We start from the raw sequence: 144,179 nt of genomic DNA, 5'->3' as shown, positions 1-144,179 counted from the left end.
CCTGTGCGTGCCTTTCCTGGAGGGACCGCCGTTCCATCCTCTGCTCCGGCGTCACACGCGAGCGCCGCGTGCAACATCAGGCCCAGGCGCCGCGATCACGTGATGCGAGCGGCAAATCTCAGATGCGGAGAGGCGGCTCAGGTGTTTGCCTAGAAACCGGTAAATAGGAAACCACACAGGACGTTGGTTTTGAAACTTGGAATAGTAGTGAAGCCCCTATACTTTGGAGCTTCAATTGCATTGTATTTAGGTGTTAGGACATGGAGCAATTAACTCTGGAAAATGAGAAATCACACACAATTCCATGCATGTATCCAATCAACAGCCAGCCAGCTATGTGATGTCACAGCAATATAAATAGCCTCAGCCAACTTGGATTTAGTCATTTTCCAGTGTACTTAGTGCAGGGAGAGATGTCAGCAGGCGCTAGAAACAGAGCTAGGAAAGACTTTAAAACTTTTATTTTGCTTTATAGAAGTTCAGGGAAAGGATAGTGAGGAATCCTTCCACATTATTGAAGCAGAACAGGGTTCAGTAGGGGAGTTTACAGCCTGGGTAATGGGAACAATCCTATTACACCTTGCTGCACTGACTGCAGATCCAAATTGCCATCATACAGCTCTGTAATTCCAGCAAACAATTCTTGTTATTGGGGTGCAAGTGCTGTTTGATACACCCATTAACAGGGTTTATTACAAGAAAATATTTCTACGTTTTATTTGCCCTTGTGCGGTGCAGTTATGTTCTAAAGCATTTTTTGGTTTGTATTAGTGGGGAAAAAAGGGTTTATTAGCCGTTGTGTGTTAAAGTGAGAAAATTGCAGCCGTGTATTAGTGGCACAAAAATATATATTATTTGCTATTCAGCGGTCTAGCTATATGTTCTAAAGCTTTTTGTGACGCGTGTATAAGTGGAAAAAGATAAGGGCCTATTTGCCATTCAGCAGTGCAGTTATACAGTCCTGATCAAAAGTTTAAGACCACTTGAAAAATGGCAAAAAATCATATTTAGCATGGCTGGATCATAACAAGGTTCCAAGTAGAGCTTCAACATGCAACAAGAAGAAATGGGAGTCAGACAAAACATTTTTTGAGCATTCAATTTAATGAAAACGCGGCACAAGTGACCCCATTTTGGAAAGAAGACACCCCAAGGTATTCACTGATGGGCATAGTGAGTTCATGGAAGTTTTTATTTTTTGTCACAAGTTAGTGGAATATGAGACTTTGTAAGAAAAAAAAAAAAAATCATCATTTTCCACTAACTTGTGACAAAAAATAAAAACTTCCATGAACTCACTATGCCCATCAGCGAATACCTTGGGATGTCTTCTTTCCAAAATGGGGTCACTTGTGGGGTAGTTATACTGCCCTGGCATTTTCCAGGGGCCCTAATTTGTGGTAAGTAGGTAAATGACCTGTGAAATCCTAAAGGTGCTCTTTGGAATATGGGCCCCTTTGCCCACCTAGGCTGCAAAAAAGTGTCACACATGTGGTATCGCCGTATTCAGGAGAAGTTGGGGAATGTGTTTTGGGGTGTCATTTTACATATACCCATGCTGGGTGAGATAAATATCTTGGCAAAAGACAACTTTTCCCATTTTTTTATACAAAGTTGGCATTTGACCAAGATATTTCTCTCACCCAGCATGGGTATATGTAAAATGACACCCCAAAACACATTCCCCAACTTCTCCTGAGTACGGCGATACCAGATGTGTGACACTTTTTTTGCAGCCTAGATGCGCAAAGGTGCCCAAATTCCTTTTAGGAGGGCATTTTTAGACATTTGGATACCAGACTTCTTCTCACGCTTTGGGGCCCCTAGAATGCCAGGGCAGTATAAATACCCCACATGTGACCCCATTTTGGAAAGAAGACACCCCAAGGTAATCAATGAGGGGCATGGCGAGTTCATAGAAATTTTTTTTTTTTGGCACAAGTTAGCGGAAATTGATATTTTTGTATTTTTTTCTCACAAAGTCTCCCTTTCCGCTAACTTGGGACAAAAATTTCAATCTTTCATGGACTCAATATGCCCCTCACGGAATACCTGGGGGTGTCTTCTTTCCGAAATGGGGTCACATGTGGGGTATTTATACTGCCCTGGCATTCTAGGGGCCCTAAAGCGTGAGAAGAAGTCTGGAATATAAATGTCTAAAAAATTTTACGCATTTGGATTCCGTGAGGGGTATGGTGAGTTCATGTGAGATTTAATTTTTTGACACAAGTTAGTGGAATATGAGACTTTGTAAGAAAAAAAAAAAAAATTTCCGCTAACTTGGGCCAAAAAAAAGTCTGAATGGAGCCTTACAGAGGGGTGATCAATGACAGGGGGGTGATCAATGACAGGGGGGTGATCAGGGAGTCTATATGGGGTGATCACCACAGTCATTGATCATGCCCCTGTAAGGCTCCATTCAGACGTCCGTATGCGTTTTGCAGATCCGATCCATCTATCAGTGGATCCGTAAAAATCATGCGGACGTCTGAATGGAGCTTTACAGGGGGTTATCAATGACAGGGGGATAATCAATGACAGGGGGGTGATCAGGGAGTCTATATGGGGTGATCACCACAGTCATTGATCACGCCCCTGTAAGGCTCCATTCAGACGTCCGTATGCGTTTTGCGGATCCGATCCATCTATCAGTGGATCCGTAAAAATCATGCGGACGTCTGAATGGAGCTTTACAGGGGTATGATCAATGACAGGGGGGTAATCAATGACAGGGGGGTGATCAATGACAGGGGGGGTGATCAATGACAGGGGGGTGATCAGGGAGTCTATATGGGGTGATCACCCCCCTGTCATTGATCACCCCCCTATAAGGCTCCATTCAGATGTCCGTATGTGTTTTGCGGATCCGATCCATCTATCAGTGGATCCGTAAAAATCATGCGGACGTCTGAAAGGAGCTTTACAGGGGTGTGATCAATGACAGGGGGGGTGATCAATGACAGGGGGGTGATGAGGGAGTCTATATGGGGTGATCACCACAGTCATTGATCATGCCCCTGTAAGGCTCCATTCAGACGTCCGTATGCGTTTTGCGGATCCGATCCATCTATCAGTGGATCCGTAAAAATCATGCGGACGTCTGAATGGAGCTTTACAGGGGTGTGATCAATGACAGGGGGGTAATCAATGACAGGGGGGTGATCAGGGAGTCTATACGGGGTGATCACCACAGTCATTGATCACGCCCCTGTAAGGCTCCATTCAGACGTCCGTGTGCGTTTTGCGGATCCGATCTATCTATCAGTGGATCCGTAAAAATCATGCGGACGTCTGAATGGAGCTTTACAGGGGTGTGATCAATGACAGGGGGGTGATGAGGGAGTCTATATGGGGGGATCACCACAGTCATTGATCATGCCCCTGTAAGGCTCCATTCAGACGTTCGTATGCGTTTTGCGGATCCGATCCATCTATCAGTGGATCTGTAAAAATCATGCGGACGTCTGAATGGAGCTTTACAGGGGTGTGATCAATGACAGGGGGGTAATCAATGACAGGGGGGTGATCAGGAAGTCTATACGGGGTGATCACCACAGTCATTGATCACGCCCCTGTAAGGCTCCATTCAGACGTCCGTGTGCGTTTTGCGGATCCGATCCATCTATCAGTGGATCCGTAAAAATCATGCGGACGTCTGAATGGAGCTTTACAGGGGTGTGATCAATGACAGGGGGGTGATGAGGGAGTCTATATGGGGTGATCACCACAGTCATTGATCACGCCCCTGTAAGGCTCCATTCAGACGTTCGTATGCGTTTTGCGGATCCGATCCATCTATCAGTGGATCCGTAAAAATCATGCGGACGTCTGAATGTAGCTTTACAGGGGTGTGATCAATGACAGGGGGGTAATCAATGACAGGGGGGTGATCAGGGAGTCTATATGGGGTGATCACCACAGTCATTGATCACGCCCCTGTAAGGCTCCATTCAGACGTCCGTGTGCGTTTTGCGGATCCGATCCATCTATCAGTGGATCCGTAAAAATCATGCGGACGTCTGAATGGAGCTTTACAGGGGTGTGATCAATGACAGGGGGGTAATTAATGACAGGGGGGTGATCAGGGAGTCTATATGGGGTGATCAGGGGCTAATAAGGGGTTAATAAGTGACGGGGGGGGGGGTGTAGTGTAGTGTAGTGGTGCTTGGTGCTACTTTACTGAGCTACCTGTGTCCTCTGGTGGTCGATCCAAACAAAGGGGACCACCAGAGGACCAGGTAGCAGGTATATTAGGCGCTGTTATCAAAACAGCGTCTAATATACCTGTTAGGGGTTAAAAAAATCACATCTCCAGCCTGCCAGCGAACGTTCGCCGCTGGCAGGCTGGAGATCAACTCTCTTACCTTCCGTTCCTGTGAGCGCGCGCGCCTGTGTGCGTGCGTTCACAGGAAATCTCGGCTCACGCGAGATGACGCCAATTGGCGTTAGCGTAGCCTGGGGGAGCCGCCGCAATGACGCCTTTCGGCGTTACAGTTGCGGGAAGTGGTTAAAGGCATGTGGTCCTAAAATTTGGATCAGCTGAAAAACAGCCTGTTTCAGTTTAATCGTTATCTCATTACTTCTTGTTGCATGTTGAAGCTCTACTTGGAACCTTGTTAAGATCCAACAATGTAAAATATTATTTTTTTGCCATTTTTCAAGTGGTCTTAAACTTTTGATCAGGACTAGGGTTGAGCGAACCCGAACAGTAAAAGTTCGGGTTCGGTGTTCGGGTAATATTAATATACCATCGGATCAGAGTTTTCTCCAATCCGATGGTATATCTTAACTTTAAGCGTCCCCATCACCATGGGAACGCCTCTATGTTAGAATATACCATCGGATTTGAGTTAGATCGTGAAAACTCAGATCCGACAGTATATTCTAACAGAGGCGTTCCCATAGTGATGGGGACACTTCAAGTTAGAATAAGTTAGAATATACTGAGAACTGTGGACATAACAGCCCCCTGCTGGCAGCGGAGCGGCAGTTCCGATCGGAGTCCCAGTTTAATCGCTGGGGCTCTGATCGGTTACCATGGCAGCCAGGACGCTACTGCAGTCCTGGCTGCCATGGTTACTTAGCACTTTTAGCAGCATTATACTTACATGCGCTGTCTGTGGCCGGTCGGCGCTCCTCCTACTGGTAAGTGAAAGGTCTGTGCGGCGCATTGCTTATAGCGCAGACCTGTCCCTTACCAGTAGGAGGAGCGCCCGGCCGGCCACAGACAGTGCACATAAGTTTAATGCTGCTAAAAGGGCTAAGTAACCATAGCAGCCAGGACTGCAGTAGCGTCCTGGCTGCCATGGTAACCGATCGGAGCCCCAGCGATTAAACTGGGACTCCGAACGGAACTGCCGCTCTGCTGCCACCAATGATGGGGGGGAGGGGGGTTGTTAACCAATGATTTTAATTACAGGGGGGAGGGGAGGCCGCACTGGACACCAATGATTTTAATAGGGGGGGGCCCGCACTAACCTCTAATGATTTTAATAGGGGGGTGGGAGTGGGGGGGCCTCACTGGTAACCAATGATTTTAATACTGGGGAGTGAGGGGGGTCTGGCCCCTGCTGCCTGGCAGCACCCAATCTCTTACAGGGGGCTGAGATCCGCACAATTAATCCCTCAGGTGCGGCACCTGAGGGGTTAATTGTGCGGATTACAGCCCCCTGTAAGAGATCGGGTGCTGCCAGGCAGCAGGGGGCAGTTATGTACACAGTTCTTAGTATATTCTAACTTGAAGCGTCCCCATCACCATGGGAACGCCTCTGTGTTAGAATATACTGTCGGATCTGAGTTTTCACGATCGTGAAATATAATGGAAAATAATAAAGTGAAGTTCGGGTCCCCATTGACTTTAATGGGGTTCGGGTTCGGATCAAGTTCGGGTCCCGAACCCGAACTTTTTTTTAAAGTTCGGCCGAACTCCTCGAACCCGAACATCTAGGTGTTCGCTCAACTCTAATCAGGACTGTATGTTCCAAAGTCCTTTTTGGTGTGTATTAAAGGCATAAAAAAAAATAATTTGCCATTGTGTGGTGAAGTGAGTAAATTGCAGCCCTTTCTGGCGTGTATTAGTGGCAAAAAAATATATATTTGCTGTTCAGCGATGCAGTTATATGTTCTAAAGCCTTTTGTGGTGTGCATAAGTGGAAAAAAATAAGGGCCTATTTGCCGTTCAGTGGTGCAGTTATATGTTCTAAAGCCCTTTTTGGCGTGTATTAGTGGGGAAAAAAAGCCAATGTGTGGTGAAGTAAGAAAATTACAGACTATTTTGGGGTGTTTTAAGTTCCTTTTTTTATTTTATTTTATTTGATCTAACAGAATGTCAGACAGAGAAGTGCCAGGCCCTGCACAAGGGAGTGGCAGAGGCCTAAATGTTTCTGGCTCAGGCACAGGTCGCAGCAGAGTAAGGGGGCATGGCAACAGCAAGTGCAGTGAGAGGTCTGAGCTTTTGGTTTCATCTAGTGGTCGTGTCTTGACCAGCAACCCTATCGGTTTTTGAATGGTTGACTCAGTCATCCACTTTGTCCCAATTGACATTAGACACCCCCAGCCAAGAGTCGGTGATTTCATCAGATACAACCCTTAGTTAGCATGGCCCGGGAGCAGACCCTGTGCCCTCACCTGTCCTCAACCTGCCTCTGTCCTTTTCTGTTCCCTCAGCCAGAGAAGTATTATATGCTGTGGGCTCAGCTCCACTATACAGCGAGGATGAGCTACTAGAGGACAGTCAGCAGCTACTGGCCAGCCAAGATGTGGAGGAGACATCTGCCGCTTTCTCCGGTAGACGGGCAAGTAGTGATGAAGAGAGCAGCATTGGAGCTGGTATTGCGAGCGGTCAGGCTCCTGACCCAAAGACCATTGAGGAGGATATCAGTGACATGCAGACAGTACTCGATGATGAAGATGTAGCTGATCGCACTTGGGAGCCGAGTTAATTAGGGGCTTTATCATCGAGAGAACAGGGTGGCAGCTTGCCTGTGAGGCAGCAGCGGAGCCAGCAAGTCGCTAGCGTGGCCGGGAGTCAGCAGGGTGGCAGCAGTGAGAGGTAGGGAGCCAAACGTGCCCGAGGTAGATGACCCACTTTGCAGGAGCCTACCTGTCGGGAAAGTAGTGGTGCAGGGATTCACAGAAGCAGCGGCGGTAGCAGTCGGTCAGTGCAGAGTGTTGGGGGTAAAATTACCTACTCGGCAGTGTGGCGGGTTTTTGTTAAGCCGCCAGAGGGGGTGAACATGGCCATTTGTGGAATCTGTGGGCAGAAGGTGAAGCGTGGGCAGGTTGCCAATCAATCACCGAAGCGATTTCCAAGAGACAACAGTATGCGTGCACTCATCCAACGGCACAGAAACTGAATGTGCTCCTGGCCAAGTTGCTGTTGCTGCAGTTACTCCCTTTCCAAGTGGTGGACACTTCACCTTTCAGAGAACTGATAGCTTGTGCCAAGCCGTGGTGGAGAGTCCCAAGCCGTCAATTCTTTGCCAAAAAGGCAGTACCAGCCTTGCACACGTATGTAGAACAGAAGGTTGGCCAGTCCTCGTCCACACGTATGTAGAACGGTGGGTGGGCCAGTCCTTGAGTCTGTCGGTGTCTGCCAAAGTGCATGGAAGCGCCAATGTGTGGGGCTGTAAAAATGGTCAGGGACAATACATGTCCTTTATGACCCACTGGGTGAATGTGGTTCCTGTACAGCCACACCAGCAACTTGGCCAGGTGACGCCGCTTCCGCCTTCATGTTCTCACGCCGTTTGTCCTGCGACAATATCTGCCTCTGCCTTCTCATCCTCCGCCGTGTTCTTAGCCTCCACTGCAGGGACAATTCACAGTGCCCCTCCAGCATACCACATGTGCAGGGCACAGGGCCGTCTTTGCCGCAGGGCAAAAGGGGCAGCTGCCCTGGGCCCAGTTGCTCCTGGGGGCCCAAGGGAGCTCCGTTTCCCGACTCCCATTCACTAGTGACTGCATGACTAGATTAAAACATTCGGGGCCTGGGCCCCTGATGTTTTGTCCCAGGCCCCGAATGTCCTGCCTGCCTGCTAGATACAACTGTATTGCTGTACACAGAACGGCAATACAATTGAATCTAATACACTGGGAAGAGGTGAAGGACCTGTGGTGACATCACAGGTCATGTGATCAGCAAAACAGGCTGTGATAGGATGAACTGGATGATGTCACCATCATGTGACCAGTGCAGGATTGGACCGGAGTAAAGAGGGGAAGGAGCCTAATGCTGATGTCTGTATATGAGGACTGGAGAGGTAAGTGAAGGGGCAGGGAGAGGCAGAGCAATGCTGGGAGTTGTAGTTATTTAACTAGGATGTATGTTAGGGCTGAAGGGAGGGATGTTATTGACATGGAACTGTGTGCTTGAGGTGGCTGCGGGAGGGAGTGATGTTATTTACATGGGACTGTATGTTGAAAGTGGATGGTGGGGGGGGGAATGATGTTTATGTACATGGGACTTAATGTTTAGGCTACGTTCACACTTGCGTTTGGGGATCCGCTTGTGAGATCCGTTTCAAGGCTCTCACAAGCAGCCCCAAATGGATCAGTTTAACCCCAATGCATTCTGAATGGATCCGGATCCATTCAGAATGCACTCGTTCGGCTCCGTACAGCCCCCCGTTCCGTTTTGGAGGCGGACCCCAAAATGCTGCAAGCAGCGTTTTTGTGTCCGCATGGCCTTGCGGAGCCAAACGGATCCGTCCTGACTTACAATGTAAGTAAATGGGGACGGATCCCTTTGCATTGACACAAAATGGTGCAATTGTAAACTGATCCGTCCCCCATTGACTTTCAATGTAAGTCAGGATGGATCCGTGTTGGGACTTAGAAATTCAAATCTAATACAAACGAATCGGTCCTTAACGGATGCATTCATGCTTCCGTTTGTATTATCGCAAGTGTGAAAGTAGCCTTAGGGGGTGATGCTTACATGGGATTGTGCGTTGGAGGCGGCTGGGGAGGAGGTGATGTTATTTACATGGGACTGTATGGTGGAGGGAGCATTATAACTACAGGGGGCACTGCAGATCCAGGGGACATTATAGGCGGTCTTATTACTACTGGGGGCTCTATAGGAGGGTCTTATAGATCCGCCTTATTTCTACTAAGAGCACTATGGGGGCCTTATTACTACTGAGGGGTCTGTAGGGAGCTTTATTACCACTGGGGGAACAATAGGGGGCCTTATTTCTACTGGGGGGCTCTGTGAGGATATTATTAATATGGGAGGGCTCTTCTAATAATGGGGGCATTGTTGAGGAGCATTATCACGGTTGGGGCAGTGTTACTAATGAGGACATTCTCGAAGGGAATTACTATTGGTGGGACTATGAGGAGCACTATTACTATGGGAGGCAGTAATGTTTCTTCAGGATAGTATTTGGGGGTATTGGGAGGGGGGGCAGGGGCGTAACTAAAGGATCATGGGCTCCGGTGCAAGAGTTCAGCTTGGGCGCCCCTTCCCTCAGTGCTTTGTGTGTCTTCTTATGCGGCACAAGTGTCTTTGGGCCTCTTCATGCTCCTGGGCCCGGTAGCGGCTGCTACCTCTGCACCACCTATAGCTACACCCCTGGGGGGGCACAGCAAGCAGCAGGATAACACTGTGGGGACTCCAGTTGGGGGATAATGATAGAATGTGAGGAAGCTAAGATGTCTGTGTGTCACACTCTGCAGAGACGAGGCGGCTGAGAGAAGTTGTCCAGACCGAGTGGAGAAGATGATGAGAGAGAAGATCTACAGAGAAGATGATGACAGAGAGGAGACGTCACCTGGAGGCCCTGGACGTGACAGGTAAGTGCTGCTGTATAGCAAGTACAGCAAAGTGGGGGGGCGGGATCCAGGGGGCCCAAGTAAATTCTTGCCCAGGGTCCAATCAACATTAAAGACGGCCCTGGCAGGGCACGGCGGTGTCATGCTGTTCTGCACCTAGTTTGCCTGGGCGAACAGAGTCACACAGGGGAGGAACAGCTCTGTGTTCTTCAGCAAGAAATCAAATACTGGCTTTCTCCATGACAACTTAAAATCGGAACCATGGTGACCGACAACGGGAAGAACATGGTGTAGTCGCTGCGTCAAGGAGGGCTGAGCAATGCGCCCTGCATGGCACACGTGTTCAATCTGGTTGTCAAGCGGTTCCTGAAGTCTTCCACCCATCTGCAAGACATTCTAAAATTTGGCTAGGAAACTTTGCATGCACTTCATCCACTTGTATACTGCAAAGCACACTCTCCTTGAGCTGCAGTGGTAAAATGGCATCCCCCAACATAGGCTGATATGCGATGCTTTCACCTGTTGGAATTCCACCCTCGATATGTTGGACCGACTATACGAACAGAGAAAGGCCGCCCATAAACGATTTCTTGATGATCCAAGCGGACAGCAGTACTCCCCTGTGTAATTTCGATGTCAGCCAGTGGCAGCTCATGTGTGACACCTGCCGTTTGCTCATGCCCTTTGAGGAGGCCACGTTGTTTCTAAGTCGGCAGGAATATGGAATAAACAAAGTCATTCCACTGCTATATGTCCTGGAACAGATGCTGGTAAATACTGGTCAGGGGACTGGGGACATGGCGCCTAGATATCACGACCACATGAGCCCTGTGGAGGCTGAACTGGAGGAGGAGGAGGACATTGGAGGACATTGGAGCACAAGCAATGTGTAGCGAAATGGGTGGTTTTTCTACACAGGTAACAGGAGAGGAGGAGCAGCCAGAGGAGCTACAGGGCGAAGAGGAAGAAAAGGCAGAGGACCCAGACACACCGTGGCAGCATGCAGTGGAGATAGAGGCAGGGAGTCCCTCCGAGTCACTTGCACAAATGGCCCGATGCATGCTCACTTGCTTAACTAGTGACAGTCGAATTGTCAGCATTCAGCAGAGGGATGACTTCTGGCTCTCCACCTTGTTGGACCCTCGCTACTGGTCCAAAATGGGGGCCTTATTTACACCTTCTGAGAGGGATGACAAACTCAACTACTATAGAGACATCCTATGTAGTCAGTTGGCCACTACCTATCTGCACCATCGTCCATCCTCTCGCAGGTCTGACCCCCCGGGGGGACCCTCTGTGCTCACGTTCCTCTGCCATGGCTGCTGTGGCAGGGTGGTTGGGTAGGAGCAGTTTCAGCTCCATCAACAGCAACTTCAGTCTAGAGTCGCTGATGAGCAGCTTTCTTCACCCGCCTACTGAAGAAACTACTCCCCAGCAGCAGCAGCTCGACCTGGAGCAGGACCTGAACCAGCAGGTGGTGGAATACTTGGACAGCAACCTGCCACCCCAAATTGAAGATCCGCTGCACAACTGGGCAGCGAAACTGGATTTGTCCTGCCTGTCCAGTAGTGTGGCATCAGAGTGGGTGTTTAGTGCGGCGGGGGCCATAGTTACCCCAAGAAGAACTCGCCTGTCTACCCAAAATGTGGAGAGACTGACGTTTGTCAACATTAATCAGGCGTGGATCAGCCAGGATTTCCACTCACTAATGCCTGATGCATCAAACCAGATCATCTATGGTGCCACACCAACACTTTGACAGAAGAGACCGGTTTCTTCTGGCTACCTGCTTCAGCTACTATTCTGATGCTACCATCTGCCTGATGCCACACATCTGATGCCAAGTGCTCCTTCTTTCACCCACTATCTTCAGCTGGTACCGGTATTGCCACTCACCTCCCCACTCTGTCACCGGGTCACTCTGTGGTCTCCTGCTGCTGCTGCCACCTCCACAGTATGTCACCTTGCCACTCTGTGGTCTCTTGATGCTGCTGCCACCTCCACACTATGTTACTTTGCCACTCTGTGGTCTCCTGATGCTGTTGCCCCCTCCACACTATATCACCTTGCCACTCTGTGGCTTCCTTATGCTGCTGCTGCCACCTCAACACTGTCATTGTGCCACTATATGGCCGCCTCCTTTTGCTGCTGCTGCCACCTACACACTGTCATTGTGCTACTCGGTGGCCTCCTGATGCTGCTGCCACCTCCACACTGTCATTGTGCCACTCTATGGCTTCTTCCTGATGCTGCAGCCACCTCCAGACTCTGTCATTGGGCCACTCTGTGGTCTCCTCATGCTGCTTCCACCTCACCACTATGTCTCTGGGCCACTCTGTGGACTTCTCATGCTGTTCCCAACCTCCCCACTTCATGACTGGGCCACTATTTTGCCTTTCGGCCTGGCTATCATCATTTATTTGACCCTTCTTCTGATCTGTCAGAAGGGAAAAAAATGAGATGCACAATGGATCCAGTTTATGTAACAGCTGTAAGATCTGCATGACATGATCCCTATTTTGCATCAGAATTGTCTTTATGATTTGGTATCCAAAAGCAGGAGTGGGTACAAAATGCTCCATTCCATTCATGTGTCATCTCTGTTTTGGATCCACTCCTGTTTTTTTGGGCTTTAGCAATACTGATGGATTACCGACCAAATTCTGACCGAGTGAAGGTGTATGCTCCACAGACAGGATCCATTTTTTTTGGGGTTGCTGTTCTGACGGATCAGAGGAAGGGCAAAATTATGAGCGACTCAACACAAACTTACAGCTGACACCCTCTCCACTCTGTTAGGGGGGCTTTACTTGTATAAGCATTTAATAGAACAGGTTCTGTAGACATCTATGTGGGATCAGCTGACGACGGTGTAAAAGGAGTGTGCTTCTTCTTGACGCTAACATTCACCTGTAAGGCTGAGTTCGCACTTGAGTTATTTGGTCAGTTTTGGCCCCGTAACTGCCCAAATAAGTGAAGTGTGCAGTGATTCTAATAGCGAAGCCTGTCATCTGCATATCATACTGACTCACAGTATTGTTTAACTAACACAGCAGACTTCCTATGCGTGTTACTGCAAGACAGTGTTCTACACCACTATAAAGGCTCTCTGCAGCAAGGAAATAGCCGTTTTTTAACGCGATTCGCCACAAATAAATTCAGATCGAAACCAATTTTTTTGAAAAATTTGGCGAACCGTAGTTATGAATAATCGCTCATCTGTAGTTATGAATAAAGATGAGCTGTTTCGATCTGAATTTTTGTGGCGAATAGCGTAAAAAAAATAGCTATTTCCTGGCTGCAGAAAGCCTGTATAGTGGTGTAGAATACTGTGCCTTGCAGAAACACGCATAGGGAGTCTGCTGTGGTAGTGAAACAATACTGTGAGTCAGTATGACATGCAGATGACAGGCGTCACTCTTAGAATCACTGCACACTTCACTTATTTGGGCAGTTATAGGGCCAAAACTGACCAAATAACTCGTGTGAACTCAGCCTTAGGCCTCCTGCACACGACCGTTGTGTGCACCCGTGGCCGTTGTGCCGTTTTCCGTTTTTTTTCACGGACCCATTGACTTTCAATGGGTCCGTGGAAAAAACGGAAAATGCACCGTTTTGCAGCCACATCCGTGATCCGTGTTTCCTGGCTGTGAAAAAAATATGACCTGTCCTATTTTTTTCACGGCCAACGGTTCACGGACCCATTCAAGTCAATGGGTCCGTGAAAGAACACGGATGCACACAAGATTGGCATCCGTGTCCGTGATCCGTGGCCGTAGGTTACTTTTTATACAGACGGATCCGAAGATCGTGAAAACTCAGAACCGACAGTATATTCTAACACAGAGGCGTCCCCTAACACAGAGGCGTGTACATGACTGCCCTCTGCTGCCTGGCAGGTGCTGCCAGGCAGCAGGGGGCAGCCCCCCCCTGTAATTAACACATTAGCGGCCAGTGGACCCCCCCTGTAGTTAACACATTGGTGGCCAGTGCGGCCGCCCCCCCCCCTCCCTCGTAGTTAACACATTAGTGGCCAGTGGGCCCCCCCCCCTGTAGTTAACACATTGGTGGCCAGTGCGGCCGGCCCCCCCCCTCCCCTGTAGTTAACTCGTTGGTGGCCAGTGGGCCCCCCTCCCTCCCCTGTAGTTAACTCGTTGGTGGCCAGTGGGCCCCCCTCTCTCCCCTGTAGTTAACTCGTTGGTAGCCAGTGGGCCCTCTCCCCTCCCTCCCCCTCCTAATTAAAATCTCCCCCCCTATCATTGGTGGCAGCGGAGTGTACCGATCGGAGTCCCAGTTTAATCGCTGGGGCTCCGATCGGTAACCATGGCAACCATGACGCTACTGCTGTCCCGGTTGCCATGGTTACTTAGCAATTTGTAGAACCATTATACTTACCTGCGAGCTGCGATCTCTGCGTCCGGCCGGGAGCTCCTCCTACTGGTAAGTGACAGGTCCGGCCGGGAGCTCCTCCTACTGGTAAGTGACATGACCTGTCAGTAACCATGGCAACCGGGACTGCAGTAGCGTCCTGGTTGCCATGGTTACCGATCGGAGCCCCAGCGATTAAACTGGGACTGCGATCGGTACACTCCGTTGCCACCAATGATAGGGGGGAGATTTTAATTAGGAGGGGGAGGGAGGGGAGAAGGCCCACTGGCCACCAACGAGTTAACTACAGGGAAGGGAGGGAGGGAGGGGGGGGCCCACTGGCCACCAACGAGTTAACTACAGGGGAGGGAGGGGGGCTGGCCGCACTGGCCACCAATGAGTTAACTACAGGGGAGGGGGGGGCCCACTGGCCACCAATGAGTTAACTACAGGGGAGGGGGGGCCGGCCGCACTGGCCACCAATGAGTTAACTACAGGGGAGGGAGGGGGGGGGCCGGCCACACTGGCCACCAATGTGTTAACTACAGGGGGTGGGCGGGGGGTTCTGCCCCCTGCTGCCTGGCAGCACCTGCCAGGCAGCAGGGGCAGTCATGTACACAGTTATTTTAGTATATTCTAACTTGAAGCGTCCCCATCACCATGGGAACGCCTCTGTGTTAGAATATACTGTCGGATTTGAGTTTCACGATGAAACTCAAATCCGACGGTATATTCTAACATAGAGGCGTTCCCATGGTGATGGGGACGCTTCAAGTTAAAATATACCATCGGATTGGAGAAAACTCCGATCCGATGGTATATTAACTCCTGACATTGCATTGAAAGTCAATGGGGGACGGATCCGTTTGAAATTGCACCATATTGTGTCAACGTCAAACGGATCCGTCCCCATTGACTTGCATTGTAATTCAGGACGGATCCGTTTGGCTTCGCACGGCCAGGCGGACACCAAAACGACTTTTTTTTCATGTCCGTGGATCCTCCAAAAATCAAGGAAGACCCACGGACGAAAAAACGGTCACAGATCACGGAAAAACGGGACCCGTTTTTGCGGACCGCAAAAAAATATGTTCGTGTGCAGGAGGCCTTACAGTTCAATGTTAGCGCCAGGTATAAAGAACCGTGCAGAGGCCCAAGATCCTACTATAGAGTGAAAGAGCGCACTCCTTTTCCACCGTCGTCAGCTGATTCCACATAGATTTCTACAGAACCTGTTCTTCTAAATGCTTATACAAGTAGAGCCCCCCTGACAGAGTGGAGAGGGTGTCAGCAGTAAGTTTGTGTTGACGTCACTGATTATTTTGCCCTTCCTCTGATCCGTCAGAACAATAACCCACAAAAAACAGATATGTCTGTGGAGCATCCGCCTTCACTCGGTTCGCATTTGGTCAGTAATCAATTAGTATTGCTAAAGCCAAAAAAAAAAACAGTAGTCGATCCAAAACAGAGATGACATGTGAATGGAATATTTGCATGTCTTCTGTGTTTTGTACCCACTCCTGTTTTGTACCCACACCAAATCATTAGCCAATTCTGATGCAAAATAGGGACCATGTCATACAGGTCTTACAGCTGCTACAAAGACTGGATCCGTTGTGCGTCTCATTTTTCCTTCCTTTTGACAGATTAGAAGAAGGGTCAAATAAATGATGATGTCACCCATGCCAAAAAGGCAAAACAGTGGCCCAGTCATAGAGTGGGGAGGGAGGGAACAGCATGAGAAGTCCACAGAGTGGCCCAGTGACACAGTGGTGAGGTAGCCGCAGCAAGAGGAGACTGCAGAGTGGCTTAATGGCACAGTGGTGAGGTGGCAGCAACATGAGACCACAGAGTGGCCCAGTGACAGAGTGGGGAGGGGAGGCAATACCAGTACCAGCTGAAGATTGTGGCTGGCTGCCCCTGATGAAAACATAGTTCTACCACTTTAGAAATCATTAGTCAGACCACAAATGGAATACTGTGCAAAGTTCTGTGCTCCTGTTAACAAGGCAGACATAGCAGAGCTTGAGAGGGTACAGAGGAGGGCAACTAAAGTAATAACTGGAATGGGGGGACTACAGTACCCTGAAAGATTATCAACATTAGGGTTATTCACGTTAGAAAAAAGACGACTGAGGGGAGATCTAATTACTATGTATAAATATATCCGGGGTCAGTAGAGATGTCCCGAACTATTCGTCGGCGAACAGTTCCCGGCGAACATCGCTTGTTCGCCGCGGCGGGCGAACATATGCGATGTTCGGTCCGCCCCCTATACGTCGTCATTGAGCAAACGTTGACCCTGTAACTCAGTCATCAGACACATTCCAGCATACCCTCCCTCCCAGACCCTCCCACCTCTTATCAAAAAGAAAGGACAGCATCCATCTTAGATTCATTCTGAAGCTGCAGTATTAGTGAGAGCAGGGAGAGTGCTGCTGCTGCTGAATTAATAGGGAAATCGTTAGCTAGGCCAGTGTTCTGTGTCCACTCCAGTCCTCAAAGACTCATCTGATCTGCTGTAAGGACAGCGTCCTGACAGCACCCCAAAAAGCCCTGTTTAGGGCTATTACATCAGTCTGCTTTTTTTTTTCTTCTTCATATGTATATGTATATATATATACAGTATATATATATATCTACTGTATATACACTGCTCAAAAAAATAAAGGGAACACAAAAATAACACATCCTAGATCTGAATTAATTAAATATTCTTCTGAAATACTTTGTTCTTTACATAGTTGAATGTGCTGACAACAAAATCACACAAAAACAGAAAAATGGAAATCAAATTTTTTAACCCATGGAGGTCTGGATTTGGAGTCACACTCAAAATTAAAGTGGAAAAACACACTACAGGCTGATCCAAATTTGATGTAATGTCCTTAAAACAAGTCAAAATGAGGCTCAGTAGTGTGTGTGGCCTCCACGTGCCTGTATGACCTCCCTACAACGCCTGTGCATGCTCATGATGAGGTGGCAGACGGTCTCCTGAGGGATCTCCTCCCAGTCCTGGACTAAAACATCTGCCAACTCCTGGACAGTCTGTGGTGTAAAGTGACGTTGGTGGATAGAGCGAGACATGATGTCCCAGATGTGCTCAATTGGATTCAGGTCTGGGGAACGGACGCGCCAGTCCATAGCATCAATGCCTTCGTCTTGCAGGAACTGCTGACACACTCCAGCCACATGAGGTCTAGCATTGTCTTGCATTAGGAGGAACCCAGGGCCAACCGCACCAGCATATGGTCTCACAAGGGGTCTGAGGATCTCATCTCGGTACCTAATGGCAGTCAGGCTACCTCTGGCGAGCACATGGAGGGCTGTGCGGCCCTCCAAAGAAATGCCACCCCACACCATTACTGACCCAATGCCAAACCGGTCATGCTAGAGGATGTTGCAGGCAGCAGAACGTTCTCCACGGCGTCTCCAGACTCTGTCATGTCTGTCACATGTGCTCAGTGTAAACCTGCTTTAATCTGTGAAGAGCACAGGGCGCCAGTGGCGAATTTGCCAATCTTGGTGTTCTCTGGCAAATGCCAAACGTCCTGCACGGTGTTGGGCTGTAAGCACAACCCCCACCTGTGGACGTCGGGCCCTCATATCACCCTCATGGAGTCTGTTTCTGACCGTTTGAGCAGACACATGCACATTTGTGGCCTGCTGGAGGTCATTTTGCAGGGCTCTGGCAGTGCTCCTCCTGTTCCTCCTTGCACAAAGGCGGGGGTAGCGGTCCTGCTGCTGGGTTGTTGCCCTCCTACAGCCTCCTCCACGTTTCCTGATGTACTGGCTTGTCTCCTGGTAACGCCTCCATGCTCTGGACACTACCCTGACAGACACAGCAATCCTTCTTGGCACAGCTCGCATTGATGTGCCATCCTGGATAAGCTGCACTACCTGAGCCACTTGTGTGGGTTGTAGACTCCGTCTCATGCTACCACTAGAGTGAAAGCACCGCCAGCATTCAAAAGTGACCAAAACATCAGCCAGGAAGCATAGGAACTGAGAATGCTCTGTGGTCACCACCTGCAGAACCACTCCTTTATTGGGGGTGTCTTGCTAATTGCCTATAATTTCCACCTGTTGTCTATCCCATTTGCACAACAGCATGTGAAATTGATTGTCACTCAGTGTTGCTTCCTTAATGGACAGTTTGATTTCACAGAAGTGTGATTGACTTGGAGTTACATTGTGTTGTTTAAGTGTTCCCTTTATTTTTTTGAGCAGTGTGTATATATATATATATATATATATATATATATATATATATATATAATATATAGCAGTTGCTTGCCAGTGTGTGTCAGGCCCACAGAGTGTACTGTGCACACCACTCATATCTGGTGGCACAGTAGCTTGCAGATAAAAAAGTAATACATTTTTTTCTCTGTAATATAATTGCAGTTGCCTGCCAGTGTGTGTCAGGCACACAGACTGTACTGTGCCCACTGCCCACCACTCATATCGGGTGGCACAGTACCTTGCACGCATAGTACCACTAATCTATAAAAAATGACAGGCAGAGGCAGGCCATCCCGCAGGGGCCGTCGTGGTCGTGGTGCTGTGATTTCCTTTAAGCCCTAGAATAATGCCCAGTGTTCAGAGGCCACGTACCCTGAACTCGAAAAGTTCTGAGGACATAGTTGACTGGCTAACACAGGACACCCAATCTTCTACAGCTTCCGCTCGGAACCTTGACACACCATCCTCCTCCAGCTCAGCTTCGGGCACTTCTCAAGTTACCACTCGCCCGCCTGCCGCCACCACCAACATTAGCACCACCGCCACTTCACTTGATCTGTCAGAGGAGTTATTTACACATCAGTTGGAAGAAATGAGTGATGCGCAACCATTATTGCCAGAGGATGTAGATAACAGGGATATGTCTCAGTCAGGCAGCATTACACACATGGACGTATGGTGTGATGATGATGATGTTGTACCCGCTGCTGCTTCCTTTGCTTAGTTGTCAGATACAAGTGAAGCGGTTGATGATGACGATGTGTCCGTAGATGTCACATGGGTGCCCGCTCGAAGAGAAGAAGAACAGCGGGAAAGTTCAGATGGGGAGACGGAGAGGAGGAGGAGACGAGTTGGAAGCAGGGGGAGGTCGTCGCAAGGAGCTAGTGGCACAGTCAGACAGCATGTATCGGCACCCGGGGTCAGCCAGACAGCACGCCAATCAACGCATGCTGTTGCCACCACCAGAATGCCGTCAATGCAAAGCTCAGCAGTATGGCATTTTTTTTTGTGTGTCTGCCTCTGATAACAGCGATGCCATTTGCAACCTGTGCCAAAAGAAACGGAGTCGTGGGAAGTCCAACACCCACCTAGGTACAACTGCTTTGCGAAGGCACATGATCTCACATCACAAACGCCTATGGGATCAACACATGATGAGTACAAGCAGCACACAAACTCAAAGCCACCATCCTCCTCCTGGTCCAGCATCTTTAGCCACGTCAACCACTGCTGTCCTCCTTGCCCCCTCTCAACCACCCTCCACTCCGCCTTTTACCTTCAGCAGTTCCTGCTCATCTGCCCACAGTCAGGTGTCTGTCAAGGAAATGTTTGAGCGTAAGAAGCCAATGTCACAGAGTCACCCCCTTGCCCGGGTCTGACAGCTGGCTTGTCGGAACTCTTATCCCGCCAGCTTTTACCATACAAGCTGGTGGAGTCTGAGGCCTTCAAAAAATTTGTAGCTATTCGGACACCGTAGTGGAAAGGACCTGGCCGAATTTTTTTTTTTCACAAAAGGCAATCCCCAACCTGTACTCTATTGTGGAAAAGGAAGTCATGGCATGTCTGGCACACAGTGTTGGGGCATAGGTCCACCTGTCCACTGATACCTGGTCTGCAAAGCACGGTCAGGGCAGGTATATCACGTACACTGCGCATTGGGTAAACCTGCTGATGGCTGCCAAGCATGGAATGCGTGGCTCTGTAGAGGAGTTGGTGACACTGCCACGACTTGCAGGCAGGCCTGCTGCCACCTTCTCTACTCCTCCTACTCCATCCTCTTTGCTAACCTCCTCGGCTGAGTCCTCTTCTGCTGCTGCGTCTTGCTCCACATCAATTGCACCCCCCAGCTCCTCAGGGGCTATTCCACATCCCGGATACGACAGTGTCACGATGTCTTGGGGTTGACTTGCCTGAAAGTAGAGAGTCACACCGGACCAGCACAGGTGGATCAGTGGCTGACCCCGCACCAACTGGAGATCGGCAAAGTGGTGTGTGACAACGGAAGCAATTTGTTGGCGGCATTGAATTTGGGAAAGTTGACACATGTGCCGTGCATAGCACATGTGTTGAATCTGATCGTACAACGCTTTGTGAATAAGTACCCAGGCTTACAGGACGTCCTCAAGCAGGCCAGGAAGGTGTGTGGCCATTTCAGGCGTTCCTACATGGCCATGGCGCACTTTTACGATATTCAGCGGCGAAACAACATGCCAGTGAGGCGCTTGATTTGCGACAGCCCGACACGTTGGAATTCAACACTCCTAAAGTTCGACCGCCTGCTCCAACAAGAAAAAGCCGTCAACGAGTATTTGTATGACCGGGGTGCTAGAACAGCCTCTGCAGAGCTGGGAATTTTTTTGCCATGTTACTGGACGCTCATGCGCAATGCCTGTAGGCTCATGCGTCCTTTTGAGGAGGTGACAAACCTAGTCAGTCGCACCGAAGGCACCATCAGCAACATCATCCCATTTGTTTTCTTCCTGGAGCGTGCCCTGTGAAGAGTGCTGGATCAGGCCGTAGATGTGCAATGAGCAGGACACTGGGTCAGTGGGCATGCTATGCAGTGGGTCAGTATACATGTATATAAGTTTGTGACGCCAGTTGCAGCTTGCGCAGGTACTGTAGCAGGGCCCTTTAAGATGTTATGAGCTCACGTACTAGGTAAGGAATGCCAGAGGGGGATAATGTCTCTGTATAGCAGATATGATAGTGTCCACGGTGTCTCCTACCTGTGGTACGGCTGGACTCCTGTATCCTGGCTCACATGCAACAAAAGGAGTGCTGTTAATAGGAGTAATTGAGGAATGATGGGATTCCACACAGATAATAGGGTCCAACTTGTCTTTACATGATGTTATGATATGCAGCTTTGATCCATACAAGTATACAGCAATAGTCTAGGGTCCCAGCAGGTTTTGGCAATATGTGGCAGGAATTTATAAGTATTCTGCATCTGATCATACGCCTATTAGAATCTGGCAGGTATCTATCTTCTGCTCTGTCTTTAGTCTGCTTGGTTTGGGCCTGACTATCTGAAGAGGTACTTATCTTCTCTTTGTCTTGGGATCTTTACTTACAGGACTGCTCGCAGGGTATGGTGGTGGCTTCCTGGAGATCTGATAGTTCTGTAAAGGGCTGCTTTCTTGGTCCACCAGCTGAGGTAAGGGACTCAGGCTGGGAAGGCTGATCTTGGGCCTCAGCCGAGGCTTGGATCCTAGGTTGGGGTCCCTGTTTCTGGGAGCTCCTACTAACACAGCCTACCCCAGAAGGGGGGCTGGTTACACTGCCTAGAACTTTCCTTCCTCCCCCTGAAGTAGGATGTGGGAACATTCCACTCCTCCTCAGAAAGGGGGGAGCTAGCCTGGAATGAACTATTCCAGTCTAGAAGCTAACTCTGACCTGTTACATACTGCTGCCACCTGCTGGTGTACATTAAGAACTACAGCAAATATATATAACAGGCATACAAATGTTCATTCTGGCAAATACACAGTTATATTACACAAGATGGTAAAACACATTTGCATTAACATGATGAAGCAGGGGAACAGAAGTTTGGTGACATACTTCAGGATGTTACAGATGAGCAGGAAGAGTAAGAGTTGTGGTCACCATCACCACCAGAAACAGCCTTATCAGCATCGCTTGCTGGACCTGCGGCAACGCTGGAAGAGGAGTCTGAGGAAGAGGAGTCAGAGGAGGGAATGTGGCTTTGAGGAGGAGGAAGATCAGGTGTCAGGCATCGCAGGGTGCTCGTTGTCACCTATCTGGTACCCGTGGTGTTGTACGTGGCTGGGGGGAAGAACAGACCTTCAATGAGATCAGTGAGGATGAGGAACGGGACATGAGTAGCTCTGTATCCAACCTTGTGCAAATGGGGTCTTTCATGCCTGTTGAGGGTACCTCGTATAAAAAAGCTGAAGGAGAACAACCTGTACTGGGTGGCCACGCTACTAGACCCCCGGTATAAGCAGAAAGTGGCTGAAATGTTACCGAATTACTGGAAGTCGGAAAGGATGCAGCAGTTCCAAAACAAGTTAAAAAGTATGCTTTACACAGCGTATAAGGGTGATGTCACAGCACAACGGGAATCTAACAGGGGAAGAGGTGAAAGTAATCCTCCTCCTACCACGACCATGCGCTTTACAGACGTGTTGTTGATGGAGGACATGCAGAGCTTTTTAAGTCCTACGCATCGCCACAGCCTTTCGGGGTCCACCCTCAGAGAACGACTCGACCGACAGGTAGCAGACTACCTCGCCTTAACTGCAGATATCGACACTCTGAGCGATGAACCCCTTGACTACTGGGTGTGCAGGCTTGACCTGTGGCCTGAGCTATCCCAATTTGCGATAGAACTTCTGGCCTGCCCCGCTTCAAGTGTCCTGTCAGAAAGGACCTTCAGCACAGCAGGAGGTATTGTCACTGAGAAGAGAAGTCGCCTAGGTCAAAAAATTCTAGATTACTTCTCCTTTATTAAGATGAATGAGGCATGGATCCCGAAGGGACTGACAGTGGGGGATGCATTTGACTAAAAAAGGCCTGATGAGATGCCTTGGGCTAAAAATGGTCCCCTCACGCTGCTGTATTTAATCTCTGCATGCCGGATGACTTGCGTGACTTCTCCGCCACCAACTAGGGTTCAAGCTGCAATGTTTTAGTGCTCTTTCTGCCTGGAAAACATCAATTTTTCCGGCCGCTGCTACAGCAGTGGCTGCAACAATACCTAATTTTTCAGGCATGTGTACATGCCTAATTTTTCTGGCCTCTGGTGCTGCACTGTGGCTGCAAAAACCAAACAAAAAAAAAAGGACATGTGTCAATTCCCCTTCGTGATCGTTACCTTGTTGTGGTGAAGGGGCTTACGTATCACAATGAAGCGATCACCTCTGAGTGTGTTGGCAATGGCAATGTTGGCACACCCCAGATGATAAGGTCGTTGTTTTCATTGTGAACAGACCAAAAGCGATCGGCTGGATAATTTTGCATAGAAAAAACATTAATTTTCTTTGTGATCATCTAAGGCAGGGGTGGGCAATTATTTTTTCGATGGGGCCACATGAGAAACTGAAAATATTTTGGAGGGCCGGGCCAAAAGGCTAAACTCAATACTGCATAAAATCAATTGTATTTCTTTATAAAAAGCAGTAAATATCATTGTTGGACAACTGGTACGAGTACTTGTTATAGTTAAACAATGAAAAAGTGAGGTTGCCTTACAAGAAAAAAATTTAAATTTATTAAACAAAATTTCCCAAAACAATGAACATTTTTCACTATTTGTGACTCATATTAGTGAAAGCCATTGTCCCCCTGTGAATCCAGCCATTGTCCCCTGTGAATCCAGCCATTGTCCCCCTGTGAATCCAGCCATTGTCCCCCTGTGAATCCAGCCATTGTCCCCCTGTGAATCCAGCCATTGTCCCCCTGTGAATCCAGCCATTGTCCCCCTGTGAATCCAGCAATTGTCCCACTGTGAATCCAGCCATTGTCCCCATGTGAATCCAGCCATTGTCCCCTGTGAATCCAGCCATTGTCCCCCTGTGAATCCAGCCATTGTCCCCCTGTGAATCCAGCCATTGTCCCCCTGTGAATCCAGCCATTGTCCCCCTGTGAATCCAGCAATTGTCCCACTGTGAATCCAGCCATTGTCCCCATGTGAATCCAGCCATTGTCCCCTGTGAATCCAGCCATTGTCCCCCTGTGAATCCAGCCATTGTCCCCCTGTGAATCCAGCCATTGTCCCCCTGTGAATCCAGCCATTGTCCCCCTGTGAATCCAGCCATTGTCCCCCTGTGAATCCAGCAATTGTCCCACTGTGAATCCAGCCATTGTCCCCATGTGAATCCAGCCATTGTCCCCTGTGAATCCAGCCATTGTCCCCCTGTGAATCCAGCCATTGTCCAATGTGAATCCAGCCATTGTCCCCTGTGAATCCAGCCATTGTCCCCTTGTGTACAGAACACCCCCCCCCCTTACAATAGTACACACCCCTCCCCCCCCCCCCTTGCCTTTAGAAACGTAATGCTCAGAGATGATCAGCCATGTGTTAGTCACACTGACTACACACAGCACAGGGGGAGGCGGCCGCAGCTTCATGCTTGTCGGCTCTGTGACTGTCAGTGTCAGACAGTCACAGCCGATACTATGAGAGCCGCGGGCGCTGCGCTGTTACAGAGAAGGGAATAATTGCGGCCGGCCGGGTCCCGGGTACGGCTCGCACGAGGCACCCCCCCCCCTGCTGTGTCTTACCTAGACAGTACTGCCGCTGACGCTGCCTCCCTGCCACCGCGCCATGCCACACGCAGCACGCCGAGTCGGAAGTCCTCTTCATTCGCGGAGGAGGGGTATCGTTGCTTGGCACGCCTCTGGCTCCGCCCGGGGGCCGGATTAAAAGGTCCGCCGGGCCGTATACGGCCCGCGGGCCGTAGTTTGCCCAGGTCTGATCTAAGGTGATCATTAAAGCCTACTAGGCCAACAATGGGCCCACACTGCAGAATCATTGTTTTCTGGGTCACTTTACTGTCACTGAACTACCTCAGCACGACCATAGGCTTTGAAAAACTGCCATCGCCTGCAATCTCCCAAACGTGCGCACGAGCACAGTCATCACTACACCAAGATTGACGCATAGAGGAATAAAATTTATGTCATGAGTGTGTCAACTATTGACAACTCTTTGCGGTTGCCTAAAATCTATTCCATACACGTCCCCTGATAGGGGACGTAACAGGGTTTAAACTGATAAGAATAGTACTACTTAACATACCACTCATATAGGGTAGCACAGTACATTGCACGGCGCACGCGCAGTGCCCCAAATTGGAAGTAAGAGGACCGACCAAGCATTTTTTTCCATCTCCCGGTTCCTAAAATCTATTCCATACACCGGCCCCTGATAGGGGACAAAACAGAGATTAAACTGGTAAGAACAGATTTTTTTAATTAAAAAAAAAAGAGGACAGCCTCTGCGGAGATGTGTATTTTTTGGCCGCGTTACTGAACGGTCATGCACAAATGCTGTAGGCTCATGCGTCCTTTTGCGGAGGTGACAAACCTGGTCAGTCAAACCCAAGGCAACATCATCGACCTCATCCCATATGCGTTTTTTCTGGAGCGTGCCCTGCGAGGAGTGCTGGATCAGGCCGTAGATGAGCATAAAGAGGAAGAGTTGTGGTCACCATCACCACCAGAAGCTGCCTTGTCGTCGTCGATTGCTGGACCTGCGGCAACGCAGAGAGAGGAGTCTGAAGAAGAGGAGTCAGAGGAGGAAGGTGGCTTTGAGGAGGTGGAAGACCAACCACAGCAGGCGTCCCAGAGGGCTTGTTGTCACCTTTCCGGGACCCTTGGTGTTGTACGTGGCTGGGTGGAGGAAGAGACCTTAAATGACGTCAGTGAGGACAAGGAACGGGACATGGCTAGCTTGGTATCCAACCTTGTGCAAATGGGGAGTTTGCGGTTGTGCAAATGGACTGTTTGCGGTGCGTTAAACGGGGAGTTTGGTCTGTCACTGAAGCGGGTGTAACCCTTACACTACCTGATCGATACAACATCATACCTGATGTTTTAAAGCACGTTATTCCAAACAATTTAGGAATGTTAGGTGATTTATGCCCTTTATGGATTAAAACCCGACTCTGCGTCAACTACGTAATTTTCCATGGGAGTTTTGCCATGGATCCCCCTCCGGCATGCCACAGTCCAGGTGTTAGTCCCCTTGAAACAACTTTTCAATCACTATTGTGACCAGAAAGAGTCCCTGTGGGTTTTAAAATTTGCCTGCCTATTGAAGTCTATGGCGGTTCGCCCGTTCGCGAAAATTTGCGGAAATTCACGTTCGCCGTTCGCGAACGGAAAATTTTATGTTCGCAACATCTCTAGGGGTCAGTATAGAGATCTCTCCCATCATAGAGATCTCTCCCATCTATTTATCCCCAGGACTGTGACTGTGACAAGGGGACATTTTCTGTGTCTGGAGGAAAGAAGGTTTGTACACAAATGTAGAAGAAAGGCTGGACAACTCCTCTTTTTCACAAATATAGAAGAGGATTCTTTATGGTAAGAGCAGTGAGACTATGGAACTCTCTGCCTGAGGAGGTGGTGATGGTAAATTCACTAAAAGAGTTCAAGAGGAGCCTGGATTATTTCTGGAGTGTAATAATATTATAGGCTATAGCTACTATAGATGGGTCGTTGATCCAGGGAGTTATTCCGATTTCCTGATTGGAGTCGGGAAGGAATTTTTTTTCCCCCTTAAGTGGGGAAAATTGGCTTCTACCTCACAGTTTTTTTTTGTTTTTTTTTTTGCCTTCCTCTGGATCAACTTGCAGGATAACAGGCCCAACATATGGAGGGTGGAATTCCAAAGAGGGGAAATGTCGCATATCAGCCAATGTTGGGGGATGCCGTTCTGCCGCTGCAGCTCAAGGAGGGTGTGCCTTGCAGTGTACACGCCACAAAAGGCTTTAGAACATATAACTGCACCGCTGAACGGCAAATAATATATATATTTTTTGCCACTAATACATGCCAAAAAGGGCTTAGAACATATAACTGCACCGCTGAATGGCAAATAATATATATTTTTTTGCCACGAATACATGCCAAAAAGGGCTTTACATCATATAACTTTACCTCTTAACAGCAAATAGGCCCTTACTTTTTTCCACTTATACACTCCACAAAAGGCTTTAGAACATATAACTGCACTGTTGAACGGGATCCGAACCCGAACCGAACTTCGTCCCGAACCCCATTGAAGTCAATGGGGACCCGAACTTTTGGGCACTAAAAAGGCTGTAAAACAGCCCAGGAAAGAGCTAGAGGGCTGCAAAAGGCAGCAACATGTAGGTAAATCCCCTGCAAACAAATGTGGATAGGGAAATGAATTAAAATAAAAATAAAAAAAATAAAAATGACCCAATATAAATTGGACAGAGGTCCCATAGCAGAGAATCTGGCTTCACGTCAGCAGAGAATCAGTCTCTTCATGCCATAGCAAAGAATCTGGCTTCATGTCAGCAGAGAATCAGTCTCTTCATGCCATAGCAGAGAATCTGGCTTCATGTCACCCACCACTGGAAGAGGCCACTGTCACATATTTAGGCCCCGACACCAAGACAGAGGAGAGCGGTCCCGTAACAGAGAATCTGGCCTTATGTCAGCGCAGAATCTGTCTTCATGTCATAGCAGAGAATCAGGCTTCACGTCACCCACCACTGGAACAGGCCACTGTCACACATTTAGGCCCAGGCACCCAGGCAGAGGAGAGAGGTCCCGTAACAGAGAATCTGGCCTTATGTCAGCACAGAATCTGTCTTCATGTCATAGCAGAGAATCAGGCTTCACGTCACCCACCACTGGAACAGGCCACTGTCACACATTTAGGCCCAGGCACCCAGGCAGAGGAGAGAGGTCCCGTAACAGAGAATCTGGCCTTATGTCAGCATAGAATCTGTCTATATGTCATAGCAGAGAATCAGGCCTCACGTCACCCACCACTGGAACAGGCCACTGTCACACATTTAGGCCCAGGCACCCAGGCAGAGGAGAGAGGTCCCGTAACAGAGAATCTGGCCTTATGTCAGCGCAGAATCTGTCTTCATGTCATAGCAGAGAATCAGGCTTCACGTCACCCACCACTGGAACAGGCCACTGTCACACATTTAGGCCCAGGCACCCAGGCAGAGGAGAGAGGTCCCGTAACAGAGAATCTGGCCTTATGTCAGCGCAGAATCTGTCTTCATGTCATAGCAGAGAATCAGGCTTCACGTCACCCACCACTGGAACAGGCCACTGTCACACATTTAGGCCCAGGCACCCAGGCAGAGGAGAGAGGTCCCGTAACAGAGAATCTGGCCTTATGTCAGCGCAGAATCTGTCTTCATGTCATAGCAGAGAATCAGGCTTCACGTCACCCACCACTGGAACAGGCCACTGTCACACATTTAGGCCCAGGCACCCAGGCAGAGGAGAGAGGTCCCGTAACAGAGAATCTGGCCTTATGTCAGCGCAGAATCTGTCTTCATGTCATAGCAGAGAATCAGGCTTCACGTCACCCACCACTGGAACAGGCCACTGTCACACATTTAGGCCCCGGCACCCAGACAGAGGAGAGGTTCATTCAACTTTGGGTTGCCCCGCAATATAATGGTAAAATAAAATTAAAAATAGTATTGAATGAGGAAGTGCCCTGGAGTAGAATAATATATTGTTAAGGGGAGGTAGTTAATATCTAATCTGCACAAGGGATGGACAGGTCCTGTGGGATCCATGCCTGGTTCATTTTTATGAACGTCAGCTTGTCCACATTGGCTGTAGACAGGCGGCTGCCGTGCCGTGCTGAATACACGTTCAGACAAAACGCTGGCCGCCGGGCAGGCCAGCACCTCCAAGGCATAAAAGGCTAGCTCTGGCCACGTGGACAATTTGGAGACCCAGAAGTTGAATGGGGCCGAACCATCAGTCAGTACGTGGAGGGGTGTGCACAGGTACTGTTCCACCATGTTAGTGAAATGTTGCCTCCTGCTAAGACGTTCCGTATCAGGTGGTGGTGCAGTTAGCTGTGGCGTGGTGACAAAACTTTTCCACATCTCTGCCATGCTAACCCTGCCCTCAGAGGAGCTGGCCGTGACACAGCTGCGTTGGCGACCTCTTGCTCCTCCTCTGCCTTCGCCTTGGGCTTCCACTGGTTCCCCTGTGACATTTGGGAATGCTCTCAGTAGCGCGTCTACCAACGTGCGCTTGTACTCGCGCATCTTCCTATCACGCTCCAGTGTAGGAAGTAAGGTGGGCACATTGTCTTTGTACCAGGGATCCAGCAGGGTGGCAACCCAGTAGTCCTCACACGTTAAAATGTGGGCAACTCTGCTGTCGTTGCGCAGGCACTGCAGCATGTAGTCGCTCATGTGTGCCAGGCTGCCCAGAGGTAAGGACAAGCTGTCCTCTGTGGGAGGCGTATCGTCATCGTCCTGTGTTTCCCCCCAGCCACGCACCAGTGATGGGCCCGAGCTGCTTTGGGTGCCACCCCGCTGTGAACATGCTTCATCCTCATCCTCCTCCACCTCCTCCTCATCCTCGTCCTCCTCGTCCTCCAGTAGTGGGTCCTGTCTGGCCACATTTGTACCTGGCCTCTGGTGTTGCAAAAAACCTCCCTCTGAGTCACTTCGAAGAGACTGGCCTGAAAGTGCTAAAAATGACCCCTCTTCCTCCTCTTCCTCCTGGGCCACCTCCTCTTCCATCATCGCCCTAAGTGTTTTCTCAAGGAGACATAGAAGGGGTATTGTAACGCTGATAACGGGGTCATCGCCACTGGCCATGTTGGTGGAGTACTCGAAACAACGCAACAGGGCACACAGGTCTCGCATGGAGGCCCAGTCATTGGTGGTGAAGTGTGTCTGATCCGCAGTGCGACTGACCCGTGCGTGCTGCAGCTGAAACTCCACTATGGCCTGCTGCTGCTCGCACAGTCTGTCCAGCATATGCAAGGTGGAGTTCCACCTGGTGGGTACGTCGCATATGAGGCGGTGAGCGGGAAGGCCGAAGTTATGCTGTAGCGCAGATAGGCGAGCAGCGGCAGGGTGTGAACGCCGGAAGCGCGAACAGACGGCCCGCACTTTATGCAGCAGCTCTGACATGTCGGGGTAGTTGCGAATGAACTTCTGCACCACCAAATTCAGCACATGCGCCAGGCAAGGGATGTGCGTCAAACCGGCTAGTCCCAGAGCTGCAACGAGATTTCTCCCATTATCGCACACCACCAGGCCGGGCTTGAGGCTCACCGGCAGCAACCACTCGTCGGTCTGTTGTTCTATACCCCGCCACAACTCCTGTGCAGTGTGGGGCCTGTCCCCCAAACATATGAGTTTCAGAATGGCCTGCTGACGTTTACCCCGGGCTGTGCTGAAGTTGGTGGTGAAGGTGTGTGGCTGACTGGATGAGCAGGTGGAAGAAGAGGAGGAGGAAGCTGAGTAGGAGGAGGAGGAGACAGGAGGCAAAGAATGTTGCCCTGCGATCCTTGGCGGCGGAAGGACGTGTGCCAAACAGCTCTCCGCCTGGGGCCCAGCCGCCACTACATTTACCCAGTGTGCAGTTAGGGAGATATAGCGTCCCTGGCCGTGCTTACTGGTCCACTTATCTGTGGTTAGGTGGACCTTGCCACAGATGGCGTTGCGCAGTGCACACTTGATTTTATCGGACACTTGTTTGTGCAGGGAAGGCACGGCTCTCTTGGAGAAGTAGTGGCGGCTGGGAACAACATACTGTGGGACAGCAAGTGACATGAGCTGTTTGAAGCTGTGCGTGTCCACCAGCCTAAATGACAGCATTTCATAGGCCAGTAGTTTAGAAATGCTGGCATTCAGGGCCAGGGATCGAGGGTGGCTAGGTGGGAATTTACGCTTTATCTCAAATGTTTGTGAGATGGAGAGCTGAACGCTGCCGTGTGACATGGTTGAGATGCTTGGTGACGCAGGTGGTGGTGTTGGTGGTACATCCCATGTTTGCTGGGCGGCAGGTGCCAACGTTTCTCCAGAGGCAGAGGAAGAGGCCGAGGCGGCGGCAGCAGCAGCAGCAGAAGAGGCCGAGGCGGCGGCAGCAGCAGAAGAGGCCGAGGCGGCAGCAGCAGAAGAGGTAGCAGGGGGAGCCTGAGTGACTTCCTTGTTTTTAAGGTGTTTACTCCACTGCAGTTCATGCTTTGCATGCATATGCCTGGTCATGCAGGTTGTGCTAAGGTTCAGAACGTTAATGCCTCGCTTCAGGCTCTGATGGCACAGCGTGCAAACCACTCGGGTCTTGTCGTCAGCACATTGTTTGAAGAAGTGCCATGCCAGGGAACTCCTTGAAGCTGCCTTTGGGGTGCTCGGTCCCAGATGGCGGCGGTCAGTAGCAGGCGGAGTCTCTTGGCGGCGGGTGTTCTGATTTTGCCCACTGCTCCCTCTTTTGCTACGCTGTTGGCTCGGTCTCACCACTGTCTCTTCCTCCGAACTCTGAAAGTCAGTGGCACGACCTTCATTCCATGTGGGGTCTAGGCCCTCATCGTCCCCTGCATCGTCTTCCACCCAGTCTTGATCCCTGACCTCCTGTTCAGTCTGCACACTGCAGAAAAACGCAGCAGTTGGCACCTGTGTTTCGTCATCATCAGAGACGTGCTGAGGTGGTATTCCCATGTCCTCATCATCAGGAAACATAAGTGGTTGTGCGTTAGTGCATTCTATCTCTTCCACCCCTTGTGAAGGGCTAGGTGGATGCCCTTGTAAACCCTGGCAGCAGAGTCTTCAAACAGCATAAGAGACTGCTGCATAACTTGAGGCTCAGACAGTTTCCCTGATATGCATGGGGGTGATGTGACAGACTGATGGGCTTGGTTTTCATGCGCCATCTGTGCGCTTTCTGCAGAAGACTGGGTGGGAGATAATGTGAACGTGCTGGATCCACTGTCGGCCACCCAATTGACTAATGCCTGTACCTGCTCAGGCCTTACCATCCTTAGAATGGCATTGGGCCCCACAAAATATCGCTGTAAATTCTGCTGGCTACTGGGACCTGAGGTAGTTGGTTCACTAGGACGTGTGGCTGTGGCAGAACGGCCACGTCCTCTCCCAGCACCAGAGGGTCCACTAACACCACCACGACCATGTCCACGTCCACGTCCCTTATTAGATGTTTTCCTCATTGTTCCCGTTCACCACAATTTTGAGAATGGCAAATTTGGGAATAGTTTTTCAACCCAGAACAAAAAGTGTGCTTTTACGGTCACTACAAATAACTTGACCAGCTAAAACAGTACAGATTTGGTTGAATAGAAATGTGAGGCCTGTTTTTTTTTGCGCTGTGTGACAGGTATAGGTTTAATCACAGAATCAGACTTCTATCTGCACGGTAGCGTGTGTCTTAGGTTTTTCTGAATGACACTATCAGCACCTTCAATGTAAGATATCCTTTTTAGGATAGATTTCAAGTAGGCCTCATATAGCAGAAACTAGTTATTTTGAGAATGGCAAATTTGGGAATAGTTTTTCAACCCAGAACAAAAAATGTGCTTTTACGGTCACTACAAATAACTTGACCAGCTAAAACAGTACAGATTTGGTTGAATAGAAATGTCAGGTCTATTTTTTAGGCGCTGGGTGACAGGCTCAACTTGCCCCTGATGTAGTATATGGCCAAAAAATAACCACACTGTTGATGGTTAAATGCACTTGGGTGACACAGGCTCAGCATGCACCAGATGTAGTATATGGCCAAAAAATAACCAGACTGTTGATGGTTAAATGCACTTCGGTGACACAGGCTCAGCCTGCAGCTGATGTAGTATATGGCCAAAAAATAACCAGACTGTTGATGGTTAAATGAACTTCGGTGACACAGGCTCAGCCTGCAGCTGATGTAGGATATAGCACAAAATAACCACACTATTGATGGTTAAATACACTTGGTGATAGCTTGTGCTGGCGCACCACAAGTCACAAAATGGCCGCCGATCACCCTTAGAAAAAAAGTGATCTAAAAACGCTCTTGGCAGCCTCAAAAAAGTGAGCAAGTCAATATTAGCACTTCAATGATCCACAGCTGTAGATCGATCACAGAATGAAGTCTTTTGGAGGAGTTAATCTGCCTAATCTCGCCCTAATGTCGCAGCTGCAACCTCTCCCTATGCTTGAATCAGCAGAGTGACGTGCAGCGCAACGTGACCCAAGCTTATATAGAGGCTGTGTCACATGCTGCACTGGCCAATCACAGCCATGCCAATAGTAGGCAAGGCTGTGATGGCCTCTTGGGGCAAGTAGTATGACGCTTGTTGATTGGCTGCTTTGCAGCCTTTCAAAAAGCGCCAAGAAAGCGCCGAACACCGAACCCGAACCCGGACTTTTACGAAAATGTACAGTTCGGGTTCGCTCATCCCTAAAAATAATATATATTTTTTTTGCCACTAATTCACGCCAAAAAGGGCTTTAGAACATATAACTGCACTGCTGACTAACAAATAATATATATTTTTTGCCACTAATACACGCGAAAAAGGACTTAAGAACATATAACTGCAACGATGAACGGCAAATAGGCTCTTTGTTTCCACTTATACACGCCACAAAAGGCTTTGAAACATATAACTGCACCGCTGAACGGCAAATAATATTTTTTTTTTGCCACTAATACACGCCAAAAAGGGCTATAGAACATATAACTGCACTGCTGAATGGCAAAAAGGCCATTATTTTTTTCCACTTCTACGTGCCACAAAAGGCTTTAGAACATATAACTGCCCTACTGAACGGCAAATATTATATATTTTTGTGCCACTAATACACGCCAAAAAGGGCTGTAATTTTTATCACTTCTCCACACAACGGCTAATAAGCCCTTTTTTTTCGACTAATACAAGCCAAAAAATGCTTTAGAACATATAACTGCACCGCACAAGGGCAAATAAGACGTATAAATATTTCCTTGTAATAAAACCTGTTAATGGCTGTATCAAACAGCACTTGCACCCTAATAAGGACGGGTAGCTGGAATTACAGATCTGTATAATGGCAATTTGGATCCCCAGTCAGTGCAGCAAGGTGTAATAGGATTGTTCTCCACTTATAAACAATTTGTCTTACCATGGACTGATGAACAACAAGGCTTTTGGAGATACTTTTATAACCTTTTCCAGCTTTATGCAAGTCAACAATTCTTAATCGTAGGTCTTCTAAGAGCTCTTTTGTGCGAGGCATCATTCACATCAGGCAATGCTTCTTGTGAAAAGCAAACCCAGAACTGGTGTGTGTTTTTTATCGGGCAGGGCAGCTGTAACCAACACCTCCAATCTCATCTCATTGATTGGACTCCAGTTGGCTGACACCTCACTCCAATTAGCTCTTGGAGATGTCATTAGTCTAGGGGTTCACATACTTTTTCCACCTGCACTGTGAATGTTTACATGGTGTGTTCAATAAAAACATGGTAACATTTAATTCTTTGTGTGTTATTAGTTTAAGCAGACTGTGATTGTCTATTGTTGTGACTTAGATGAAGATCAGATCACATTTTATGACCAATTTGTGCAGAAATCCATATCATTCCAAAGGGTTCACATACTTTCTCTTGCATCTGTATTACACCCAAAAATTGGTGAATTTGACCCTAAAATGTAACTGACAAAGTAGTGAAATTATATAAAATAAAATACGTACAAATACACAGGTTTTTGGTTTTAATAATTTTTTTTTTTTAATCAGGGTACACTCTAAAAGAGTGTGACATTTCCAAAATACAAGAATGAGCAATTGCGCTGCAGTAGAACAATGGCTGGTTAGTGCCGGTACACATGTCTATTCTGCACAAGGTACAGACAAGTCCTAAGGGATCCATGCCTGGTTCATTTTAATGAACGTGAGCTTGTCAATATTGGCTGTGGACAGGCAGCTGCACTTGTCTGTGATGACGCCCCCTGCCGTGCTAAACACACGTTCAGATAATACACTGGCTGCAGGGCAGGCCAGCACCTCCAAGGCGTAAAGAGCAAGCTCAGGCCATGTGCCCAGTTTGGAGACCCAGAAGTTGCAGGGGCTGACCCGTCATTTAGTACGTGTAGGCATGTGCACACATACTGCTCCACCATGTTGGTGAAATGCTGCCTCCTGCTAAGACGTTCCATATCAGCTGGTGGTGCTGATTGTTATGGCGTGCTGACCAGGCTTTTTCACATTTTGGCCATGCTAACCATGCCTTCTGAGGTGCTAGCGGTGCCCCAGCTGCATTGGCGACCTCTTCCTCCTCCTCTGCCTTCGCCTTGTGCTTCGACTGTGCCCCCCTTGTAGGGTGGGAATGCCACCAGAAGCGCGTCTACCAGCGTGCGCTTGTACTCGCGCATCTTACGATTACTCTCCAGTGATGGCATTAAGGATGGTAAGTTGTCTTGGTAACGGGGATTCAGTAGCGTGGCCACCCAGTAATCAGCACAAGTTAGAATGTGGGCAACTCGGCGGTCGTTGCGGAGACACTGCAGCATGTAATCGCTCATGTGTGCCAGGCTGCCCAGAGGCAACGAAAAGCTGTCCTCTGTGGGAGGTGTATTGTCTGTGTCCTCTGTATCCCCCCAGCCACGGACCAGTGATGGCCATGAGCTAGTCTGGGTGCCACCCTGCTGTGAACATGGTTCCTCCTCCTCCTCCACCTCCTCATCCTCCAGAACTGTGCCCTGGCTGGACAATTTTGTACCTTTGGGTTTGTGGGTGCAGGAACCCATTCTCGGAGCCACTTGGGAATGACTGCCCGGAAACCCAACAAAATGATCCTTCTTCCTCCTCCTCCTCCTGTGCCACATCCACTTCCATCATCGCCAGCAGAGTTTTTTCAAGAGGCATAGAAGTGGGATAGTTAGGCTGCTAACGGCGTTATCGGCACTGGCCATGTTGGTGGAGTACTCGAAACAGCGCAACAAGGAACACAGGTCTCGCATGGAGGCCCAGTCATTGGTGGTGAAGTGGTGCTGTTCCGCCGAGCGACTCACCCGTGCGTGCTGCAGCTGAAACTCCACTATCGCCTGCTGCTGCTCGCACAGTCTATCCAGCATATGCAAGGTGGAGTTCCACCTTGTGGGCATGTCGCATATGAGGCGGTGAGCGGCAAGGCCGAAGTTACGCTGCAGCGCTGACAGGCGAGCAGCAGCAGGGTGAGAACGCCGAAAGCAGGCTTGAGGCTGACTAGCACAAACCACTCATCGGTCTGTTGTTCAAGGCTCGTCCACAGCTCCTGCACGGTGTGGGGTTTGTCCCCCAAACAGATACGTTTTAAAACTGCCTGCTGTCGTTTACCCCTGGCTGTGCTGAAGTTGGTGGTGAAGGTGTTACGCTGACCGGATAAGGAGCTGGTAGAGGATGAGGAAGCAGAGTAGGAGGAGGAAGCAACAGGAGGCAAACTGAAGCGCCCTGCAATCCTCGGTGGTGGAAGGACATCTGCCAAACTACTATCCGCCTCAGGCCCAGCTGCCACTGATTTTGTCCCCTACTTAGTTGTGCAGGGAAAGGATGGCTCGTCTGGAAAAGTAGTGGCGGCTGGGCACGACGTTCTGTGGGACAGCCACCGCCATAAGGCCTTTAAAACTATCCGTCTCCACCAGACGGAATGACAGCATTTCAAAGGCCAGTAATTTAGAAATGCTGCCATTCAGGGCTAGGGATCGCGGGTGGGTAGGGGGGTACTTCCTCTTCCCCTCCAGCGTTTGGGATATGGAGAGCTGAACGCTTCCGTGGACATTGTGGAGATGCTTGGTGACCCAGGTGTTGGTGTTGCTGGCAGATCCTCTGTTTGCGGGGTGGCAGGTGGCACTGTCACACCAGAGGTGGATAAAGAGGCCGAGACTGCAGCAGAAGAGGAAGCAGGAAGAGCCAGAGACCTTTCTTGGTTTTGAGGTGTCTACTCTGCTGCAGCTCATGCTTTGTACTTAAATGCCTGGTCATGCAGGTTGTGCTCTGGTTGAGAACGTTTATGCCTCGCTTCAGGCTCTGATTGCACAGCGTGCAAACCACTCGTGTCTTGTCGTCAGCACATTGTCTGAAGAACTGCCACGCCAGGGAACTCCTTGAAGCTGGTTTTGGTGTGCTCGGTCCCTTGCTGCGGTGGGCAGTAGAAGGCGTACTATCTAGAGGACGGCCGCTCCGCTTTTGCACCCTGGTACCTCTTCTGCTGTGCTGGTGGCTCTGTGCGACCACCACCTCTTCCTCCGAACTACATAGGTCACTCGCATGACCTTAAATCCATGTGGGGTCGAGGACCTCATCGTCCTCCTCATCATCTTCCACCCAGTCTTCACCCCTGCCTTCCTTGTCGGTCTGCACAGTTTCAAAAACCCCAGCAGTTGGCACTTGTGTTTCGTCATCATCCGAGATGTACTGCGATGGTCCTCCCATGTACTCATCTTGAAAGATAAGTGGTTGGGCATCGGTGCACTCAATCTCTTCCAATTCTGGGGCAGGGCTAGGTGTATATCCCTGGGAAACCCTGCTAACAGAGTCATCAAAAAGCAGAAGAGACTGCTGCATGACTTGGGGCTCAGACTTCTTGGCTGATTTGCAAGGGGTGAGGTGAAAGACTGATGCACATCGGCTGCAGGTGCCAACTGTGGTCTTTCAGCAGGGAAACAATGTGAAGAAACTGGATCCACTGTCAGCAACCCATTTTACTATCGCCTGTACTTGTTCAGGCCTCACCATTCATAGAGCCGAATTAGGCTCAACCAAATACCGCTGCAGGTTCTGTCGCCTACTCGCACCTGAGGAAGGGGTTTCACTTGTGCGTGTAGCTGGCACAGATCGACCACATCCTCTCCCTGCAGCAGGAGCTCCACCAGAAGCACCACGACCTGGGCCACGTCCCTTTGACGCCCTCCTCATATTTTTCGAATTTAGGATCTTGCCAAAATGGGTGTTTAATTAATAGTTGGTCTTTCAGCAGGAGACTGGGTGGGAGACAATGTGAAGGAACTGGATCCACTGTCAGCAACCCAATCGACTATCGCTTGTACTTGTTCAGGCCTCCCCTTTCGTAGAGCCGCATTAGGCCCGACCAGCGATGGACTGGCCATCGGGAGTACCGGGAGAATCCCGGTGGGCCGATCGAATTATGGGCCGGCCAGGGCCGCCAGGCATCAGGGGGGTAAAGCTCCAGTAACAGCAGGCAGTGTGGGGGCGGAGCTCACTCACTGACGTCACACGCCTGCTCCTCCCACTAGGCGGCGCAGGCGCGTGACGTCAGTGAGTGAGCGCTGCCGCCCGCACTTGTTACTGGAGGCTGGAGGCGGGAGCTGAATATGTAAGGTAGTAAAACTCTTTACTAAAGAGATGAGCGCTGTGCCCCCACGTGTAGTAGAATACCTACCTGGAGCCAGTGCCAGACTGTGCACAGAAAGGGCACTTTGTCACTGTGGACAAAGTATGGCACTTTCTGTGCACAGATTGGCTCTAGGTGGGTACAGTGTGGCACTGCAGTCACTAAGGGCACTATTTATCTGGGCATAGTAGGGCACTATCTGCCCACATAGTCAACATATGGCGCTCTGGGCACTGCCATATAATAGTGTGGGTACGGTACGGCGATATTTGGTTCTATGTGGGCACTGTATGATTGTGGGCAGATAGTGCCATACTATCCACAGATAAATGGCGCATTTAGTGCCTGTCGTGCCCACATAGTGCCATATAGAACCCATACTCGGAAAGCGCCATACTTGTGTAGACAGAGTATAATTATAGGCAAAGTATAGCACTTTCTGCCCACGTTTTAGCTCTAGGTAGGTATGATATGGCACTTTGTGGGCACTGTAGACACTAAATACACAACTTATCTGAGCATAGTATGCCCAGGTCTTCCCACGGTCATACAGTGCTCAGATAGCGCCATGTTATGCACAGATAAATGGTGTATTTCTTGCTTATGGTGCCATACAGTACCTACCTAAAGTGAAAACCTACAGTACTTTGGCCACAGTCATACAGTGCCGACATAGAGCCAAAGTATGGCACTTTCTATGCACCTAGGTAGGTACTATATGGGTACAAATGCGCTATTTTTCTGTGAATAGGAGGGCACTATCGTGCTCTATGTGGGCACTGTATCACTATTAGGGCAGATAGTGCCATAGAGACAAAATGTCTCCCAGCACATTATACATGGCTCGTCATCATGGTTACGACCTTCCTGTAATCCAGCATTGGTGGTCGAAAAAAGCACCAAACTATGTGCACTCCCACAATCCCGGCTACTCCTATAGTGTGCAAGCATGACCACCGCTGCTGGATTACAGGGTGGTCAAAACCATGGAAACGAGCAGTGCATAATGTGATGGAAAAATGACTCCCGCCAGCAAAGGAAGCAATATGGACAATCACAATACATTAGTTTTTTTTTGAGTGTGTTTGGGAAAAATAAAGTGGGCCGGTCTGGCTGAAGTCCAGGGCCACTTTATTGTCCCAGTCCATCCCTGGGCCCGACCAAATACCGCTGCAGGTTCTGTCGCCTATTTGCACCTGAGAAAGGGGTTTCAATGTGCCTGTAGCTGGCACAGATCGACCACGTCCTCTCCCTGCAACAGGAGCTCCACCAGAAGCACCACGACCTGGGCTACGTCCCTTTGAATTTTGGATCTTGCCCTAAATGGGTGTTTAATAGTAGAATAGAACGACAGAATGTAAAGGGTGTATCTCACACGGCCTGAACCAGACTAGGCCTCAATTAAATATTTCTTTGCACAAAATGGCTGTATTTCAAATGCCTGAATCGACCCCTTGTATGTAGAGGGTGTATCTCACACAGCCTGAACCAGTGTAGGCATGAATTCAATATTGGTGCACCAAATGGCGGTATTTAAAATCTCTGAATATAACCAAAATGTATTAAGGGTGTATCTCACAATGACATCTGCTTCAAAGGCTGCCAACTAAATTTTTTGTGCCCAAACGAGTGTTTGTTTAACAACTGAATTTGACAGCAGTATATAAGCCTGTAATTTCACACGTGCTGATGCTGCAAGGCCTGAAAATAGTGTTTTTTTGTCAAAGTGTGTTTTTCAAACCCCAGAAAATGATGGGTGTATTTCTAGCTTAAATGCTTAAATTGCACACTGACTAATCCAGATGTTGTAGATTGCCCAAAAAATTGTGATTTGCAATGTCCCAAAAGCTCAGATGCAGTGCTGGTGCACTGAGCTTGCATAAAATGGCCGTCGCCGCCCACCTAACTAACTGAATTATAAAAGTTTTTTTCTTTTTTTTTGGTCAATGGCCTCAGGGCAGGGTAAAACGATTGTGCCCTGCACCCACACAACTATTTCTCTGTAGATCACTGAGTTAGATTCTCTCCTATTCTCTCCCTGAAATCACAAGTCCAGCAGCATCCTCTCCCTACACTTGTAACAGCAGAGTGACGTGCAGCGCTACGTGACTCAAGCTTATATAGAGCCTGGGTCACATGCTGCTCTGGCCAATCACAGCCATGCCATTAGTAGGCATGGCAGTGATGGCTTCTAAAGTCAGACAGTTAACCGCTTGTTGATTGGCTGCTCTGCAGCCTTTCAGAAAGCGCCGAACACCGAACCCGAACTTTTACGTAAATGTTCGGGTTCAGGTCCGGGGTTCAAAAATCCTAAAGTTCGGTATGAACCCGAACTTTACAGTTCGGGTTCACTCAACCCTACTGTATTTCAAATGGCTGTATTTCAAATGCCTGAATCAAACCCCTGTATGTAGAGGGTGTATCTCACATGGCCTAAACCAGTGTAGGCCGGAATTCAATATTGGTGCACCAAATGGCGGTATTTCAAATGCCTGAATTAAACCCCTTTATAAGGTCCAGGACCCCTCCACACATGTACGGCGCTGGATCAATAGGTAAACAGGGCGCCCGCTTACACATGCAGCTGGCGTCATGGCCGGGAGGTCTATGCTGTTTCAAACAACAGAAACCTGCCGCTAATTATGTGACCAGCAATAACCCAGAATCTGTTAGGCATGGGGGTCATATGACTTCTCCTCATGGGAAGCGGCAGACGCCAGGCAGATGATCGGCACCTGTATCTGCTGTGCCGCTTCCCATAAGGAGAAGTCATATGACCCCCATGCCTAACAGATTCTGGGTTATCTAGGACCATCTAGTCCCGTCAAGTCTGCGCCACCTTGGTACTCTTGCATTCCTTCCCTCCCCTCCCCCATTTCTGTCCTGATCATACAGATAGGTTGCGAGTAGGGGAGGTATACTGTACCCTTTACCCCTGTCCCCCGACGAGTTGTGGGGTTTGCCATAGGCAACTACCTATAGTTCCTTTATCATAGGATATATATAGCATCCTTTTACTCTCCAACGAAACGCGTAGGGACACAGAGTATTTATCTATACTAGTGTAGGAGATATTACACATCTATCCACATTAGCACCTATATCCCCCTCCCTCTCTTTCATTGGCTGACCCAGGCCATTGGAACCCCATAGGGCCTTTTTTCCTGTCCTCACAGGGCTATCTAGGGTCACTGTTTTTAGGGCTAGGTTCCGGACGGGGCCACCCCTTGCGGGGATTGGACCCCGTATTAGCAGGCAGTTTAGGGCAGCTTTAGGCCAAGTAGGGCAACACCAGGGACAGTTTCCTCCCTGTGGCCCTCCTGCACTAAGTGACCATCATCCTGCACAAAGGGACGCATTCACACGTGCGAACATCTCCCCTAAGGGCACTGGACCGGCTGGTCCTCTTGCCCATCCACCGGTAAGACCTACCCTTTTTTTTCTTGCCTCCCTGGTATGTTTATAGACCACGGCACAAGCCACGGTCTTCAGTATCAGTGCTATCTTGCTTGCTTACGTTTACTGGTCAAGCACTCACGTCCCGCTCTATCCCGGGACGTGCCTGTTCATTTGACCATTGGGTGCACCTGTTACACCAGGTCCCCTGTTCTTTTGTGTCTATGTTTTGTTTGTCAGGTAGGGGTCCTTTTCCCAGGTGGGATTTATAACTATCCTATTAAAAGTTAGGTTTTAAAAACGTTACTACCCCTTTTTCTACACTTTTTATGTACTGCTGCCATATTCAGTTATTAAAAAACACCCGTTTGGGCAAAAAAAGTTTATTTGGCAGCCTTTGCTGCATATGTCATTGTGAGATACACCCTTTAAATATTTGGGTTATATCTGGTAGAGACGGAGAGCTTTAAAAGCCTTATGGCGGTGGCTGTCCCACAGTACGTCATGCCCAGCCGCCACTACTTTTCCAGACGTACCATCCCTTCCCTGCACAACCAAGTGGGGGACAAAATCAGGTGTGCACTGCGCAACGCCATCTGTGGCAAGGTGCACCTCACTACGGATACGTGGACCAGTAAGCATGGTCAGGGACGTTATATCTCCATAACAGCACACTGGGTAAATGCAGTGGCGGCTGGGCCTAAAGCGGATAGCAGTTTGGCGCATGTCCTTCCACCACTGAGGATTGCAGGGCGCTTCAGTTTGCCTCTTGTTGCTTCCTCCTCCTACTCCGCTTCCTCATCCTGTACCAGCTCCTCATCCGGTCAGCGTAACACCTTCACCACCAACTTCAGCACAGCCAGGGGTAAACGACAGCAGGCAGTTTTAAAACGTATCTGTTTGGAGGACAAACCCCACACCGGGCAGGAGCTGTGGACAGGCCTTGAACAACAGACCGATGAGTGGTTGGTGCCAGTGAGCCTCAAGCCCGGCCTGGTGGTGTGCGATAATGGGCAAAATCTCGTAGCAGCTCTGAGACTAGCTGGTTTGACGCACATCCCTTGCTTGGCACATGTGCTGAATTTGGTAGTGCAGAGATTCCTTAAAAATTACCCCGATATGTCAGAGCTGCTGCATAAAGTGAGGGCCGTCTGTGTGCGCTTTCGGCGTTCTCACCCTGCTGCTGCTCGCCTGTCAGCGCTGCAGCATAACTTCGGCCTTCCCGCCTACCGCCTCATATGCGACATGCCCACAAGGTGGAACTCTACCTTGCACATGCTGGCCAGACTGTGTGAGCAGCAGCAGGAGATAGTGGAGTTTCAGATGCAGCACGCACGGGTGAGCTGCTCGGCGGAACAGCACCACTTCACCACCAATGACTGGGCCTCCATGCAAGACCTGTGTTCCTTGTTGCGCTGTTTCGAGTACTCCACCAACATGGCCAGTGCCGATACGCCGTTCTCAGCGTTACTATCCCACTTTTATGCCTCCTTGAAAAAATGCTGCGGGCGATGATGGAAGAGGATGTGGTACAAGAGGAGGAGGAGGAAGAGGGATCATTTCGTTGGGTTTCCGGCTAGTCATTCCCAAGTGGCTCCGAGGGTGGGTTTCTGCACCCACAAACGCCAGGTACACAATTGACCAGCCAGGGCACAGTTCTGGAGGATGAGGAGGAGGAGGAGGAGGAGGAACCATGTTCACAGCAGGGTGGCACCCAGACCAGCTCATGGCCATCACTGGTGCGTGGCTGGGGGGATACAGGGACAAACACATAGGGCAACAGCACTCTACAAACCAAAGGTAGAGTACAAAAGTATATTACATAGTAAATGCAAGGCTAATAACTTAGAGATGCTTAGCAAATACATTTTGTACAAAATCATTTGAGACCATCTGCCGCACGCCAAGGCGATCTCTAATAAGACGGGTCCTAACACTAAAGCTCAACTGTTGGGTGCCATAACAGCGACCATGAAATCCAGGAAATGCAGGTCCCACATGCATGCTGGGCCCCTGTTGATCCATATCTGTGTGGAGCCAAAATGGCCTACATGGAATGCATGGACTATAAATACCAGCATTCATGCTGAGCAAACTATATACTCATGCTAATTAAAATCAGCCTGTGAGGCAGAAGAGGCTAGGGAGTGCACGACCCTGCATATGGGAGTCAGCCACTACTCCCATATATAATACTACAAACACAAAAAAAGGGGGGTCAGCACATCCCAATGTTTAGGTGCACGTCGCAGTGTGGCTGCAAATATACATTTGACAAACACATAGGGCAACAGCACTCTACAAACCAAAGGTAGAGTACAAAAGTATATTACAGCCAATGTGGACAAGCTCACGTTCATTAAAATGAACCAGGCATGGACCTCTATAGGACCTGTCCGTACCTTGTGCTGAATAGACATGTTTACCGGCTCTAACCAGCCATTGTTATACTGCAGCGCAATTGCTCATTCTTGTATTTTGGATATTTCAAACTCTTTTAGAGTGTACCCTAATTTAAAAAAATAAAATTAAAACCAAAAACCTGTGTTGGCTACCTCGTCCTTCTCCACTGCCGCTTCCACCTACACCGCTACGTCCACAGCCTCCTCAAACTCCTATTCCATATGGAACTCCACCTCATAAATCAATTTTTTTTATTTTATTTGTACGTATTTTATTTTATATCATTCCTGTACTTTGTCATTTATATTTTCGGGTGAAATTCACCAATTTTTGGGTGTATAATACCACTGCTATACCTAGTAGACAGGTTAAAAAAAATATATTTGTCTGTTACATTTTTTGGTGAAATACACCAATTTTTGGGTGTAATATACCCCTCCTCTACCTAGTTGACAGCTTAATAAATTTCAATAAATTTTCTTTAACATTTTCGGTTGACAATAAACAATTTTTTTCTGTCATAGATTCCTGCTCTACTAAGTAGACAGGTTAATAAATTTCACAAATTGTTCTGTTACATTCTTGGGTTGACATTATACAATTTTAGACGTGAATAAACCCCTGCTCTGCATAGGTGACAGGGAATAAAATTTTATAAATTCTTCAGTAATTAATGTGCGCCACATCCTTTCATTCAATGCTTAAACTTTAAAAAGTTGTCACACTTTTACACTTTAATAATTTCTCCCATAATTCAACTCTATAATTTTAAATTTGAAAAAATGTATCCTCCCTTAGATGTGGTCTCTCTTTCTCACGCACCCTCTCCGGCGTGGAACCCTGATTCCCCGCCACCCGTGATCACCATGGTAGGCGCAGAAAAGAACATCGAAAGTTGATAGATATCAAATTGGATCGTTAACATCACGGGGACGTGCAACATGGTGGTGCAGTAAGTTTGCACACACCTACACGAACTGACTGACAGGGGTCAGCCCCTGCAACTTCTGGGTCTCCAAATTGGGCACATGGCCTGAGCTTGCCCTTTACCCCTTGGAGGTGCTGGCCTGCCCTGCAGCCAGTGTATTGTCTGAACGCGTGTTTAGCACGACTGCAGGGGGTTATCATTGGTTATATTTACCAATGTTTTGGGGTGTACCCTAATTTAAAAAATTAAATTTAAAACCAAAAACCAGTGTAGGCTACCTCCTCCTCCACCGCCTCCTCAACCTCCTACTCCATATGGACCTCGTCCTCCTAGATCAAGATAATTTTTTATTTGTATGTATTTTTATTTGCATGTTATTTAAAGTAATTTCGCTATCCACATTTGTTTGCAGAGCACTTGCCATGCTCTTAACCACATTTTGATGCCATTTGCAGCCCTCTAGCCCTTTCCATGACATTTTTGCAGCCATTTTAGTGCTCAAAAGTTTGGGTCCCCATTGACTTCAATGGGGTTGGGGTTCGGGGTCAAGTTCGGGGTCAAGTTCGGGTCCCGAACTTGAACTTTTTTCTGAAGTTCAGCCAAACTTGTCGAACCCGAACATTCAGGTGTCCGCTCAACTCTAGTCAGTAGTCATTAAAAAATAAATAAAACCAAAATTGCGTATCCTACTTTGAGTGCTGCAGGTTTAAATTGATGTGGGTTCTGTTCACATTAGATATTGTCTAAAAGAAAAAAATGCGCTGCTGCCGAAGCTATTACTTTAAGAAGTCTTCAGAAATTGATTGATACTGTAAAAACATTTCCCGGACTCTTGTTCGATCCAAGATCTCTCTTGTGATGTAGTCAATCACTGCTTCTTATACAAATGCTTCTGCCCAAATCTCTGTGCTCAACTCTATAATGGTCGAATTTAGATTGAATTCACAAATAGTGAAGCACCACAGATACAAAACATTATCCTTCAATTTTATTATACTTACAAAATGATAAAACATACAAGCATATCAAGATAAAAGACATAGGTCTCCCGTCAATCGCCCAACCCGAGTTTAATCATCTGCTTTAGGGCTCTTGGACACAATCGTATGCCCTCCGTGACATATGGTCCGTGAGCTGGCCACATATGTCCTGGAACGGCATTGACCGTGCGGATGGGAGCGTACAGCATCATAGATTACAATGATCCTGTGGACAGTGGGCCGCCCGCGGGGCTATTGTCCCGCACTCATATGATCTTATGAGTGCGGGACAATAGTCCCGCGGGCAGCCGACATGCACAGCATCATTTCAATCTATGATGCTGTGTGCTCCCGTGCGCACGATCAATGCCGTTTCAGGACATGTGGCCCGCTCACGGACTGTATGTCACGGAGGGAATATGGTCGTGTGCAAGAGGCCTTATCAGGATTGGGTACTCCTCCCACTTAAGGTAGATCCTTTTATAGTCAACCACGATCACAAATGACTGTTTATTAAGAACCAAAATAAAGTTACAAAAAAATTACATAAAAAAGGGAGAGCAATTTCAAGCTCTATCCCCTAGTAATAAATATGTTTTCAATAATCATGATAGAATAGAACCACATCAAATCCATTCATAAAATGTTAGTAGAATAGTTAAATGAGACAGTGTCAGTGAAATTGTAGAAATAGGTATTCCTGTGTCTAAGGCCTCATGCACACGACAGTGTTTTTTCACTGTCAGTGATTTGGCTTCAGTGGTCCGTGTCCGATTTTGCTTCAGTTGTGTTTCCTTGTGTCTTCCATTTTTTTTGTCTGACAGGGGGAAAAAAAAGGAAGGTTAATGAAACGTGTAATTTTATTGCACCAAGGTCGCGGACACGGATGACATACCAGTTGTGCATCCGTTTTTTTTGACGGACCCATTGACTTGAATGGGTCCGTCCTCCGTTTTCCATTGACAAGAATAGGACAGGTTATATTTTTTTGACGGACTGGAATCACGGATCACGGATGCGGAGAAAAAAACGGAGGACTATCAGTTTTTTTTCACAGCTCCATAGAAATGAATGGGACCTCCGCTAAACTGTGAAAAATGATGGAACGGACGCGGATGCACACAACGGTCTTGTGCATGAGGCCTCATTCTGCTGCAAAACATTTAGGAATATTAGCATATGAATTATCATTCAAGATAAAAGAAATATCGTCCATCTAGATGACATTCCCTTTATCACATCACAAAATATTTGATTACTTATACACAATCCCACTTCATCAGCTAACCCATGAAGGAAGAATAAAGGACCATTTTATCCTCATAATAAATTCTGCACTGTTGATAAAAAATATTTCTATTCTTATGCAGAACAACACGGTCTGCACAGCAGGGCTCTAAAGTAATAGAACCATGCATACAATGATACTGTATGCAGTTTTGTCTCATTATGTTTCATTATGCTTGACTAGTGCCTTGAGCCAGTTTTTTTTTCTACAATGCTTCTTTTATTAAATTTCATTTGTCATGTACATGCCGATATTGAGTTCTTTGAATTTCTAAAGACTAAAACTAGATGCACATATTTATTTGCCAGTCCAGGACACATCAATGAAACCTTTTTTGCACAAATAATATTTTGGACGAAAGCCTAATGAAAATGAATTTCACTTAATAAAGAAATAAAGAAAAAAGTTGCACTATTCACAGAATAGCATGCCAATAATTGGCTGGCTGCAGATGGTTTTGAAGGTCACAGGAAAACAAGCTATGCATTGATATACAGACAAATCAGGAGTGCATTTTAGTCTTCTCTCATTAATGTGCCAAACTAGTGAGCATCAATGTATGCAAACGCAAACAGTGCTGCATTATTATCAACTTGTAAAATAAATTTGCAACTGCTTTTAATTTTTAAGTGGCATTTGCTTCATTTGGTATGCCTTACTGAGACGAGCACTGCTGGAACACAAAGTGCACTGGCTCATCTAAATCCTTTTTAGCTCCTTTGGAAGTTTAAGATGCAGTCCATCATTACTTATGGTCTTATTTATTTCAAAGTAAGCTTGTCAGAGTTACTCACTAGGCTATAAAATGTTCAAAGTGGACAGGGAAATGTACAACCACAAAGCATTGGCACATATGAGATAATAAAGTACTCAAATAGGAACAGCATAGGGTAAGCACTATTCAAGTTGAGATGGTTTAAGTCCAGCATGTCAAAATCAAGTGCCAAGGCAAAGTAAGAAGAGCAAAAATTGAAGGTGGTGGAAGCAAATAAGACAAAAATGTAAGGTATGAATACTTATGCCAATATTTTCAGTTGATAATTATAATACAGTAGTTATTGCTAACTGTAGAATAGTTTATAACTATTATATTATTATGCTTATCCTTAGAATTACTGCTGTTAAATTGAGATGAACATATATATATATACAGTGAGGAACAAAAGTATTTGAACACCCTGCGATTTTGAAAGTTCTCCCACTTATAAATCATGGAGGGGTCTGAAATTCACATTGTAGGTGTATTCCCACTCTGAGAGACAGAATAAAAAAAAAAAAATCAGGAAATCAAATTTGTATGATTTTTAAAGAATTTATTTGTCTTGCACTGCTGAACAGAAGTATTTGAACACCTGAGAAACAGCAAGAATTCTGGCTCTCAAAGACCTGTTACTGTGCCTTTAAAATGTCCACCTCTACTCAACTCATTAATCTAACTTAGTAGCACCTGTCTGAGCTTTTTAAAGACACTTGCCCATCCCAGTCACTCAGGAATGCACCTACATTGTGAATTTCAGACCCCTCCATGATTTCTAAGTGGGAGAACTTGCAAAATCGCAGGGTGTTCAAATACTTCTGTTCCTCACTGTGTGTATGTATATATACATATATATATATATATATATATATATACAGTACAGACCAAAAGTTTGGACACACCTTCTCATTCAAAGAGTTTTCTTTATTTTCATGACTATGAAGGCATCAAAACTATGAATTAACACATGTGGAATTATATACATAACAAACAAGTGTGAAACAACTGAAAATATGTCATATTCTAGGTTCTTCAAAGTAGCCACCTTTTGCTTTGATTACTGCTTTGCACACTCTTGGCATTCTCTTGATGAGCTTCAAGAGGTAGTCCCCTGAAATGGTCTTCCAACAGTCTTGAAGGAGTTCCCAGAGATGCTTAGCACTTGTTGGCCCTTTTGCCTTCACTCTGCGGTCCAGCTCACCCCAAACCATCTCGATTGGGTTCAGGTCCGGTGACTGTGGAGGCCAGGTCATCTGGCGCAGCACCCCATCACTCTCCTTCATGGTCAAATAGCCCTTACTTTCAAAGTTTTCCCAATTTTTCGGCTGACTGACCTTCATTTCTTAAAGTAATGATGGCCACTCGTTTTTCTTTACTTAGCTGCTTTTTTCTTGCCATAATACAAATTCTAAGGCCCCTTTCACATGGGCGAGTATTCCGCGCGGATGCGATGCGTGAGTTGAACGCATTGCACCCGCACTGAATATCGACCCATTCATTTTTATGGGGCTGTTCAGATGAGTGGTGATTTTCACGCATCACTTATGCGTTGCGTGAAAATCGCAGCATGCTCTATATTCTGCGTTTTTCACGCAACGCAGGCCCCATAGAGGTGAACAGGGTTGCGTGAAAATCGCAAGCATCCGCAAGCAAGTGCGGATGCGGTGCGATTTTCACCCATGGTTGCTAGGTGACAGTCTATTCACTGTATTATTTTCCCTTATAACATGGTTATAAGGGAAAATAATAGCATTCTGAATACAGAATGCATAGTAGGTGATCAATTGAGGGTTAAAAAAATAAAATAAAAATTAACCCACCTTCTCCTCTTGTTCGCGTAGCTCCCGGTCTCTTCTTTACTTCTCAAAAGATGAACTATCGACTAAAGGACCTTTGGTGACGTCAGATCACATGCTCCAATCACATGGTACATCACCACGGTGATGTACCATGTGATTGGAGCATGTGATCTGACGTCACCACAGGTCCTAGCCGATAGTTCATCTTTTGAGAAGTAAAGAAGAGACCGGGAGCTACGCGAACAAGAGGAGAAGGTGGGTAAATATTTTATTTATTTTTTTAACCCTCAATTGATCACCTACTATGCATTCTGTATTCAGAATGCTATTATTTTCCCTTATAACCATGTTATAAGGGAAAATAATAACATCTACACAACACCGATCCCAAACCCGAGCTTCTGTGAAGAAGTTCGGGTTTGGGTACCAAACATGCGTGATTTTTCTCACGCGAGTGCAAAACGCATTACAATGTTTTGCACTCGCGCGGAAAAATCGCGGGTGTTCCCGCAATGCACCCGCACATTTTCCCGCAACGCCCGTGTGAAAGAGGCCTAACAGTCTATTCAGTAGGACTATCAGCTGTGTATCCACCTGACTTCTCCTCAACGCAACTGATGGTCCCAACCCCATTTATAAGGCAAGAAATCCCACTTATTAAACCTGACAGGGCACACCTGTGAAGTGAAAACCATTTCAGGGGACTACCTCTTGAAGCTCATCAAGAGAATGCCAAGAGTGTGCAAAGCAGTAATCAAAGCAAAAGGTGGCTACTTTGAAGAACCTAGAATATGACATATTTTCAGTTGTTTCACACTTGTTTGTTATGAATATAATTCCACATGTGTTAATTCATAGTTTTGATGCCTTCAGTGTGAATCTACAATTTTCATAGTCATGAAAATAAAGAAAACTCTTTGAATGAGAAGGTGTGTTCAAACTTTTGGTCTGTACTGTATATATAATCTCAATTTTTTTTTTCAAGGAAAACATCTTTCTTTTAAAAGCTATTCTATTTGTCAGGTTGCCAAGAAATGTAAAATTTCTCCCAGGTGTCCACTGCTGAGGTAAAGGTGTCCACTGCTGACGTTAAACTGACTCACTGATAGAAAAAGAAGAGAAGGCCAAGATTTTACAGCTGAATAAAAAGTTACGTACTCAAGTACTGACTTGGCGAGTCACACCACTATCAATTGGTAATTATTGTGGACTGTTAGCCTCATAGACAGTGCTAAAAAAAAATCCCATCCAACATATATGGAACTGCCAGACAGAAAAGTATTAATGGGAAAAAATATACAAACATTGGATTGATGTTGACTGGAAAAGAACATTAGGCATGGATGAGTCTTTTAGTTGTGTATCAAAGAGAATAATATCTGTTAGAAGTAGAGCAAATTAAAGGATGTTGGACTGATTGAAGCCTTCTAATAATGTTAAGAAATGTCATGGTATGGAGCTGCACTGGTTTTTGCAGAGGTGATATTTACACAAGGAATAATGAACCACATAGGTTACTTCCTATTTTATAACCTCCAATGATCAGCAATTGCATCATCATATACAATAGGATGAGTGCCACAAAAATGTGTACTTCTCACCTATGCATTTGATAAAACAATTGATGTTACAATTGCAAACCTACTGACCTCTTGCAGGTAAGCTTCACTCAGGATAAAATTTCTAACAAAGTCAGTTAGATCTTTGAGAAGAGTTACCGAAGTTGTAGTTTAAATTCCACTCTGTGTATAGTATCTCAAAAAACTCACATCTAGCGTGCTAATGCCATATGCCAAATACGCTGTAATCAATGTAAATGTAATCTTTGATAGGAATTAAGTTTGATGACCTATGGTATTATTAATGTATACACAAATTTCTTGTCACTTTCCTGTTGCCTTAAAGGTGTTTCCAATTTTTTGTTTAATGTACCCCTTTAGCCAGTTGTACCTGTGGACAAATCCAATTTTCATCTTTTTACTGCTGCTCTATTCCAGATCTGTGGTTCCCTGACTCTCTTCATTGGTCTTTCATTTGTCAAATTTTGCATGGACAGGGACATGTATGACAAGCTCAGAGTCTTGTCTACAAATGCTCGCAGTCTAGGGAATAAGATCAATGAGATTGAGGCTATAATGGCATCTGAGAATATAGATGTAATGGCTGTTACTGAGACGTGGTTCAAGGGGAGTAATGACTGGGATATATCAATACCAGGGTTCTCTCTATACAGAAAAGACAGAGAAGGCAAGAAGGGGGGAGGGGTGGCCCTGTATGTGAAAGATAGCATAAAATCGAATTTGATACTAGTTAGCGAGAACAATTTAGAGTCAGTTTGGGTTACAGTACCTTGCAGCTTGATAATCATAAGGTAACTCGTGTAGGTGTTATATATAGACCACCTACCCAAGTCAAAGAATTAGATGATCTACTAGTTGAGGAAATAGCTAAAATGACATTGAAGGGGGAAGTTATCATTATGGGAGACTTCAATCTTCCAGATGTAAACTGGAAAACCAAAATAGCTAGTTCTGCCAAGAGTACAAATATTCTAAATTCCCTACTGGGATTATCTCTACAGCAAGTAGTGGAGGAGCCATTTTAGATTTAGTATTCACAAATGGGAATTTGGTATCTGATATTACTGTAGGGGAAAGCTTGGGATCTAGTGATCACCAGTCAGTGTGGTTTACTATAAGTACAGTGACTGAGTCACACCACACAAAAACAAAAGTTTTCGATTTTAGAAAAACTGACTTTTCTAAAATTAGATTTGTGGTATACGAGTCCCTATCAGACTGGAACAGTTTCATTGGAGTCCAGGAGAAATGGGACTACTTAAAAGTGGCACTATTGAAGGCAACAGAAGATTGCATTAGGCTTGTCAGTAAAAGCAAAAAAAGGAAGAGACCACTTTGGTACTCAGCAGAAATGGCCAAAATCATAAACAAAAAGATAGCATTTAGGAATTATAAAAAAATCAAAACGAGGATGACAGACAAATTTATAAGATTAGGCAGAGAGAGGCCAAACAAGTTATAAGAGCTTCTAAAGCACAGGCAGAAGAGAAATTAGCTCAGTCAGGGAAAAAAGGCGATATGGCATTTTTCAGATACATAAATGAAAAAAGGAAACTAAAACAAGGAATTACCAAATTAAAAACTAAAGAAGGAAAGTATATGGAAGAAGATAAAGAACTAGCTGACTGCCTCAATGAATACTTCTGTTCAGTTTTTACAAAGGAAAATGAAGGAGAAGGACCTCAGTTGGGAAAGAAGACTAATGAATCTTTTGACGCATGTGTCTTTACAGAGGAAGAGGTTCTAAGTCAACTGTCTAAAATTAATACAAATAAGTCACAGGGGCCTGATGGGATACACCCAAAGCTATTAAAAGAGCTCAGCGGTGAACTAGCAAAACCATTAACAGATTTATTTAACCAATCACTGGCAACAGGAGTCGTCCCAGAAGATTGGAAATTAGCAAATGTTGTGCCCATTCACAAGAAAGGTAGTAGGGAGGAATCAGGCAACTATAGGCCAGTAAGCCTGACATCAATAGTGGGGAAATTAATGGAAACCATACTTAAGGAGAGGATTGTGGAACATCTAAAATCCCATTGATTGAAAGATGAAAAACAGCATGGGTTTACTTCAGGGAGATCATGTCAAACTAATCTTATTGATTTTTTTGATTGGGTGACTAAAATAATAGATAGAGGAGGTGCAGTAGACATCGCTTATCTAGACTTTAGTAAGGCTTTTGATACTGTCCCACATAGAAGGCTTATCAATAAAGTGCAGTCATTGGGCTTGGACTCCCATATTGTTGAATGGATTAGGCAGTGGCTGAGGGACAGGCAACAGAGGGTTGTAGTCAATGGAGTATATTCAGACCAAGGTCTTGTTACCAGTGGGGTACCTCAGGGATCTGTTCTGGGACCCATATTGTTTAATATCTTTGTCAGCGAAATTGCAGAAGGCCTCAATGGTAAGGTGTGTCTTTTTGCTGATGACACAAAGATTTGTAACAGGGTTGATGTTCCTGGAGGAATACACCAAATGGAAAAGGACTTAGGAAAACTAGAGGAATGGTCAAAAATCTGGCAACTAAAATTTAATGTTGATAAGTGCAAGATAATGCCCCTAGGACGTAAAAACCCAAGAGCAGAATATAAAATCAGTGATACAGTCCTAACCTCAGTATCTGAGGAAAGGGATTTAGGGATCATTATTTCAGAAGACTTAAAGGTAGGCAGACAATGTCACAGAGCAGTAGGAAATGCTAGCAGAATGCTTGGGTGTATAGCAAGAGGAATTACCAGTAGAAAGAGGGAGGTGCTCATGCCCCTCTACAGAGCACTAGTGAGACCTCATTTGGAGTATTGTGCTCAGTACTGGAGACCATATCTCCAGAAGGATATTGATACTTTGGAGAGAGTTCAGAGAAGAGCTACTAAACTGGTACATGGATTGCAGGATAAAACTTACCAGGAAAGATTAAAGGACTTTAACATGTATAGCTTGGAAGAAAGACGAGACAGAGAGGATATGATAGAAACTTTTAAATACATAAAGGGAATCAACAAGGTAAAAGAGGAAAGAATATTTAAAAGAAGAAAAACTGCTACAAGAGGACATAGTTTTAAATTAGAGAGGCAAAGGTTTAAAAGTAATATCAGGAAGTATTACTTTACTGAGAGAGTAGTGGATGCATGGAATAGCCTTCCTGCAGAAGTGGCAGCTGCAAATACAGTGGAGGAGTTTAAGCATGCATGGGATAGGCATAAGGCCATCCTTCATATAAGATAAAGCCAGGGGCTATTCATAGTATTTAGTATATTGGGCAGACTAGATGGGCCAAATGGTTCTTATCTGCCGACACATTCTATGTTTCTATGTTTCTAAATCCATTGTGGTGGTGTATAGAGCCAAAATTGTTAGAATTGTGTCGATGTCCCAATATTTATGGACCTGACTGTAGGTGTATCTCAATAAATTAGAATATCAACTGACGAGGGAACAGTGATTTCTGAATCTAGTGAGATACTCAGTATTTTTAAATGGTATTCTGCTTCATTATATTTCTCTAAGGCTCCATTTACACATCCGTGTGTGTCTTGCGGATCCGCAAAACACGGACAGCGGCAATGTGCGGTCCGCAAAATGCGGACCGCACATTGCCGGCACTAAGAGAATATGCCTATTCTTGTCCGCTATTGCGGACAAGAATAAGACATGTTCTATTTTTTTCAGGATCGGAATTGCGGACCCAGAAGTGCGGGTCCGCAATTCCGGATCGGGGCCGCATGTCGTGCGGCCCCATAGAAATGAATGGGTCTGCAATTCCGTTCCGCAAAATGCGGAATGGCATTGCGGATGTGTGAATGGAGCCTAAAGGTGATAAGTCTGTATCTCAAATAGCTATATACCTATCAAGAATTTCACTCCCTAGAAAGATAAACTAAGCTGACGAACTAAAAGAAGCAGTTAGCCAAATGCCTTATGAGAAGACACCGGGTGCAGATAGGCTTCCAGTGGAGGCATATACAGTAAATGCTTAGAAGATATAGTGCTGCCTAAACTTCTGGAAGTCTATAATTAGAGATGAGTGAATTTTTCGAAAATTCGATTCGCAGGTTCGCCAAATAAAAAAAAAAAATTGGGTTCGATACGAATATATTCGCAGCAAATTTAGTTACAAAACGGCTATTTTATGGCTGCAGAGAGCCTTTATAGTGGTGTATAACACTGTGCCTTGCAGTAACATGCATAGGGAGTCTGCTAGTAGTGAAATAATACTGTCAGTCAGTATGACATGCAGATGACAAGCGTCGATCTTAGAATCACTGCACACTTCACTTATTTGGGCAGTCAAATAACTCAAGTATGAACAAGTATGAACTCAGCCTTACAGGTCGATGTTAGCGCCAAGAAGAAGCAAACTCATTTTACACCGTCGTCAGCTGATTCCACATAGATGTCTACAGAACCTGTTCTATTAAATGCTTATACAAGTAAAGCCCCCCGACAGAGTGAAGAGCGTGTCAGCAGTAATTTTGTGTTGACATCACTGATTATTTTGTCCTTAATCTGATCCGTCAGAACAATAACCCACAAAAAACGGATCCTATCTGTGGAGCATCCGCCTTCACTCGGTCAGTAATAGTGTTGGGCGCAAATATTTGAATAGCGAATATTAATTGAGAATATTGGCAGTTCGAGAATTCGCGAATATTTAGAATATTTTGATATACTGTATATTGATGACTTTCAATGGGCCCGTGGAAAAAAATCGGAAAATGCTCCGTTTTGCAGCCGCATCCGTGATCCGTGTTTCCTGTCCGTCAAAAAAATATGACCTGTCCTATTTTTTTGACGGACAACGGTTCACGGACCCATTCAAGTTAATGGGTCCGTGAAAAAACACGGATGCACACAAGATTGCCATCCGCGTCCGTCATCCTTGTCCGTAGGCTACTTTCACACAGACGGATCCGCTGATCCGTCTGCATAAAAGCTTTTTAGATCTGATTTTTCACTTTGTGAAAACTCAGATCCGACAGTATATTCTAACACAGAGGCGTTCCCATGGTGATGGGGACGCTTCAGGTTAGAATATACTAAAAGAACTGTGTACATGAGTTAAATACAGGGGGGAGGGAGGGGGGGTCTGCCCCCTGCTGCGTGGCAGCACCTGCCAGGCAGCAGGGGGCAGACCCCCCCTCCCTCCCCCCTGTATTTAACTCATTGGTGGCCAGTGCGGCCCCCCTCCCTCCCCTGTATTTAACTCATTGGTGGCCAGTGCGGCCGGCCCCCCTCCCTCTCTTGTATTTAACACATTGGTTGCCAGTGCGGATGCCCCCCCCTCCCTCCCCTGTATTTAACTCATTGGTGGCCAGTGCGGCCCCCCTCCCTCCCCTGTATTTAACTCATTGGTGGCCAGTGCGGCCGGCCCCCCTCCCTCTCTTGTATTTAACACATTGGTTGCCAGTGCGGATGGCCCCCCCTCCCTCCCTTGTATTTAACACATTGGTGGCCAGTGCGGCCGGTCCCCCCTCCCTCCCTTGTATTTAACACATTGGTGGCCAGTGCATGAGGCCTTATTGCTGTGCTCTCTGCTTTCCTGTGTCATTACATTAGATAGTTAGTTAGTTAGTTAGTATATATATAGATATATTTATATATATAGAAAAAAGAAAAGGTATGGCAGCACCGTCTTTGGTGAAAACAGATGAAGGGTGCACCAGCCCAATGTGGATACAAGCCAATCCAGATAAACAAAAAATGTAAAAACGGGCAGCACTCCAAGGAATAAAAATAGAAAAAATACTTTATTTACCCATAAGGATCATGCAACGTTTCGGCTCTAAACAGGAGCCTTCCTCAAGCAATGTGTACAGACAAAACACTGAGCATATATAGCATTGTGCCAAATCATAGCAATTTATATACAGGACACCACCGACTTTTTACTTAAATTGCAGATGATTGATCTAGTGGGTGTACAGGGGGTGATATTGGCATCGTTTGATGTCACCTCACTCTACACCTCAATAGACCATCAGAAAGGGCTGGCGGCGGTTTCCTTTATGTTGGAGAAGCCATCACTCACTCATCACTCTCAATAATTTATTACGGCTCTGTTGGAGATTGTGTTGAGATACAATTATTTCCTATTTCAGGATTCCTACTACATTCAGGAACAGGGCGTAGCGATGGGGTCCAATGTGGCCCACACCTACGCCAATATTGTTATGCGTCGATTTGAGGAGGATGTCGTCTATGGAAGCCACCACTTCCAAAATGTTAGGACGTGGTGGCGGTACATAGACGACATCTTCCTCATCTGGACTGGCGATGTTGAGCAGCTGTGTGAATTTCACAGATTCCTTAATGGAATTGATAGTGCACTGCAATTCACTCTGGTGCACTCCCATGTCGAGATGCAGTTCTTGGATACCCGTGTGATCCTGTCTGATGGCAGGTTACAAACTGAACTGTTTACCAAGCTGACCGACAGGAACACACTATTGACCTACAGCAGCAATCACCCTAGATCTATGGTGAGATACTCTCAGTTCCTAAGGGCTAGACGTATTGTCTCAGACCCTGAGGTAGCTGATAGGACTTTGGATACATTGATGAGTAAATTTGTGAACCGAGGTTATCCAATTAAACTATTACATGAGAAAAAGGAATTGGTCAGGCGACTTAATAGGGACGATACCCTTAAAAGAAAAATGCAACAAACACAAGTGGTCAGGATCCCCTTTATCTCAACACATTGTAAACAAAGTATAGATATAGGTAACATTATTCTATGCCATTGGAATATACTGGGTGGTTGCCACAATACAATCAAAGAATTTCACTCTCCGCCCATTATGTCCTACCGCAGGTCTAGGAGCATCAAAGGCCAGTTGGTTAGGGCTGATGTGGGGACTCTTAAAAGGGCAAAACAGATGACATTAACAGGCAATAGTCTTGGCTGTTTTCCCTGTTTGTCATGTGTAAACTGTAAATATATCCTTAAGGGTAGGACTTTTACGCATCCCCAAACTGGGGTCGTACATCAGATACGGCATTATCTGACTTGCAACTCCAGTTACGTTATTGATGTTATTTTATGTCCTTGCAATCTGATCTACAGTACAGACGAAAAGTTTGGACACACCTTCTCATTCAAAGAGTTTTCTTTATTTTCATGACTATGAAGGCATCAAAACTATGAATTAACACATGTGGAATTATATACATAAAAAACAAGTCTGAAACAACTGAAAATATGTCATATTCTAGGTTCTTCAAAGTAGCCACCTTTTGCTTTGATTACTGCTTTGCACACTCTTGGCATTCTCTTGATGAGCTTCAAGAGGTAGTCCCCTGAAATGGTCTTCCAACAGTCTTGAAGGAGTTCCCAGAGATGCTTAGCACTTGTTGGCCCTTTTGCCTTCACTCTGCGGTCCAGGTCACCCCAAACCATCTCGATTGGGTTCAGGTCCGATGACTGTGGAGGCTAGGTCATCTGGCGCAGCACCCCATCACTCTCCTTCATGGTCAAATAGCCCTTACTTTCAAAGTTTTCCCAATTTTTCGGCTGACTGACTGACCTTCATTTCTTAAAGTAATGATGGCCACTCGTTTTTCATTACTTAGTTGCTTTTTTCTTGCCATAATACAAATTCTACCAGTCTATTCAGTAGGACTATCAGCTCGGGAAACCACCTGACTTCTCCTCAACGCAACTGATGGTCCCAACCCTATTTATAAGGCAAGAAATCCCACTTATTAAACCTGACAGGGCATACCTGTGAAATGAAAACCATTTCAGGGGACTACCTCTTGAAGCTCATCAAGAGAATGCCAAGAGTGTGCAAAGCAGTAATCAAAGCAAAAGGGGGCTACTTTGAAGAACCTAGAATATGACATATTTTCAGTTGTTTCACACTTGTTTGTTATGAATATAATTCCACATGTGTTAATTCATAGTTTTGATGCCTTCAGTGTGAATCTACAATTTTCATAGTCATGAAAATAAAGAAAACTCTTTGAATGAGAAGGTGTGTCCAAACTTTTGGTCTGTACTGTATATATATATATATATATATATATATATATACACAGTACAGACCAAAAGTTTGGACACTTTGCGATTTCAACTTAGAGCTGGGTTTCTAATGGGTCAGCTTGCTAGAATTAACGAAGTTAACGAATATGGGTCAGCTTGCTAGAATTAACGAAGTTAACGAATATGGAATATAGCAGTGCTAAGTTGAAATCACAATGCGATTACTTAAAGTTATATTAATCGCATTACGATTTCAACTTAGCACTGCTATATTCCATATTCGTTAACTTCGTTAATTCTAGCAAGCTGACCCATTTGAAACACAGCTCTAAGTTCAAATCGCAATGCGATTAATATAACTTGAATTAATCGCATTGTGATTTCAACTTAGACCTGGTTTATTATGGTTGGCTTGGTAGAATTAGCGAAGATAACGAATATGACGAATGTATTCGTCATATTCCTCAAAACGAAGATAACGAAATATTCTCCATCTTCATTTTAGCTCCATATTCGTCAACTTTGCTAATTCTATGTAACGGTCGCGTACACACACACACAGGGGAGAAGGGAAGTGACCACTGCGCTCCACCCTTACCCCTGGCCCTGCCTACTTGCCTCGCGAGTCCTAATGACAGGGGACAACTGGACGGCAATCCCTAACTTGGAATAAGTGCAGGGATGACAGACAGACAAACAACAGGACGTGAACGGACCGAGTCAATACCAGGAAAGCTACAAAGTACAAAGGATTAAGCAAAGAATGGTCAGGAGAAGCCGGGGTCAAATACCAGGAGAGCAGAGAAGTACAAGAGGAGTCCTAAGAGAGTAGTCAGGTGGGAGCCGAGGTCACAATACCAGGACGGATGCGCAGTACAGGAGGATCAGGCAAAAGGATGGTCAAGGAACAGGATCAGGTAAGTATTCAGCAGTCCAACAAATAGCCAGGAACCTAGAAATTAACAGGCAACCTGTAGCCAGCAGGCTGCCTGTATTTATAGTGGGGAGTGAGGGTCATGTGACGTGGCCAGCGTCACATGACCGACAGACCAACCAGTCGAGCACCGAGTGATCAGCTCGGCGCTCAAGGCAGACTTAGGAGCAGGGAGCCACCCAACTAGTAAAGCCGCCCTGGGAATGAGGTCAAACACAGATCCTCATTCCCAAAGCTAAGCAACAGGTCTGCGGGCGATGGGGGACTGAGTGCACCTTCGGAACCCCATGACATTCTAGCAATCAAATAGGAAAGTTGACTATAGAGAAAGCTGTGTTTAATTCGCTATGCGATTATATCACTTTGCTTTTTTTTAAATAAATAGAATAATTATAATAATTATCAAGTATTATAATTCTATTTATTTTTAAAAAAAGCAAAGTAATATTATCGCATAGCGAATTAAAAACTTAGCTGTCTCTAGTCAACTTTCCTATTTGATTGCTAGAATTAGCGAAGTTGACGAATATGGAGCTATGCTGACTTTTGTGGAGCATTAAAACAGGGAGATAAATCGCCTTACTCGATAATTACGTAGTTGTCATTATCGCTTAATGCGATAATAACTTAAATTGAGGAAGATGTAGAATACTTCGCTATCTTCGTTGATGTAGAATAAAAAATACTTTGCTATCTTGATTCTTTTATTAATATAAAGACATAGAATATAGCGCTATATTCATGTTAAATCTAGATCTACAAGATTAAAGAATAGGAAAGTTGCCATATTATTAAGTTATATGGCCACTAGAATTAATAATTTATAACTTCTAATTCTAAGCTTAAAAATCGCAATATGCGAATTATTAAATCGCATATTAATCGCGATAAATACAAAAACGATGAATATTCGATTTTGACTAATATAAGACGAATATTCGCGAAATCGAATATGGCACCTCCCGCTTAACACTAGTGGGAGGGTGACATATTGTGGAGGGAGCAGCAGCATCAGGCGACCTCAGAGTGACCCGGTGACAGTGGGGAGGTGAGTGGCAATAACAGTACCGCTGATGATGGTGGGAGCAAGGGCTCTTTCACACTTGCGTTGTCCGGATCCGTCGTGCACTCCATTTGCCAGAGGTGCCCGCCGGATCCGTAACAACGCAAGTGAACTGAAAGCATTTGAAGACTGATCCGTCTTCAAAATGCGTTCAGTGTTACTATGGCACCCAGGACGCTATTAAAGTCCTGGCTGCCATAGTAGTAGTGGGGAGCGGGGGAGAAGTATACTTACAGTCCGTGCGGCTCCCGGGGCGCTCCAGAATGACGTCAGAGCGCCCCATGCGCATGGATGACGTGATCCATGCGACACATCATCCATGACCGTGGGGCGCCCTGATGTCACTCTGAAGCTCCCCTGCTCCCCACTACACTTTACCATGGCAACCAGGACTTTAGCGTCCTGGAAGCCATGGTAACCATTCAGAAAAAGCTAAACGTCGGATCCGGTAATGCGCCGAAACGACGTTTAGCTTAAGGCCGGATCCGGATTAATGCCTTTCAATGGGCATTAATTCCGGATCCAGCCTTGCGGCAAGTGTTCAGGATTTTTGGCCGGAGCAAAAAGCGCAGCATGCTGCGGTATTTTCTCCGGCTGAAAAACGTTCCGTTCCGGAACTGAAGGCATCCTGATGCGTCCTGAACGGATTTCTCTCCATTCAGAATGCATTGGGATAATCCTGATCAGGATTCTCCCGGCATAGAGCCCCGACGACGGAACTCTATGCCGGAACCCAACAACGCAAGTGTGAAAGAGCCCTAAGAAGGAAAACTTGGCATCAGATGTGACATCAGGCGGTCGGCAGCATCAGAATAGTAGCTGAGGCAGGTAGCCAGAAGAAACAATAGTCTCTTTTGTCAAAGTGTTGGTGTGGCACCATGGATGATCTAGTCTGATGCATCAGGCATTGGTGTGTGGAAATCCTGGCTGATCCATGCCTGATTCATCTGGACAGGCGAGTTCTCCTTGGAGTAAGTATGGCCCCCGCCGCACTAAACACCCGCTCTGATGCCACACTACTGACTGGGCAGGACAGCTTTTCCAAGGAAAACTCGGCCAAATCCAGTTTGGCTGTCCAGTAGTCCAGCGGATCTACAATGATGGCTGGCAGGGTGCACTCCAAGTATGGCACCACCTGATAGTTCAGGTCCTGCTCAAGGTCTAGCTGCTGGTGAATAGTTTCTTCACTAGGCAGGTGAAGAAAGCTGCTCATCAGCGACTCTAGACTCATGCTGCTGCTGGTAGATCTGGTACTTCTCCTGTCATCCCACCCTTCCCCAGCAGCCATGGCAGTGGAAAGTGAGCACAGAGGGCCCCCCCGGTAAGACCTGCGAGAGGATGAACGATGGCGCAGATAGGCAGCGGCCAACTGACTACATAGGATGTCTCTATAGTAGTTCAGTTTGTCTTCCCTCTCAGCAGGTGTAAAAAAGGCCCCCATTCTGGACCGGTAGCGAGGGTCCAACAAGGTGGAGAGCCAGAAGTCATCCCTCTGCCGAATTGTGACAATTCGGCTGTCACTACGCAAGCAAGTGAGCATGCATCGGGCTATTTGTGCAAGTGACTCGAAGGGACTCCCTGCCTCCATATCCACTGCATACTTCCTCGTCTTCCTCATCACCCTATAGCTCCTCTGGCTGCTCCTGCTCCTCCTCTCCTGTCACCTTTGTAGAAAAACCACCCATTTCACTACACATTGCTTGTGCTCCAATTTCCTCCTCCTCCTCCTCCTCCTCCTCCTCCAGTTCAGCCCCCACAGGGCTCATGTGGCTGTGAGATCTAGGTGCCATGTCTCCAGTCCCCTGACCAGCCAGATTTACCAGCATCTGTTCCAGGACATGAAGCAGTAGAATGGCGTTGTTCATCCTGTAGTCCTGGTGACTGACACATAACGTGGCCTCCTCAAAGGGCCTCAGCAATCGGCAGGTGTCACGCATGAGCTGCTACTGGCTGACATCAAAGTTACACAGGGGAGTACTCCTCTGTGCTTGGATCATCATGAAATGGCCTTTCTCTGTTTGTACAGTCGGTCCAACATATGGAGGGTTGAATTCCAAAGGGTGGAAACGTCGCATATGTTGAGAGATTCCATTCTGCAATTCAAGGAGAGTGTGCTTTGCGGTGTACAAGTGGCTGAAGTGCATGCAAAGTTTCCTGGCCATTTTTAGGATGTCTTGGAGATGGGTTGAAGGCTTCAGGAACCGCTTGATAAACCAGATTGAACTTGTGTGCCATGCAGGGTGCATGGCTCAGCCCTCCTTGACGCAGTGCAGACGCCATGTTCTTCCCGTTGACGGTCACCATAGTTCCGATTTTGAGTTGTAGCGGATAAAGCCAGGATTCAATTTATTGCTGAAGGACACAGCAGTTCCTCCCCTGTGTGATTCTGTTTCTCCCAGGCAAACGAGGTGCAGAACAGCGTGACACTACCAGTGCCGTGCCCTGCACAAGTGGTATGCTGGAGGGGCATCGTGAATTGTCCCTGCAGTGGAGGCTGAGGACAAGGTGGAGGATGAGGAGGCAGAGGAGGACATTGTCACAGGACCAACTGCGACACACCTGGCCAAGTTGCTGGTGTGGCTATGCAGAAACCACATTAACTCAGTGGGCCATAAAGGATATGTATTGTCCCTGACTGTAGTTACAGCTCCACACGTCGGCGCTGCTGTGCACTTTGGCAGACACTGACAAGCTCACGGACTGGCCCACCTTCTGTTCTACATGTGTGTGCAGGGCTAGTAAAGCCTTTTTGGCAAAGAAATGACGACTTGGGACTCTCCACCTCAGCTCAGCACAAGCCATCAGTTCTCTGAAAGGTGCAGAGTCCACCACTTGGAAAGGGGAGGACTGCAGCACCAGCAACTTGGACAGGAGCACATTCAGCTTCTGCGCCGTTGGATGAGTGCAGAGGCGGTGGTAGCAGTCAGTCAGTGCATAGTTTTGGGGGTAAAATCACTTACTCGTCGGTGTGGCAGTTTTTTGTTAAGCCGCCGGAGGAGGTAAACATGGTAACTGCCCCGCTGAACAGCAAATATATTTTTTCTTTTTCCACTAATACACGCCACAAATGGCTTTAGAACATATAACTGCGCCGCCGATCGGCAAATATACTTTTTCTTTTTCCACTAATACACGCCACAAAAGGTTTTAGAACAGATAACTGCCCCGCTGATCGGCAAATATACTTTTTCTTTTTCCACTAATACACGCCACAAAAGGTTTTAGAACAGATAACTGCCCCGCTGATCTGCAAATATACTTTTTCTTTTTCCACTAATACACTCCACAAAAGGCTTTAGAACAGATAACTGCACCGCTGAACAGCAAATATATTTTTATTTTTCCACTAATACATGCCACAAAAGGCTTTAGAACAGATAACTGCACCGCTGATCGGCAAATATACTTTTTCTTTTTCCACTAATACACGCCACAAAAAGCTTTAGAACATATAACTGCACCGCTGATTGGCAAATATATTTTTTCTTTTTCCACTAATACACGCCACAAAATGCTTTAAAACATTTTCCTGCACCGCTGACCGGCAAATATATTTTTTCTTTTTCAACTAATACACGCCACAAAAGGCTTTAGAACATATAACTGCACCGCTGAACTGCAAATATATTTTACTTTTGCCACTAATACACGACAAAAAGGGTTGTAATTTCAGCACTTCAGCACACAACGGCTAATAAGCCTTTTTTCCACTAATGCAAGCCAAAAAAGGCTTTAGAACATATAACTGCACCGCACAAGGGCAAATAAGACATAGAAATATTTCATTGTAATAAACCCTGTTAATGGCTGTATCAAACAGCACTTGCACCCTAATAAGAACGCTTTGCTGGAATTACAGAGCTGTATAATGGCAATTTGGATCTGCAGTCAGTGCAGCAAGGTGTAATAGGATTGTTCCTATTACCCAGGCTGTAACCTCCCCTACTGAACTCTGTTTAACATAAATGCTGTGGAATGATTCTTCTCTATCCTTTCTCTACACCATGAGTAATCTTGTCCTGCACTTGTAAATCATTTTTATAGCACAATGACGTTTTTTTCTAACACTGTCCCTAGCGCCTGCTGATGTCTCCCTGCACTAAGTACACTGGTAAATGGCAGAATCTAAGATAGCTAACGCTATTTATTTGGCTGTGACATCACAGGGCTGACTGGCTGCATGAATGGCATTATGGGTGATCCTGCCTTCCCAGAGTTCCCTTCTCCATGTACTCACACGTGCAGCAGCCATTTTCGGAAGAAATGTGATTCATTACCACGAAGCACGAGAAATTCTGCTTCAGTGAGAATTGAATTTTGTGAGCATCGATTCGCTCATTTCTATCTATAATGACTCCTTAAAATGTGTCTCACTTCCAAAGTCAATGCAGGAAGCTAGAGTGGTAGTTCTTTTGAAACCAGGAAAACACGGTCAGACTCAGATTCCTATAGATCTATTTCCCTTCTTCCAGTAGATATGAAAATACTTGCAAAAGTATTGGCAACTCTGTTATCTAAAGTAGTTACCTCAGTTGTTAAGGCTACTTTCACACTAGCGTTCGGGTGTCCGCTTGTGCGCTCCGTTTGAAGGGGCTCACGAGCGGCCCCGAACGCATCCGTCTGGCCCCAATGCATTCTCAGTGGAGGCGGATCCACTGAGAATGCATCCGCCTGCCAGCGTTCAGCCTCCGCTCCGCTCAGTGAGCGGACACCTGAACGCTGCTTGCAGCGTTCGGGTGTCCGCATGGCCGTGCGGAGGCGAGCGGATCCGTCCACACTTACAATGTAAGTCAATGGGGACGGATCCGCTTGAAGATGACACCATATGGCTCAATCTTCAAGCGGATCCGTTCCCTATTGACTTACAATGTAAAGTCTGAACGGATCCGCTCAGACAACTTTCACACTTAGAAAATTTTCTAAGTAATAATGCAGACGGATCCGTTCTGAACGGATGCAAACGTCTGCATTATCGGAGCGGATCCGTCTGATGAAACATCAGACGGATCCGCTCCGAAAGCTAGTGTGAAAGTAGCCTTACTCTGATCAGACAGAATTTATGCTACTTAAGTTTACTGCTACAAATGTCCGTCGGCTTTTTAGTAATATACAGATTCCATCTGGCCAATATGGCTCTAGAGTAATATGCTCGTTAGATGCGGCAAAAGCTTTTGATTCTGTAGAATGGTCTTTCCTATGGGCAGTGTTGCACAAAATGGGATTTAGTGATCAATTTATCAAATGGGTTAGGCTTCTATATAAATCTCCATCTGCATGTATTAGAGTCAATGGAGTCTTATCCTCTAGATTTGAATTGGGAAGAGGAACTAGACAAGGATGTCCTCTATCCAATTTGCTATTCGCTCTTGCAATAGCATTTAATTGACTGTCCGCTGGAGAGAGTGACGCAGTTTCATTACTTGGGGATAGAAGTTTCCAGGAATCTGGCCACTCAGATAGGCTGAATCTGGCCAGTCAGCCTATAAAAAAAAATAGGTTTCATTATTTTTTTCATAGGAAATAAAATTTGATCTATGATATGTCTGTTGTGCAATAAAAATATATATACACTATGTAATGAATGTTTCATGAATATGTGTTCCCCTTGTATTTCCTTATTGTATTATGTATGGTATTGTTTAATATTCCATTCATGTAATTTGGCAGGTAGACTTTTTGTAATATTTATAATAATATATTATAATATTATATAATATAATTATATATAGTATATTTCTGTTTCATAATTATAGTGTAGTAGACAGTAAAAAAAATATAGGAATAAATATATAGGTATGTAGCTCTCATCCACACACACTTAATGTGCACTTCTCATTATGTCATTTCATTCTCAGAACTGCTGCATATAACAATAGCAATTCTACTACTGTATAACATGACATTACTTTATATCATGTTACATTTTGCAAACCCAGCTCTACTACATAAGACAATTAGCTCTGCTCTTCAAACAAACAGTGTTTACTGTACATGGCACACTAGTTCATCCTGTAACTGGCAATCTCAGCTCTGCTACATCTGACAAATTTAGCTCAAATTCATTTCTGCTATAAATGGCACATTTATCTCGCCTACAGCTGGTAAACCCAGCTCTTCTACATCTGACATATTGAGCTCTGCTCTTCTGAAAAACTGGTTTACTTTTCCTGGATCTACACTGTAAGGCCTCATGCACACGACCGTTTTTTTTTTTTTAAGGTCCGCAAAACGGGGTCTGTAGGTCCGTGATCCGTGACCATTTTTTCATCCATGGGTCTTCCTTGATTTTTGGAGGATCCACGGACATGAAAAAAAAGTCGTTTTGGTGTCCGCCTGGCCGTGCGGAGCCAATCGGATCCGTCCTGAATTACAATGCAAGTCAATGGGGACGGATCCGTTTGACGTTGACATAATATGGTGTAATTGCAAACGGATCCGTCCCCCATTGACTTTCAATGTAAAGTCAGGAGTCCCTTTTATACCATCGGATCAGAGTTTTCTCCAATCCGATGGTATATTTTAACTTGAAGCGTCCCCATCACCATGGGAAGGCCTCTATGTTAGAATATACCATCAGATTTGAGTTAGATCGTGAAACTCAGATCCGACAGTATATTCTAACACAGAGGCGTGTGTTAGAATATACTAAAAGAACTGTGTACATGACTGCCCCCTGCTGTCTGGCAGGTGCTGCCAGGCAGCAGGGGGAAGACCCCCCCTGTATTTAACTCATTGGTGGCCAGTGCGGCCCCCCTCCCTCCCCTGTATTTAACTAATTGGTGGCCAGTACGGCCCCCCCTCCCTCCCCTGTATTTAACTCATTGGTGGCCAGTGCGGCCGGCCCCCCTCCCTCCCTTGTATTTAAGACATTGGTGGCCAGTGCGGCGGACCCCCCCCTCCCTCCCTTGTATTTAACACATTGGTGGCCAGTGCGGCCGGCCCCCCCTCCCTCCCTCCCTTGTATTTAACACATTGGTGGCCAGTGCGGCCGGCCCCCCTCCCTCCCCCCTAATTAAAATGACCGACCCCCCATCATTGGTGGCAGCGGAGAGTTCCGATCGGAGTCCCAGTTTAATCGCTGGGGCTCCGATCGGTAACCATGGCAACCAGACGCTACTGCAGTCCTGGTTGCCATGGTTACTTAGCAATTTTTAGAAGCATTATACTTACCTGCGAGCTGCGATGTCTGTGACCGGCCGGGCGCTCCTCCTACTGGTAAGTGAAAAGTCTGTGCGGCGCATTGCTTATAGCACAGACCTAGCGATTAAACTGGGACTCCGATCGGAACTCTCCGCTGCCACCAATGATAGGGGGGAGATTTTAATTAGGAGGGGGGCCCACTGGCCACCAATGAATCTACAGTACTAAAGGGGAGGGAGGGGGGCCCACTGACCACCAATGAATCTACAGTACTACAGGGGAGGGAGGGGGGGCCCACTGGCCACCAATGAATTTAAAACTGGGGAGGGATTGGGGTGTGCCCCCTCCTGCCTGGCAGCACATGATCTCTTACAGGGGGCTATGATACACAAAATTAACCCCTCAGGTGCAGCACCTGAGGGGTTAATTGTGCGGATCACAGCCCCCTGTAAGAGATCGGGTGCTGCCAGGCAGCAGGGGGCAGTCATGTACACAGTTCAAAGTATATTCTAACTAGAAGCGTCCCCATCACTATGGGAACGCCTCTGTGTTAGAATATACTGTCGGATCAGAGTTTTCACGAAGTAAAAACTCAGCTCTGAAAAAGCTTTTATGCAGACGGATCTGCGGATCCATCTGTGTGAAAGTAGCCTACGGACACGGACCACGGACGCGGATGCCAATCTTGTGTGCATCCGTGTTTTTTCAAGGACCCATTGACTTGAATGGGTCCGTGAACCGTTGTCCGTCAAAAAAATAGGACAGGTAATTTTTTTTGACGGACAGGAAACACGGATCACGGATGCGGCTGCAAAACGGTGCATTTTCCGATTTTTCCACGGACCCATTGAAAGTCAATGGGTCCGCGAAAAAAAAATGAAAACGGCACAACGGCCACGGGTGCACACAACGGTCGTGTGCATGAGGCCTAACACAGCTCTGCCATTAATGACAAACTCTGCTCTACACAGCTGACATCTGTGTGTATGGTGGGAAGTGGAGTAGAAGACAAAAGGCTTGTTGATTGGCTCATTATCAACACAATACACCTACAGTACAAGACTTTTAGCAAAAGCAACATGTTGAGGATCGCTGGATAATGGTTAATGGGGACAATCCTGTGCTAATGATATAGTGCGCATATTTTTAGAATATAATGATAGTACATATATATATATATATATATATATATATGTATATGGGTGGCTAGAGTTCCCCCTATAACCAGGACAACAGCAGACATCCTGAAGTGACTTGATTAACATCACACACCCCTCTACAACTAAGCAACATTATTTAATTAATAAGTAATATTACTAATAAATAAATACAAAAAACATAAAATAAAACGGGACAGCATCCTTGCCTCCAGAATAATTTGGACTGCCATTTTCTTTTTGGGCTGATCTTTATATACCAGGAGGTGTGTTTTCATTGGTTCCACAAGTCACATGCCTGCCCATTCACATTAAAAACTAGGTTTCATTCACAGAATAGGTAGAGCAGGGGAGGGCATGTGACTTGTGGAACCAATGAAAACACACCTCCTGGTATATAAGGATCAGACAGAAAAGAAAGTGTCAGTCCAAATTATTATTTAAATTATTAGAATTTATTATAATCTGTCATATATTTCTGAACAATCGTCCAGATATAAAAATAAAATGCACAAGAACTACTGTAGAAAAAAAATCGAGATATAAATATAAAAGCAAGATGCAGCTAGCAAATGTAAACGTATCTATAAGATGATACAAATGTATCAGTTGTAACATTTTGCTCTGAAGTCGGTAACAGAGCTCTTTTTTATTTATTTATTTATTTATCTATTTATTCATTCATCTATTTATTTATCTATTGATCGGAATTTTTTTAAATTTAGAATTATACATCCAAACAGGAAAATTTTACCCACATAAGTTATGATTTATGTAATTATGCTATGGGTATTTTATCAGATATTTATTATTAAATTAGTATGTGAGATTAGTATGCGATAATTTGCAATTTGTCTGTTATTCACAGACTGTGCATAAATGATATTCTGCTAAGGCCCCCTGCACACGAACGTGTGCTTCCCGTTGCCGTATTGCGGACTGCATTTGCGGATCCGCAATACATGGGTGCCGTTCCGTGGGCATTCCGCATCACGGATGCAGACCCATTCACTTGAATGGGTCCGCAAATCCGGAGATGTGGAATGGTACGGAACGGAAGCAAGGAACGGGACCCTACGGAAGCACTACGGAGTGCTCCCGTGGGGTTTCGTCCCGTACTCCCGTTCCGCAAAAAGATAGAACATGTCCTATCTTTTCGCGATCCGCTGCGGCTGCCCCACAGACTGTGTTCGTGCATTGCGGCCCGCATTTTGTTCGTGTGCAGGGGGCCTAAGAAAGATGATACTTATTGTACCTGTGGTTGTGCCTGGCAGTCAGGAAAGTGATCATTACAAGATTATCTAGTTTTGCTAAGTTGTAATATTACTGATTAAACGTATTATTCCTGGAACAGCATTTATGAAAGTGTATAACATAAAATGGGCCTTTCATATTTTAACCCTTTAGAGTTTATAGACTAAGATACGTTTATATCTCATATAGCCCTAATGCGTGTTTTGTTGTAATTGATCTCTGAATAAATAAATTAATAAATCACTGTACATTATGTCTGCGTTTCCTTTAGTGGGTGCTTGGTACTGGGGGGATGGGGTGGCATTGTCACTTCGGTGAAGGTTTGTGAAAGGGTGCCGGGATGCACAGATACCCGGGATGTCAGCGCTTATGATCTTCTCACAATAGGGTCACTCCTTTTGGCTCTCAATTACAGAGAGTGTGTGGTATTATGGTATTTTTCTTTACCCAAGGTTCCTTCATAGTGCCAGCCTATAAAACTGAAAATACAGTTTTGGAAGGGACTGGAGTATTAGGGCAGGTTTATAGTTTTTAGGCTTTTTTTCTTTACGTAAGTTTCCCTCATAGTGTCAGCCTACAAAACTGGAAAAGCAGCTTTGGGTGTGACTGGAGCATAACAGCAGATTTACTGATTCTTTTTTTTACCAGCATAGTGTCAGCCTACAGAGCTGAAAATGAAGATCTGGATGTGACTGAGGTATAAACGCAGGTTTAATGTCTTTATGCAATTTTTCTTTACCCAAGGTTTCTTCATAGTGCCAGACTATAGAACTGAAAATGCAGTTTTGGAAAAGACTGGAGTATTAGGGCAAGTTTACAGTTTTTAGGCTTTTTTCTTTACATAAGTTTCCCTCATAGTGTCAGCCTACAGTATATAACTGGAAAAGCAGCTTTGGCAGCGACCAGAGTATAAGAGCAGATTTTCATCCTTTTTAAATGAACTACATTCAGTGTAACTGCACAATGCCAGGCACAATTTTAGATTTTCTTATCTTAAAAATATCCTTTTAATCCAGAAAATGTACAAAGCTTGATTGCATGAATTTAAAGTATATTTCTTATTCTTTGCTGTAAATTGAAGGAGTTCCTGTGTGGGCCAGCCGTACACTCATGAACACACATATGTACAGTACAAACATACATATATTTATACACATACATCCATATATACACACACAAAATGAGAATATATATGTTGGAGGGCACTATACTATCTGGTGTTGCACAGAGTATACAGATGCATTTATTTGTAAAAATGTTTTTTTTTTACATTTTATTAAAAAATAAATAATAATGATACGGATAAAATGGGCAAAACACAGGAGTTGAATCCATCTTGTTTTACTTTCTTTTTTTAATTTAATTTTGTATTTTTTTTATTATAAAAAAAATAAAACTTTTTTCCCCTATAAACCCTGAAAGAGATAAAGATACTTTTCAGTATACAGTACTCCTGCCATTTCATTCCACATGTCCTCTACCATGAGTGTGTATTTTGGGGAAGGGGACAGAAAACAATAGTTTTTTTAATTCGCTCATTAACAAGCCTATTGTTTCTGCTCCCCTTACCCCACATACACACTCAAACAGAAATGGCAGGAGTACACATGAATGCTATGGAATTGCAATTGTGACATTTGATGTACCGTAGTCATATATGAACTGGCTAACTGTCTATCCATCAGTGATATCATTATGGCATAATAGTGATTGCTATTCCTCCTCTGAACATAGAGGAGATCTAGCGCTCCTATGTGCAGGCATTATTTTTCCTTTTTAATATTCTTTCTATTTTATGATCATAGTTGTGTATTCTAATCATGATTGTTCCTATTATCAGTTTTATTATTAATTTGTCAGAATATGATCATTAAATGTAGCTCATAAACACATCCTATCAAGGCTAGTCATTTTTTTTCCCATTTTTTTATTGTACATTTACTATATTATTTAATATTATAATATCTATTTTGGTAATATTTTCATAATGTCCATTCCAATTGCTTTGATTTTGTTTATCAATGTATATATATTTTTTAAATGTATACTTAAATGGTACCCACACTAATCAGCTATCTATTTCTTTAAATATACTCATTATTAATTAATTTAATCATTAATATAATAATATATTACAGGAAGAGGATCGCTGGTTAATGGTGTAGGTGCAGAACTAGAGGATCGCTAAATAATGGTTAATGGAGAAGGTGCAGAAGACAGATGATCTATATAGTAGTAGGCTTCTACTGATATTTTTTATATATATCAACATATTATATACTGGATATCAACATATTATATTAATGTATATTAATGTACATAAACATAAACACATGTTTGGTTAAAAAAAAGAATATTTATTAAACCATTTTAAATATATAAAAAATGATATATATTTATTTTATATGTCTGCCAATATATATATATATATATATATATATATATATACACTCACCTAAAGAATTATTAGGGACACCATACTAATTCAGTGTTGGACCCCCTTTTGGCTTCAGAACTGCCTTAATTCTATGTGGCATTGATTCAACAAGGTGCTGATAGCATTCTTTAGAAATGTTGGCCCATATTGATAGGATAGCATCTTGCAGTTGATGGAGATTTGAGGGATGCACATCCAGGGCACGAAGCTCCCGTTCCACCACATCCCAAAGATGCTCTATTGGGTTGAGATCTGGTGACTGTGGGGGCCATTTTAGTACAGTGAACTCATTGTCATGTTCAAGAAACCAATTTGAAATGATTCGAGCTTTGTGACATGTTGCATTATCCTGCTGGAAGTAGCCATCAGAGGATGGGTACATGGTGGTCATGAAGGGATGGACATTGTCAGAAACAATGCTCAGGTAGCCCGTGGCATTTAAACGATGCCCAATTAGCACTAAGGGGCCTAAAGTGTGCCCAGAAAACATCCCCCACACCATTACACCACCACCACCAGCCTGCACAGTGGCAACAAGGCATGATGGATACTTGTTCTCATTCTGTTTACGCCAAATTCGGACTCTACCATTTGAATGACTCAACAGAAATCGAGACTCATCAGACCAGGCAACATTTTTCCAGTCTTCAACAGTCCAATTTTGGTGAGCTCGGGCAAATTGTAGCCTCTTTTTCCTAATTGTAGTGGAGATGAGTGGTACCCGGTGGGGTCTTCTGCTGTTGTAGCCCATCCGCCTCAAGGTTGTGCGTGTTGTGGCTTCACAAATGCTTTGCTGCATACCTCGGTTGTAACGAGTGGTTATTTCAGTCAACGTTGCTCTTCTATCAGCTTGAATCAGTCGGCCCATTCTCCTCTGACCTCTAGCATCCACAAGGCATTTTTGCGCACAGCACTGCCGCATACTGGATGTTTTTCCCTTTTCACACCATTCTTTGTAAACCCTAGAAATGTTTTTGCGTGAAAATCCCAGTAACTGAGCAGATTGTGAAATACTCAGACCGGCCACGCTCAAAATTGCTTAAATCACCTTTCTTTCCCATTCTGACATTCAGTTTGGAGTTCAGGAGATTGTCTTGACCAGGAGCACCCCCCTAAATGCATTGAAGCAACTGTCGTGATTGGTTGACTAGATAATTGCATTAATGAGAAATAGAACAGGTGTTCCTAATAATTCTTTAGGTGAGTGTGTATATATATATATATTAGCCAGACTTCGTGGCCACCTGCCTCCTTGGGTGCTGTGGATAGGGTCCCCACCCGTAATAATAGTATGCAAAAATCACAGCAAAAGAGTTGTTTTTCTTTGTTTCATTAATTAATTTTATTTCTTAGGAAAAAGTGGCAATGTACACTGCTCAAAAAAATAAAGGGAACACAAAAATAACACATCCTAGATCTGAATTAATTAAATATTCTTCTGAAATGCTTTGTTCTTTACATAGTTGAATGTGCTGACAACAAAATCACACAAAAATTTAAAAATGGAAATCAAATTTTTTAACCCATGGAGGTCTGGATTTGGAGTCACACTCAAAATTAAAGTGGATAAATACACTACAGGCTGATCTAACTTTGATGTAATGTCCTTAAAACAAGTCAAAATGAGGCTCAGTAGTGTGTGTGGCCTCCACGTGCCTGTATGACTTCCCTACAACGCCTGTGCATGCTCCTGATGAGGTGGCATACGGTCTCCTGAGGGACCTCCTCCCAGACCTGGACTAAAGCATCTGCCAACTCCTGGACAGTCTGTGGTGCAACGTGACGTTGGTGGATAGAGCGAGACATGATGTCCCAGATGTGCTCAATTGGATTCAGGTCTGGGGAACGGGCAGGCCAGTCCATAGCATTAATGCCTTCGTCTTGCAGGAACTGCTGACACACTCCAGCCACATGAGGTCTAGCATTGTCTTGCATTAGAAGGAACCCAGGGCCAACCGCACCAGCATATGGTCTCACAAGGGGTCTGAGGATCTCATCTCGGTACCTAATGGCAGTCAGGCTACCTCTGGCGAGCACATGGAGGGCTGTGCGGCCCTCCAAAGAAATGCCACCCCACACCATTACTGACCCAATGCCAAACCGGTCATGCTGGAGGATGTTGGAGGCAGCAGAACGTTCTCCACGGCATCTCAAGACTCTATTACGTCTGTCACATGTGCTCAGTGTGAACCTGCTTTCATCTGTGAAGAGCACAGGGCGCCAGTGGCGAATTTGCCAATCTTGGTGTTCTCTGGCAAATGCCAAACGTCCTGCACGGTGTTGGGCTGTAAGCACAACCCCCACCTGTGGACGTCGGGCCCTCATATCATCCTCATGGAGTCTGTTTCTGACCGTTTGAGCAGACACATGCACATTTGTGGCCTGCTGGAGGTCATTTTGCAGGGCTCTGGCAGTGCTCCTCCTGTTCCTCCTTGCACAAAGGCGGAGGTAGCAGTCCTGCTGCTGGGTTGTTGCCCTCCTACGGCCTCCTCCACGTCTCCTGATGTACTGGCCTGTCTCCTGGTAGCGCCTCCATGCTCTGGACACTACGCTGACAGACACAGCAAACCTTCTTGCCACATCTCACATTGATGTGCCATCCTGGATAAGGTGCACTACCTGAGCCACTTGTGTGGGTTGTAGACTCCGTCTCATGCTACCACTAGAGTGAAAGCACCACCAGCATTCAAAAGTGACCAAAACATCAGCCAGGAAGCATAGGAACTGAGAAGTGGTCTGTGGTCACCACCTGCAGAACCACTCCTTTATTGGGGGTGTCTTGCTAATTGCCTATCATTTCCACCTGTTGTCTATCCCATTTGCACAACAGCATGTGAAATTGATTGTCACTCAGTGTTGCTTCCTAAGTGGACAGTTTGATTTCACAGAAGTGTGATTGACTTGGAGTTACATTGCGTTGTTTAAGTGTTCCCTTTATTTTTTTGAGCAGTGTATATGCACAAACGTTTTTCGGCCTTATTAGGCCTTCATCAGGCACTGGAAAAGTAATATTGGCATAAATCAATCTATATGTACATAGTTGTCAGCTTACATGTTATATATTTCAAACAAAGTACATCCGTAATAAAAAATTATAAAAAAGAGAACATAATAGAATACAATAGTCATCATAGATATCAGTTATTCTTTCTGGCCCATTCTTAAGATTGTAATGTAATGCAATATAAGAACACTTAAGCTGACAACAACATACTTTGGTATCATATGATGCATTTACTCTGCACTGAGCTGTTGATAGGTAATCAGAGAAAGTTAAAAAGACTTATGGTGGATTTTTTCCTTATAACCTGTTCAAACAGATATTAATGTCATACTATAATTATCAGTGGACCCTTATCAGAGACGGCAATTTTTTTATAACGGATGTACTTTGTTTGAAATATATAACATGTAAGCTGACAACTATGTACATATAGATTGCTTTATGCCAATATTACTTTTCCAGTGCCTGATGAAGGCCTAATAAGGCCGAAAACGTTTGTGCATATACACTGCCGCTTTTTCCTAAGAAATAAAATTAATTCATGGAACAAAGAAAAACAACTCTTTTGCTGTGATTTTTGCATACTACTGCCAATATATATAGACAGGAAACCGGACAGCACTCCAGATAAAAAAAATTGTGGTTTAGTCACCTATGTGGTGTAGGCAACGTTTCAGCTCATACAAAGAGCCTTTTTCAAGCAAAGAGCCTTTTCCTGTCCATAACATTGGGTAAGCAGCTACACCCTTGGACCTAGCACCCGCCATCTTCATTCGCCCGGTGCCGCCATCGTGTCTTTTTGTATATGCCAATATATATATATATATATACAGTTGCAAGAAAAAGTATGTGAACCCTTTGGAATGATATGGATTTCCGCACAAATTGGTCATAAAATGTGATCTGATCTTCATCTAAGTCACAACAATAGACAATCACAGTCTGCTTAAACTAATAACACACAAAGAATTAAATGTTAAAATGTTTTTATTGAACACACCATGTAAACATTCACAGTGCAGGTGGAAAAAGTATGTGAACCCTTGGATTTAATAACTGGTTGAACCTCCTTTGGAAGCAATAACTTCAACCAAACGTTTACAGAACTGTTTCAGTTCAGCAATATTCTTGGGATGTCTGGTGTGAATCGCTTTCTTGAGGTCATGCCACAGCATCTCAATCGGGTTGAGGTCTGGACTCTGACTGGGCCACTCCAGAAGGCGCATTTTCTTCTGTTTAAGCCATACTGTTGTTGATTAACTTCTATGTTTTGAGTCGTTGTCCTGTTGCGAAACCCATCTACTGTTGAGCTTCAGCTGGTGGACAGATGGCCTTAAGTTCTCCTGAAAAATGTCTTGATAAACTTGGGAATTAATTTTTCCTTTGATAATAGCAATCCGTTCAGGCCCTGATGCAGCAACGCAGCCCCAAACCATGATGCCCCCACCACCATACTTCACAGGTGGGATGAGGTTTTGATGTTGGTGTGCTGTGCCTCTTTTTCTCCACACATAGTTTTGTGTGTTTCTTCCAAACAACTCAACTTTGGTTTCATCTTTCCACAGAATATTTTGCCAGTACTGCTGTGGAACATCCAGGTGCTCTTGTGCAAACTGTAAACGTGCAGCAATGTTTTTTTTTGGACAGCAGTGGCTTCCTCTGTGGTATCCTCCCATGAAATCCATTCTTGTTTAGTGTTTTAAGTATCGTAGATTTGCAAACAGGGATGTTAGCATATGCCAGAGACTTTTGTAAGTCTTTAGTTGACACTCTAGGATTCTTCTTCACCTCATTGAGCAGTCTGCGCTGTGCTCTTGCAGTCATCTTTACAGGACGACCACTCCTACGGAGAGTAGCAGCAGTGCTGAACTTTCTCCATTTATAGACAATTTGTCTTATCGTGGACTGATGAACAGCAAGGCTTTTGGAGATAATTTTGTAACCCTTTCCAGCTTTATGCAAATCAACAATTCTTAATCATAGGTCTTCTGAGAGCTCTTTTGTGCGAGGCATCATTTACATCAGGCAATGCTTCTTGTGAAAAGCAAACCCAGAACTGGCATGTGTTTTTTATAGGGCAGGGCAGAAGTAACCAACACCTCCAATCTCATCTCATTGACTGTACTCCAGTTGGCTGACACCTCACTCCAATTAGCTCTTGGAGATGTCATTAGTCTAGGGGTTCACATACTTTTTACACCTGCACTGTGAATGTTTACATGGTGTGTTCAATAAATACATGGTAACATTTAATTATTTGTGTGTTATTAGTTTAAGCAGACTGTGATTGTCTATTGTTGTGACTTAGATGAAGATCAGATCACATTTTATGATCAATTTGTGCAGAAATCCATATCATTCCAAAGGGTTCACATACTTTTTCTTGCAACTGTATATATATATATATATATATATATAGGCACCAAGGTCAGCGAGGGGAGGCTGAGTAGTATCCACATATTCTTTATGACTTCCCTTTGTAAGGCTGCACGGTGACACCACAGGAACTTCTGCTACTCTCCCACTTGTTGCTGTAGGAATCACCTGCAGATACTGTACCGCAGTACTCTGCTGCTTTGGCTGTGTGCAGAGCAGTAGTTATGATTGCAATATTATGTGGCAGTTCTCTCTCCCCCCCCCCACTCTGGTGTTTACGGCTGCTAAGAGTATCCACATAAACATAGTACAGTATGAATATCTTACTATAAGCTAACAAAGGAACAACATAGAAACAAATAATCAAAGGGACATAGAGTAAAGAAAACTAAAGATAATAAAGACACTATCACTCATTTTATTTTATTTTTTATTATTGTAGGCAAAACTACATTAAATAAGGAATTATAAAAACTGATTCCTTTGGACTATTTTTTTTTTAATTTCTTATATATTATGTTTTTATCAAGTTTATATGTATTGATTATTGATTTATAAATGTAAAGAGCCTTTAACAATTATTATTGTCCTCCTGTTATTCAAAAAATAAATAATGTTTACAGAAGGAAGCTGGACCATGGCCAGCCATGCTGCAAGTTCTTGGTCATCAGTGTCTACAAGCCCTGAGCCGGACCCAGATGAGTAGTGGTTATATAAGTCTTTGTCTGATGAGCAGTAGATACAGTGTATTTTCTACAGTACAGTATGCTCCTATAGTGGCTGAATGTTAATACAGTACTTTATCTAACCATAACATGTATGGATACAGCACCCCGCAATAGAGCCGGCAGTTTGTATTCAGCAAAGACTTTTGATAATTTCCTCCTTGCCAGCACCCTCTCCAGCCACATCCCCTTCTGCCAGCAGAAACTCTGGACAATTCAACACCCAAAAAAATATAGTAGGGACACAGAGACTATTACTAACACAAGAGATTATTTTACAGTATCCACCTATGTATTTATTTATTTGTGGGAGGAGCTGTGTGAGAAACAGAATAGGCATGCCTATGGACTGTCCCCACCCGACTGGCTGGAGTGTGCCCAATGCCAGTGACGAGGTAAGGCCTGAATAAGTGGGCCACCCAAGAGGAAGGTATTAAGAAGGGGATGGGAGGGAGGGCAAGAACCGGGCGCCCTTCTGCTTGTGGGAGGGGGTTTAAATAGGGTAAGTGCGCCCCTCCCACAATTACAGGCTGCAAGCAGCCTTCAATACTTGTGGGAGGAGCTGTGTGAGAAACAGAATAGGCATGCCTATGGACTGTCCCCACCCGACTGGCTGGAGTGTGCCCGATGCCAGTGACGAGGTAAGGCCTGAATAAGTGGGCAAAAGAGAACCGGCAAGTTGCAGGGTATGAAATATTTATTGAAGTATTGTGTGACCTACAATGCCAAGGAACAGAAGGCTCGGGATACTTCCGCCCGTGGATTCGGGATGTACCTTGAGAAGCAGGATGATCTCCACCGACCCATCTTGCGAATGATGTGCGCTGGTACCTGGTGACTGGAAGCTGCAGACGCGGCCCCTATCCGAAATGAGTGCCCGGATATTGCGCTAGGGTTGTAACCCAAACCTGCGGCCAGGGTGCGGATATTGGAGATGAACACGGTAGAAGACAGGGGTTTCCCGTTAACCGGGAGCAACGGGCCTTCTAAAGCGGGAGATTGAAGGGAGGCCAGGAGTTCCTGGAGCACCTTGACAGGACACCAACAGTTAGATGTAGGGTAAAATTCCACCTCCATGGGGGGACCGGTTTGACTGGTCTTGGAGAACGGAATGGACAAAATAAAGTGGTCGGAGTGCCATGCGAGATGTCGCCTTAGCAGGGTCGTTCGGGAGATGGTGCTGCAGGTGAATTCCCCGAGCCTGAGGAACCCATAGAACCCGAGATACATGGCTGCCTTCGTAACGATGCTTGCAAATTGGCCAAAAGGAAGACCATCCAGGGCTATGGATAACCTGCGGAAAAGATCACCTGAGACTGGCTGCCTGCGCACCTGGACTGCCGTGCTGACTCTCTGAACGCCCCTGAGGGTGGCTTTGATGGCCTGATTTGAAAAGATGGATCCGGCAGAGGGGTCGCTGAGCATCCGGTGGTGCTGGATGCCTGCCAAATACAGCTTGATGGTATTGTATGAGAGGTGGCGGTGGGAGTGGCAATGGGCTATGAATGCCATGATGAAAGTGACCTCGTCTACGTCCCCCTGCGGATGAGTGTCAGCAAAACGTTTAAACATGCTGAACCTGGTATCATAATTCCTGGCGGTGTTGGTGGCTAGCGACCGCCGGACCAATGACTGCGCGGTTGCTATCAGGGGCTCTAGTCCAGCAGGAGGGCGCTGTAAGGTGGAGCTGGAACGCCGACGGGATCTGCCTCTGGGAGTTCCTGGAAGAAAATATTGAGGTTAAAGCGGGACAGGGCGTCAGCCGCCACGTTCTGCGCTCCCTGGATATGGACTGCGAAGACGTGGAAGTTAAACTCCAAGGACAGCCAGACAAGCCTACGCAACATAGACATCATCCTGAGATTTTTAGTCCTCCCCTTGGAGATCACTTCCACCAGAACCTGACTGTCTGTCCTCAAGATGACCGATTTGTTTGCCCAGAGCGGACCCCAGACGTGGGCAGCCGCCACAATGGGGTATAATTCCAATAGTGGCGAGGACCTCATAGCCCCCGCCTCGGACAGGAGCTCCACCGGCCAACTGCCGACCAACCAGTGCGGATAGAAGATTGCCGCGAACCCGCGGGAGCCCGCGGCGTCGGTGTAAACCGTGGGGGAAGCCGCACCCGGGGATGGCACGAACAAAGAAATGCCATTCCACCCGGTCAGGAAGGTTCGCCACATCTGAAGATCCGCCATGGCGGGACCGTCCAGCCGGACGGTGGAGTCCTGATCCGGAGCAGTCGTGAGGAGATTGAGAAGCCACGAGATGAAGGACCTCCCCTGTGGCATGATCTTGAAGGTACATGTAAGGAATCCTAACAGGGACTGGAGCTCCTGCCTGGACAAAACTCCAGAAGAGGCCGCGGAGGAAACGGCGGACTTGATCTTGGCCAGCGGAGGAAACGGCGGACTTGATCTTGGGCATTACTCGGACCGAGTCCAGAGTAATGCCCAAGAAGGTAACCCCAGTGCCTGGACCCTCTGTCTTGGCGGATGCCACCGGGACCTCGAGCCTGGCGAACAGCTGGAGCATGTTCTCCAAACCTGATGGGGGCCCCTGGGGCCTCTCGATGATTAGGAAGTCATCCAAGTAATGAATGACCATGTCCATCCCCCCATGATGGACAAGGATCCAGTGTAGGGCACAGGCGAAATGTCGAACAACCACGGGCTGCTTTTAGATCCAAATGTGAGGCGGTTAGCAAAATAAAACCCGTCTGCCCAATGCAACCCATAATACTGCCATAACTGAGGAAGGATGGGGAGTAGTTTGAAGGCGTCCGCGATGTCGGCCTTGGCCAACCAAGCCCCTTCCCCAGCCAGCAGGATGAACTGAATGGCCTCGTCAATGGATGAATAGGACATCGAGAATTCCCCTGATGGGATCAGGGAGTTGAGACTGGGGATCGGCGGCATGTGTGGAGCAGACAAGTCGTATATCAGACGCTTTTTATTTGATGCTTGTTTGGAGACTAGACCAATGGGATTGATCCTCCACTCGGCAAAGGGAATGGTTTCAAACGGGCCTAGCAGGAACCCTTTGCGAACCTCGTCCCGCAACAGAGTGGCAACCGCTTCCGGATCCTGCATGGCCGACTGTAGGTTCCTTCCTTCCCAGGAAACCTGAGGGAGGGCAATGAATCCTGTATTGAAACCCTTCTCGAAACCGGTGATGAGGAACTCCACTGACTGGCGATCGGGGTGATCCCGCAACAGGATGCCCAAGAGCTCGACGTTGATGTCGGTCAGTCATAGAGCCTTACGTTGCCTCTTCGGGCAGCTGGAGCGGGGGTGGGCCCTGAAGCAGAGGGAACATACATGCAAAGCTCTACAACTGTTGAAACCACAGCCCCCAGCATTAAAGTTGTTGCAGACCTGACTCTGGCCTAAGAAAGTAATGGGCCTGCCCAGCTTGTCGGTGGAACCCTGGGACCGTTGCGTGCCAGAGGGGCCTGGCTGGGAGCCTTCTCGGGCCGGGGTGGGAAGATTGGGGCACCAGTCGGCCGTGTGCTGGATGGACTGGCATGCAGCGCACGTGGGGGCCTGCAACCCGGCAAAATGGCCGCAGAACAGCTCCATGTCCAAGTTCGCCCAGCCACACAGACGTGATGAACTGGAACTGAGCGAGGGCGGCTGCCGCTTTGGCTGAAAAAGACCTGTGGTAGTCGTAGAAGTTCTTTCCCCCGTATTTGTAACCTAAGTCGGTGACTTGGTATAGGTAGGAGTCCAGCTCCTCACGTCTGTGTGGCTGGACGCCGCAGATGGTATCTCGGTAGAGGCTAAATGCCAGGACAAACTCGGGGACCGACAGTTTCCGGTTCAGGCGGGTATCCTTGGCCCGCAGGACCACCGAGACCTCCCCGCAGTTGATGACTTTATTCTCTGATACGTCTTGTGACGCAATGAGAATGGACGCCAGGTTGACGTCCCTCCCCGCCAGGATGTCCCTTTTAAGGTTTTCTGGAATGTAGTGCGAGGGGGCAATCTGGGGTCTGACACGGACCGTACCTGGCGCCAAATCCTGGGACGTAGACGGCAAGACCGGAAGGGCTGGAGAAGGCAGGGCCGGAGGAGGCCGGGACTCCCACTCCCCCATCCTAGTCTGGATATCCGCGACCGAACCTGCGAGACTGGTGATGGTGGCCTGCAACTGCAGGAGGGTCAGCTGGATTGATGAGGGAGAAGGCTCCTCACTTGAACCCGATGGTGCCGTCATTAGGAGCCGGTACAGCTCCGCTTTTCTCGCGGTGGCAGGATGGTGAATCCCTCTTCGTCTGAGCTCTGCTATCAGTTTCGGAATGGTCCAGCTCCTCAGGGAGGGGTTGCTGGCGCGGCCTGACACGGAGGTTCCGGGCAAGGACAGATTATCCTCCGACTCAGGGACCTGCGACATCTTCAAGCTGCATGGAGGAGGTATGAAGGTGACAGATGAGACTTCCTTCCCCCTCCCCCGGGTGCCCGACCGAGAGCTACAGGGGAAAATAGTTTCTCTTGACCGAATAGCGTTGTCCGCTACTTACCTTAAACGAAAGGGACCACGCTACCGACTTCTGTATTGAGGCAGAGACCTATGAACGGGAGCTCATGACAACGAATAGCTAACGCAGTGACAGGTCGTAGCACAGCCTTGTGGCTGTATCTTACCTGAACCGGGAAAATAGGCACAACGACCGTGGTTTGCTCGTAGCTCTGGTGGCCCTGCTTACGAAAAAAGATAAGCCGTGTTTACCGATGCACGGCGAGGGCCGCGACCTGCTGGTCCCTTAGTCAGTGAACAAAAACACCTGAGCGATTCAGGGAGATATTGCCCTGAGTGGTTCAAGGCGACACTGTCACGGGTGATACAGGGAGACCTTGCCCCTGAGCGATTCAGGGAACCATTGCACCCGAGCGATTCAGGGAACCATTGCACCTGAGTGATTCAGGGAACCATTGCGCCTGAGCGATTCAGGGAACCATTGCACCTGAGCGATTCAGGGAACCATTGCACCTGAGCGATTCAGGGAACCAGTGCACCTGAGCGATTCAGGGAACCATTTGCGCCTGAGCGATTCAGGGAACCATTTGCGCCTGATAGAATCATAAACCATAGCACCAGAGCGACTTACGGAACATTTGCACCTGAGCGAATCCGAAAACATTGCACGTGAGTAAAACAGGGAAAACATTGCACATGAGTGAATCAGGAAACATTGCACATGAGTGAATTAAGGGACATCCCTGGGCGACACCTGGACGAATTGTACCTGAGCGATTCAGGGAAGACATTGCGCCTGAGCGATTCAGGGAAGACATTGCGCCGGAGCGAATCAAGGAAGACATTGCTCCTGAGCGATTCAGGGAAGACATTGCGCCTGAGCGATTCAGGGAAGACATTGCGCCTGAGCGATTCAGGGGAGACATCTGCGCCTGAGCGATTCAGGGAAGACATTTGCGCCTGAGTGAATCAGGGAAAACAATTGCTCCTGAGCGATTTAGGGAAACAATTGTGCCTGAGCGATTCAGGGAAGACATTGCGCCTGACTAATTTGAGGAAGACATTGTACCCGAGTGATTACAGGAAGACACTGGTTCAGGGATGCAGGGAAACTCGCAACAGGGTGGCCGGGAACCCCACCCACAGAGTGGCCCGGGTAGGGGAATGCTGTTGCTTCCGGTGCCCAGCCTCCCATAGGATCAAAGGTTCCCCTTTTAATTATTTATTTTTTTCAGGCACCGCCCCCCCCAGCCGGCATTTAGAAATAACTCAGTGTTTAAGCGGCAATTATGAACTTGCAGTCTGACATGAAATGTATCTCCCCTGCGCGGCTCACGCAGTTCTTACATTTGCTGGCAACACAAAATCTTTAGACAGAGGGTGTATTTCATGGCAACATAACATCTCCCTAACGACCGTCCGTTCTGAGGCGTATGACCCAGGGAGACGAGGCCTACTGATTCAACCTCTGATCCCCCTGACACATACGCCGCCAACCATCCCCCCGCCCCACAACATGATGACCGCTGGTATTGCTTCTCACATGGTGCGCACCGAGCCGCGTGGTGCCCATGTGAATCGCCGCGTGCATGGCGGCGCTGCCGCAGCTGCAGAGCGGGAACCGGTAGCTGCCGCGCTGTCAGCTCCCCCCCCCGGATGCGACGGAGCTGCCGGTAGGTTGACGGTGGTACGAGGTGCCGGTGGCAAGGCGCGTCTGGCCGGGCCGCAGAGCGGTGATACTCACGACAGGTGATGCTGCTGCTGGAGACACGCACGGGCTGACGAACCGACGGAGACGCGACCGGAAGTGACGTCAGGCGCTGGATGCTGAAGCAAGAACCGGGCGCCCTTCTGCTTGTGGGAGGGGGTTTAAATATGGTAAGTGCGCCCCTCCCACAATTACAGGCTGCAAGCAGCCTTCAATACTTATTGATTCCATTTTCACGATCCTCCATATGCCAGCACTTACTCATTCATTGAATGTACTGTAACTGTGTACGGTTCTGATCTGCTACAGTATGTATGTTCGGCTTATTGTATAAGGACGAGGCTGCAGGGGATGTGTGTGGTACAGTATCCTAATATAGCAATACTGGCATTTAGGCAAAAAGGGGCATATATAGATATAGGCATTATATATTATATAATTATTATTATATATATTATATATACTTAACAAGGATCTGATCCCCACAGTCACGGACTGTGGAGATCAGAACCTTTCAACCGGCATTAGAAAAGCCAGCCGGGGACTGGCGATTTGATTAGTATACATATAAATATAGATATATATATATAATATAGATATAAAAAGAAAATGCACAACAACCACTGTAAAAAAAAAATCTAGAAAGTAACCCTAACCCAGACCTCCAGTCCGACTGCACATTAACCCTTTCACCCCCTTTCCTTTAAAATAAATATAGGGGAAAGTGCTATAATAGTTTAGAATTGAGCAGGCACAGGACGGCAGCGGAAAATACAGAGCCGGTCTCTCCGTATATTGTTCCCCTTAGGTTCACTTTAGTTCACTTATGTAACCAGGAACTGTACTGCCGATTAACTATTTTATACCCTACAATTTACATCCTCAATTTTTAACAAAGCAACTTTTTTCTTTCAATTTTTCTTTCTTTTTTCCTTTTTTCTTTTTACTTTTTTCATGGCCATTTATTATTAAATATAGTTAACTATGTTTTAATGCAGCAAGGTGGCGGAGAAGGGTTAGGCATGTACAGTAGTTCCATGCGCCATCTGGTGTTCACAAACCTAAATTGCAGCCTGCATTTTCTCACTAGTCTATTTACGCGCTTCGGGTTTGCTAATGGAATTGGATTTCGCTATGCGCTCACGCGAGTCTGATGGGAACGCTAGCGATGCTACATCTGTAAAATCTAACACCGCTAGTAAAAAAAAATTGACAAGTCAAGGATTTGGTTAAACCTTCCGATCTCAGTGATTGAGAGAGTGAATTTGCTTAAAATTATATGGCTACCACTGTTGCTGTATTTATGCAGTTTTCCAATTTGGATCCCTAAGGAGTTTTTTGTAAAAATAAAGAGACTATCTAGAACCCTAATCTGGGGAAAAGGGTTGAAACACTACAATACAGTATTAGGGAAGGGGGCTTGGCAGTGTCAAATCCTAAAATGTATTGGTATGCCTCTGAAATGCAACATTTCCGGGGATGGGATGTAGATTGTTCTACAGACAAAAGTATTTTCCATTCTGAAAAACTACTTCAACAATAACAATCTATTTAGGGTATTGGATGTGAGGGGTTTTGGGAAAGCTGCCAAGGACCTTCCTACTCTGGCATTAATGGATCGAGTGTGATTGAAAGTAAGATCATTACAAGGATTAAAAGGCCCCACTATATATTAATTTATTTGGTCGACTCCTTGGTTACCTGAACTGTTTAATTTGGAGGGTTTTTCAATGTGGAAAAAAATGGTATATTAATATTTCAAAATATACAGTGGGATGCGAAAGTTTGGGCAACCTTGTTAATCGTCATGATTTTCCTGTATAAATTGTTGGTTGTTACGATAAAAAAGGTCAGTTAAATATATCATATAGGAGACACACACAGTGATATTTGAGAAGTGAAATGAAGTTTATTGGATTTACAGAAAGTGTGCTATAATTGTTTAAACAAAATTAGGCAGGTGCATAAATTTGGGCACCACAAAAAAGAAATGAAATCAATATTTTGTAGATCCTCCTTTTGCAGAAATTACAGACTCTAAACGCTTCCTATAGGTTCCAATGAGAGTCTGGATTCTGGTTGAAGGTATTTTGGACCATTCCTCTTTACAAAACATCTTTAGTTCATTCAGGTTTGATGGCTTCCGAGCATCAGGGCCGTCTTTGCCGCAGGGCAAAAGGGGCAGCTGCCCAGGGCCCAGTTGCTCCTGGGGGCCCAAGGGAGCTCCGTTTCGCGATTCACTATGCAGTCTTCTTCAGAACAACTTACAAGCAAGCACGTCGTCGGTGCCGTCACGTGGTTGGTAAAGGGGGTGAGTGGCGCCCCGGCGGAGCAGCCAGCAGCAGGGACTAAGTCTCCGCCTCTGGAGCTAAAGTGATTGGGTGGTGAGTCACGGTCCTCACGTGACCACCAGTGACTCATTCACCTTACACAGGCAGACCTGCCACTGCCACGCCAGGAGGAGGAGGTAGGTAGAGGCTAGAGCTGCACGCATATTGACTTTATTTATATTCGAAATTTTATATTATTAATTAACCCTTACCCCATTCATAAATTAGTGGGGGATTATTATAGAGACGGCCCCAGCCCCAGGAGACATAAGGGGTTGGGTTCTCTCTGTCTGCTGCTGAACTGCCATACATACGTGTGCAGATACTGGTCCTGTACTCCTGTGAGGCTGCAAGGCAGGGGTGTGGTGTGGACCACTCCTGAGACTGCATGTGCTTAGGCCTCATGCACACGGCCGTTGTTTGGGTCCGCATCTGAGCCGCCGTTTTGGCAGCTCGGATGCGGACCCATTCACTGTGTGTTGTGGTGGAGGGCGTGATTGCATGCTAGGGTGTGTGAAGGAGGGATCCAGGGGGCCCAAGAAAATTCTTGCCCAGGGTCCAATCAAATATTAAAGACGGCCCTGCCGAGCATGGACAGCTCTCTTTAAGTCACACCACAGATTTTCAATTATATTCAGGTCTGGGGACTGAGATGGCCATTCCAGAACGTTGTACGTGTTCCTTTGCATGCCTTAGTGGATTTTGAGCAGTGTTTAGGGTCGTTGTCTTGTTGAAAGATCTAGCCCCGTCGCAGCTTCAGCTTTGTCACTAATTCCTGGACATTGGTCTCCAGAATCTGCTGATACTGAGTGGAATCCATGCGTCCCTCAACTTTGACAAGATTCCCAGTCCCTGCACTGGCCACACAGCCCCACAGCATGATGGAACCGCCACCATATTTTACTGTAGGTAGCAGGTGTTTTTCTTGGAATGCTGTGTTGTTTTCCTCCATGCATAACGCCCCTTGTTATGGCCAAATAACTCAATTTTAGTTTCATCAGTCCACAGCACCTTATTCCAAAATGAAGCTGGCTTGTCCAAATGTGCTCTAGCCCACCTCAAGCGGCACTTTTTGTGCTGTGGGTAGAGAAAAGGCTTCCTCTGCATCACTCTCGCATACAGCATCTCCTTGTGTAAAGTGCACCGAATGGTTAAACGATGCACAGTGACTCCATCTGCAGCAAGATGATGTTGTAGGTCTTTGGTGCTGGTCTGTGGGTTGACTCTGACTGTTCTCACCATTCGTCGCTTCTGTCTATCCGAGATTTTTCTTGGTCTGCCACTTCGAGCCTTAACTTGAACTGAGCCTGTGGTCTTCCATTTCCTCAATATGTTCCTAACTGTGGAAACAGACAGCAGAAATCTCTGAGACAGCTTTCTGTATCCTTCCCCTAAACCAGGGGTGTCAAACTCAAATACACAGTGGGCCAAAATGTAAAACTTGAACAAAGTCGCGGGCCAGCATTGAACAAATGAACCTTTTAACATGGACCCAAACAAGATTTGCTTTAACATTGAATATGGAACAAGCATATTCATTTATTAAATAAGATTTAAATAATAATAAATAATAATAATTTTTAAAATAAAATAACAATAATAAAATCAATCAACCATTCAAGCCCATGTCTTGGAGTAGCAAGAAAAAGTGCATAAAGAAAACATTAATTATTGCTCAGTTTGCTGCACACTGATCTAATCTGATGTGCCCAAGCCAGATACCTGGCATCTCTTCTTGGATGATAGTTCATCAATGTCTGGGCTCAGGCTTTGAGCTGAGGAAATCCTCAGTATCGAGCGAAGGTGTTCATCAGTCAGACGTCTCCTGTGAGATGTTTTGGTCATCTTCATCGAGGAGAAAAGTTGCTCACATAGATAAGTGCTGCCGAACATGGAGAGCATCTGAGCAGCTTGGGTGCAGAGCTGAGGCATTGTGTCAGGGATGAACTGTGGAAACTGTGCGGCGCCCACAGCATCATACTTTGACTTCAGCGTGTCATTACACTGGAGTTCAATTAGCTCCATTTGGAGGTTGGTTGGTGCGTTTTCCACATTAACTGCGAAGGGATTACTGAGCAGTTCAAACCTACATTTCTGGACATCAAAGTCGGCAAATCGCCGGCTAAACTCAGCGCCGAGTACACTGAGTTTTTCAGCAAACTGTGCGCATGGGAACAAGTTGGTAAAGAACTGCGTTTTCATGGTTTGGCAGCAGGGAAAATGGCCAAGGTTTCCTTGCAGCATCTGATTCTCCCACAGGCACAGTTTAGTTTTAAAAGCCCTCACTGCAGCGTACATGTCTGTGATGATGCGCCCGCGCCCCTGAAGCTGCAGGTTCAGCGCATCGAGATGGCTCGAGATGTCACACAGAAAGGCCAGCTCACACAGAAACTTTTTCTCCCGAAGCTCTGCTGTGTCCTTCCCTTTGCTTTCCAGAAACTGACATATTTCCTCATGCAGCTCAAAACATCTATTTGGTTTACCAAATACCTGTTTTTATCAATATCTGCAATTACACCATGCAATAGAAACGCAACGGAGAATACAGGAAACGGCCCTGGTGCAAAATAATATAGATGCCTTAATTGTAGGAAAGTGCTCATCAGCTGGGCTTATATCTAAAGTATATTACCAACTACTTAATGAATTTTAATGTCCTTTCCGATAGCAGTGAAAGTAAAGTGGGAACGGGATGTGGGGCCAATCTCGGATATGGATTAGAGGGAGATTGCTTTGGGGTAAAAGCTGTTCTTCAGCCTAGTGGTGCGGGCATGTAGGACTCTAAGACGCCTACTGGTGGGTAGGGGAGTGAAAAGACTGTGGCCAGGGTGAGTTGGATCCCCGCAGATAATCTTTGCCCTGTTGATGCAAAGAGCAGTGAAGATGTCATCCACTGATGGTAACTGAGTACTACAGTTGATCGAGCACCTTTGTGCTCGGGGGCTCAGGCCGAACACATCGGGATGTTCGGGTGCTCGACCGAGCACCCGAGTAAAATGGAAGTCAATGAGAGAACCCGAGCATTAAACCAGGCACCCCCTGCTCTGAAGAGGGGAGGGTGCCTGGTTCATAGGAAAATGTCAGAAATTTATGGAAACGCCACCGAAATGGTTCTGTAACAGCATGGGGAGGATGTCTGTATGCATCTTGGACTCGCAGGTCGCTGCTGGGAACGATGTTGTCCGAATAGTATGCCACTTTTACAAACTGACAATATGACGCACCAAACCGAAGAAATAAATCGATTTTAGAGGAGAAATTTATAGGAAACATTCTTTCCTGTATATTTACTTGTATATAAAGTGCAAGTGCTGCCAAAAATTACAAGGAAGAAGCACTCCGATACAACCTGTATATCACATAAAGGAGGGCCTCATTCACATTGTGGTACAATTGTTCATGTAGTGGGACTCCTACACTCATAAAGCCTATGTACTAAGTGAAAGGGCTGCCAAAAATCGCAAGGAACCAGCACTCCAATACACCCTTTGTTACACATAAAGGAGGGCATCATACACAGCCTTGAAAAATTATGATTGATGGCATGCTGGTAACCCTCAAAAACATTTGGAGCAAGGGCCTGCTGATCTGACCATCTAAAACATTATGGCCGAGGGCCTGCTCCCGCTTTGGTGACTCTAGATAACCTGGGGACGATCGCACGTCCCCGTGATGGCGACGATCTATTCGGATGTCTGCCCTATCAACTTTCGATGTTATTTTCAGCCCAAATCATGTAGACCATGGGTAACGGGGGAATCATGGTTCGAGAGGGAGCCTGAGAAATAGCTACGGCTACCACATCCAAGCAAGCCAGCATGTGAGCAAATTACCTATTTGGTATAATTAGGTGAGGGCCTACAGGTGAGCTGACCCTGTAAGAGATTTTAGGTGTGGGCCTGCAGGTGAGCTGACCCTGTAAAAGATTTTAGGTGTGGGCCAGCTGGTGAGCTGACCCTGTAATAAATTATATGCGAGCGCCTGCTGGTGAGCTGACCTTGTAAAACATTATATGCAAGGGCCTGCAGGTGAGCTGACCCTCTAAAAAATTATATGCGAGGGCCTTCAAGTGAGCTGAACCTGTAAAAGATTTGAGGTGCGGGCCTGCTGGTGAGGTGACCCTGTAAAAGATTTGAGGTGCGAGCGTGCTGGTGAGCTGACCCTGTAAAATATTTTATGTGTGGGCCTGCTTGTGAGCTGACCCAGTAAAAGATTGTAGGTGAAGGCCTGCAGGTGAGCTGACCCTATAAAAAATTTAATGCAAGGGCCTTCAGGTGATCTGACCCTGTAAAAGATTTGAGGTGCGGGCCTGCTGGTGAGGTGACCCTGTAAAAGATTTTATGTGCGGGCCTGCTGGTGAGCTGACCCAGTAAAAGATTGTAGGGGAAGGCCTGCTGGTGCGCTGACCCTGTAAAAAATTATATGTGAGGTATATGCGACTCTGTAAAACATTACATTTGAAGGGCATATATGTGAGGGCATTATATGTGATGAATAAACATGTTGATATGATGGAAGAGGAGGAGAAGGAGGATGAGAAAAGGAAGATTCAACCATATACCCTTGTTTGTGGTGGAAGGGGTGCATGGGAATAGTGTATTCAGTACATTATAAACAACACATTTAAAGTGCCTTTATGTTCAGCCGCTTTCCTCTGGTGGAGTTGAAAAGTCAGGGTCAATCCAGGCCTTGTTAATTTTTATGAGTCAACCTGTCAGCATTTTCAGTTGATAAGCGGATACGCTTATCTGTTATAATGCCACCAGCAGCACTAAATACACTCTCATACAAAATGCTGGCGGCAGGGCAGGCCAGCACCTCCAAAGCGTAGAGCGCCAGTTCGTGCCACGTGTCCAGCTTGGACACCCAGTAGTTGTAAGGCACTGATGGATCATTGAGGACGCTGACACGGTTTGCTATGTACTCCTTCACCATCTTCCAAAATTTTTCTCACCTTGTGACAGTAGGATGCGCATCAGGTTGAGTGTGCTGGCGGGGTGTCATGAAACTGTCCCAGGCTTTGGAGAGTGTTGCCCTGCCTCTGTTGGAACTGCTGTGTGTTCCCCTTGTCTCCCCTACTCGGTTGGCCAAGAAACTACGGAATCTGCCGCCAGTGTTGTCAGATGGAAATGTTTGGAGCAATTTTTCAACAGGGATTTTCTGGTATTGCACCATTTTGCTCGTCCTCTCCACCAGAGGCATGAGAGATGAGAAGTTCTCTTTGTAGCGGGGGTCCAGAGGGGTGAACAACCAGTAATCTGTATTGTCTAAAATGCGTATAACGTGCGGGTCTCGGGAAAGGCAGCCTAACATAAAGTCAGCCATCTGTGCCAGAGTAACAACAGGCAAGACTTTGCTGTCGTCATCAGGAGGATCACTCTCAATCTCCTTATCCTGTTCCTCCTCTTCTTCCCACCCACGCTGAACAGATGGAATTAAACTTCCATGGGTAACCTCTGTAGCGGAGGCAACCGTCTCCTGCTCCTCCTCCTCATTGTGCTCCTCCTCTTCATCGTCCAATTCGCGCTGAGAAGACGAACTGAGGGTGGTCTGGCTATCACCCAGTGTAATGTCTACCCCCATTTCCACCTCTTCCACATTCAAAGCGTCGTCCTTACTTGTGAGAAGTGAGCATTTGAGTAGACACAGAAGTGGGATGGTTATGCTGATAATAGCGTTATCGCCGCTCACCATCTGTGTTGATTCCTCAAACATTCTTAAAACCTCACAGAGGTCAGACATCCATGCCCACTCCTCGATTGTGAATAGCGTAAGCTGACTGAAATGGTGACGACCATGTTGAACCACAAGGTTGAAGACGTGTGCAAGGCATGGGATGTGTCTAAGCTTGCCGAGCTCCAAAGCCGCCACCAAGATACGACCATTATCAGACAAAACCATGCCTGGTTCTAGGTTGAGTGGCAAGAGCCACAGCTCAGTCTGGTCTCTTGTCCCCTGCCACAGCTCTGCAGCGGTGTGCTGTTTGTCCCCTAAGATTATCAGCTTCAGCACTGTTGCCGCTTCCCCACTGCAGTGCTACATTGCTTCCAGCTACCGACTGATGACTGACTGGTGCTGCACGTAGATAATTCGGAAGTGGAGGAGGAGGCAGAGGAGGAGAAGTGGAGATTGGAGCCACTAACGTAGGTGCTGGCGGAAACACTGATCGACGTTGGGCCCGCAATCCTTGGCGTCGGTAGCACCTGTGCCATCCCAGGGTACAACTCTCTCCCGGCCTCCACAACATTCACCCAGTGTGCCGACAGGGAAATGTAGCATCCCTGGCCAAATGCACTTGTCCATGTGTCCGTGGTTAAGTGGACCTTCCCAGAAACTGCGTTGGTCAGGGCAAGTGTGATGTTACGTGACACATGTTGGTGTAAGGTGGGCACGGCACACCTTGAAAAGTAGCATGCGCCTTCGACAGGGGTTTGGCCAGCATGTAACATAGGGAAAGAGGAGGCAGTGGTGTGACCTGCAGACACAGATTGTGGACCCAGGCGTTCGTCCCACTTATTATGGTGCTTGGATGCCATGTGGCAGTGTCATGACCGCTACCCCAGCAGCAGTCGTGTCGCACCAGACGGAGGGGAAGGGGGACCCTTATCTACGGATGGGAATAGTATGGCCACCCCTGACTAACCCTAAGCTGGCACCTGTCTGCCCTGATACCCTAGACGGGGTGTGAACCCGTGCGGCGAGTAGTGTTGGGCGCGAATATTCGCGATGCGAATATTTCGCGCGAATATCGCATATTCGCGATTTCGCGAATATTTAGAATATCGTTCTATATATTCGCGAAATCGAATATTCTTTTTTTTTCTTTTTTTTTTTATTATATTTTTTTCTTTCCCACTTCCCTAAAGTTGTTCTTACCTGTCCTTTGGATTCCTGGCTTCCTGGCTGCTCCAGTCAGTGGCGTTTTCAACTTACTGCTATATTCCATATTAGCTAAATTACAATCTAATCTATATGTGTATTTTACGAAATTTCGCAATAGTCGCAATTGCGATGCGAGTAATATAATACGAAATATTCGCATGAAGATTTCAACTTAGCACTGCTATACTCCATATTCTAGCCTAATATGGAATATAGCTGTGCTAAGTTAGCACTGCTATATTCCATATTAGGCTAGAATATGGAGTATAGCAGTGCTAAGTTGAAATCTTCATGCGAATATTTCGTGTTATATAAGTCGCATCGCAATTTCGACTTTTTTAAATGTTCTTAATATTGCTCTAACTTCGTCTTTTAGAAATTTCGTAATATTGCTCTAACTTTGTCTCTTAGAATATTACGAATACTCTAAAAGACGAAGTTAGAGCAATATTACGAAATTTCGTAAAATACACATATAGATTGTAATTTAGCTAATATAGTGCTATAATCCCTTTTTTTTCCTGTAATTTTTTTTTGCCTCTTCTGAACTTAAGTTTTGTAAAATATGTACACTATTAAAAATTATTACTATAGCAGTATATTAGCTTAAATACAGAAGATTTAAACTTAGCACTGCTATATTCCATATTCTAGACTAATATGGAATATAGCAGTGCTAACTTAGCACAGCTATATTCCATATTAGGCTAGAATATGGAATATAGCAGTGCTAAGTTTAAATCTTCATGCGACTATTTCGTGTTATATTACTCGCATCGCAATTTCGACTTTTGCAAATGTTCTTAATATTGCTCTAACTTCGTCTTTTAGAATATTCGTAATATTCTAAGAGACGAAGTTAGAGCAATATTACGAAATTTCGTAAAATACACATATTAGCCTAGCCATAGTCAAGTCATTAGCATAGGAACGTTGCCTTATACTATCAAGATAAATTTTCGCAATATGCGAAAAAATAATTTCGCGATAATTGGAATAATTGCGAATATTCGATTTCGACGAATATAACACAAATATTCATGCGAATATTCGCGAAATATCGCGAAATCGAATATGGCACCTCCCGCTCATCACTAGCGGCGAGCAGGATGCCTAAACCCTCAGTCACCCTAAAAAGCCTAGAGTGGGGAAAGGCCGATGGGAGCACTAGTCACCATCACTCATGTCTAGGAGAACAGCAGGGGAAGACAGCAACAAACAAACTATATCAAAGATAGACTTATCCAGTCACGAGCAGAGAAGGCGATCCCAATCACGACAGTCCACGCCGGACAAGAGCTCCACAGCAACACCATCAAACGATCTCCTTCAAAGGTCAGAATAGAACTGGAAGTAAGGACTATATCTGGCAATGACTGCAAGTGAAAGTGAAACTAATATAGTAGCTGGGAGTGGCAGACAGGACTCACCTGAGAAGGATGCCTACAAACTCCCAGTCAGGACAAAAAGGTTCACAAGGCAAAACCCAGATGACATACCCTGAACCACGGAGCAAACTCACAAGCTATCGCGAGTAGCAAGTCGCTGCGACCTTCTCCTCCCAGACCTGTCTGGATCAGTCACAGTCGTGACAGTACCCTCCTTTCTACGAGGGGCCCCTGGACCCTCAAGACCAGGCCTCTCCGGATGGGAGCTATGAAAAGCCCGAATGAGTCTGTCCGCATTTATCTCTGATGCTGGAACCCACATTCTCTCTTCGAAACCATAACGTTTCCAGTGCACCAGGTACTGAAGAGAGCGGCGAACATATCGTGAATCCACAATCTTTTCTACTTGAAACTCAAGACTGCCATCAACAACCACCGGTGGAGGCGGTAGTGGCAATGGTTCAGGAGGTTCTACATATCTCTTAAGCAGAGATCTGTGGAAGACATTATGGATCCTTAGAGTCTGAGGTAGCTCCAGACGAAAAGCCACCGGGTTAATGATCTTAATTACCCTATAAGGACCAATAAATCTTGGACCTAATTTCCACGAGGGAACCTTCAACTTGATATTTCTGGTAGACAACCACACCAAGTCATTCACCCCAAGGTCCGGACCTTCAGAGCGCTTCCTATCAGCCGCACGTTTGTATCTACCACCAATTCTCTTCAAACTTTCTTGCACACTCGGCCACACTGACGAAAGTGAAGACGCAAATCGTTCCTCCTCGGGAATCCCAGACGGCATCCCCTTACTAAACGTACAAAACTGAGGATGGAAACCGTACGCACCAAAAAATGGTGACTTATCGGTGGATTCTTGATGACGATTATTAATGGCAAACTCGGCTACCGGTAAATAAGATGACCATTCCTCCTGATTTTCGGAAACAAAGCATCTCAAATATGTCTCTAGGTTTTGATTGGTACGTTCAGTCTGACCGTTGGACTGTGGATGGAAAGATGAAGAAAACGACAGATGAACCCCTAAACGAGAACAAAAAGCTTTCCAAAATTTAGAAGCGAATTGGGTACCACGATCCGAAACAATATCGGAAGGGACCCCGTGAAGCTTCACGATGTGGTCAATAAAAACCTGAGCCAGTGTGTTAGCATTAGGCAATGCGGCAAGAGCAATAAAGTGCACCATTTTACTGAATCTGTCAAGAACTACAAGAATAACAGTCTTCCCCGCTGATACTGGTAGATCCGTAATGAAATCCATTGACAGGTGCGTCCAAGGCCTGTTGGGGATGGCCAGAGGTAAAAGACGCCCTGCCGGACGAGTATGATCTACCTTAGAACGAGCACAGGTAGCACATGCAGACACAAAATTCAACACCTCCTGGCGCCATTTAGGCCACCAGAAGCGACGAGACACTAACTCAGAGGTTGCCCTACTACCTGGGTGTCCTGCCAGTGTGGAGTTATGGTGTTCTTTTAGTATCTCCAGTCGTAAATTTTCTGGCACAAACAGTTTACCCGAGGGGCAGGAAGCCGGGGCGTCCCCCTGAGCTTCCAACACCCTCCCCTCCAAACCTGAGTGTAATGCAGAGACCACCACCCCCTTCTGCAAAATGGGCTCTGGTACCTCAACATCACCCCCTCCAGGAAAACTTCGAGACAATGCATCCGCCTTAGTATTTTTTGCCCCCGGGCGATAGGTTATTACAAAATTAAACCTAGTAAAAAATAACGACCACCGAGCCTGTCTAGGGGTGAGACGTTTAGCAGACTCCAGATATAATAAGTTTTTGTGATCAGTAATCACCGTGACGGGATGAACCGCCCCCTCCAAAAAATGACGCCACTCCTCAAAAGCCAACTTAATAGCCAAAAGTTCCCTGTTGCCAATATCATAGTTCCTTTCTGCAGTAGACAATTTCTTCGAAAAGAAAGCACATGGACGCCATTCACCAGGGGACGGGCCCTGAGATAGTACCGCTCCCACCCCCACCTCTGATGCGTCAACCTCTACAATAAAAGGAAGCGAGACATCTGGCTGTACGAGAATAGGGGCCGAGGTGAATCTCTCCTTCAGAGATGCAAAGGCAGTTTTGGCTGCATGTGACCATTTGGAAAAATCGGATCCCTTTCGGGTCATGTCCGTCAGTGGTTTGACCACCAAGGAATAGTTTTTTATAAACTTTCTATAAAAATTGGCAAACCCCAGGAAGCGTTGCAATGCCTTCAGGTTCTCAGGCAGATCCCAGTCTATAATCGCCCGGACTTTCTCTGGATCCATGCGGAAACCTGAATCTGACAACACATACTCCAGAAATGGCAATTCTTTTACGGCGAACACACATTTTTCTAACTTAGCAAACAATTTGTTGGCCCTTAATATCTGCAGTACTTGTCTCACATGGATCTTATGTGTCTCCAGATTCGGGGAATAGACCAGGATGTCATCAAGATATATCACAACAAATCTCCCGATAAGGTGACTAAAAATATCGTTGACAAAATGTTGGAATACCGCAGGCGCATTAGTAAGACCAAATGGCATGACCAGATTTTCATAATGCCCTTCCGGAGTATTAAAAGCCGTCTTCCACTCATCCCCCTCTTTGATGCGAACCAGGTTATAGGCTCCTCTGAGATCCATTTTGGAGAACCATTTAGCACCAGCAACCTGATTAAAGAGGTCGGGAATGAGAGGAAGAGGATAGGGATCTCGGATAGTTATCCGGTTTAATTCCCGGAAATCCAGGCAAGGACGTAGGCCCCCATCTTTCTTTTTAACGAAAAAGAACCCTGCAGCCACAGGTGAAGAAGAGGGTCTGATGTGTCCCTTAGCCTAACTCTCCGAAATATAATCTTTCATAGCCTTCCTCTCCGGGCCGGAAAGATTGTATAACCGGGTTTTAGGTAGTTTGGCCCCAGGTAGTAGATTAATCGGGCAATCATATGGACGATGAGGTGGTAACCCCTGACAACCCTTCTCAGAGAACACATCCATAAAATCTGACAGAAAGGCAGGTAAAGATGTTACAGAGAGTGTAGAGCACCTACTACTCAAGCAGTTGTCCTTACAATGTTCACTCCACTCCACAATCTCCCCGGCCTGCCAATCCACCACTGGATTGTGAGTCACCAGCCAGGGAAGCCCCAAAACAATAGGAGCCGGAAGACCGTCCAGGACATAACACGAGATATGCTCTTTATGGAGGTCCCCTACCTGCAGATGGATATTATGAATGATCTGAGTTAACTCTTTCTGAGTAAGAGGGGAGGAGTCGATGGCAAAAACAGGAATAGTTCTGCGCATCGGTTCTGGAGTAAAACCCAGAGCCTGAGCAAACCGTGAATCCACCAAGTTGACCCCCGCCCCACTGTCCAAAAAGACGGAACAGATCTCAGTCTTATTGCCCGCCTCAACGGTAGCGGACAACAAAAACTGAGACATGCGTATGGAGGAAATGAATACGCCCAGACTGTTATCCTCCGCACAATCTGGGGACTCTAGTTTTCCCGGCGGCTCCTTTGTTTGTGGTCTCTTGGGTTCTGAGGGACAAACCTTTACAAAATGACCCCTCCCCCCACAGCGAAAACAAACCTCTGACCTACAGCGGAACTTAGGAGGATTCACCGGTCTAGTGGCACCCCCTATTTGCATTGGTTCGACTGGATCATAACAAACCGATCCCTGCCCTATAGAGGCCTCCGTAAAATTGAATAGTCTCTCCCTGAGTCGTCTGTTGATTCTTATGGACAGAGACATAGCAGCCTCCAGAGATCCAGGGACCTCGTATACCGCCAGCGCGTCTTTTAATTTTTCAGACAACCCCTGGCAGAACTGACTCCTAAGGGCCGAGTCGTTCCATAACGTATCAGTAGCCCACCTACGGAATTCGGAACAATATAGTTCAGCAGACCGGTTCTCTTGCCGAAGTCTACGTAGCTTAGACTCAGCCAGTGAGACCCTGTCCGGGTCATCATATACGAGACCCAGGGCTTTAAAAAACTCCTCCACTGATCGTAAGGCCAGAGAGTCTGATGGTAGGGAGAAAGCCCAAGCCTGCGGATCTCCTTGCAGGAGAGAAATTACAATCCCCACCCGTTGTTCCTCACCGCCGGAGGATCTAGGGCGTAACCTGAAGAACAATTTGCAAGCTTCTCTGAAGGTTACAAATTGGTCTCTCCCTCCTGAGAACCTATCAGGTAAAGCCAGTTTTGGCTCAGGAGTACCTTGGTTTCCCGTAGCAACGGTGGAACCCAAGGATTGCTGCTGCAGCACTGTTGCTTTTAATCCTGCCACTTCAAGGGATAACCCCTGAAATTGTTTCGCCAAAACCGAAACCGGATCCATAGTGGAACAGACAAAAATACAAAGCAAAACAGCAAGCAACAAAGGAAAAAAAAAAGAAAAAAGAAATGTCACTTTTTTTTTTTTTTTTAAATGGCCAGATATACTGTCACGACCGCTACCCCAGCAGCAGTCGTGTCGCACCAGACAGAGGGGAAGGGGGACCCTTATCTACGGATGGGAATAGTATGGCCACCCCTGACTAACCCTAAGCTGGCACCTGTCTGCCCTGATACCCTAGACGGGGTGTGAACCCGTGCGGCGAGCAGGATGCCTAAACCCTCAGTCACCCTAAAAAGCCTAGAGTGGGGAAAGGCTGATGGGAGCACTAGTCACCATCACTCATGTCTAGGAGAACAGCAGGGGAAGACAGCAACAAACAAACTATATCAAAGATAGACTTATCCAGTCACGAGCAGAGAAGGCGATCCCAATCACGACAATCCACGCCGGACAAGAGCTCCACAGCAACACCATCAAACGATCTCCTTTAAAGGTCAGAATAGAACTGGAAGTAAGGACTACACTGCGTGCAGAATTATTAGGCAAATGAGTATTTTGACCACATCATCCTCTTTATGCATGTTGTCTTACTCCAAGCTGTATAGGCTCGAAAGCCTACTACCAATTAAGCATATTAGGTGATGTGCATCTCTGTAATGGGAAGGGGTGTGGTCTAATGACATCAACACCCTATATCAGGTGTGCATAATTATTAGGCAACTTCCTTTCCTTTGGCAAAATGGGTCAAAAGAAGGACTTGACAGGCTCAGAAAAGTCAAAAATAGTGAGATATCTTGCAGAGGGATGCAGCACTCTTAAAATTGCAAAGCTTCTGAAGCGTGATCATCGAACAATCAAGCGTTTCATTCAAAATAGTCAACAGGGTCGCAAGAAGCGTGTGGAAAAACCAAGGTGCAAAATAACTGCCCATGAACTGAGAAAAGTCAAGCGTGCAGCTGCCAAGATGCCACTTGCCACCAGTTTGGCCATATTTCAGAGCTGCAACATCACTGGAGTGCCCAAAAGCACAAGGTGTGCAATACTCAGAGACATGGCCAGGGTAAGAAAGGCTGAAAGACGACCACCACTGAACAAGACACACAAGCTGAAACGTCAAGACTGGGCCAAAAAATATCTCAAGACTGATTTTTCTAAGGTTTTATGGACTGATGAAATGAGAGTGAGTCTTGATGGGCCAGATGGATGGGCCCGTGGCTGGATTGGTAAAGGTCAGAGAGCTCCAGTCCGACTCAGACGCCAGCAAGGTGGAGTACTGGTTTGGGCTGGTATCATCAAAGATGAGCTTGTGGGGCCTTTTCGGGTTGAGGATGGAGTCAAGCTCAACTCCCAGTCCTACTGCCAGTTTCTGGAAGACACCTTCTTCAAGCAGTGGTACAGGAAGAAGTCTGCATCCTTCAAGAAAAACATGATTTTCATGCAGGACAATGCTCCATCACACGCGTCCAAGTACTCCACAGCGTGGCTGGCAAGAAAGGGTATAAAAGAAGAAAATCTAATGACATGGCCTCCTTGTTCACCTGATCTGAACCCCATTGAGAACCTGTGGTCCATCATCAAATGTGAGATTTAAAAGGAGGGAAAACAGTACACCTCTCTGAACAGTGTCTGGGAGGCTGTGGTTGCTGCTGCACGCAATGTTGATGGTGAACAGATCAAAACACTGACAGAATCCATGGATGGCAGGCTTTTGAGTGTCCTTGCAAAGAAAGGTGGCTATATTGGTCACTGATTTGTTTTTGTTTTGTTTTTGAATGTCATAAATGTATATTTGTGAATGTTGAGATGTTAAATTGGTTTCACTGGTAAAAATAAATAATTGAAATGGGTATATATTTGTTTTTTGTTAAGTTGCCTAATAATTATGCACAGTAATAGTCACCTGCACACACAGATATCCCCCTAAAATAGCTAAAACAAAAAACAAACTAAAAACTACTTCCAAAAATATTCAGCTTTGATATTAATGAGTTTTTTGGGTTCATTGAGAACATGGTTGTTGTTCAATAATAAAATTAATCCTCAAAAATACAACTTGCCTAATAATTCTGCACTCCCTGTATATCTGGCAATGACTGCAAGTGAAAGTGAAACTAATATAGTAGCTGGGAGTGGCAGACAGGACTCACCTGAGAAGGATGCCTACAAACTCCCAGTCAGGACAAAAAGGTTCACAAGGCAAAACCCAGATGACATACCCTGAACCACGGAGCAAACTCACAAGCTATCACGAGTAGCAAGTCGCTGAGACCTTCTCCTCCCAGACCTGTCTGGATCAGTCACAGTCGTGACAGGCAGATCATGCTGGTGGTGGTGAGGTTGCTAGAGTTCACGCCCCGGCTCATTTTCGCATGGCACAGGTCGCAAACTACTATTCTTTTGTCGTCCGCACTTTCTTAAAAAAAGCGCCAGACTGTGGAACATCTACCCCTTGGCAAGGGAGATTTCCGCAACGGGGTGCTCCGTGGAACAGTTGCGGGCCTGTTTGGTGTGGCCCGCCTTCGCCCTTTTGCCACCCCACTGCCTCTTCCAGCCTGTTGCGGTGCTGCAGGTCCCTCCCCCTCATGACTGCTCTCCTCGCTCGGCTTGCCACCTTCCCAGGTTGGATCAGTGACCTCATCGACCACCACCTCCTCTTCCACTTCCTCACTCTGATCCTCCTCCTGATTTGTTGAACTATTCACAACCTTAGTGATTGCCAATTGTGTCTCATTGTCTTCATCAACCTCTTGAGACAGTAATTGTGGTTGACTCATTGGCAACTGTGTCTCATCATCATCCACCTCATTAAACTCTAATTGCAGTTCACCACAGTCATGTTCTTGTGACTGTGGATGCTCAAGAAGTTGGACAGAAGATCTCATGTCCTTCTTCAAATGTGCTTGGCGAGAGGGCCAAATCAAGTAATGGCGCTAAAAAGAGCTCCTCGGAATATCCGAGTGTGGGATCACTTGTTTGGCAACATTGTAAATGGTGGGAGGAAGGAGGATCAGGGTAAGGATTGTGTGGACCAGACTCCTGGCTACTGAGACTGGACTTGGTAGTAGAGATGGCCTTGCAGTTCGCCAGGCGGTCGTTTCACGGCCAACTTTGCTCATTCGCAGTTCGCCGAACAGGCGAACATATGGCTGTGTCCGCCGGTGACATATTCTTAGCATTGTGATGAACTTTGAAGCATGACACATCCATAAGGTGGGACAGGACAGCCAATTGAGACGTTTCAGCACATGGATACACCCCCTACACTATAAATAAACCCGATCTGGCAGCCATTTTACATTCTGTTTTTTGCCAGTGTTGGGAGAGGTTGCTGTGTGGAGCAGGGACAGACTTTTAGGGACACCAAACACTAGGTAATAGGGCCACAAAAGTCCTTTTTAAGAACTGGTATAGGTGTGCTATCGATCGGTGTGACATACAGAGGGGTGTGATATAATTATAATATACTTTCTAACATGAAAAATATATTGTGTAGAAGTTGTGTGCGGTTCTGCTGCAATACTGCAGCTAGAAAGAGGGACAAACGCTATTGGAATAGCTAATTGCAACTGGTGTGATATACCTGTTGCCCCTCCAAAAAACTAGTTGAGGGGTCTGATATACCTATAATATATCTTCTAACATAGAAAGTATATTATAGTGCATTTGTATTGTGCAGCAGTTGTGTGCGGTTCTGCTGAGATACCGCAGCTAGATAGAGGGAAAAATGCTATTGGAATAAGTAATTGCAACTGGTGTGATATACCTGTTGCCCCCCAAAAATAACTGATAGAGGGGTGTGAAATATATACCTATAATATACCTTCTAACATAGAAAGTATATTATAGTGCATTTGTATTGTGCAGATGTTGTGTGCGGTTCTGCTGAGATACCGCAGCTATATAGAGGGCCAAACGCTATTCGAATAACTAATTGTAACTGGTGTGATATACCTGTTTCCCCCCAAAAAAATGATTTAAGGGGTGCGATATACTTGCTTCCACAAAATACTGATTGAGGGGTGTGATAAACCGGCGTCCACAAATTATTGATTGAGGGGTGTGATACATCGGCTTCCACCAAATATAGATTGAGGCCTGCGATACACCAGCTTCCACCAAATATTGATTAAGGGGTTTGATATACCAGCTTCCAGCAAATACTCATTATTGGGTTCTATATACCTGTTTCCACAAAATACTGATAGAGGGTATTGATATACCGGCTTCCACAAAATATTGATTGTGGCCTGCGATACACCAGCTTTCACCAAATATTGATTAAAGGGTTTGATTTGCCAGCTTCCAGCAAATACTCATTAATGGGTTCTACATACCTGTTTCCACAAAATACTGATAGAGTGGATTGATATACCGGCTTCCACTAAATATTGATTGAGGCCTACGATATACCTGCTTCCACAAATACTGCTCTTCTATAGGGACTTTGTCACAGGGTCATTTTGAAAATGACAGGCAGAGGAAGAGGCAGGCCATTCCCCAGGGGTGGTAGGGGTTGTGTAGGTGCACCAGGCCAGAGTCTAAGTGTGAAGTTGGAGAAGGTGCGTGCGATTACGTCGAAGGATGCACCAGAGTTGCTTGAGTGGCTCACTCCGCCTTCCGCTTCTGCACCATCTTCATCCTCTGTATCAGCACCCTCCTCACTCTCTGCTGTGTGTACCTCCAAAGAAACCGCCACCACCACCACCACCATAGCCCCTCCATTCAAGTCAGAGAAATTATTTTCCCATCCATTCCCAGACCTTACCGATGTGCAGCCATTATTGGCATCGGATCAGAAAGAAGAGGTCGCAACGGCCGCCACCCAGATCAGCCCAAGGAGGTGGTCCCCTGCTGTTGCTGCCTACTCCGAGATCTATGTCAGTGGTGGTGAAGGTGACGATGATGACGTGTTGATGGACGTCACGTGGGTGCCCACAAGAGAGAAAGAGGAGGGGAGTTCAGAGGGAGGAATGGAGCAGCAGATAGTGAGGAGAATGAGGAGAAGCAGGCAGAGCTCGCAGTTCACAGGAGGGAAAAAGCAGACTGCAAATGTATCTGGAACGAGCCATCCACCATGCACTGTCATATCTGACGCTCCCAGGATGCCGGCACATGGCTCCGCCGTGTGGACTTTTTTTTTAACGTATCAGCTGCTGACAATAGTGTTGCCATCTGAAGCCAGTGCTGTCAACGCATAAGTCGCTGTAAGCCCAACACTCACCTAGGGGCGATCGCCTTTAAGAAGGCACCTGGCCTCCCATCACCGACCCCAGTGGGAGCAACATCATAAGTACCCACAAAGCCACACTCCCGGTGCTTCACATCCTGTCTATTCTCCTTCTCCTCTCTCCTCCCATTTGTCCTCCACTCCACCTTCCACTGTGCCGTTGTCACAATTATCTGGCAAAAGGCAGGCTTCCGTGGCCCAAATGTTCGAACGTAAAAAGTTGATGACGCTGGATAATCCTCTTCCCCAACCAACGGCTGACCGCCGACTTGTCGGAACTGCTAGCCCGCCAACTACTGTCAGATAAACTGGTGGACTCAGAGGCCTTTAGAAAATGTATGGCCATTGGCACGCCGCAATGGAAAGGTCCCCAGAAGGAAATATTTCTCCCAGAAGGGCATCCCAGAGCTATATGGCCACGTTCAGCGGCAAGTGAATGTATCTCTGGCACACAGTGTCGGTGCCAAGATACATCTGACCACAGACACGGGGTCTAGCAAACACGAGCAGGAAAGGTACATAACTTTCGCTGCCCACTGGGTGAACCTTCTGGCACACGTCCTGAACCTAGTCATGCAGCGATTTGTTGCCAAATACCCCGGGGTCCAGGATGTCTTGCGGCAGGCCAGGAATATTTCTGGCCATTTTAGAAGATCTTAGACGGCCCTGGCTTACCTTGCTGACGTTCAGCAGCGATACCACTTGCCCGTCAGATGTCTGATTTGTGACTGCCCGACGTGCTGGAACTCCACCTTGTATATGCTTGATAGGCTGCTCCAGCAGAAATGTGCCGTTAACGACTACCTGTACGAACTCTGCGGCAGGACAGGTTCTGGGGAGCTTGTTTTTTTTTCAACGCGCCAGTGGCTGCTCATGTGCGACGCATGCAGAAATCTGTGGCCATTTGATGAGATCACCAAACTGCTCAGTCGCAGCCAGGGCGCCATCAGTGGCATCGTACCTTACACTTTCTTTCTGGAGCGTGCATTGCGTCATGTCATTGATCAAACCGTCGAGGAGCAGGAGCAGGAAGATGAGGAAGTCACAATGCTGAATGAATTCCCAGGGGGGAGCTACTACATCTGAGACAAGTCAGGAGGAGTCTGAAGAGGAGTCAGAGGAGGATGGTGCCTGGAAGGAGGAGGAGGAGCAAGAAGAGCAGGCTTTAAACATTTCTGGGATCCCTGGTGTTGAAAAAAAAAAGTTTTCCCCAAAAAAAAAAAAAGGTTCAAGTAAAAATAAACAAAAACGTCATTTTCCCCAAATAAAGTAAAAAAAACCTGGTAGACATATTAGGTATCACCGCGTCCGTATCGACCGGCTCTATAAAAATATCACATGACCTAACCCCTCAGATGAACACCGTAAAAATTTTTAAATAAAAACTGTGCTAAATAAACAATTTTTTGTCACCTTACATCACAAAAAGTGTAATAGCAAGCGATCAAAAAGTCACATGCACCCCAAAATAGTGCCAATTAAACCGTCATCTCATCCCGCAAAAATCATACCCTACCCAAGGTAATCGCCCAAAAACTGAAAAAATTATGGCTCTCAGACTATGGAAACACTAAAACATGATTTTTTTTGCTTCAAAAATGAAATCATTGTGTAAAACTTACATAAATAAAAGTATACATATTAGGTATCGCCGCATCCGTGACAACCTGGTCTATGAAAATATCACATGATCTAACCTGTCAGATGAATGTTGTAAATAACAAAAAATAAAAACGGGGCCAAAACAGCTATTTCTTGTTATCTTGCCTCACAAAAAGTGTAATATAGAGCAACCAAAAATCATATGTACCCTAAACTAGTACCAACAATACTGCCACCCAATCCCGTAGTTTCTAAAATGGGGCCACTTTTTGGGAGTTTCTACTCTAGGGGTGCATCAGGGGGGCTTTGTTACTGGAAAAAATGGATTAAAATGATAAATTTGCCCAAAAATTTAAATTATGAAATTTCATCTCCATTTGCCAATAACTCTTGTGGAACACCTAAAGGGTTAACGACATTTGTAAAATCTGTTTTAAATACCTTGAGGAGTGTAGTTTCTTAGATGGGGTCACTTTTATGGAGTTTCTACTCTAGGTGTGCATCAGGGGGGCTTCAAATGGGACATGGTGTAAAAAAAAAAAGTCCAGCAAAACCTGCCTTCCAAAAACCGTATGGCATTCCTTTCCTACTGCACCCTGCCGTGTGCCCATACAGCGGTTTACGACCACATATGGGGTGTTTCTGTAAACTGCAGAATCATGGCCATAAATATTGAGTTTGGTTTGGCTGTTAACCCTTGCTTTATAACCAATTTTTTTTTATTAAAATGGAAAATCTGCCAAAAAAGTGAAATTTTGAAATTGTATCTCTATTTTCCATTAATTCTTGTGGAACACCTAAAGGGTTAACAAAGTTTGTAAAATCTGTTTTGAATACCTTGAGGGGTGTAGTTTATAGAATGGGGTCTTTTTGGGTGGTTTCTATTATGTAAACCTCGCAAAGTGACTTCAGATCTGAACTGGTCCCTAAAAATTGGGTTTTTGAAAATTTCTGAAAAATTTCAAGATTTGCTTCTAAACTTCTAAGCCTTGTAACATCCCCAAAAAATAAAATATCATTCCCAAAATGATCAAAACATGAAGTAGACATATGGGGAATGTAAAGTAATAACTATTTTTGGAGGTATTACTATGTATTATAGAAGTAGAGAAATTGAAACTTAGAAATTTGCAATTTTTTACAAATTTTTGGTAAATTAGGTATTTTTTTATAAATAAAAATGATTTTTTTTTTTACTTCATTTTACCAGTGTCATGAAGTACAATATGTGACAAAAAAACTATCTCAGAATGGCCTGGATAAGTCAAAAATAAGTAGAAAAAGCCAGGGCACTCCAAATGGATCCAATTAACTTCTTTATTACACCTTGTGCAGCAACGTTTCAACCAAACGGTCTTTATCAAGCTCCCAATACACAAATGACATAGTGAACATTTAAATACCACCCCATGGTCTCGCATTGGTTACAGCTAAGCCCTACCCATTACCCCCTACATACTTCCTAAAATCTTATACATATTTTAACATCACCATTATCCTTCTCTTATAGCATACTTTTGCATACCGCGCCGCCATGCTGCAGGAGCCTCCATCGGACCCTCTTCACTCAGGTGTAGCCAAATATTTGCGCGCTGATCAGTGCATATGTCATAAGTCTGGATAAGTCAAAGCGTTTTAAAGTTATCAGCACTTAAAGTGACACTTTAATAACATTTAATAACATTCCTGCCTAAAATCTGAAACCTGCTTCCCTACATGTTTCGCCGAGCGATTCGGCGTCTTCAGGGGAAACGCTCGGCGAAACATGTAGGGAAGCAGGTTTCAGATTTTAGGCAGAAATGTTATTTAGGGATTCATAATAGATGTACCTAAGCACCCTGAGTGTACTCCAACCCCTTGGGGGAGACATTAGTCAAGAGGTTAATCATATCTCAGTATCAGAGACCACATCCCATTTATAATTCATTCCTGAGAGTTTTAACCACCTGATCCCAAGAAATGTATATGTTATTTTAGAAATCACAATAAAGACTTAGTTTTAATGTACTGCCAGTGAGGTTGCAATAACACGCTAGGGTCCTAGAGACCACCTGATTGTTTTTGTCTTTCCAATGAATAGCGTGGCAACCTCCTGTGGGATCCATTTGTTTGTTAATAGTGATATTAGAGAGAGAGGAGAGACCACTCCTTCCTGTCATATTCAGTCCAAGGACAGTGGGGCGGTCTCATTCAGTGTGCAGGGGCCTCAGTCTCTCTCAATTCCCTCTGAGCAGGAGGCCATGCAGCTGGGTTTGCTTGCCTCTGATAGTAGAGTATTCAGCTCTCAGAGGAGGGTTTGTTTCTGTTGTGGGGGTATAAACCATTTGGCAAATGTTTGCCCCTCTAGGAGATTCAGGGAGTTTTCTGAGGGTAATAAAAGAAAAACAAAAAGAAAAAACCCTCTAAAAACTTTCCATCTGTTACTATCGGCAAGGTTGATGCGGAAATTGAAGGCTTGCCGTTTGCTTGCAGTTCCCGTTTTGTCCTACCTGCCAGGGTGGCGCTAGATAGCAAGGACATTGTTTGTGAGATTTTTGTAGATAGTGGAGCAGCTGTCAATCTCATTGATAATCAATTTGCTATAACACATGGTTTCCAGGTATGCACTTTGGGAAAGGATATACCTGTTTTTGCTATCGATTCTGCTCCACTTTCTCAAAAATCGTTAAAGGGCATAGTTCACAATATCTGTTTCACTGTGGGTGATGCTCATGTTGAGGATATGTCATGTTTCGTCCTAAGCGGATTACCTACTCCTCTAGTGTTGGGGCTACCCTGGCTCACTAAACATAACCCCACCATTGATTGGCAAGCAAGGCAAATAAATGGTTGGAGTGACTTTTGCAGAGAGAATTGCCTCACGGCGTCTCTTTCAGAGGTTTCTACCAAGACTGTACCATCTTTTCTCTCCGAATTTTCGGATGTGTTTTCAGAGAGTGGTGTCCAGGAGCTGCCCCCTCACTGGGAGTACGATTGCCCTATTAATCTCATCCCAGGCGCCAAGCTGCCAAAATCACGTTTATACAATCTCTCCCAACCTGAAAGAGTCGCTATGCGTACTTATATCTCTGAGAGCCTGAGAAAGGGACACATCCAACCCTCGAAGTCACCTGTTGCCGCTGTTTTCTTTTTTTTTAAGAAAAAAGATGGTTCTTTAAGACCATGTCTGGATTTCAGGGAGCTGAACTGTATCACAATTCGTGACCCTTATCCGCTTCCTCTGATCCCGGACCTGTTTAACCAGATTGTTGGGGCTAAAGTTTTTTCTAAGTTGGATTTAAGAGGGGCATACAACCTAGTCAGGGTCAGGGAAGGGGACGAATGGAAGAAGGCCTTCAATACTCCTGAGGGCCATTTCGAGAATTTGGTTATGCCCTTTGGTTTGATGAATGCTCCAGCCGTCTTCCAACATTTTGTGAACAGCATTTTTTAGCATTTAATGGTGAAATTTGTACTGGTGTATCTAGATGACATTTAGATTTTTTTCTCCTGATTTTAAAACTCATAGGGACTACCTACGTCAGGTCTTGCTCATTCTGCGGGAGAATAAATTGTACGCTAAACTGGAAAAATGTGTGTTTGCGGTTCCGGAGATTCAATTTCTGGGTTTTCTTCTCTCCGCTTCTGGTTTTCGCATGGACCCTGAGAAGGTCCGCGCTGTGCTTTATTGGGAGCTTCCTGAGAATCAGAAGGCGCTGATGCGGTTTTTGGGTTTTGCCAGTTATTACAGAAAGTTCATTTTGAATTATTCCTCTGTTGTTAAGCCACTCACTGATATGACTAAAAAGGGGGTAGATTTTTCCTCCTGGTCGGTAGATGCGCTTAAGGCCTTTTCTAGTATCAAAGAGAGTTTTGCTTCCGCTCCCATCTTGGTACAACCTGATGTCTCTCTACCTTTCATTGTTGAGGTGGACGCTTCTGAGGTGGGTGTGGGTGCGGTCTTGTCTCAGGGTCCCTCTCCTGCCAAATGGCGAACGGTTTGCCTTTTTCTCAAGGAAACTCTCCTCCTCAGAGAGAAATTACGATGTGGGAGATAGGGAGTTGTTGGCCATCAAATTAGCTTTTGAGGAATGGCGCCATTGGCTAGAAGGAGCCAGACACCCTATTACCGTGTTTACCGACAATAAGAATCTGGCCTACTTGGAATCAGCCAAGCGTCTGAACCCGAGACAGGCCAGATGGTCTTTATCCTTTTCTAGGTTTAATTTTGTTGTCACGTTTCGCCCAGGGGTTAAAAATGTGAAGGCTGATGCCCTGTCACGTTGTTTTCCCTTGAGGGGGGAACTTTGAAGACCCGGGTCCCATTTTGGCTGAAGGGGTGGTCGTCTCTGCTCTTTATCCTGATTTGGAGGCAGAGGTTCAGGCAGCCCAGGCAGAGGCTCCTGATCTTTGTCCTCCTGGGAGGTTGTTTGTGCCTCTCGCTTTACGACACAAGGTTTTTAAGGGGCACCAAGATACTGTCCTTACTGGGCACCCGGGGAGTAGAGCCACAGTGGATCTCATTGCTCGGAGATTCTGGTGGCCGGCTCTTCGTAAGACGGTTGAGGGTTTTGTGGCAGCCTGCGAGACCTGCACTCGTGCCAAGGTCCCTCATTCACGGCCATTGGGTTCTCTCCTCCCGTTACCCATTCCTTCCCGTCCTTGGACGCATCTGTCCATGGACTTCATTACGGACCTGCCTCGTTCCTCAGGGAAGACTGAGATTCTGGTAGTAGTGGACGGTTTTAGCAAAATGGCGCATTTCATTCCCTTTCCAGGGTTACCCAATGCTAAGAAGCTGGCGCAAGCATTTGTTGATCACATTGTCAAATTGCATGGCATTCCTTCAGACATCGTTTCTGATAGGGGCACGCAATTTGTTTCCAGATTCTGGAAGGCCTTCTGTTCTCGCTTGGGGGTTCGGTTGGAATTCTCTTCTGCTTTTCACCCGCAGTCGAATGGCCAGACCGAACGCGTCAATCAGAATCTGGAGACATATCTGCGCTGTTTTGTGGCAGAGAATCAGGAGGATTGGTGTTCTTTTTTATCCCTTGCTGAGTTTGCTTTAAATAACCGTCTCCAGGAGTCCTCTGATAAGTCACAATTTTTTGGTCCATATGGGTTTCATCCGCAGTTTGGGACATTCTCTGGAGAGGGGTCTTCTGGTTTACCTGATGAGGAGAGATTTTCCTCGTCTTTGTCATTTATTTGGCAAAAGATTCAGGGTAATCTGAAGAGGATGAGTGAGAGATATAAGCGTGTGGCAGATAAGAGACATGTGCCTCGTCCGGACCTGAATGTGGGTGATCTGGTGTGGTTGTCTACAAAGAATATCAAACTGAAGGTTCCCTCCTGGAAGTTGGGCCTTAAGTTTATTGGGCCTTACAAGATCTTGTCCGTCATCAATCCCGTTGCCTTCCGTCTTGATCTTCCTCAGACTTGGAAGATCCATAATGTTTTTCACAGGTCCCTATTAAAACCTTATGTCCAACCCACTGTACCCTCCTCTTTGCCTCCTCCTCCAATTGTTGATGATGGTAATCTTGAATTTTAGGTCTCTAGGATTGTGGATTCTCGCATTATCTGCGGTTCTATCCAGTACCTCGTTCATTGGGAGGGTTATGGTCCTGAGGAGAGGATGTGGGTCCCATTGGTCGGACATTAAGGCCACTCGTCTCATCAGGGCTTTCCATAGGTCCCATCCTGAGAAGGTGGGCTCTGAGTGTCCGGAGTCCACTCATAGAGGGAGGGTACTGTCACAGAAAAATTGTTATACGGTGACCGCCTAATGTACCTCCAGCCACAATATCAATTGTTCTTTTCTGTATAGTGATGTCACCGCCAGCTCTCTGAGAAGGTCTGGCAGACGTTCTTCTGTACCTCTTGCATGATGTTCTTTGTTTTGGTTTCACTTTGTAATCTTCTTTCCTTCTCCCAGATGTCATCTATTTACACTGATTGCCTCCCTTTATATTCCCTCCCATACTGCCTCACTTTGCGGTTTATACTACTTTGTGGATTGTGTTCACTGCTGGAGGCTGCAACTGCTGATTCCTCAGATAAGTCTTTTTTCCTTTATTTGTGTTTCCTTGCTGGCTTGATTCTAGGTGACCCTGACTCCATCCGTATTAAGTGCAGGGAGCCGGTGGTCGTGTCACCTCACTATTATAGGGTTTCCAGGTGTCACACAGTCTAGGTACGAGGGCATGCAATCGTCTACCATAAAGACCTTTGCATGGGCATAGCAGTCAGGGAGAGCTCTAGGGGTTTTATAGGGCTCACCCATATGTTCTTTAGTTTGGGATCAAGTCAGTCAGATGTTTATTTATAACTTCCAGTTTTCTGCAACACCATCCGTGACAGGTGATTAAATAATTTTTGGGGCCTGTAGTCCACTTGTCTACAGTAAATTGATATCTATCGACCGTGTAATATACCTCCAGGCACATAATCAATATGTACGGTGAATGCAGAATTTTTGGGGCCTGTAATCTAACCGGCCAACAGTAAAATTGTTATACGGTGACCGCCTAATTTACCTCCAGCCACATTATTAATTGTTCTTTTCGGTACGATGAATGAATAATTTTTGGGGCCTGTAGTCCACTGTGGGATGTAGGTTTATTAAGAGAGGAGTAGGTCTGGCGTGGTGTCTTCCCTGCCCATAGAAACTGCTTTATGTGGCGCTTTAAGGTTTCATAGTATGTTTTTGGCACCGGAATAGGAAGGACCTTGTTGTAAGTAGCTAAGTCTAGGTAAGATCAACGAGGTGATAATGTTTTTCCTCCCAAACCATGATAACATTAGGGGTTGTAAAGTGGAAAGTTGGTCAGATATTGAGTGAAGGAGGGGGGTGTAGTTTAGGCTAAAAAGCGTCGATAGGGAAGAGCCAATTTTAACCCCTAGGTAGGTAATAAATGGCGAGTCCCACGAGAAGGGGGAGGAAGACATGAGTTCGGATTTGGTGGCAGGGGAGAGGTCAAGGCTTAAAATTTGGGATTTTTTCATATTGATTTTAAAGTTGGATAAATAGCTGAAGAGTTCCAAGGTATTATATATAATAGGGAGTGATGTAGTAGGGTTAGTGGATAAGATCAGCAAATCGTCAGCAAAGGTGGCGACTTTATGTGAGCGGTGGCCAATTTTAACCTCTTCTATTCTATCATCTCTTCTTAAAGCCTGTAAAAGGGACTCCATGACTAAAACGAAAAAGAGGGGGGAGAGAGGACATCCCTGTCTGGTGCCATTTCTGATAACAAAGGAGGGGGACAAAGTGTTGTTAATGATTATGGAAGCAGAAGCTTTTAGATACATAGAGAAGACTGCGTTGACAAATGGGGCTGGAAGCCCAAAGGTTAGCAGTGTCAGACGCATGAATTCCCAGTCCACTCTGTCAAATGCCTTTTCGTCATCAGTACTAAGAAAAATCATGTTTTTTTTTGTTTTCTTAGAGTGGTGAATAGCATTAAGAACTCTGGAGGTATTATCTTTACCCTCTCTGCCTTGAATAAAGCCTACTTGGTCGACATGAATTAGGTCAGGTAGAAGCACCGAGAGGCGAGAGGCTAGAATTTTTGCAAATAGTTTGAGATCTAAGTTCAGTAAAGAGATTGGGCGGTAATTCCCACAATCCGATTTGTCTTTCCCCTTCTTAGGAATCAGGGAGATGTGAGCTCTAGTCATATCTTCTGAGAATGGAACACCAGACAGGGCACTATTGTAAATCGTAAGAAGATGAGGGGACAAGATCTGTTTAAAGGTGCGGTAATACAGGGCAGGGAGACCATCAGGGCCAGGGCATTTCCCATTAGGAAGTTGTTTTATGGCCGTTTCGACTTCCTGTAAAGTGAAGGGGGTTTGTAATGTATGAGCTTGTGGGACTGATATGGATGGTAAGGCAAGGGATTGTAAGAAATTATTAATTGTTTGTAGAGAGGGAGGAGGGGTCTTGCCTCCAAGTTCATTATCACGTAAGTTATATAACTTGTGATAAAATTTCTGAAATTGAGAGGCAATAGCTGAAGTGGTAAAGACCTCTTCCCCACCGACACCTCTAACTTTGTGGATATAGTTATGTGCTCTCCTTTGTTTAATGCGTTGCATCATAAACTTGGATGCTTTATCACTGTGGGCATAATGTTTAAATTGGGAGTGAAGATAGTATTTTGTAGATTGTGGGCCAGATTTATCATTACTCTGACAGCTCACTCCACTTTCACATATGGCTAAAGTCAGTTTTAGCCAAGTCAGATTTATGATCGGCCCTTTAAGACTGTAATAAATGTGGTTTGACGGTAGCAGTTTATCCGTCAGTAAGCAGCTTTACAAAAGTCGCACATCTTTAAGAAAAAGTTGCACGTTTTACGAAAAAGTCGCACGTTTTACGAAAAAGTCGCATGTTCTATTCAAAAGCATGGTCCTCACTGGAGTGAAATTGCGCATTTTTTTGCGACTTTTTTGTGACTTTTTAAATAGTCCCAATAGTAAATCTGTCTAGAGATTCATTTACATAAGTAAACATGCCCACTTTCAGAAAACTGGCGAGCATAGTGCAGAGCAGTAAAAAGTCTCAAATTTGTGCGCAGTTTTAGCGTTTGCGCATTTTTTTGCGACTTTTTCACTCCATTATTCTGACTTGAGCTAATGATAAATCTGGCCCATTGAGTTCAATGTGTTATTCAATTGGGCTCTTAGATCAGAGAGTTCAATAAAGTGTGCTTCTAGTAGGGATTGTTTGTGTAATGTTTCAAGTTTTTTGATCTGGGAGAGTAGTGAGTCAATGTGGGCTGATCTTTCTTTTTTTAATCTAGTCCCCATGCTGATAAAATGTCCACGTATATAGGCTTTATGTGAATCCCATATAACGTGGGGGGAGGTTTCTGGTATAGAGTTATGGACAAAAAATTCTTCCAGAAGATTCTGTGTGCGATGGAGATTATCTCTGGGGGAGATAAGGAGTTCGTTTAGTCTCCATCTAAATAAACGGGGGGGGGGGGGTAGAGAGGAAGCAGAGATGGTGATAAACACAGGAGAATGGTCAGATAAGTGGATGCTACCTATTGAGGTCTTGGGACAAAACTGTAAGTGCTCCAAATTCCTCAATCTCCAAACATCAAGTAATGAGAGGGAGTGAAGCTTTTTTTTTAAGGCTGTTAAGAGCTTTAGTAGATATAGCAGATTTTTTTGTTGATGAGTCTACTGAAGGTTCTAGAGTAAGATTTAGATCGCCTCCAAGCACCACCACACCTTCCAACAGTGGCTCCAGTGTAGACAGGATGGACAATAACCAAGATATCTGATTTGTGTTGGGAGCATAGAGATTAATAAAAGAATAGGTCTGGTTTGCAATATTGCCCTTAAGTAGGACATATCTACTTTCAGTGTCTTGAGTGTGTGAGATATAGGAGAAGGGAACGTCCCTCCTGATCCCGATGCTCACGCCCCTGGATGCCGCTGAATCAGAACCACAGTGATACTAGTGTGGGAATATAGAATGTTTGAGGTTGGGGCACTTATTAAAATGGGTTTCTTGAAGCATAATGATAGAGCACTTTTCTTTTTTAAGATAAGCGAAAATTTTGCTCCGCTTTGAATGGGAGTTAAGGCCTTTAACATTAAAGGATGAAACTACACTGCTCAAAAAAATAAAGGGAACTCTTAAACAACACAATGTAACTCCAAGTCAATCACACTTTTGTGAAATCAAACTGTCCACTTAGGAAGCAACACTGAGTGACAATCAATTTCACATGCTGTTGTGCAAATGGGATAGACAACAGGTAGAAATTATAGGCAATTAGCAAGACACCCCCAATAAAGGAGTGGTTCTGCAGGTGGTGATCTGACCACTTCTCAGTTCCTATGCTTCCTGGCTGATGTTTTGGTCACTTTTGAATGCTGCCGGTGCTTTCACTCTAGTGGTAGCATGAGACGGAGTCTACAACCCACACAAGTGGCTCAGGTAGTGCAGCTTATCCAGGATGGCACATCAATGCGAGCTGTGGCAAGAAGGTTTGCTGTGTCTGTCAGCATAGTGTCCAGAGCATGGAGGCGCTACCAGGAGACAGGCCAGTACATCAGGAGACGTGGAGGAGGCCGCAGGAGGGCAACAACCCAGCAGCACGACCGCTACCTCCGACTTTGTGCAAGGAGGAGCACTGCCAGAGCCCTGCAAAATGACCTCCAGCAGGCCACAAATGTGCATGTGTCTGCTCAAACGGTCAGAAACAGACTCCATGAGGGTGATATGAGGGCCCGACGTCCACAGGTGGGGGTTGTGCTTACAGCCCAACACCGTGCAGGACGTTTGGCATTTGCCAGAAAACACCAAGATTGGAAATTCGCCACTGGCGCCCGGTGCTCTTCACAGATGAAAGCAGGTTCACACTGAGCACATGTGACAGACGTGACAGAGTCTGGAGACGCCGTGGAGAACGTTCTGGTGCCTGCAACATCCTCCAGCATGACCGGTTTGGCATTGGGTCAGTAATGGTGTGGGGTGGCATTTCTTTGGAGGGCCGCATAGCCCTCCATGTGCTCGCCAGAGGTAGCCTGACTGCCATTAGGTACCGAGATGAGATCCTCAGACCCCTTGTGAGACCATATGCTGGTGCGGTTGGCCCTGGGTTCCTCCTAATGCAAGACAATGCTAAACCTCATGTGGCTGGAGTGTGTCAGCAGTTCCTGCAAGACGAAGGCATTGATGCTATGGACTGGCCAGCCCGTTCCCCAGACCTGAATCCAATTGAGCACATCTGGGACATCACGTCTCGCTCTATCCACCAATGTCACGTTGCACCACAGACTGTCCAGGAGTTGGCAGATGCTTTAGTCCAGGTCTGGGAGGAGATCCCTCAGGAGACCGTCCGCCACCTCAACAGGAGCATGCACAGGTGTTGTAGGGAGGTCATACAGGCACGTGGAGGCCACACACACTACTGAGCCTCATTTTGACTTGTTTTAAGGACATTACATCAAAGTTGGATCAGCCTGTAGTGTGTTTTTCCACTTTAATTTTGAGGGTGACTCCAAGTCCAGACCTCCATGGGTTAAAAAATTTGATTTCCATATTTTTTTTTGTGTGATTTTGTTGTCAGCACATTCAACTATGTAAAGAACAAAGTATTTCAGAAGAATACTTAATTAATTCAGATCTAGGATGTGTTATTTTTGTGTTCCCTTTATTTTTTTGAGCAGTGTACAATGTTAGCCATCTCTCCAATAGAAAACAGAGAAGAACATCCTCGATATCACTGTTAGATATTGTTCCGTGCAAATGTGTTGCATTAATATACTTAACCCTCCGGGCCGGAGCAGCGGGATCCAGCAGGGGGTCCCATCCCAAATAGGTACTGGGCATGTTAAGATGGTCGGTTCTGGTAACGAAAGAAAAGGAAAAAAAAGAAAAAAAAACAATAACAAAAAGAGAAGAACTAACATGGTAGCCTCCCTTAATGAGGACAAACTGAGAACTGTCAGAGTCTGAGAGCTCTGATAAATCACAAGGGGGAATTGTGACAGATTGTAGCACCCTCCTGAAGCTAAAGGGTGGAGGATAACGGAGCAAACCTGGGTGACCACCCCCCCCCCCCCCTGGCATAAGCAGGGGGGGGGGGGGAAGGCAACTAGATGGCCTATCTGGCTGTTAAACATGAGGTGACACTTTAAAGTCTCAAAATAAAGCACATATGAGAATAAGAGCGATACTTATGTAAAAGCTCAGAGTTCGTTGTATGTATTGATGATCAGCTGTACATTTCTTCTAACTTTAGTCTTCCAGGGAGATTCTTCTTGGAGTGGAAGATGAGTTGGCTCTTCTGGATCTCTGTGATTTTGGGATCTTGGGGGTCTCCCATGGTGTGATCAGGGGAAGATCAGGGAGAATGGCAAGGTCCAGAACAGGGTCCCAGTTTTCAATCTGAAGAGGAGGAATCTCGAGCTTGTCATAGGCCTTGTCTAGGTTGCGGAAAGAAGAGATATTAACACGTCGACCTTCATGTAGAAAGGAAAGTCCAAATGGAAAGTTCCATTTGTAAATTATTTTGTGGGCACAAAGCCAATCAGTTAAGGGGCTTTATAGCTCTTCTTTTCTTCAATGTTGACTGTGCTCGGTCTTGAAAAACAGAGATTTGGTTGTCTTCCCATAAAATATTTGAGGTGTTCCTAGCACGGTTTAAGATGGCTTCTTTGACAGGGTAGTGCAGAAACTTGCATATCACGTCTCTAAGTGGTTCACTTTGTTGAGGTTTAGCTCTGTGGGCTCTTTCCAGGAGCACTTCATGTGCAGAATCAGGGCCAAGGAGGGAACATACTGTTCAGGAATATAGTCAACAGCGACTATTTCAGGGATACCCCTAAATCGCAGGTTGTTGCGTCTGCCCCAATTTTCTTGGTCTTCAATCGCTAAATATATAGCGTTTAGGTGGGCCTGACATTTGGTTAGGCTAGAAGAGACTGCGCTCTGATGTAGGATGGCGGCAGCTTGGGCTTCTTCAAGGGCCTCCACTCTTCTCCCCACATGGCGCACATCCTCTTTGATTGAGGTTAGATCTTGGCTCAAGGGGTAAAGCGCTTCTGCCAGGGTTTCTTTCAGGAAGGCTCTAGATATTGGGAGGCCCTCAGGTTCAGGGGAATCATCCCTACCTGCACCGGAAGCTTCAGAGGCGCGAAGTCTATGTCCGGTTGCTTTCGGCGTTCCGGGTGCCATCTTAGAGTCTCTGGCAATGTAAGCGGTCACCGCTTTCTTGATGAATTTCTCCATCTCTCCTGCTTGAGTGTTGTTTTTAGTTGGACCGGGTGGGTCTGCGACTTTAGGGCCCCCGATTTTGACCATTTTGGATCCTTCTTTAAGGCTTAAATATGCTGTGAGGGTTTAGCTTGAAGAGGAGCTGTGCTTCACACCACCATCAGCGTCCGGCGCAGGCTCCGCCCCCCAGCATTTTTGATAGTTTCCCTTTAAGACGTATAAAAATGGCCCCTGATTAAAACACATATTTTATGTGGGAATTTTTGCCATTGATCCCCCTCAGGTATGTCACTGTCCATGTTGTGGGATGATTTGTGCACTTCTAGTAAGTATTTGGTGGCTGCAAATATGACCTGAAGATTTTTCAGGTTCGTCTGCCATTAAAGTGAATGGGGCCTGCCGCGAACTTGCGGTTCCCGAACATTTGATCGCGCTTGCGCATCGTGCCGGCCGATGTTCATCCATCACTACTTGGTAGAAGACAGGATGGTGCTTAACCGACTGGAAGCATTATCTGCTGCAATCCAACCGACCACCTGCTCGCACTGGGCTGACTTCAAGAGTGGTTCCCTGCAAACTGGAACATGAAGCTAGGTATCTTGGATAATTGTTTTTCTTGTGCTCTGGCAGCAGGCACAGTTTCTCCGCGCCCAGTGCCACGGCCTCTGTGTGCTTCTTCATCATCACGGCCACTTCCCCGTCCCCTACAGGTCGCCTTCTTAATTTTAAATGGGATATATTTAGGGTTGAGCGAACCCGGACTGTAAAGTTCGGGTTCGTACCGATTTTTGGGGTTTTGGGACCCCGGACCCGAACCCGAACATTTCAATAAAAGTTTGGGTTCGGGGTTCGCCGCTTTCTTGGTTCTTTTTGAAAGGCTGCACAGCAGCCAACCAACAAGCGTCATACTACTTGCCCCAAGAGGCCATCACAGCCATGCCTAGTAATGGCATGGCTGTGATTGGCCAGAGCAGCATGTGACCCAGGCTCTATATAAGCTTGAGTCACGTAGCGCTGCACGTCACTCTGCTGTTACAAGTGTAGGGAGATGATGCTGCTGGACTTGTGATTTCTGGGAGAGCATAGGAGAGAATCTAACTCAGCGATCTACAGACTAGTAGTTGTGTGGGTGCATGGCACTATCGTTTTACCCTGCCCTGAGCTCATTGAGCAAAAAATACTAACTTTTAGAATTTTGTTAGTTAGGTGGGTGGCGGCTGCCATTTTATGCATGCTCAGTGCACCACCACTGCATCTGAGCTTTTGGGACATTACAAATCACAATTTTTTTGGGCCAAACTACAACATCTGTATTAGTCAGTGTGCAATTTAAGGTAGAAATACACCCATCATTTTCTGGGGTTTTGAAAAACACACTCTTTTGACAAAAAACTCTATTTTCAGGCCTTGCAGCATCAGCACGAGTGAAAATGTAGTTGGCAGCCTTTGATGCAGATGTCATTGTGAGATTCATCCTTAATACATTTGGGTTACATTCAGAGATTTTAAATACCGCCATTTGGTGCACCAATATTGAATTCATGCCTACACTGGTTCAGGGCGTGTGTGATCCCCCCTCTACATACAGGGGTTTGAATCAGGCATTTGAAATACAGCCATTTGAAATACAGCCATTTTGTGCAAAGATAAATTTACTGCAGGCCTACACTGGTTCAGGGTGTGTGTGTGATCCCCCTATACATACAGGGGTTTGAATTAGGCATTTGAAATACAGCCATTTGAAATACAGCCTTTTTGTGCAAAGATATATTTACTGCAGATCTACACTGGTTCAGGGCGTGTGTGATTCCCCCTATACATACAGGGGTTGGAATTAGGCATTTTAAATACAGACATTTGAAATGCAGCCTTTTTGTGCAAAGATATCTTTAATTGAGGCCTAGTCTGGTTCAAGCCGTGTGAGATACACCCTTTACATATGGCGTTCTTTTCTACTATTAATTAAACACCCATTTAGGGCAAGATCCTAAATTCAAAAAATATGAGGAGAGCGTCAAATAAGGGACGTGGCCCAGGTCGGGGTGCTGCTGGTGGAGCTCCTGTTGCAGGGAGAGGACGTGGTCGATCTGTGCCAGCTACACGCACAAGTAAAACCCCTTCCTCAGGTGCGAGTAGGTGACAAAACCTGCAGCGGTATTTGGTCGGGCCTAATGCTGCTCTACGAATGGTGAGGCCTGAACAAGTACAGGCAATAGTAGATTGGGTTACTGACAGTGGATCCAGTTCCTTCACATTGTCTCCCACCCAGTCTCCTGCTGAAAGACCACAGTTGGCACCTGCAGCCGATGTCCATCAGTCTTTCACCTCACCCCCTTGCAAATCAGCCAAGCAGTCTGAGCCCCAAGTCATGCAGCAGTCTCTTCTGATTTTTGATGACTCTGTTAGCAGGGTTTCCCAGGGCCATCCACCTAGCCCTGCCCCAGAAGTGGAAGAGATTGATTGCACCGATGCCCAACCACTTATCTTTCAAGATGAGTACATGGGAGGACCATCGCAGCACGTCTCGGATGATGACGAAACACAGGTGTCAACTGCTGGGGCTTTCGAAAGTGTGCAGACCGACAAGGAAGTCAGGGGTGAAGACTGGGTGTAAGATGATGTGGAGGACGATGAGGTCCTCGACCCCACATGGAATCAAGGTCATGCGAGTGACCGATGTAGTTCTGAGGAAGAGGCGGTGGTCGCACAGAGCCACCAGCACAGCAGAAGAGGGAGCAGGGTGCAAAAGCAAAGCGGCCGTCCTCTAGACAGTACGCCTCCTACTGCCCACTGCAGTAAGGGACCGAGCACACCAAAGCCAGCTCCAAGGAGTTCCCTGGCGTGGCAGTTCTTCAGACAATGTGCTGACGACAAGAAACGAGTGGTTTGCATGCTGTGCAATCAGAGCCTGAAGCGAGGCATAAACGTTCTCAACCTGAGCACAACCTGCATGATCAGGCATTTAAGTGCAAAGCATGAGCTGCAGTGGAGTAGACACCTCAAAAACCAAGAAGGGTCTCTAGGCTCCTCCAGCTTCCTCTTCTGCTGCAGTCGCGGCCTCTTCATCCACCTCTGGAGTGACAGTGCCACCTGGCACCCCACAAACAGAGGATCTGCCAGCAACACCAACACCTGGGTCACCAAGCATCTCCACAATGTCCCACGGAATCGTTCAGCTCTCCATATCTCAAACGCTGGAGAGGAAGATGAAGTACCCACCCGCGATCCCTAGCCCTGAATGCCAGCATTTCTAAATTACTTGCCTTTGAAATGCTGTCATTCCGTCTGGTGGAGACGGATAGTTTTAAAGGCCTTATGGCGGTGGCTGTCCCACAGTACGTCGTGCTTCCTTTCACAACCAATTAGGGGACAAAATCAGGTGTGCACTGCGCAACGCCATCTGTGGCAAGGTGCACCTGACTACAGATACAAGGACCAGTAAGCACAGTCAGGGCCATTATATCTCCATAACAGCACACTGGGTAAATGCAGTGGCGGCTGGGCCTGAGGCGGATAGAAGTTTGGCGCATGTCCTTCCACCACGAGGATTGCAGGGCACTTCAGTTTGCCTCCTGTTGCTTCCTCCTGCTACTCTGCTTCCTCATCCTCTACCAGCTCCTCATCCGGTCAGCGTAACACCTTCACCACCAACTTCAGCACATCCAGGGGTAAACGACAGCAGGCAGTTTTAAAACTTATCTGTTTGGGGGACAAACCCCACACCGCGCAGGAGCTGTGGATGGGCCTTGAACAACAGACAGATGAGTGGTTCGTGCCAATCAACCTCAAGCCCGGCCTGGTGGTGTGCAATAATGGGCAAAATCTCATAGCAGCTCTGGGACTAGCCGGTTTGACGCACATCCCTTCCCTGGCGCATGTGCTGAATTTGGTGGTGCAGAGATTCCTTAAAAATTATCCCGACATGTCAGAGCTGCTGCATAAAGTGCGGGCCGTCTGTGCGCGCTTTCTGCTTTCTCACCCTGCTGCTCGCCTGTCAGCGCTGCAGCGTAACTTCGGCCTTCCCGCTCAACGTCTCATATGCGACGTGCCCACAAGGTGGAACTCCAACTTGCACATGCTGGCCAGACTGTGCGAGCAGCAGCAGGCGATAGTGGAGTTTCAGCTGCAGCATGCACAGGTGAGTCGCTCGGCGGAACAGCACCACTTCACCACCAATGACTGGGCCTCTATGTGAGACCTGTGTTCCTTGTTGCGCTCTTTCGAGTACTCCACCAACATGGCCAGTGCCGATAACGCCGTTCTCAGCGTCACTATCTCACTTCTATGCCTCCTTGAAAAAACGCTCCTGGCGATGATGGAAGAGGATGTGGCAAAGGAGGAGGAGGAGAAAGAGGGATCATTTCGTAGGGTTTCAGGCCAGTCATTCCCAAGTGGCTCCGAGGGTGGGTTCCTGCACCCACAAAACCAAGGTACACAATTTTCCAGCCAGGGCACAGTTCTGGAGGATGACGAGGTGGAGGATGAGGAGGAGGAGATGCAGGAGGAGGAACCATGTTCACAACAGGGTGGCACCCAGACCAGCTCATGGCCATCACTGGTGCGTGGATGGGGGGATACAGAGGACACAGACGATACACCTCCCACAGAGGACAGCTTTTCATTGCCTCTGGGCAGCCTGGCACACATGAGCGATTACATGCTGCAGTGTCCCCGCAACGACCGCCGAGTTGCCCACATTCTAACTTGTGCTGATTACTGGGTGGCCACGCTGCTGGATCCCCGTTACAAGGACAACGTACCGTCCTTAATTCCACCACTAGAGCGTGATCGTAAGATGCGCGAGTACAAGCGCACCCTGGTAGACGCGCTGCTGGTGGCATTCCCACCTGACAGCGGGGGCACAGTGGAAGCACAAGGCGAAGGCAGAGGACGAGGAAGAGGTCGCCAACGCAGCTGGGACACCGCCAGAAGACAGGGTTAGCATGGTCGACATGTGGAAAATCTTTGTCAGCCTTGGAGGTGCTGACCTGCCCTGCAGCCAGTGTATAATGTGAATGTGTGTTTAGCACGGCAGAGAGCATTATCACAGGCCGCAGTTAATGTGGACTAGCTCACGTTTATTAAAATGAACCAGGCATGGATCCCACAGGACTTGTCCGTACCTTGTGCAGAATAGACATTTATACCAGCCTCAACCATCCATTCTTGTACTCAAGTGCACTTATTCTTTGTTTTATTTTGTTACATGTCCCAATATTTTGGGGGATACCCCAATTTAAAAATAAAAAATAACACAAATCAGTGTTGGCTACCTATTCCTCCTTCACCGCCGCTTCCACCTACACCCCCACGTCAACCTCCACCGCCACATCCACCCATTCACCGCCTCCTCAACCTCCTACTCCTAGATCCAGATTGTTATTTTTAATTTTTCTGTATTTTATGTTATTTTATGTCATTTCCCTATCCACATTTGTTTGCAGAATAGTTGCCATGCTCTTAAGCACATTTTGATGCCTTTTGCAGCCCTCTAGCCCTTTCCAGGACTATTTTAGAGCCATTTTAGTGCCCATTGACTTCGGGGTCAAGTTCGGGTCAAGTTTGGGTCCCAAACCCGAACTTTTTTTTTAAGTTTGGCCGAACTCTTCGAACCCGAACATCCAGGTGTCCGCTCAACTCTAGTAAGAATGTTTCTTATAAATTTTTCCTCTAAAATCTATTTTATCGTCAATTTTGTGCATATTATTGTCATTTCAGTGGTGTTTCCATCAATTTCTGACCTTTTCCTGTGAACCAGACACCCTCCCCTCTTCAGAGCAAGGGGTGCCTGGTTTAATGCACGGGTTCCTCCATTGAATTCCATTTAGCTCGGGTGCTCCCGAGGTGTTCTACTCGAGCACCCGAGCACTTTGGTGCTCGACCAACACTAATGGTTAGGTAAGACAAGTAGTAAAATTTCTTGCAGTAACTTTAAGGTAGTTGGATGGTTTGCAGGCTGTACACTCAGAAATCATTGCAGGTAGCTTAACAGTTTTAATTTTCTGCAAATTCTTCTATGCTTCTGAATTCTTTCTAACATTGTATCTTATTCTTCAGTGAAACCTGCTATCTCTCTATTTCCCCTTTTGTTCCTTTAATTATTTGTTTGTCAATCTGGCTGTGGTTAAAACACTGTTATGAGAGCATGCCCATCTTGCTATGCTCCCCTGCGCTGTTTAAATTTTTAAAAGCACTTCCACTCTAAATTTATGAAATATTTATCCTGGTCTGTCAGGGCAGCAACGATGCCTTCCTGAGGACTTAGGAGAGTTAGTGCATGCGTATGCTCACTGCAGACATCTGAGGCCTTTATCAACAAATGTTTCACTTCAGTTCTAATGTCTCCCTGGCTGCAGTTAACAATGTTCTGCTATTGTTTATTGAAGATTTGAAATACAGTGGTACAGTGGTGCTTGAAAGATTGTGAACCCTTCAGAATTTTCTATACAAATTTGACCTAAAACTACACATACGTTCTAAAAGTAGATAAAGATAACCAAATTTTACAAACCAGTCCAACATATTAGGCTTAGCCATTTATTTATTGAAAAAAAGTGATCCAATATCATAAATATATGTGTACTGAGTACAATTCTGACTCCTGTAAATAAGACAAACATAGAAGAGCTAGAGAGGGTTCAGAGGAGGGCAACTAAATAATTAACTGGAATAGGTGGACTACAGTACCCAGAAAGATTATCAAAATTAGGGTTTTCAGTTTAGAAAAAAGCAGACTGAGGGGAGATCTAATAACTATGTATAAATATATCAAGCCCCAGTACAGAGATATCTCCCATCATCTATTTATACCCAGCACTGTGACCATGATGAGGGGACATCCTCTGCACCTGGAGGAAAGAAGGTTTCTACACAAACATAAAACTGGATTCTTTGCTGTAAGTGCAATGCGACTATGGAACTCTTTTGGACGATATAGTGATGATGAACTCACTAAAAGAGTTCAAGAGGGTCTTGGATGTATTTTTGTAGTGTAATGATATTGCAGGTCATAGTTACTAGATTTCTGGAGAGATCATTTATCCAGGGAGTTATTCTGATTGGAGTCAGAAAGGATTTTTTTCCCCCAAAAACATGAGGAAACAAATGTGAAACTTTAGGATTAGCAAGTAATTTGAAGGTGACAGGTGTTTTCAATAAATGGGATTTCAATCAAGTGTGAGTGGGTGAACTGCGTTATTAAAAGAACTATCAAATTCTGTGATCTATCAAAGTCTGATCTTAGTAACAAAAGATGGACTTGTGGAAGTATATCATGGCACAGACAAAGGAGATTTCTGAGGACTGCGGAAGAAGTTGTGGATCATTAAGCAGGGAAAAGTTATAAAACTAACTCTAAAGAGTTTGGACTCCACCAATCCACAATCAGATAGCCTGTATACAAATGGAGGAAATTCAAGACTATTATTAACATGAGAGGTCAACCAACAAAGATAAGCCAAGTCCAAGGTAATAGTCTGGAAGTTCATAAAAAAAAAACAAGGCAACATCTAAGCAACTAAATACCTTTTTTCATATTAGCTAATGTTAATGTTCATGGGTCTACCATCAGGTGGACACTGAACAACAGCGGTTTACAGGGCAGGATTGCAAGGAAAAAGCTAATTCGCTCCAAAAAGAACATTGCTGCCTGTCTGCAGTTTGCTAAAGATCACCTAGACAAGCCTGAAGGCTATTGGTAGTGTTAATAGAATCAAAGCCAAACAAACTGACTTCGATACAAATTTCAGGAAAACTTTGATTCACTGCTTTGTGGTAACAAATCTATTTTCCTGAAATGGTGTTTAAAAAAAAATTACATCACATCATCCTTTTGTGAAGAAAGAGGCCATCACAGCCATCTTAATTCCAGAAACCATGGAAAATCTCACACGTGGTGATGTATGACGTCAGCTCGATGGCCGGGCGTGGTGACGTCATCAGTGATGGCGACTTTTATGCGAGCAAATCGATAAGGTGAGTATTTTTTTAACCCTAATTAACCCCTAAAAGACAAAAATTGAAGCCTCAAATGCTGCGATCAGCGATGAATGTGGCGTCTGAGGGGTTTACAGATAGAGAAGGCACAATCACCTTTTCCTGTCATTGCGCGCTACATATAAAGGAATTTGTATGGAAAGGATGGATTTGGGACATAACTAAGCCGAATGGAGACTACGGACCCCATAGACTATAATGGGGTCCGTTAGGTTTCCGCTCAGAGAAAGATTTTTGAAGTGGAAACAAAAGTTGTGCACACAGGACTTTTGTCTCTGCTTCAAAAATTTTCCTCTGAGCAGAAACCTAACGGACCCCATTGTAATTTATGGGGTCCGTAGTCTCCGTTCGGCTCAGTTATGTGCCGAATCCATCCTTTCCGTTCTCCTGCTCCTATAATGGAACAGGAGAACGGAAAAGCTGAACGCCTAGCACCATCTAGGGGTGTTAAATTGTATTACACTTTGTTTTTCTTGTTACAAAGACTGCTGCATTGTGGGTGGTGCAAAGTATCCTGGGAAAAAGAAGTCTTCAGGACACAGTACAGAGATGTCTATGCATATCTACTTCTCAAACTCCACCATCCTTAAAAGCCTATCTGGTGAGAGATCTACCTTTGTTTCAGGGACATTATGTTATGCAGAACTGTTTAGTTAGTTATAATTGTTATTCATGGAGTTATAACTGTTAGATGTTAGACATGTAATCTTATGTATAGGCGGACATTTTACCATGTGCTTTCACTGTCAATGCAAATGTTATAGTACATGCTATTCATGCTTTATACTTATACATTTTATTTGTATTATTGTAGTTTTACCAATCAAATGTACAATCTCTCACTCACGCGCACCGTGCAGAGAGTACAACATGTTGACCAATAAACAAGTTAGACTACAAAGAACAGTCCTCTTATTTGCAAGACAGGAATGGTTTATGCTGAATGTCAGTCTGCACACTGTGTGAATGTGTATGAAGACAGAACAACCCCTTTAAATATTTTACCAACTATTGGTTGGCTTAGTTGGAGACAGAATTTTATGTCAGAATTGTGTCACAATTTTGGTGCTAAATGTCACATATTAGGTCATGTCCCTGCAAAACCACAGCCATTTTAAAATAAGCCACATCTCCTCATTGGGCTAGGTGCACATGATTTCTCTAACCCTAGATGCACCAAACTGTGCCACATTTTGCCATATTTTATGCTAGACTTTAGGTACACTCATATTAGTTAATGTAACACAAAATTTTTCCCTCCTTTTTTTAAAAAATGTTAAAATAAAAATTACTTAAAAATACCACCTATGACCGAAAAAAAGGACGCAAGAAAAATACACAAACTGAATGGAAAAAAAGCTATTGCTTTGAAAAACACATGTACTGTAAAAACACAAATGTGTCTGCTCATGAAGGGGACTAAATAACCCAGTCTTGATTTGGTTAACATAGAGACTTCATTCTGCCTTCAAAGAGTATTGGTTATAACATATTGTGATGCAGGACAACGCACATTTATACAGTAGCATGAGATAGAAATAAAGCATCTGCTAACGCCTCTTTTGGAGATGTTTGCAATTTCACAAATCCTGTTCAGATGTGTTTTTTTGTAAATTTAGTGATACAAATTTCTAGGAAACAAAATGCAATTTTGCACATGGGATAGAAGGGTATATTTTAAATAAGTACAGAGTGGTTCTTCTCCCTTTAATTATTATTATATTACTTTCCTCTAGGTGAGTTAGGGATAGCTAGTTAACATATACAAAGTCATTGTTCTTTGTCACATGACCATTGGGTCACATTCCAGAGTGCTTAACTCACAGGACATGCATACTGCACACTGCACATCCTTAGGAGGAAGGGCTGAACGATATAAACTTTTGTGTACAAAGTAAAATAACTCATCTCCAATCAGAATGTCATCCGGGCAAGATGTTGTCAGTCACTAACTGTCTTTTGTATTACCATGGGGCATCAGCCATATGCTAAATTGGTACCATGCAATGGGAGCTCCTCCATTGTGTTGTAGATCAGGTTATTGATTATTATTTACCTTTACTACTCTGTATGCGATTTGTCTATTTTATATTTTTTTTATCACATAGCCTGTTTTGTTCACTTAGTCTGTGTAAACTTATTTTATTCTCAAATCTTTGAATTCATGTTACAACACAGCAATTACTCAAACATTTTCTGGGTTTGGAATATTGATGGCCTATACTGATGATCAGTATCAAACTGAAAAGGGTCCAAATCTTGGCACCCCCACCAATCAGTCGTTTGAATTTGAATTTTGACCTTTATCAAACAATGGGACCCAAGATATACTGTACATTATGCATATCAGAGAGTCAGAAAGGAATAATTATTATTGGAGAGACAGATGTGATAATTCAGAAAATGTGTTTATTTTTTCCTTGTCTAATAGATTAATAAGAAATAATTCAGTAAAACTTATAATTTATTAATTTAAATGAGTTGTCTCATCTGAGAAATTGGTGGCATATCACTGGGATACCTGTCTCAAGAACAGGACCCCCAAAGTGAACGGAGAAGTAGCCGTGCTTGTACATTGTGCTCTCTATTAATTTCTATGCACTTGCTGGGTAATATTTGGAACAGGAAATGAATGGCGAGCATGTCCAAGCCTGTCTCAGAATAAGCAACCCCTTTAAATCTTACTTCACTTAAAACTTCACTTAAAACAATGCTCTTCCTGAGCTTAGTAGCCATCTTATCATCTTGATAGCCTATTTGTGTAAGAGTGTATATATAGATAGATACATAGATAGATATTTAGATAGCTGTCAATGACTATTTAAGACCACCCACATTGCTAGTGAACTCACAATTAGCAGAAATGTAACTTAATAAATTACACATTTTCAAGTTTTACTGAAACATTTCCCATTCAACTATAGAATAGATCAATCTGCTCAGCTCCCCTTGTTCTATAACCTGCTGCCTACAGATAAGACTGCATTTTTATTGTGACAGGTTCCCTTTAAGTATAATGATCATAAGCAGTCCATTATATAATGAAAAAAAACGTGAGGAGAGAAAAGCCTTCTTTTATTAAACATTATTGACATTTAGTCAAAGGCTATACTTTCACTATGAAGTTAATTTACTTTAGCCCTAAAGGTATTACTGCTACCTCAAAGACAGCATGTAATACTGACATGGCACTGGACAATGTCTGAGATGGATCTTTGCACTTGGTGACAAAAGCACACAGTACAGTACATTTGAACCTGGCAAATGTGAGTTTAAGGGCAAGAAACCTACATACTTTTTTATCAGCAACTGCACAGCAACAAACCATCCAAATGTACTTTTAATGCCATTATTGTGGAAACAAAATTCGAGCACACTAAAAATTGCTCTAAAAACATGGAGAGGGTTTTTATATTGATAAATCCTTTTCATAACCCTATTAGGATGAGTCTTAGCACATTTGTGTCTCTTAACGCACTAAAATAAATCAACTGAACTTAAAACTGCGGAATCCTTACACCATTTTGACATGCAGAATCTCATTTGTTACATTCCAGCAGCATAAATCTGATTCATTGTTTCATTCCATTGAATTGCTTTTGTTGTTACTTTTCAAAATTTATATCTTGATTTTGCTATTGATCTTTTAGAATGGGATGAAATTCAGAAAGAATTACTAGAGTAATTGACCGAAAAAAAGAAGATTAAGAAAAATATGACAGTGCAGACACCAGCGCACGATAAAAAATATATGATAATTCGGTTTACAGCATCATAACACATTATAACCTTTACATTCACAAGTAGTGTGATGTACTTTGTACCCTGGAGGGATGTGATATAATTGTTTAGTTATGATCATAAATACAGATAGCAGGCACAAAGTGTCAAATGTTGTCTATGCAGTTGACACACTACTGACAGGATATGTGAAGCAAAAATCCTGAATATATTAAATGCAGCAATGTCCAGGGGAGGATTAACTCAGCTCGTGGTTTATTAAATCCTCCAGATGCCAAATAGTTCTCAGCACACAGTCTATTAAACAGGTTTATACACAAGCAAGCAGAGATAATCAGGAGCAATGGTGACAGGTGGTACAATATGCCTATTACTACAGTGTACTGTGTGCCATATCAAGCCTTTTGCTCCAGTGTTAAGCCTTCGCCAATAATGATACACAACAAAATAAATGACTGCAAAATAAAAATATTGTAAAAGTATATAAAGAAGTATACATCTTAATTAACTTTCTGTTGTAATCAAATATGCATATTCAGTTTATAAAACGGAACCGAAAAAACATATAGAATACATTTTAATAATTCCTAGCCAAAACAAGCTCAAATATACAGAGTCACTCTGAGGATGCTAAAATACTGTATATGTAAATGTTTAATTTATTTATTTTTTAATGCATTACAGCTATATTTACTATTAGTGTAAAGCGAACTCAAGTATCTGAAGCGGGATTAGATCTGAAGTTTAGGAAAAATTTGATTCGCCGCAGAGCCAAATTTCCTCACATTTCATGGTAATGAATCTGTTTTTTTTTCTAAAATGTCTGCTGCACGTGTTATAAAGTGAAAGTAAGAAGCCCAGGAAGATGATATTACCCATAATGCCAGGCAGCCAGCCAATCAGCAGACCATCGGCTGTGATGTCACAGATGGTCTCATTCCAGATGGTCTCTACCATTTCACTGTGAGCTGAGCTTAGGGAAAGACTTACTTACTTACTTGTGTTGGCCCTGCCTTCCATCAATTTGGACCCGACTACAAAATAGGGGACACTTTTAGTATTTTTTACAGGGGGTACTTTAGGTTCCCAGTCTGCCCCTGATGCTGGCACATTCACAGTTAAACTCTTAGGTTATATATAGAACTACTGTGCCTCAGTATTAAAGGTGGTCTAATATATTACTGCCTACATTTTGTTGAACTGCTGACACAATACCTGTTAATCTGTTAGTTTATATATAGAATTACTGTGTCTCTTTAATAAAAGGTGATCTAATATATTGCCGCGTGCATCTTGTTTAATTGCACTATAAGGGCTTTCTTCTTGTGTCACTCCGGGAAAGCCCCATGACTGTTTTTCTCTCCTCCAACTACTGGTAACCTGCTACACCACAAGGTACTCTTCAAATGTAGTTTTAGGATGCAAGGGTTATAGGTAAGTAACAGCAACAGACCTTTGGCTAACATTTTAAATGGCAGCTACTAGCTTTTGGGCTCCTGTCCCTTATGGCAATAAACCTGCAGTCATGTTTGATTAATCTGCCATGGTTGGCCTATATTAACTGTAATATATGTTTGAAGTGAAGTACCATCCAGTTCATAGTATATATTTGTATAGATTTTACACTTGGAATATGGAAATCCTACTTTTAATATGCACCCCTTAGGCAGGTCAGGTCTTAAAGATGACCATCCTTCTCTTTTGCTGGCTTTCATTCTTCCAAATTATCCTTAAAAGTCTCCATGTCCTAGAAAAGTCCACAAAATGCATTGGTATCAGATGATGTGAAAAAGGAGGAAAAACAGATAGTAGAAGAAGTGGTCTTCCACTTGTATGGCAGGAAAGTGGTTGGGGTTGGAGAAGCGGGTTTGCAACTAGGGTGTGGGGTGGGGGGACGGGATAGTGGAGGGTCTTCCTTATTGTGTCAATTTGGAAATGCCCCATGACCATTTTTCTCTCCTCTTTTATCAGTTTGTAGGATCCAACTGTCAGTCACCTGCTTTTCAGGAGGCAAGGGTTAATGGTAAGTATAATTTTTATTATTAGGTAAAATGTATATAGTGGTCACCTATTGCCCCAATTGGCCCCTTTATGTAATTATCATACAAAAGTGGCATTTTCAGGAGATTACAGGCCACAACAGCGACAAGTTGCATATTGTATAACCAGCCAAACCCTATACCAGCAACAACCCCTGTTTGGATAACATATTATATGGCAGTTAGTTTTCAGGATCCTGTCCCTAATGGCAATAATCCTGTGGCCATGTTTGATCCATGATTATATACAAAGTCCCTTTTAGAGACTCTCAGGATATTATTTGTTAATGCTGCAATGGTCTATAGGACCGAGAATCCCTTTAGGGGTCCCTAACTGATATTTAAAATCATATCTTTATTAGTTAATTTGAAAAATAAACACACACAAAAAGGAGGAAACAATTAAAATTGTCAGTATACAGTGAAGTGTGAGATAATTTCTATTACTGCTGGTTGCTAACCACAACCTCTTATCGCTCCTAGATGTCTGTGGAATGCATAGGGAACATTGTATTCCAATTAGAGTTATAGTGGTCTGTTCACATTTATTCTGTGAGGGCCCCTAGTTGGTTTGTCTCATCCAACTTATTCCTTGGGATGGTATTCACTTTGGTGTTATAATATTATTAGTACATACTGGCGTTCCCTTGTAAAGGGCTCCGCCACCTAAATAGTTATTGCGTCAACCCTACAGAGAGCCTCCCCTGTCTGTCCCCTGTACAGAGGGTTACAATTCTAATGACAGTGTTGCTGCCCCTTAAAGGTTGCTACTGGTTGTGCCAATCTGCAGGTCGACACTCTGCTCACTATACTCGTTTCCCTAATGTGGCTATACTTTTGGCCTCTATTGCTGTTGATAGAGGTCAGTATAGCACTACTCGATACCTTATCCCTCACTCAGTTCTACTCTAACTAACTATGCTGTCAAATTAGCGTCCACTGGACCATTCCTCACTATCACTGAAACTGTCTAAAATATAGCCGCACTATACCACCCCTCCCGACATGTTTCGCCACATGCTGTGGCTTTGTCACAGCTTTTGGCTACCAAATCACAATCCAATTCTGATGGGACCATACAGGACTTTCAGCTGCTACACAGACAGGATCAAATAAATGATGATGTCAGCCAAGCCAAAAAGACTAAATAGTGGCACAGTCATGAAGTGGGGATGGTGGGAACAGCATGAGAAGTCCACAGAGTGGCCCTATGACATAGTGGTTAGGTGGAATCAGCATGAGGAGATCACAGAGTGGCCCAATGACAGAGTGTGGAGGTGGCGGCAGCATCAGGAGACCACCGAGTGACCCGGTGACATAGTGTGGAGGTGGCAGCAGCATGAGGAGACCACAGAGTGGCAAGGAGACATAGATTGGAGGTGGCAGCAAAATCCAGAGGCCACAGAGTGGCAAGGTGACATAGTGTAGAGGTGGCAGAAGCGTGAGGAGACCAGAGAGTGGTAAGGTGACATAGATTGGAGGTGGCAGCAGCATGAGGATGCCACAGAGTTGAAAGGTGACATAGTGTGGAGGTGGCAGCAACATCAGGAGGCCACAGAGTGGCAAGGTGACATAGTATGGAGGCGGTAGAAGCATCAGGAGGCCACAGACTGGCAAGAAGACATAGTGTGGAGGTGGCAGCAGCATCAGGAGGCCACAGAGTGGCAAGGTGACATAGTGTGGAGGTGGCATCAGCATCAGGAGGCCACAGATTGGCAAGAAGACATAGTGTGGAGGTGGCAGCAGCATCAGGAGGCCACAGAGTGGCAAGGTGACATAGTGTAGAGGTGGCAGAAGCGTGAGGAGACCACAGAGTGGCAAGGTGACATAGTGTGCAGGTGGCAGCAGCATGAGGATGCAACAGAGTTGAAAGATGACATGGTGTGGAGGTGGCAGCAGGATGAGGAGACCACAGAGTGGCAAGGTGATATAGTGTGGAGGTGGCATTAGCATCAGGAGGCCACAGATTGGCAAGAAGACATAGTGTGGAGGTGGCAGCAGCATCAGGAGGCCACATAGTGGCAAGGTGACATAGTGTGGAGGTGGGTGGAAGTACCAGTACCAGCTGAAGATGGGTGAAAAAAGGAGCACTTGGCATGAGATGTGTGGCATCAGGCAGGTGGCAGTATCAGAATAGTAGCTGAGGCAGGTAGCCAGAAGAAACCAATCTCTTTTGTCAAAGTGTTGGTGTGGCTCCATGGATTATCTAGTATGATGCATTAGAAATTGGTGGGTGGAAATCCTGGCTGATCCATGCCTGATTCATCTTGACAAAGGTTAGTCTCCCACATTTTGGGTGAACAAGCGAGTTCTTCTTGGGGTAACCATGGCCCCCGACGCACTAAACACCCGCTCTGATCCCACACTACTGGCCGGGCAGGACAGCTTTTCCAGGGCAAACTCGGCCAGTTGCAGCCACAAATACAGTTTGGCGGCCCAGTAGTCCAGTGGATCTTCAATGACGTCTGGCAGGTTGCACTCCAAGTATGCCACCACCTGCTGGTTCAGGTTCTGCTCTATGTCTAGCAGCTGGTGAGTAGTTTCTTCACTAGGCGGATGAAGAAAGCTGCTCATCAGCGACTGTAGACTCAGGCTGCTGCTGATGGAGCTGGTACTGCTCCTGCTACCTCACCCCTCCCCAGCAGCCATGGCAGTGGAACATGAGCACAGAGGGCCCCCTGGTCAGATTTGCTAGAGGATGGACCATGGCACAGATAGGCAGTGGCCAACTGACTACATTGAATCTCTATAGTAGTTCAGTTTGTCCTCCCTCTCAGCGGGTGTAAAAAAAGGCCACCATTTTGGACCGGTAGCAAGGGTCCAACAAGGTGGAGAACCAGAAGTCATCCCTCTGCCGAATGGTGACAATACAGCTGTCACTACCCAAGCAAGTGAGCATGCAGCGGGCCATTTGCGCAAGTGACTCGGAGGGACTCCCTGCCTCCATTTCCACTGCATAATGCCACAATTGGCCTGGGTCCTTTGCCTCATCTTCCTCATCGCCCTGTAGCTCCTCTGGCTGCTCTTCCTCCTCTTGCTCCTCCTCTCCTGTCACTTGTGTAGCAAAACCACCCATTTCTCTACACATTGCTTGTGCTCCAATGTCCTCCTCCTCCATTTCAGCCCCCACAGGGCTCATGTGGCCGTGAGATCTAGGTGCCACATCTCCAGTCCCCTGACCAGTCAGATTGACCAGCATCTGTTCCAGGACATGAAGCAGTGGAATGACGTCGCTAATCCCATAGTCCTTGTGACTGCCAAATAAAGTGGCCTCCGCAGAAGGCCTTAGCAAACGGCAGGTACCACGCATGAGCTGCCACAGGCTGACATAGAAGCTACACAGGGGAGTACTCCTGTCCGCTTGGATCATCAGGAAATCGTTTATGGCGTTTCTCTGTTCATACAGTCGGTCCAACATGTGGAGGGTGGAATTCCATCAGGTGGAAACGTTGCATATCAGCCTATGTTGGGGAATGACGTTCTGCTACTGCAGATCCAGGAGGGTGTGCTTTGCGGTGTACGAGTGGCTGAGGTGCATGAAAAGTTTCCTGGGTGAAAGACTTCAGGAACCGCTTGACAACCAGATTGAACATGTGTGCCATGCAGGGAGCATGGCTCAGCCCTCCTTCACGCAGCGCCGACACAATGTTCTTCCCGTTGTTGGTCACCATGGTTCTTTCAGTTGTCGCGGAGAAAGCCAGGATTCGATTTTCTGCTGAAGGACATGGAGCAGTTCCTCCCCTGTTTGACTCCGTTCGCCTAGGCAAATGAGGTGCAGAACAGTGTGACACCACCATGCCCTGCACATGTGGTATGCTGGAGGGGCACTGTGAATTGTCCCTGCAGTGGAGCCTAAGGACACTGTGGAGGATGAGGAGGCAGAAGCGGACTTTGGCAGACACCGACAGGCTCAAGAACTGGCCCACCTACTGTTCTACATGTGTATGCAGGGCTGGTACTGCCTTTTTGGCAAAGAAATGACGGCTTGGGACTCTCCACCTCGGCTCGGCATAAGCCATCAGTTCTAGAGTTGAGCGAACCCGAACTGTAAAGTTCGGGTTCGTACCAAACTTTAGGTTTTTGGGCACCCGGACCCGAACCCGAACATTTACGTAAAAGTTTGGGTTCGGTGTTCGGCGCTTTCTTGGCACTTTTTTAAAGGCTGCACAGCAGCCAATCAACAAGCGTCATACTACTTGCCCCAAAAGGCCATCACAGCCATGCCTACTATTGGCATGGCTGTGATTGGCCAACTGCAGCACGCGACCCAGCCTCTATTTAAGCTGGAGTCACGTAGCGCCGCCCGTCACTCTGCTCGGATTAGTGTCGGGAGAGGCTGCAGCTGCTGTGAGGGAGAGATCAGGGAAAAATCCTATCAAGAACAGTTTTTTGAACTCAGCGATCTAGTTTTTGGTTACTGGGGTGAAAAAAGCCTCTAATATATTGCACATCTGGGATTACACGTGCATAAGTGACTGTCACATTTAGGCCAGAAATACGGCTTTGGCATACTGGGGTGAAAAAAGCCTCTAATATACAGCACATCTAGGATTAGACAAGCATAAGTAACTGTCACATTTAGGCCAGAAAAACGGCTTTTTGGTTACTGGGGTGAAAAAACCCTCTAATATACTTCACATCTGGGATTAGACAAGCATAAGTGACTGTCACATTTAGGCCAGAAATACGGCTTTTTGGTTACTGGGGTGAAAAAAGCTTCTAATATACTGCACATCTAGGATTAGTCAAGCATAAGTGACTGTCACATTTAGACCAGAAATACGGCTTTTTGGTTACTGGGGTGAAAAAACCCTCTAATATACTGCACACCTGGGATTAGACAAGCATAAGTGACTGTCACATTAGGCCAGAAATACAGCTTTTTAGTTACTGGGGTGAAAAAACCCTCTAATATACTGCACATCTAGGATTAGACAAGCATAAGTGACTGTCACATTTAGGCCAGAAATACGTCTTTTGCATACTGGGGTGAAAAAACCCTCTAATATATTGCACATCTGGGATTACACGTGCATAAGTGACTGTCACATTAAGGCCGATTGCACACGGCCGTGTTCCGCGGCCGAGAACGGTCCGTGGTATGCCGGTCTGGATTCCTGTTCAGAGCAGGAGTGCACGGCGTCATTGGTTGCTATGACGCCGTGCGCTTCATGCCGCCCCTGCACTATAGTAATACACTCGTATGATCTATACGAGTGTATTACTGTACAGCAGCGGCAGCATGAAGCGCACGGCGTCATAGCAACCAATGGCGCCGTGCGCTCCTGCTCTGAACAGGAATCCAACCCGGCATACCACGGACCGCTCTCGGCCGCGGAACACGGCCGCGTGCATTCGGCCTTAGGCCATAAATACAGCTTTGGCATACTGGGGTGAAAAAAGCCTCTAATATACTGCACATCTGGGATTACACGTGCATAAGTGACTGTCACATTTAGGCCAGAAATACGGCTTTTGCATACTGGGGTGAAAAAAGCCTCTGATATACTGCACATCTGAGATTACACGTGCATAAGTGACTGTCACATTTAGGCCAGAAATACGGCTTTTTGGTTACTGGGGTGAAAAAAGCCTCTAATACACTGCACATCTGAGATTAGACAAGCATAAGTGACTGTCACATTTAGGCCAGAAATACGGCTTTTTGGTTACTGGGGTGAAAAAAACCTCTAATATATTGCACATCTGGGATTACACGTGCATAAGTGACTGTCACATTTAGGCCAGAAATACGGCTTTTTGGTTACTGGGGTGAAAAAAGCCTCTAATATATTGCACATCTGGGATCACACGTGCATAAGTGACTGTCACATTTAGGCCAGAAATACGGCTTTTTGGTTACTGGGGTGAAAAAAGCCTCTAATATATTGCACATCTGGAATCACACGTGCATAAGTGACTGTCACATTTAGGCCATAAATACGGCTTTGGCATACTGGGGTGAAAAAAGCCTCTGATATACTGCACATCTGGGATTACACGTGCATAAGTGAGTGTCACATTTAGGCCACAAATACCGCTGTCATATAGAGTTTAAAAAAAATAATTGAGTGCAATACCCTACATCAGGTTTTTTATTGGCGGTTAATTATTTTTAACAGACTTAACCACTTTTTACTTTGCTTTGTAAACGCTAACTATGAGGCAAACATCTAATAAGGGACGCGGTCATGGTCGTGGTGGTGGTGTTGGTGGAGCCTCTGGTGCAGGGAGAGGACGTGGCCATTCTGCCACAGCTACACGTCCTACTGAAGCTACTACCTCGGGTCCCAGTAGCCGCCAGAATCTACAGCGATATTTGGTCGGGCCTAATGCCGTTCTAAGGATGGTAAGGCCTGAGCAAGTACAGGCGCTAGTCAATTGGGTGGCCGACAGTGGATCCAGCACGTTCACATTATCTCCCACCCAGTCTTCTGCAGAAAGCGCACAGGTGGCGCCTGAAACCCATGCCCATCAGTCTGTCACATCACCCCCGGTGCATATCGGGGAACTTGTCTGAGCCTCAAGTCATGCAGCAGTGTCTTATGCTGTTTGAAGACTCTGCTGGCAGGGTTTCCCAAGGGCATCCACCTAGCCCTTCCCCAGGGGTAGAAGACATAGAATGCACTGACGCACAACCACTTATGTTTCCTGATGAGGACATGGGAATACCACCTCAGCACGTCTCTGATGATGACGAAACACAGGTGCCAACTGCTGCGTCTTTCTGCAGTGTGCAGACCGAAAAGAAGGTCAGGGAGGAAGACTGGGTGGAAGACGATGCAGGGGACGATGAGGTCTTAGACCCCACATGGAATGAAGGTCGTGCCACTGACTTTCAGAGTTCGGAGGAAGAGGCAGTGGTGAAACCGAGCCAACAGCGAAGCAAAAGCGGGAGCAGGGTGCAAAAGCAGAGTAGCCTTAGCCAAAACAGTTCGCCTGCTACTGGCCACCGTCACCAGGGACCGAGCACACCACAGGCAGCTTCAAGGATTTCCCTGGCATGGCACTTCTTCACACAATGTGCTGACGACAAGACCCGAGTGGTTTGCATGCTGGGCCATCAGATCCTGAAGCGAGGCATTAACGTTCTGAACCTTAGCACAACCTGCATGACCAGGCATCTACAGGCGAGACACGGGCTGCAGTGGAGTAAGCACCTTCAAAACCAAGAAAGGGCTCAGGCCCCTCCTGCTCCCTCTTCTGCTGCTGCCTCGGCCTCTTTCTCTGCCTCTGGAGGAACGTTGGCACCTGCCGCCCAGCAAACAGAGGGTGTGCCACCAACAACACCACCTCCGTCACCAAGCATCTCCACCATGTCACACGGAAGCGTTCAGTTCTCCATCTCACAAACTTTTGAGAGAAAGCGTAAATTCCCACCTAGCCACCCTCGATCCCTGGCCCTGAATGCCAGCATTTCTAAACTGCTGGCCTTTGAAATGCTATCATTCAGGCTGGTGGAGGCGGACAGCTTCAAACAGCTCATGTCGCTTGCTGTCCCACAGTACCTCGTTCCCAGCCGCCACTACTTCTCCAGGAGAGCCGTGCCCTCCCTGCACAACCAAGTATCAGATAAAATCAAGTGTGCACTGCGCAACGCCATCTGTGGCAAGGTCCACCTAACCACAGATACGTGGACCAGTAAGCACGGCCAGGAACGCTTTATCTCCCTAACTGCACACTGGGTAAATGTAGTGGCGGCTGGGCCCCAGGCGGAGAGCTGTTTGGCACACGTCCTTCCGCCGCCAAGGATCGCAGGGCATCATTCTTTGCCTCCTGTTGCCTCCTCTTCCAACTCGGCTTCCTCCTCCTCTTCTACCGCCTCCTCATCCGGTCAGTGACAGACCTTCACCGCCAACTTCAGCACAGCCAGGGGAACTGATGTGTTTGGGGGACAAGCCCCACACTGCGCAGGAGTTGTAGCGGGGTATAGAACAACAGACCGACGAGTGGTTGCTGCCAGTGGGCCTCAAGCCCGGCCTGGTGGTGTGCGATAATGGGCGAAATCTCATGCAGCTCTGGGACTAGCCGGTTTGACGCACATCCCTTGCCTGGCACATTTGCTGAATTTGGTGGTGCAGAAATTCATTCACAACTACCCCGACATGTCAGAGCTGCTGCATAAAGTGCGGGCCATCTGTGCGCGCTTCCGGCGTTCTCATCCTGCCGCCGCTCGGCTGTCTGCTCAACAGCGTAACTTCGGCCTCCCCGCTCACCGCCTCATATGCAACGTGCCCACAAGGTGGAACTCCACCTTGCACATGCTGGAGAGACTGTGCGAGCAGCAGCAGGCCACAGTGGAGTTTCAGCTGCAGCACACACGAGTGAGTCGCACTGCGGAACAGCACCACTTCACCACCAATGACTGGGCCTCCATGCGAGACCTGTGTGCCCTGTTGCGCTGTTTCGAGTACTCCACCAACATGGCCAGTGCCGATGACGCCGTTATCAGCGTTACAATACCACTTCTATGTCTCCTTGAAAAAACACTTAGGGCAATGATGGAAGAGGATGTGGCCCAGGACAAGGAGGAGGAAGAGGGGTCATCTCTAACACTTTCAGGACAGTCTTTTAGAAGTAGCTCAGAAAGTGGATTTTTGCAACAGCAGAGGCCAGGTACAAATTTGGCCAGCCAGGGCCCACTACTGGAGGACGAGGAGGAGGAGGATGGGGATGAAGCATGTTCACAGCGGGGTGGCATCCAACACAGCACGGGCCCATCACTGGTGCGTGGCTGGGGGGATACGGAGGACGCAGACGATACGCCTCCCACAGAGGACAGCTTGTTCTTACCTCTGGGCAGCCTGGCACACATGAGCGACTACATGCTGCAGTGTCTGTGCAACGACTGCAGAATTGCCCACATTTTACTGTGTGCTGACTACTGGGTGGCCACCCTGCTGGATCCCCGTTACAAAGACAATGTGCCGTCCTTAATTCCCTCACTGGAGCGTCATCGGAAGATGCGCGACTACAGGCGCATGCTCTCCTGAGAGCATTCCCGACTGACGCCGGGGAACAAGTGGAAGCACAAGGCGAAGGCAGGGGAGGAGGAAGAGGTTGCCAATGCAGCTGTGTCAGCACCAGCACCTCAGAAGGCAGGGTTAGCATGGTTGACATGTGGAAAAACTTTGTCACCTCGCCGCAACAACCGGCCCCACTGCTGATATGGAGCCTGTTAGCAGGAGGCAGCATTTGAACAACATGGTGGAACAGTACCTGTGCACACGACTACACGAACTGACTAATGGTTCTGCCCCATTCAACTTCTGGGTCTCCAAATTGTCCACATGGCCAGAGCTTGCCCTGTATGCCTTGGAGGTGCTGGCCCTGCAGCCAGTGTACTCTTTGAACGTGTATTTAGCACGGCAGGAGGCGTCATTACAGACAGACGCAGTCGCCTGTCCACAGCCAACGTGGACAAGCTCACGTTCATTAAAATGAACCAGGCTTGGATCCCACAAGACTTGTCTGTACCTTGTGCAGAATAGACATTTATACCACCATCAAACATACATTCTTATACTCAAGTCAAGTGCAATGATTTTTTTTTCTTATTTTTTTAATTGTCCCAATATTTTGGGGGCTACCTACCCCAATAAAAATGTAAAAAAAAAAACATTGTTGGCTACCTCCTCCATTGCTGCCTCCACCTACAACACCACATTCACCGCCTCCTCAACCTCCGACTCCATATCCACCTCCTTCTCTGAGTTGCAGGCTAATAATTAGTAATTTTTAGTTATTTTATTTCATTTTAAGTTATTTCCCTATCCACATTTGTTTGCAGAGCAGTTGCCATGCTCTTAAGCACATTTTACTGCCTTTTACATCCCTCTAGCCTTTTCAAGGACTATTTTTGAGCCATTTTAATGCAAAAAAGTGCAAATTTTAGTGCCCTAAATTGAAAAAAATCTTATTTTCAATTGTCTGGTGACATTTTACAATTTTTGGCGTATACAATCCCCTGTTCTGCCTGGGTGACAGGGGCCTAAATCTCTCAAAATCCTCTGTTCTATTGCTGGGTGACATGAACCCCCTTTTGCCGTGAATGAACCTCTGCTGTGCCTGGGTGACAGGGGCCTAAATATATCAAAATTCTCTGTTCTATTGCTGGGTGACATGAACCCCCTTTTGCCGTGAATGAACCCCTGCTGTGCCTGGGTGACAGGGGCCTAAATCTCTCAAAATCCTCTGTTCTATTGCTGGGTGACATGAACCCCCTTTTGCCGTGAATGAACCCTTGCTGTGCCTGGGTGACAGGGGCCTAAATCTCTCA

The sequence above is a fragment of the Bufo bufo genome, chromosome 3 (assembly GCF_905171765.1).
Source record: "Bufo bufo chromosome 3, aBufBuf1.1, whole genome shotgun sequence".
NCBI lineage: Eukaryota > Metazoa > Chordata > Amphibia > Anura > Bufonidae > Bufo > Bufo bufo.
Note: the sequence above shows the minus strand (reverse complement) of the source record.